This window comes from Capra hircus, chromosome 1, assembly GCF_001704415.2.
Source record: "Capra hircus breed San Clemente chromosome 1, ASM170441v1, whole genome shotgun sequence".
In the NCBI taxonomy this organism is placed as follows: Eukaryota; Metazoa; Chordata; class Mammalia; order Artiodactyla; family Bovidae; genus Capra; species Capra hircus.
Window position 1 is genome coordinate 80,236,669 of NC_030808.1, and position 143,274 is coordinate 80,379,942.

At 42.9% G+C, this 143,274-nt stretch overlaps 5 protein-coding genes and 1 long non-coding RNA gene across 10 annotated transcripts in view; 3 read left to right on the forward strand and 3 right to left on the reverse strand.

Moving 5' to 3' along the window:
• FETUB (fetuin B) overlaps nucleotides 1-4,802 on the reverse strand; it is a 14,912-nt gene extending 10,110 nt beyond the window's left edge. The window contains exons 1-4 of the mRNA XM_005675160.3: nucleotides 4,369-4,802; nucleotides 3,930-4,040; nucleotides 2,339-2,426; nucleotides 1-141 (exon numbers count right to left, since the gene is read on the reverse strand). The exon at nucleotides 1-141 is cut by the window's left edge and continues 29 nt beyond it. Of these exons, the coding sequence (XP_005675217.2) occupies nucleotides 1-141; nucleotides 2,339-2,426; nucleotides 3,930-4,040; nucleotides 4,369-4,596 (568 nt within the window). The 5' untranslated portion in view covers nucleotides 4,597-4,802. The remainder of the gene's footprint in view (nucleotides 142-2,338; nucleotides 2,427-3,929; nucleotides 4,041-4,368) is intronic.
• Nucleotides 36,811-44,047, reverse strand: AHSG (alpha 2-HS glycoprotein). Its single transcript, XM_005675161.3, has 7 exons — nucleotides 43,682-44,047; nucleotides 41,505-41,615; nucleotides 41,095-41,179; nucleotides 40,395-40,558; nucleotides 39,102-39,203; nucleotides 38,134-38,220; nucleotides 36,811-37,497 (listed from the first exon to the last, which is right to left on the reverse strand). The coding sequence occupies exons 1-7, from the start codon at nucleotides 43,892-43,894 to the stop codon at nucleotides 37,180-37,182; spliced, it is 1,080 nt and encodes a 359-aa protein (XP_005675218.1). The 5' UTR covers nucleotides 43,895-44,047; the 3' UTR covers nucleotides 36,811-37,179.
• Nucleotides 41,545-48,463, forward strand: LOC108635832. Its single transcript, XR_001917942.1, has 5 exons — nucleotides 41,545-41,638; nucleotides 42,030-42,240; nucleotides 42,359-42,438; nucleotides 47,267-47,466; nucleotides 47,578-48,463. It is a non-coding gene; the product is annotated as an uncharacterized LOC108635832 (long non-coding RNA).
• DNAJB11 (DnaJ heat shock protein family (Hsp40) member B11) lies at nucleotides 66,971-86,390 on the reverse strand. 2 transcript variants are annotated; one of them, XM_005675162.2, is made up of 11 exons: nucleotides 86,233-86,390; nucleotides 82,527-82,983; nucleotides 80,454-80,610; nucleotides 75,221-75,318; nucleotides 73,360-73,492; nucleotides 71,461-71,603; nucleotides 70,614-70,696; nucleotides 69,354-69,411; nucleotides 68,279-68,390; nucleotides 67,895-68,054; nucleotides 66,971-67,431 (listed from the first exon to the last, which is right to left on the reverse strand). In XM_005675162.2, the coding sequence occupies exons 2-11, from the start codon at nucleotides 82,592-82,594 to the stop codon at nucleotides 67,367-67,369; spliced, it is 1,077 nt and encodes a 358-aa protein (XP_005675219.1). In that variant the 5' UTR covers nucleotides 82,595-82,983; nucleotides 86,233-86,390; the 3' UTR covers nucleotides 66,971-67,366. The 2 variants fall into 2 exon arrangements, with proteins under 2 accessions (XP_005675219.1, XP_017902400.1); XM_018046911.1 differs by having other exon boundaries at nucleotides 86,228-86,360.
• TBCCD1 (TBCC domain containing 1) lies at nucleotides 83,118-111,317 on the forward strand. 3 transcript variants are annotated; one of them, XM_013963912.2, is made up of 8 exons: nucleotides 83,118-83,394; nucleotides 89,076-89,454; nucleotides 93,921-94,076; nucleotides 96,483-96,849; nucleotides 98,626-98,812; nucleotides 98,950-99,447; nucleotides 105,669-105,819; nucleotides 108,759-109,481. In XM_013963912.2, exons 2-7 carry the CDS (start codon nucleotides 89,119-89,121, stop codon nucleotides 105,796-105,798), a joined length of 1,674 nt encoding a protein of 557 aa, XP_013819366.2. In that variant the 5' UTR covers nucleotides 83,118-83,394; nucleotides 89,076-89,118; the 3' UTR covers nucleotides 105,799-105,819; nucleotides 108,759-109,481. The 3 variants fall into 3 exon arrangements, with proteins under 3 accessions (XP_013819366.2, XP_013819369.2, XP_005675220.2); XM_013963915.2 differs by lacking the exons at nucleotides 83,118-83,394; nucleotides 108,759-109,481 and adding exons at nucleotides 86,458-86,545; nucleotides 111,213-111,317; XM_005675163.3 differs by lacking the exon at nucleotides 83,118-83,394 and adding an exon at nucleotides 86,459-86,545.
• CRYGS (crystallin gamma S) lies at nucleotides 111,325-116,957 on the forward strand. Of its 2 annotated transcripts, none has more exons than XM_005675164.3 (3): nucleotides 111,325-111,397; nucleotides 115,966-116,208; nucleotides 116,611-116,957. In XM_005675164.3, exons 1-3 carry the CDS (start codon nucleotides 111,377-111,379, stop codon nucleotides 116,881-116,883), a joined length of 537 nt encoding a protein of 178 aa, XP_005675221.1. In that variant the 5' UTR covers nucleotides 111,325-111,376; the 3' UTR covers nucleotides 116,884-116,957. The 2 variants fall into 2 exon arrangements, with proteins under 2 accessions (XP_005675221.1, XP_017902409.1); XM_018046920.1 differs by lacking the exon at nucleotides 111,325-111,397 and adding an exon at nucleotides 115,492-115,700.

The following is a 143,274-nucleotide window of genomic DNA, read 5'->3' on the forward strand; positions in this document are numbered from 1 at the left end:
CAGAATACTGCTTTGAGGGGCTCCTACTGTTGTATTTTGCAAGAGACTCAGTAGCAGTTTCCATGTACCTGGGGTTTGACAAATCATAGGGGCTGGTGCTGGGGCAGTCAGGGCACATCATGATGATCGCACTTCGAGAAACTATAAATGCCGAAGAGAGCAAGTTTAAAATTAAACTCCTTAATGATGCATAATTCTGTAAGTCACGTGATCACAACAGAGATAGAGATCAAAAGGAGAAAAGATACCAGTGAGCACTGTCAAGGACGGAGTGGGAAAGCATTATTTAGAAATTTAGCTTTCTGCAGAGTGTTCTACAAGGAGCATGTATTACTTGCATGATTTAAAAAGAAACAAAGCAATATTTTTTTCACCTTACACAAATCTTTTTACCCTAGAAATTTAATTTAAAAACACATAATATAGGACTGTTGACCCTTGAACAACATGAGGGTTGGGGTGCTGACCCTCCACATAGTCAAAAATCCCAGTTTAACTTTGTTTTGAGCCCTCTGTATCTGTGGTTCTGTACCCACAGATTCAATCAACCAAGTATAGTGTAGTATTATAGTATGTATTTCATGAAAAAATTCATGTATAGTTCAAACACATGTTGTTCAAGGGTCAAATTGTATTGATTTGACAAACATTTTCCCAGTTAGCTCACTGTCTTCCACCATCGCTGCCTCTATAAAGAGAACGAGTTGGGATTTCTTTACTGACATGTTCTATTCACCTTTTAGTCACCAGCACCTAAAATAATGTCTGACACATGGACGGTGCTTAGTAAGTGCCTGCTGGATGAATGAGTGAGTGAATGACATAGGGAAGGTGGAAACACACCCTCTTTGGCTAGACAATGTGCGTGAGCTGGAAAATAGAAGTTGATCCGATCACTGTATGACTGAATAGGTTAGTCACACTAAAGATACAGCTAGAATGTGAGACTGGGAGGGGCTGGGGGTGGCATAACTAGTGTAAAAGTCACACTAGGAAACTTGTCTAGCAGTTGTTCTAACAAAGCAAACACATTGCTTTCATCAACTGTGGTTTTATTTGGATGTATTTGGGTATATTGTTGGGGAGTGACATCCACAGCTTGTCACTCCCAGGCACATGTCATTGCCTGACCTCCCATACCTCTGGTACCTAGGACTTCCATTTCAGACTTGATCTGTTTTATTAGTTGTTGTCCTCGAATTTATTTTAGGTGAGTCTCATCTTCACAACCAGGAAGGTTTAGCTCTGTTGCCTTGTCCTTCAAAGGAACCAATGGTATTGTTATCACCGAGACCTTGTTAGAAATGCAGAATCTCAGGCTCTACCCCAGATCTACAGGAATCAGAGTCTGCACTTGAATGAGATCCCTCAAGGGAGTCACATGCACTTAATAGTTTGATGAGTAGCCATCCTATTTTCCCATGCTGTGGATGCTTACTTTTCAGGACCCAGAATGAATGTATTTATTTGTTCATTTATTCAATAATGTTATAGACTCCCTACCCTTGATAGGGGGAGGAGGAAATGGTAACCCGCTCCAGTATTCTTGCCTGGAAAATTCCATGGACAGAGGATCCTGGCAAGTTATAGTCCATGGGCTCGCTGAGTCTGACACGACTGAACCCACACACGCATACACACACCCACTTGATAGGAACTGGGGGAGAGTTGTAGCAGAGAGGAAGAAGGGATAAGATGTTCTACAAGATATAAAACAGAGGACCCCAAATCCAGGCAGTGCATGGTCTGTGCTCCATGAGTGGTTAGGGTAAAGTTGTATAGGGATGTAGAACAGGAAAGCACTATTTCTTGTTTGTTTCTGTTGTTTTGTTTTCTTGAATAGAGAACACAGTAGAAGAAGCAGCCTTGGCAATGATCTTTAAAGAATGCTTAGGAGTTCCAAGGGCAGAGGTTATCCGTGGAGGGTATCCTCAGCAGCGGGAGAAACACAAACTGGATGCAGAGATTGGAGAATGTGACGTGTGTTCAGAAAATAGTGAGTCATCTGGTTGAATGGAGTGCAGAATCGGTACAGTCAGTGAAATAAGGCACAGATAGCTAGAAAGGAAGCCTGGGGACCAGTCATGGAGATTGTGCCATTTACATCAGACTGAAAATTTAGGATTTGATGTAGGACACAATGTAGAGCTTTTGCAGGTTATTTAGAAAGATTAATTGTGGGAAGAGGAGCAGTGCAAATGCTGGGTATACAAAGAACCTGGCTTTGGGATGAATAAGAAGTGAGGATGGAAGAAACCCTATACACTGCAGCATAGGAGAGTTAAATGCTCTGTTTTCATCTGTTATTAAAATGAAAAAAATGAAAGTGATCTCTTACCTGGGCGAAGAGTACAATTATAAGCAGGTAAATAGAAAATTCTTTTTTCCTTATTAATGTAAAATATTGCTTTGCATTGGCCATAAACCTAGAACCAACAAATGCACTTCATGACACAGTGGAATGAACTAAGACTTTAAAAAATACCCCTGAAATGAAACTGGACATTTCATTTTTAAGGAACAAGAAACTCAAGGTCAATTTTCATAGTTTTTGGGTGGAGTAAACTGCCAGCTGATCATTAAACAATTTAACCTTCACCTGAGACACAGCTTGACTTCTTCCCAGCCTCCTTCCTGCTTAGACGTGACTGTGTGTAAATGAGCTCTAACCACAGCCAAGTGAGGAGAAGGAATGTATACCTACTTTTAGGTCTAGCCTGTAAAGCCCTCCCACATGCTATCTGCCCTCCATGCTCTTTCTCTTTCCACTGCTTGATGCAATGAGCATGGTGACCACTGAAGCTACAAGGTGAAGCTACAGAGTCTAGGGGGCCATAGCATGGAAGTATCCAGTCTCCAAATCACTCCTGGAGGAAAGCCCCTTCCTCATCAAGGATTTCTATTTTAAACTTTACATGAATGGGAAACCAAGTCCTATCATTTTGCAATTGGTATGTCCTTTTTGGTGTATGTGTTATAGCAGCTCCTGCTGCTGCTGCTGCTGCTAAGTCACTTCAGTCATGTCCAACTTTGTGCGACCCCATAGACGGCAGCCCACCAGGCTCCTCTGTCCCTGGGATTCTCCAGGCAAGAACACTGGAGTGGGTTGCCATTTCCTTCTCCAATGCAGCTAGTGATGCACAAATATATTTTGTCTATTAAGCTGGTGCCTAACAAACATAATTCACAACAGGGTATATAGACTGGTATATAGACTGTTTTGCTTTCCCAAACCAGGTAGGTGCAGTTTGACAAGTTTGGTTAAATGACTAGAAAAAGACATCTTTGCCAAACACTTCACTTCTAGATACTTATATCACATTTATATCACATATAAAGTTTCATATAAATTAATGAAAATAATCTCAGGATAGATGAAAACTGATGATGCTCTTTTCAAGCCTCTTCAATGGCCATCTTTAAAAGGATCAATTCTGACTCCTTTTAGGTTCTGTGATACTATGAAATCCTTCCATAGCACCTCTGAGAGCACCCATACCACAGCCCTCCCTCTCCCCAGCCTCAAATCTCATATAAGTGTTCTTGAAAACAAAATAAAGAAAACTAAAACAAATTTCAAAGCTCCCCTGCCATTGCTTCTACAGTTTTCCTTAAACATACATCCAGAGCACTATACCTCAGATCTTTGCCCCTCAACTTAAGCCTAGCTCAGAGCCTATAGGAAGGTTTTGGAGGCAGAAAACAGTTTTGGGGCAACATTTCTATTCTGGGGTCATGACCCCAGTGGGAGAGTCAGAAACCCCGTCTGATTAAATTCTTTCTTCTATCCAATTGAAATAACCACATAGGCACCCTGCCCCAGAGATTATAAAGAGGGACATTTAAAGATGGCACATGTTGAATAATCTTCATCCTGTAGGCAGAGGACACCTAGTTTCCCTCCTCAAGCTCCTGGGGAAAGTACTCACCGATTCATGAAAGATCCTCACCCCACAGTTCTTCCATGATGTCCTGCTGAGCACATGGCAGCCAGTCTCTAACACGTCCAGTGTGAAATAGAACAGAGATCCCAGACCAGCCTGTGCAAGGGGGAAGAGAAATGCACAACCCACATGAAGCAGAAACCTCTAATGACCAGCCAAGAAACTCTGCTTTGTGGCAAAGCCAAAGGCTCTGATGTTTGTGAAGTGTTCCTGTAAATGATGGGACACGTTTCAGAGTGGATACCATTAGCACTTGTTTCTAATACTACTAAGAGGCAGTAGCACCCTAGCAGAGGAGAGCAACGTGTACTCAGCAGGTTTCTGACTCGGAAAGCACCAGTCAACAGGTGTCTCTGCGTTCCCATGCCCTGGCCAGCCTCCCCAGCTTGTGCAAACACCTGCCCCGGCGGGGACCACCACTTACCTCCTGTCTGTGTTCACGGGCATCGCTCACTCGGTTGAGGCTCAGCATGTAACCATCCTTTCGGTCCCTGTTGATGTCCTGCAGGATGTCATTTGCAATATCCAGCACATAGGAGCTGTTGCAGTCAAGGGAGAGGAGAGGCGAGGGCCTGGAGGCTGGCTGGGGTGGAGAGGCAGCCCCGCAGCCCATGGCCAGGGTGCAGAGCACCAAGAGTAGGAGCACACTCATCCTATGGTGAGAAGAGGTGAGTGTGCGGAGCTGCAGGAATGAGGCTGTTTGTAGGATCTTGAGGCCAACTTGAGCAGCTTTGTAATCACAATCTAAACCAGTGATCCGGATATGAAGCACAATGTTCTATTTTATCTCTGAAATTCCAAATGTAGATTTCGCTGAGTCAGTACTTTGGATGGGATTTGCCACTATCTATAACCTTAGACCCCAGAGTAATCTCACATTCCTGTGTACCTGTTACCCAAGAAATCAATACAAACACTTGGGTCAAGGCTCCCGGGAGATCGGTATTGAATTCTGATTTCTGTTCAGGGCTCTAGCTGAGTCAGAATAGGAAGACTATCACCTCCTCTCTCATTACCCCTAACACCTTGCCTCCAGTCAATGTCCTGGCCACACTCACCTTTATTTCAGGCTTGGAGCCCAGAATCAGTGGTAATGGTGCTCCATGACTTCAAACTCCACAGCCTGGGTTCACCATTCTTGTTATATCAGAAAAAGGGCTTTAAGCCCTTTAAGCCCTTCATATACATGAAGCTCTGGTGAGATTCCCAAAGCATTTTAAATCTGGCTAGAAAGGGTTCTGTTTCATGGCCAAGAAGCACATGAAAAGATACTCAACACTGCTAATTGTTAGAGAAATACAAATCAAAATCATAGTGAGATACTACCTCACACTGGTCAGAGTGGCCATCATTAAAATGTTTATAAATAATAAATGCTGATAGGATGTGGAAAAAAGGGAACCCTCCTCCACTGTTGGTGGGAATGTAAATTGGTGCAGTCACTATGGAGACCAGTATTGAGGTTCCTTAAAATATTAAAAATAGAATTGTCATATGCACCAATAATCCCTCTCCTAGGCATATATCCAGAGAAAACTCTTAATTCGAAAAGATACATGCACCCAAATGTTCATAGTAGTACTATTTACAATAGCCAAGACATGGAAACAATCTAAGTATCTACTGACAGATGAATGGATAAAGAAGATCACATATATATTATATATATATAAGCTTCCCTAGTGACTCAGATAGTAAAGAATCTGCCTGCAATGCAGGAGACCCAGGATTCATACCTGGTTCAGGAAGACCCCCTGGAGAAGGGAATGGCTACCTACTCCAGTATTCTTGTCTGGAGAATCTCATGGATAGAGAAGCCTGGCAGTCTACAGTCCATGTGGTTTCAAAGAGTCAGACACAACTGAGCAACTAACACTTTTGCACATATGTATATATGTGTTTATAATGGAATATTGTGCTCAGATGCTCGGTTGTGTCTTTTTGAGACCCCATGGACTGTAGTCTTTCAGGCTCCTCTGTCCATGGGATACTCCAGGCAAGAATACTGGAGTAGGTAGCCATTCCCTTCTCCAGGGGGTCTTCCTGAACCAGGTATGAATCCTGGGTCTCCTGCATTGCAGGCAGATTCTTTACTATCTGAGTCACTAGGGAAGCTTATATATATATAATATATATGTGATCTTCTTTATCCATTCATCTGTCAGTAGATACTTAGATTGTTTCCATGTCTTGGCTATTGTATACACTGGAATGGGGTGTCATTTCCTCCTCCAGGGGATCTTCCCAACCCAGGGATGGAACCTGCTTCTCTTACATCTCCTGCATTGGCAGGTGAATTCTTTACCACTAGCATCACCTGGGAGGCCCATGAAGGAATATTACTCAGCCAAGAAAAAGAATGAAATAATCCCATTTGAAGCAATATGCATGGATTTAGAGATTAGCTACTAGGTAAAGTAGGCCAGACAAATATCATATGACATTGCTTATATGTCGAATTTAAAATATGACACAAATGAACATTTTTACAAAATAGAAACATATCACAGATGCAGAAAACAAACTTATGGTTACCAAAAGGGAAGAGGGGTGGGGGAGGGATAAATTAGGAGTTTCCAATTAGCAGATACAGATACTATATATAAAAGAGATAAACAAGGTCCTACGATATAGCATGCTGCTGCTGCTGCTAAGTCACTTCAGTCGTTTCCGACTCTGTGCAACCCCATAGACGGCAGCCCACCACACATAGGGAACTATATTCAATATCTTGTAATAAACCATAATGGAAAAGGATATGAAAAAGAATGTATACATATGTTTAACTCAATCACTTAGCTTTGTATTGGAAACTAATAAAACACTGTAAATCAACTATATTTCAATGAAAACTAAATAATTTTTTTAAAGTGTTCTATTTAGCCTCATTTAGGTTTTTTTAAAATGAAGACTTCATTTATATCAAAAGAGTGAATGGCAGGTCAATAGTTCTCAAATGATACTCCAATTCCACAAGTTTTTTCTTTGGAGCTGTGTGCAAGCAAACTTGTTCAGAGATTAAAATCTAATAGTATTGTTAAGAGATAGATACTTTGGCCACTTGATGCAAAGAGCCGACTCATTGGAATAGATCTTGATGTTGAGGACAAGGGGAGAAGGGGGCGACAAAGGATGAAATGGTTGGATGGCATCACCCACTCAATGGACATGAGTTTGGGCAAACTCCAGGAGATAGTGAAGAACAGGGAAGCCTAGTGTGCTGTAGTCCACGGGGTCACAAAGAACTGGACACGACTGAGCAATTGGACAACAAAACCAATGATGGGAGGGTGGTCTGGAATACAGGAATACACTGGTTTGGACCCTTACTTTTCTCTTTTAACTTCTTTTTGGGGTTCTGCTTAGAAGTTACTACTGATTGGAACTTTCTATTTGAAAAGCACATACACTCATCACAGTTTGTCACGAGAGAGGGGACGCTTCTAGACTAGGCTATCACAGAAGGTATTCCATAGAAACCTAGTCCATGAGAGGCATTCCTCACCCCTCTCTGCCTAGCTCCCTTCCACATTTACCCACTCTCTCTCACCCCTCCTTGTCCTCAGTGTTCTGTGCTGAAATAAGTTTAGGAACTGTTGCCTCTGTAACTGCACAGTTTACAAAGTCTCAATACACATGAGCACGTTAAAGGCTCTCTGAAGCTTTGCGGTGAGGAAACCTATTTATATTGCAATTTCCTACACTAACTTAACTATAGGAGAGACTTTTGTGATACTTATTATTAATAATAAGCTTTGGAATTGCTGTACTGGTAAATATGAATAGCTATCTGTGAGGTTTTTTGATAAGAAACTGGTCAGAGGTATGAAGACTTTTTTACTGAAAGTATTCCAGCTGGGTTGAAAGAAATATCCCTCCATGAAACATTTACTATTACCTCTGTTTACTTGAAACTTCAATTTCACATTAAAATGTAATGATTTGCGTTACTAGTAAGGACTACTGTAATTAGTTACTGTGATAAAATTTAGATTTTTATTTAAAAGTTGAATGAAGGGATTTCCCTCATGGTCCAATGGTTAGGAATTCGCCTTGCAGTGCAGGGGACCCAGGTCCCATCCCTGGTCTGGGACCTAAGGTTCCGCATGCTGTGGAACAACTAAGACACAACTGAGCCTGAGCATTACTGGACAGTCTGAGTGCCTCATCCAAAGATCCCACATGACACAACTGGGACCCGAGGCAGCCAAATAAAATAAATAGACAATTTTTTAAAATTAAAAAACAAAAATATTGAGTGGAAAATAGTTTTTTCTTCATTGACTGCCATGCACTTGGGGGACACTGCAATCACCTGGCGGTAGCATACAGGCTCACAGAAAAGTCCCCTTAGTGGTAATTTAGTGATTCTAACCATCCAATTTCTGAGATGAGAAAACTGAGGTTTAAGAGGAGAAGCCTGGAGTGCTACTGTCCATGAAGCTGCAAAGAGTCGGACACAACTTAGTGGCTGAACAACAACCTAAACAAAATTCATAAATGGGTTAGTGGCAAAACCAGTTACAGAAACCTTCTAGTTTAGAATCCTTTTCATCAGAGCAAACACTACAGTAATAGCCTAATTGTAAGTCTCTTAATTACCAACTAAATGAATTTGGAAAGTGAGTTAATCTCCATAAACCTCTGTTGTCAGATCTGTAAAATGGGCTAACTACAGCGCCTGCCTCACAGGAGATTCTATACATGGGGGGCTAGGCTCACGTTTGGCACCCAGGGCAGCTAGTGTTACAGGTAGAATCATGGCAGTTACTTGAAACCCCCTAGCACTGAGCAAGGGTTAGGGTTATGCCAAGAAGCATGTTAGGATCTCTGGAATCAAGGGTTAATAAAACTAATTAGCTTAATAAAACATAGCCCCTAATTTCTGCAAGCAAATAATCAGTTTTCAAAGCTTAATTTATAAAAGTTCAAATCTAATGATCTCAACTCCTTAGAGATGGGCTTTAGGCATTGTTCTCAACTAAGAGCAACACTAGGAAATGAGTATGAAAATCAGAAGTGGGTATGGACACCAGACGTTCAATTATTGGGATACAACAAAGATTTACAGCCAGCAAGTGAACAAACATTCACAGAGCTCAGATGATGTGCAGAAAGAGGGTGGGAAGGAAGGAGGAGACAGGACTGGAAAGGGGTCAAAAGAGGAGGAGATAGTTTGAAACCTGAGGAAATGCAGTGGATGTGAAGGGATAAAGGCCTTCACGACAGCTAAGGAGAAAGGCAAACAGATTCAAGGGGGATTAAACTCTGACTGATGGCAGAGGAAACTGACTTTGACTCAAATGTCCAGGCCCAGCCCTTCCTTAGCTGTGTGACCACAGGTGAGAGATTCCTTAACGGTGAAGACACTGCGGGTGTCGTAACGGTTAGTTTCTTTGCCCTCAAAACAGCAGCACACACCTGCACGTATAGACACGCCCACACATTCACACACACATGCTTGCATCTGCTTGTCGAGAGGGAAACACATTTGGTTTTTTCCCAGGAGCCCCACCCCAGCTTCACTGCTGTTTGGTCCCCCATGTGTGTTAATGATTTTAGTATCAGCAGAGAGGTTAATTCAGTGTGAATAGGAGTGTGAAAGAAAGGTTGTGGAACCACGAACCCGGGTTTAAATCTTGGTGTTGGTTTAGGGTGGTCACCTAATCCATTGCTTTCCATAAAAACACACTGCAAGTCATGTTCAATTTTAAATTTCCTAGTAGGCACATTTAAAAAGTAAAAAAAGCAGGTGAAATTAATTTTAATATTTGACTTAATCCAATAGATTCAAAATATCATCATTTTGATTTTGGATGTGAGCAAGCAGTAAGCGGTAGCTTGCAGAAAGCAGCAGCGAGCAGTAGCTGGAAGCAGGGTCTTAGTTTCCCAGACTGGGAGTCCTAACCACTGGACCATAGGAGTCAGCACTTAGGGCTAAGGTCCCTAGTCTTACAAGAACAAATTCAGGCAAGGAAGCAGAAGGTAAAGAGAAAAGTAAAGTTAAGGCAAACCATTCAATATCACAGTTATCCAAGTCTATGCCCCAACCAGTAACGCTGAAGAAGCTGAAGTTGAACGGTTTTATGAAGACCTACAAGACCTTTTAGAACTAACACCCAAAAAAGATGTCCTTTTCATTATAGGGGACTGGAATGCAAAAGTAGGAACTCAAGAAACACCTGGAGAACAGGCAAATTTGGCCTTGGAGTACAGAACGAAGCAGGGCAAAGACTAATAGAGTTTTGCCAAGAAAATGCACTGGTCATAGCAAACACCCTCTTCCAACAATACAGGAGAAGACTCTACATATGGACATCACCAGATGGTCAACACCGAAATCATATTGATTATATTCTATGCAGCCAAAGATGGAGAAGCTCTATACAGTCAACAAAAACAAGACCAGGAGCTGACTGTGGCTCAGATCATGAACTTCTTATTACCAAATTCAGAGTCAAATTGCAGAAAGTAGGGAAAACCGCTAGACCATTCAGGTATGACCTAAATCAAATCCCTTATGATTATACAGTGGAAGTGAGAAATAGATTTAAGGGCCTAGATCTGATAGATAGAGTGCCTGATGAACTATGGATGAAGTTCGTGACATTGTACAAGAGACAGGGATCAAGACCATCCCCATGGAAAAGAAATGCAAAAAGCAAAATGGCTATCTGGAGAGGCCTTACAAATAGCTGTGAAGAGAAGAGAGGCAAAAAGCAAAGGAGAAAAGGAAAGATATAGGCATCTAAATGCAGAGTTCCAAAGAATAGCAAGAAGAGATAAGAAAGCCTTCTTCAGCAATCAATGCAAAGAAATAGAGGAAAACAACAGACTGGGAAAGACTAGAGATCTCTTCAAGAAAATTAGAGATACCAAGGGAACATTTCATGCAAAGATGGGCTTGATAAAGGACAGAAATGGTATGGACCTAACAGAAGCAGAAGATATTAAGAAGAGGTGGCAAGAATACACGGAAGAACTGTACAAAAAAGATCTTCATGACCCAGATAGTCATGATGATGTGATCACTAATCTAGAACCAGGCATCTTTGAAAGTGAAGTCAAGTGGGCCTTAGAAAGCATCACTATGAACAAAGCTAGTGGAGGTAATGGAATTCCAATTGAGCTATTTCAAATCCTGAAAGATGATGCTGTGAAAGTGCTGCACTCAATATGCCAGCAAATTTGGAAAACTCAGCAGTGGCCACAGGACTGGAAAAGGTCAGTTTTCATTCCAATCCCAAAGAAAGGCAATGCCAAAGAATGTTCAAACTACTGCACAGTTGCACTCATTTCACATGCTAGTAAAGTAATGCTCAAAATTCTCCAAGCCAGGCTTCAGCTATATGTGAACCATGAACTCCCTGATGTTCAAGCTGGCTTTAGAAAAGTCAGAGGAACCAGAGATCAAATTGATAATGTCGGCTGGATCATTGAAAAAGCAAGAGACTTCCAGAAAAACACCTATATCTGCTTTATTGACTATGCCAAAGCCTTTGACTGTGTGGATCACAATAAACTGTGGAAAATTCTGAAAGAGATGGGAATACCAGACCACCTGACCTGCCTCTTAAGAAACCTGTATGCAGGTCAGGAAGCAACAGTTAGAAGTGGACATGGAACAACAGACTGGTTCCAAATAGGAAAAGGAGTATGTCAAGGCTGTATATTGTCACCCTGCTTATTTAACTTATACGCAGAGTACATCATGAGAAATGCTAGACTGGAAGAAACACAAGCTGGAATCAAGACTGCCGGGAGAAATATCAATAACCTCAGATATGCAGATGACACCATCCTTATGGCAGAAAGTGAAGAGGAACTAAAAAGCCTCTTGATGAAAGTGAAAGAGGAGAGTAAAAAAGTTGGCTTAAAGCTCAACATTCAGAAAACGAAGATCATGGCATCCGGTCCCATCGCTTCATGGGAAATAGATGGGGAAGTAGTGGAAACAGTGTCAGACTTTATTTTTGGGGGCTCCAGAATCACTGCAGATGGTGACTGCAGCCATGAAATTAAAAGACGCTTACTCCTTGGAAGAAAAGTTATGAGCAACCTAGACAGCATATTCAAAAGCAGAGACATTACTTTGCCGAGTAAGGTCCATCTAGTCAAGGCTATGGTTTTTCCTGTGATCATGTATGGATTTGAGAGTTGGACTGTGAAGAAGGATGAGTGCCAAAGAATTGATGCTTTTAAATTGTGGTGTTGGAGAAGACTCTTGAGAGTCCCTTGGACTGCAAGGAAATCCAACTAGTCCATTCTGAAGGAGATCAACCCTGGGATTTCTTTGGAAGGAATGATGCTAAAGCTGAAACTCCAGTACTTTGGACACCTCATGAGAAGAGTTGTCTCATTGGAAAAGACTCTGATGCTGGGAGGGATTGGGGGCAGGAGGAGAAGGGGGCGGCCCAGGATAAGATGGCTGGATGGCATCACGGACTCGATGGACGTGAGTCTGAGTGAACTCCGGGAGATGGTGATGAACAGGGAAGCCTGGCGTGCTGCGATTCATGGTGTCGCAAAGAGTCGGACACGACTGAGCGACTGAACTGAACTGAAAAACAAAAGTACATGCTGAAAGGCACCTAGTTGAGCTCAGAGAGACAGCCACACCTTTGGGAAGTTTAAATCCTTAATGAAAGGGCAGTTTTCTGGGTCTTCACTTCCCTCAGGCCAATCACCTTGCTTTGTCCCCTCCTTGGGTAATTTGTCTCAGGCCCCTCCTGGGGTCCACACATACACCCTAGCCAAGTTGGATCTCGAAGTGAAGGCTTCTGGGAGGAGTATGACTCATTATGGCCTGGAATTATCCTCTGACTTTTGACTTTAAGGAGCCTTTCTGCCTTATCAGACAGGGTTTTTTCCTTTTTTTTGTCCTTGCCATGATTATTCCCTTGAGGTAAGAGACAAAGACTGGCTATTTACCCTCTTTCTGTTGACTGTAAATTCTTCAACTGAAGCCCACCTATCTCTTATCTCAAGAAATGAAGAGAGGAGGCTCAGTTCAGTTCAGTTCAGTTGCTCAGTCATGTACGACTCTTTGCAACCCCACAAATCGCAGCACACTACGCCTCCCTGTCCATCATCAAGTCCTGGAGTCCACCCAAACCCATGTCCATTGAGTCGGTGATGCCATCCATCCATCCATCTCGTCCTCTGTCCTCCCCCTCTCCTCCTGCCTTCAATCTTTCCCAGCATCAGGGTCTTTTCAAATGAGTCAGCTCTTCGCATGAGGTGGCCAAAGTATTGGAGTTTCAGCTTCAACATCAGTCCTTCCAATGAACACCCAGGTCTGATCTCCTTCAGAATGGACTGGTTGGATCTCCTTGTAGTCCAAGAGACTCTCAAGAGTCTTCTCCAACACCACAGTTCAAAAGCATCAATTCTTCGGCACTCAGCCTTCTTCACAGTCCAACTCTCACATCCATACATGACCACTGGAAAAACCATAGCCTTGACTAGACGGACTTTTGTTGACTAAGTAATATCTCTGCATTTTAATATGCTGTCTAGGTTGGTCATAACTTTCCTTCCAAGGAGTAAGTGTCTTTTAATTTCATGGCTGCAATCACCATCTGCAGTGATTTTGGAGCCCAAAAAAATAGCCAGCCACTGTTTCCACTCTTTCCCCATCTATTTCCCATGAAGTGATGGGACCGGATGCCATGATCTTAGTTTTCTGAATGTTGAGCTTTAAACCAACATTTTTACTCTCCTCTTTCACTTTCATCAAGAGGCTCTTTAGTTCTTCTTCACTTTCTGCCATAAGGATGGTGTCATCTGCATATCTGAGGTTATTGATATTTCTCCTGGCAATCTTGATTCCAGCTTGTGCTTCCTCCAGCCCAGCATTTCTCATGATGTACTCTGCGTATAAGTTAAATAAGCAGGGTGACAATATACAGCCTTGACGTACTCCTTTTCCTATCTGGAACCAGTCTGTTGTCCCATGTTCAGTTCTAATTGTTGCTTCCTCATCTGCATGCAGGTTTCTCAAGAGGCAGGTCAGGTGGTCTGGTATTCCCATCTCTTTCAGAATTTTCCACAGGTTATTGTGATCCACACAGTCAAAGGCTTTGGCATAGTCAATAAAGCAGAAATAGGTGTTTTTCTGGAAGTCTCTTGCTTTTTCGATGATCCAGCGGACGTTGTCAATTTGATCTCTGGTTCCTCTGCCTTTTCTAAAACCAGCTTGAACATCTGGAAGTTCACAGTTCACGTGTTGCTGAAGCCTGGCTTGGAGAATTTTGAGCATTACTTCACTAGTGTGTGAGATGAGTGCAGTTGTGCGGTAGGCTAGCTGATTGCAAATTTCCAACCTGGAGCCCATCTATCTCCCACCTCAATTTCAATCTGTAATTAATAGGAAAACTTATGAATGACATTTTTCTATTTATTTTACACTGTGGCACACCTTATTTAAGCTGCTAACAGTCAGATGTGGCCACTGACTAGACGTCAGAGGCTCCCTGCTTCCAAGGAATGTAGCAGAAGCTGCCAGATCCTGAGGCCTCCATGAAGACTGGTCACAGGGAAAGTAAATGCAAGGTGCTTGGCACAACCCTGGTGCATAGAACATACGGGACAATGTCTACTGTCACAGCTGTAACTGTCCTTGTGGTCCTCATCTGCTCGCACACGGTACAGTCCCCATGCGACTTGGCTGGCCAACTTTTCCCAGCCCACCTGAATGGAGTCACCACTAAGCGAGTCATGTTAGGAGAAACAGAGCTGATTATCCTTGAGCCAGGAGCCAGTCCACCCACCGCCTGACAATGGTGTGATTCAGGGCAGCGATAGAGGATTGTTGACTTTACAATAGGGGGAGGTCGGCCAGGTGAGGCATTGTTTGCTGCAGCTAGGAGAGGCTCAGTCCATGGGGTTAGGTCTCTGGGGAGGTAGAATTATGGTATCAAGTCTTGACCTGAGAAGGTGGGTTGTGTACTCAGGAAAAACATGCAGCAGCCACAGCTCCAAAACTTCAGGCTGGCACTGTCCTTGTTAAAGATGATCTCCATGGCTGGTTGGCCTGTTTTTCCTTCTCTTTCCTCCTTCTGTCTGCTCTTCCTTACAGACATACTTTAATCCGTTTACTACCAAGGCTTGGCATTACACATAATAAGCACCACTGCTAAGTTCTCTGTGCGCCTAGCCCTGTGCTAAATATTTTGTTGTCTTCTTCTGATTTAAGGTCCTCAGCCAACCCAGGGCTATAGGTATCTCTATTATTCCCATTTTTCAAATAAGGAAAACTGAGGAACAGAGAGGTTAAGCAGCTTACCCAAGGGTTTACAGCAGGGTGTGCATATAGCCTGTGTGGCTTTAGAGGAGGAAGCAGAGTTCTTGTCTTCAATGAGTGGATACTAGGAAAGCAGTGGGGGAGGAACTAATCTCCTGGAGAAGTCAGGGAAGGAAGTGACATCCTGGCTGGGGCTTGAAGGATGAATAGGAGTGTGCTGATGGGCAAGTTAGGGAGGAAGCGGGGGCTTCCCAAGGAAGCAGGAGCTGGAGCAGTTAAAAACAAAAAAATGTGGATTACGTGATTTATTTTCTTTGTCCTTCCAGCTGCCTCCTCTATAAACTAAATGGTTTTTGTTGCTCCCAACCCACCCAGTAGCTTCAGGCCTTCCATTGGTAATCTGTCTCCTAAAGTTCCCTGCCTCTGGAACTTCTCTCTTTTACTTTTATCAATCATATGTAGGCAATGTATGAAAAACTGTAGAAGATTTAGAGCTCATTTTTCAGTATCAAAATGTTCTTAGGGAAAATCTGCTTTACAGCATCAAAAGTGGGATCTTCTTCAAGAATCTCTATGGTGTTGTGGCCAAGAGCACAGACTCTGGGCTCAAACAAGCCTGGGTGTGATCCCAGCTCTACCACTCATCAGCTATATGTTAATAGATTGAGGCCACAGTTAACCTATAGGAAGGATGTGAAGTCAGGCAGGATCCCACACAAATAAAGTGCCTGGCACACAGCTGGGTCTGCACATCACCAAAGAGATTCTAAAAGATAACAAGGGGCCCTTAAAGGAAGACAGGTAGGATTTCCAAACCACATCTCACACTAACCTTAAATGAAGGAGGTTGGAGGCAACAGTGCTGGTTGATGAGGAAATATCAAGGATGTCTCAACTTTTCAGGGCACCTAGGGTCACTTAGGCCTAGGGCCTAACTCACGCTAACCCAGTGTAAAAACAACTGATGTATAAACCAGACCCTGAAGGTTAGTTTATACTGGAGAGGGATGCCTCTCTGGCATCTCCCCAGCAGGCTGGACAAACACTGACAAATTCTTCCTCTCTAATCACCCTTTCATATCCTGCAAATAGTGTTCACTGTCACTTTAGAATGCCAGGCAACAATGCATTTGACCTTCAATAGCTTGCATTCAGTGCTGGGCAAACACCCTGGTTCCTGAATTGGAGGCCTGGTCCTGTGCAGAAAGGTAAGTTTTAATTAGGGATAGTCTATCTCTGAGGAGCTGCCAGGCACCTTGCTCAGACCTGGGAACTTCTCAAGTTATCTCATCAGCACCTTTACAAGCAGGCTGGGAGGATGCAGTCTCTGCAGATGGCTTCCTTCATCCAGAGGTATTGGTTCTCATGGATTTCACTCCCAGTGGGTGGTTTTATCACTAAATTCTACCCTAACCAATACTGCCTGCATTGACCAAGGAGGGGAAGGGGAATTAACACCACAGCATGCCAGCACTGCTGAGTGTACCCACAGTCAACCCTCGTAAAGCCTCGTTGGAAGTTACCTTCACGACCACGTGATGACTGTGTCACCCCACAGCACGTGTCCTTCCTAATAGCCCAAGTGGAAGATCTGCCAGGTTAACAGGACCAGAACTTGGTTTGGGGACACATTCTCACAAAGGGGCTGCAGCTCTGATATATTTTCTTTCAGTGGAATCTCTGCTATGATTCAGTTGCTTCTTTCTAGATTTGGTCTGCATGTTGGGGTTTAAGGAGATCCTGATGAAGAAGTAAAAGAATATGGGTTGGAAGCTGGGGAAATGGGTGATGGTGATCAAAGACTGCAAACTTCCAGTTATAAAATGAATAAATTCTGAGGATGTAATGTACAGCATGAAGGCTACTAGTTACCAGTATTGTACTGTATACTTGAAAGTTGTTAGAAGAGTAGATCTTAAATGTTCTCATCACACACACAAAAAAGGGGGAAATAGTAAGAATATTAGGTGATAGATGTGTTCAGTTTAGTTCAGTCGCTCAGTGGTATCCGACTCTTTGCGACCCCATGAATTGCAGCACGCCAGGCCTCCCTGTCCATCACCATCTCCCGGAGTTCACTCAGACTCACGTCCATCGAGTCCGTGATGCCATCCAGCCATCTCATCCTCGGTCGTCCCCTTCTCCTCCTGCCCCCAATCCCTCCCAGCATCAGAGTCTTTTCCAATGAGTCAACTCTTCTCATGAGGTGGCCAAAGTACTGGAGTTTCAGCTTTAGCATATTCCTTCCAAAGAAATCCCAGGGTTGATCTCCTTCAGAATGGACTAGTTGGATCTCCTTGCAGTCCAAGGGACTCTCAAGAGTCTTCTCCAACACCACAGTTCAAAAGCATCAATTCTTTGGCACTCAGCCTTCTTCACAGTCCAACTCTCACATCCATACATGATCACAGGAAAAACCATAGCCTTGACTAGATGGACCTTACTCGGCAAAGTAATGTCTCTGCTTTTGAATATGCTGTCTAGGTTGGTCATAACTTTTCTTCCAAGGAGTAAGCGTCTTTTAATTTCATGGCTGCAGTCACCATCTGCAGTGATTCTGGAGCCCCAAAAAATAAAGTCTGACACTGTTTCCACTACTTCCCCATCTATTTCCCATGAAGCGATGGGACCGGATGCCATGATCTTCGTTTTCTGAATGTTGAGCTTTAAGCCAACTTTTTTACTCTCCTCTTTCACTTTCATCAAGAGGCTTTTTAGTTCCTCTTCACTTTCTGCCATAAGGGTGGTGTCATCTGCATATCTGAGGTTATTGATATTTTTCCCGGCAGTCTTGATTCCAGCTTGTGTTTCTTCCAGTCCAGCGTTTCTCATGATGTACTCTGCATAGAAGTTAAATAAGCAGGGTGACAATATACAGCCTTGACGTACTCCTTTTCCTATTTGGAACCAGTCTGTTGTTCCATGTCCAGTTCTAACTGTTGCTTCCTGACCTGCATACAGATTTCTCAAGAGGCAGGTCAGGTGGTCTGGTATTCCCATCTCTTTCAGAGTTTTCCACAGTTTATTGTGATCCACACAGTCAAAGGCTTTGGCATAGTCAATAAAGCAGAAATAGATGTTTTTCTGGAACAACTAACTTAAAATGAATGTGGTAATTCATTTTGCAATATGTATATATCAAGACATCATGTTGTATATCTTAAAATGTACACAGTGTTTGGTGTTAATTATATCACAGTAAAAGCTGGAAAGAAAAAAAGGGATATGGGACAGCCAAAGTTGAGTGGGATGAGAAAGACGTGTGTTCAATGGGCGTTCTCACCAAATCCCACCAGATGGAGGTATATATAGTAATAATTTAAAGAGAATTCTAGACATAAATAAGAGAGAAAAAAGATATTACTCAAAATTACTAGTAATATTTTTGGAGCATTCCTTTTTGTGTAATTTTGACCTTTGGAATCATGGTGATGTTTTCAGTAGTCAAAACAATAAAATTAATTCAATGAAACTGGGAGGAGGGAGCTAAAACGGAATACAAACAGAAGCAAACGACCTGTATTTCAAATGCATATCAGACACAGTGAAAGGGAAAAAAGAGAATTAATCCAAGTAACTTTTGAACTCAATTCTTTGATTGCATATTGTCAGTCTAAAAAAAAAAAGAAATGCAAACAAATCTTGAAACTCTCCGTAGTAGGTTTGCTTTTCCATAGTGGAATCAATGTGGTAATTCCTAAAACTATGTTGTGTGTTGTAATGCTGAGCAAATGGCGCTGTTCTACTGTTTGGGAGGCCAGGTTCTCACTGGGGAGGAGAATGCAAATGGGTGAAGACCAGAAAACACTGTGAGTTGGAAAGATACTAGAGGAGGCAGTATAAGTTTATAATTTTACATAGGCAGCATGAGTGACTGTTGAACCACATGAAATTACTGTTCTTTCCAGTTTTGTCTACTGTGAGGGTCTAGAAGCAAAGGTACTCAGCAGGACTGAGTATATCAAGTGCTCAGATCTCAATTTTTAAGTAGTGTTTCCCATGGAAAGCAAGCAAAATCCATTGAAGAAGTGACTGATTCCAAGAAAAAAGTACAAGATGGCCTCATGCCAGAAAGTAAGCACCTACTGAAAGAATGATTAGGTCACTTAAAGAGGAACCACTTGAAGGAAATCAATTGCCAAATCTGGGACAGCCTGAGCATCAGAACAAAATGATAAGAGTACTGAATTATAACTTATTGAATAAACTAGTGACCCATAAGTCTGTACTGATACTACTAAATAAGGAAGAAGGAAAAACGTTTGCTTACAATAAAATGCCAATTACTAAATACAGTTGAAATTACAGAGCTAGAAAATCAACGTTATAACCATCCATGTAAAAACTAATTAAGGCAAGAATCATTAGTATACATTAAAACTGAGTGAAAATTTTATATATGGAATAGGTTACCTATATAGTGTCAAAATATCTCCCCACAAACTGCTTATTAATTACTATTCCTTGTAAAGGGAGAAATTATAATTACATAAGCTGAGAAACCTGGAAGACACCACCCTAGCCAAATAATCAAAATTAGCATCACCAATAATGGACAAACACACCACGTGTTTCCTGAGGACCCAGCATCACTTCCATGGTGTTCCTGTCGGGAGGGAGAAAGGACAACCTAAAGCTAATCACAAGCAAAGATTAGACACATTTCTAGACACACTATGTGTGTTGAGGGAAGATTAGACACACCTGAGCAAAACTAGCCTGTACTCTTCCACAATGGCAACTCATGAAAGACAGAGAAAAGCCAAAGAACTATTTTAGACTAAAGGAGATTTAAAAGAGACTTCATAACTAAAGACAGTATGTGATTCCAGTTTGATCCTGGATTGAACCTTGAGATAAGGAGGAAAGACTGCTTCAAAGAACACTGTTGGGACAATTGACAAGTTTTGCAAATGGAATATAAGTTATAAAATAGTATTTACATGTTAAATTTTCTGATTTGATAACTATTCTGTGATCATGTAAGAAAATGTACTTGCTCTAAGGAAATAGACCTGAAGTATTTAGGGATAAAGAGAAAAGTGATGATATCTGTAACTTATTCTCAAATGGTTAAGAAAAAATAGTATTAATTTGACTCTGTGTGTGTGTGTGTGTGTGTGTGTGTGTGTGTGTATAGAAAGAGAACGTGACAAAATAGCAACAATTTGTTAACCTGGCCAAAGAGTATCTGAGAGGTCTTTGTACTACTGTAATTTTGAAGATAATCAAAATAAAAAGTTAGAGATACTATAAAGTTGCTTGGAGAAGGAAATGGCAACCCACTCCAGTATTCTTGCCTGGAGAATGTCATGGACAGAGGAGCCTGGTGGGCTACTGTTCATGTGGTCACAAAGAGTTGGACATGACTGACTGACTAAGCACATAAAGTTGCTAGTTATTTAAATACCAGATAATGATTAAGAAGTAGGAAATTATTAATGGCATCCCTTGCCATAATGCCCAAATGCTATGGAATTTATTCAGTGGGCACATTGACTGTGTCCCCTTAAATCTACATGTTGAAGACTCTATCCCAGTGTGATGGTAATTGGAGGTGAGGCCTTTGAGAGGTAACTGGGTTTGGGTGACATGATGGGATGGACCCCTCATGATGGAATTGGTGCCCTTATGATAAAAGAAGAAACCAGGACTCTCTCCCTGCATCATGTAAGGATACAGCAAGAAGGTGACTGTCTACAAGCCAGGAAGAGTCCTCATCAAGAACCCAACCAGGAGAATTCCCTGGTGGTCCAGTGCTTAGGACCTACTGCTGAGTTTGACCCACTGGCCGAGGAACTAGGACCCACAAGCCTCAGGGTCAAAAAAGAGAAAAATGCCCATAAAAAAGCCATCCAGTTTGACATCTAGATCTTGAACTTCTAGCCAAGGACTTCTAACTTCCAGAATTGTGAGCAATAATCTGTGTTGTTTAAGCCACTCAGTCTAAGGTATTTTTTACAGCAGTCCAAGCTGACTAATCTCTAAATTACAGAAAATACTAAATATAGAGTGATCTCCCAATGAGAAGATTCAACTCTTGAGGGCCAAATGCTTGTAGCTTGAGACATTTCCAATAACAACATTATACATGGAGATTGGGCTGGCCAACCCTCACTTTCTGTAAATGGCATAACCAAAGTCCAGAGAAATTAGATGATCCTCCTGAAACCTCACATCCGGCAGGGGCTGAACTCAAGACCCACCCCCACCCCCAACCCGGAGACCTTCCAGATGGGTGTGTGGTGTTTGTTGTTCTCTTTCATCATGGAATTTGTTGGGTCAATACTCAGACAGATAGACTATTATTAACTATAGGACAGAACCAATAGACACGCCCACAGCTTTGATACAGCTTCCGCTAATGCAAGGGTTCCTGACCTCTGGTGGGCTTACATTAGAGGACATCGACCTTGGGAATGAATTTGTTTTCACCTTTCCCAGTGCTGACACTGGCCTCAGGGGTGGGTGCTCTTTAGTGGGGCCTCTGCTGTGTGGTGTGGAGGAAAGGCTGGAGCTTATGGTTGGGTGAAACTGTCAGATAGAATCTGTCACTAGCTGTGTGATTTCAGGCACTCAGTTTTCTCACCAATATAAACAGAGACAATATGTATATTTTACAGGACTAAATGAGTTCATGTATGTGATGTATGGCCAGACAGTCGCAAGTCTTAATTTTTAGTAATTTTTTCTTTTTTCTTTTGGTCCCAAAGCATTTATGCCTGTTAATGGAGCTTTAGATAGAGGGATGACTTACTACAAGTCACTTAAATTTTTTTCTTGCTAAAATAATATTTTAGAAGTAATTTTTCTGTGTTTTAGAAAAACTAAAAAAAAAAACCAGAAAATAAAAAAGATAAGAATATTTCACTACACTTTCTTCTATGCGTATATTACATATATTTTATATAAGATAATACTGTGCTTACTGTACTGCAAGTTGCTTTCAGATCCAACAACAGATCATTCCCATCTTAACATATGGTCAAACTGTAGCTGTACAAACCTACTTGTACAATTTAATTTTCAATTACTACACAGTAATTCATTGACAATTCATTTGATTATTGAAATTAATTCTCTTATAGATACAAAGATTGTTTTCAATTTTCTGCTGTTAAAAACAATGCTACATTTAATATTGTCATGGGTAAATCTTTGTTCACATCCTTAATTATTTTCTTAGTACAAATTGCTAGAAATGGAATTATGGGGTTAAAGGAAATTCCTAATGCTACAATTTTTGCTATGATTTACCACATGGCCCTCCACAAAGTTTTAAAAAGTAGTATTCACATCAGCATTGTATAAAACATTGGGAAATGATCTTCATTTGAATGTCCCAAGTTTACATTTTTGGGCTCCAAAGTGGACAGACAGATGGAGCAGGACCATGATAGGATAGGGATGGGGGTGGGGTAAGAAGGAAGTTCCTTCATTCAAGTAACGTCCTAAATTATTCTCCAGTGAATGAAGCCATGACAGGAACTATGCTAAATGCTGGGGATTAATAATTAAATTCCATTAAAATATCATATTTCCTGCCTGAGGAGCAGATAACAATACCATGTGATAAATCTAAGCACAAAAGTTAAGCCCAGGGATTAGCCCCAGTCCTGGGTAGATGGAGGGGCCAAAGGGAACAAGCAAACATTTCCTAGAGCATGTGACATCCTACACAACTCTTGAAGCAAACAAGAGTTAATTCCATGAAGAAAGTCAGAGGGATTAAGTGATCAAGACCTCCAAGTGGGAGCACACTCGGGGAAGTCTAAACACCAAAGAATTCAAACCAGAAATGTTCTAAAAAGGCTTTCTAAAGAAAAGGCTATTTTTTGATCCACTCCATCCTAACTTGAGAATAATGTGCTCCAGTGGCATGAGGTGGACAACAGACACTGGGGCTGTAGATGGCAGTCATTGACCACAGGGAGGGCATCTGAATTTAGGAGTGAAGGGCCATGCTCTTTAGAATGAAATCCCCATGTGATGGGGGATACCTGGCTTGCAATACATAACTGGTGACAATTCCCAGCCTCTTCTGTGTTTTTGTCATTTTTTAAAATATTTATCTATTTGGCTGTGCTGGATCTTAGTTTCCACATACAGGATCCTTAGTTGTGGCATGCAGACTCTTAGTTGAGGCAAGCAGGATCTAGTCTCCTGACTAGGGATTGGACTCGGACTCCCCTGTTTTAGAAGCATGGAGTCTTAGCCACAGTTTTATGTGACTTGCTGCAGTTTTAAGTGACTTGAGTGTGTGTGTGTGTGTGTGTGTGTGTGTGTGTGTGTGTGTGTGTGAATTAAAAGGGGAAGGGGAAGAGGGGAGAAAGGGAAGGACAGGGGAAGGACAAGTTACCAAACCAGAGGGGTAGACAGGCAGGCAGAGAGCTGAGGCCCTCCTGTGTTGTATGGTTTGCATGGCATTCTCAAAGCACTGGAGTCACAGGAGGGTTTTATAGACTAAGTTCTCATGAAGATCATTCCAGATAACAGTGGTAAGAGACCCAGCTTATGCAGGGATACCCCCCTCACTAAGGTAAGAGGCAAAAGAATGGACATGGGTTTCCAGCTCATGCTCGTGTGTTCCAGCCTGCTCCCCACCCTCCACTTCACAGCAATCTTCTCTTTCAGAACACCTGTCCTATAGACTTCAGGCTCCAGCATCAAATAGAGAGACAGCCTTAGAGGGACTGTTTATCCAGCCTCCACAAAGGGGTATACAACTGCTTAAGCCAATTCCTTGTAATACCCCGCAATGGTTCTTCTTCTCTGGTTGAACCATGACTGATACATCACCTGTCAGAGGTGATGCTACAGCAGAGATAGAGGTGATAGTGCAAATAGAGACAAAGGGATGCCTCTGAGCTGCACTAAAGTGTAGAAAATCAAGACTTGGTGACTCGTTAAGTATGGCAATGAGGAGAGAGAAGGGTCAAGAATGACCTCAGAAGCCTCAGGCCAGGCATCTGGGCTGAGGAGGTGTGATGTGAGGTCATCACGAGAGAGGAGCAGTTTAGGGAAGGAAGGAGATGGAGGACTGAGTTGGGACTATTAAATCTGAGAGCCTGATGGATCTCTACATGGAGATTTATAATAGGTATTGAATATATGGGACTGAGGCTGAAAAAGGATAAGATCATCGTCAATACCACAGGAGGTAAAACCATGGGAGTGAATAAGCTCCCTTCTGGTAGGGCAGGTTAGGTGGTAAGATGAGACTCGAGGTCTCATGTATATAAGAAGCAAGCAGAGGAAGATGAGCTAAAAAAATAAATGTCTGAGATTGAAAGGCTGCAAAAGAGAAAGCCAGGCTCCACAGACAAGGCACTGAATTAACAAAGGAAATAGGTGGTCAGAGGGTCATATGCCAGTGAGTGTTTGAACAAAAAAAGGGCTAACCAGATATCCACTTGATTCTGCACCAGGAGGTTTCTGGGGCCTTTGTTGACAGTGGTGTCAGTGGAGTGGTGGGGCAGGGTGGGGTGGAGAAGCCAAATTGCAGTAAAAAGCTGGAGGCACTTCTGTTAAGCCCAGGTTAAAAGATGCAAAAATTTTAACTATGAAATGAGAGGGAAATAGACATAACACTTCACCGGATGACAAGATGTACTAAGTCCTGATATGAAATCCTAGAATTAATTAAGCATATTAGCATTTTCTATCTGCATTTCTGAACATGTTTAGGGCTGTCAATGAGCCCATTCCATTATTTAAAAAATTGTTTTAAGCCTATTGATGTAGTTCTTTGCTAACCTTATCCCCACCTCTATAATTGTAGCTGCAAACAATGTTAAAAAAATAACAACAAAAACTTAAAAAAAGAGAGCGAGAGAGTTCAGGAAGTTGAGACCATTGTTCATAAAAGCTTGGCTATCAATAAAAGAAAGCAACATATGATAGAGAGGAATACAGCACTTAGGAAAGACCTTTAAAACAAATGGAAGAGATTCAAGTACATTTCTGTACTGATCTACTGGGGGAGGCATAGGGCCATTGGGGTGGGAAATCGTTTAAAAATACCTCAGAAGGGAAGAAGGAAGAAATTGTATGGACTAAATAGATAAATAAATAAATAAATTGAAGTTATACATTGGATAAGATTGCCAAAGGGAAGTGAAAGTCACTCAGTCATGTCTGACTCTTTGTGACCCCATGGACTATAGTCCATGAAATTCTCCAGGCCAGAATACTGGAGTGGGTAGTCTTTCCCTTCTCTGGGGGATCTTTCCAGCCGAGGAATCTAACCTATATCTCCCCCATTACAGGTAAATTCTTTACCAGCTGAGCCACAAGGAAAGCCCAAGAATGCTGGGGTGGGTAGACTATCCCTTCTCCAGAGGATCTTCCCAACCCAGGAATCGAACATGGGTCTCCTGCATTACAGGTGGACTCTTTACCAACTGAGCTACCAGGGAAGCTTCCTGATATGAGCTTCCCTCATGTATGATATCGGAGAAGGCAATGGCACCCAACTCCAGTACTCTTGCCTGGAGAATCCCATGGACAGTGGAGTCTGGTAGGCTGCAGTCCATGGGGTCGCTAAGAGTCGGACACGACTAAGTGACTTCCCTTTCACTTTTCTCTTTCATGCATTGGAGAAGGAAATGGCAACCCACTCCAGTGTTCTTGCCTGGAGAATCCCAGGGACCGGGGAGCCTGGTAGGCTTCCATCTATGGGGTCGTACGGAGTCGGACATGACAGAAGCGACTTAGCAGCAGCAGCATGTATGATATGGGCTTCCCTCATAAACCACTTAAACTTCAGAGTAACTCAACTCTGTTTTACAAAACATCTCTGAAGTGGAGGAGGTTGAATACAATACAGAAAAAATATTAATAGTGTTTGTATCTGAGATAGGAGGCACTTGTTTTTATTCTTTCAGCTTCTCAGTATTTCCCAAATTTTCTTTAGTGAGAATGTAACATTTTTTTTTAATTTAAGTAATAATTTTTTGAAAGGAGATTTGATAGTAAAGGGGAGGGAAGGGATAGAAATTGGCTTGAAAGGGATGCAGTCTTAATGGGAGAGTGGTATTTTAGAACAGGAATTATCTGAGAATGTTTGTACTCAGTGGGGAGGGCGAGTCTGATGTTAGGGTGGAAAGGATGCTGGGGAGAGCCATGTAATTGGGGAAGATGATGGGGTAGAATAGGCTAGAGGGATGGCTGAGAGGAGAGAAAGACCCCTACCCTGAGCAAGAGAGAAGGAGGTAAGAATGGATGACTTTGGAGATAAACTGGAGGGAGGTGGAGGGGATTTTGGCCTGGGATCTTTCTTTTATTTGGAAACTGGGAATTTCAATCTGTTGAGGGTTGAAATATGGGAGTGTTATCAGGGGCTTGAGGAGGCAACTCTTGCACTCTTGTGGATTAACCACTGAGTGTGCTCAGTTGCTAAGTTGTGTCTGACTCTTTGCGACCCTATGGACTATGTGTAGCCCACCAGGCTCCTCTGTCTGTGGAATTTTCCAGACAAGAATACTGGAATGGGTTGCCATTTCCTACTCTAGACGATCTTCCCAACCCAGGGGTCCAACCCACACCTCTTGAGTCTCCTGCATTGACAGGAGAATTCTTTAGCACTGTACCACCTGGGCACCCCACTGGGCAGAGTGGGAAATAGAGGGAAAATGAGGAGCGTGAGGCTGGGAGTCCTGTGGTCCCACCTGAGGATGGAGAGCAATGCTTATCAGCGCACCAAGAACAAAGTGATGGGAAGCCCTTCAGCCAGACCCAGCAGGCTGCAAACAGGAATGGGAACGTCCAGCTGGAGCTGGGCCCTGGAAAGGCAAAGAAGGTCGAGACTTGCAGAGGGTGCTGTGTGGGTATCACTGAAATTGCTGACTGTGAGACTGGGGCTCACAGGCAAGAAAGTGAAACCAGGAGGAGTCCAGCAAGACGGAGGGACTGAAGCCCTCAGTGAAGCTGAAAAACCAGTTTAACTTACCCAAGGGTGTGTGAGAGGTGGAGGAAAAGGCAGCTAAAGGACCAAGCAAGGATGTAGCCAGATTTACTGTTCAGGATGAGGACAACTGCTCCATGAGGGTGTGACTGTGGGAACAAGATCCCTGAAGTACTGTCACTGGACCGTGTCTAATCTCAACAAAGACTTTATTTGAGGCTTTCTAAGGACAAGGCCATGTCCTGTGTAGACTGAAAAACAAAGAGATAGATTAAAATGGACCAGACAATCAAGGTATGATGATTGAGAAGTGGAGTAGCAGTTTTGTAAAGACTTAAATGCTGATTTAAGGAATCTAGACTTTATTCCTTGCATTAGAAGTTTCTAAATGTTTAGAATCATGTACCCCACTAATAACAGAATGTTTGAATATGGATATGTATGACTAATTATTCAGTTCAGTTCAGTTCAGTTCAGTCGCTCAGTCGTGTCCGACTCTTTGCGACCCCGTGAATCGCAACACGCAAGGCCTCCCTGTTCATCACCATCTCCCAGAGTTCACTCAGACTCACATCCATCGAGTCCGTGATGCCATCCAGCCATCTCATCCTCGGTTGTCCCCTTCTCCTCCTGCCCTTAATCTCTCCCAGCATCAGAGTCTTTTCCAATGAGTCAACTCTTCGCATGAGGTGTCCAAAGTACTGGAGTTTCAGCTTTAGCATCATTCCTTCCAAAGAAATCCCAGGGTTGATCTCCTTCAGAATGGACTGGTTGGATCTCCTTACCGTGCAAGGGACCCTCAAGAGTCTTCTCCAGCACCACAGTTCAAATGCATCAATTCTTCAGCACTCAGCCTTCTTCATAGTCCAACTCTCACATCCATACATGACTACTGGAAAAACCATAGCCTTGACTAGATGGACCTTAGTCTGCAAAGTAATGTCTCTGCTTCTCTGCTTTTGAATATGCTATCTAGGTTGGTCATAACTTTTATTCCAAGGAGTAAATGTCTTTTAATTTCATGGCTGCAGTCACCATCTGCAGTGATTTTGGAGCCCCCCAAAAAATAAAGTCTGACACTGTTTCTACTGTTTCCCCATCTATTTCCCATGAAGTGATGGGACCGGATGCCATGATCTTCATTTTCTGAATGTTGAGCTTTAAGCCAACTTTGTCACTCTCCTCTTTCACTTTCATCAAGAGGCTTTTTAGCTCCTCTTCACTTTCTGCCATAAGGGTGGTATCATCTGCATATCTGAGGTTGTTGATATTTCTCCCAGCAATCTCGATTCCAGCTTGTGTTTCTTCCAACCCAGCGTTTCTTATGATGTACTCTGCATAGAAGTTAAATAAGCAGGGTGACAATATGCAGCCTTGACATACTCCTTTTCCTATTTGGAACCAGTCTGTTGTTCCATGTCCATTCTAACTGTTGCTTCCTGACCTGCATACAGATTTCTCAAGAGGCAGGTCAGGTGGTCTGGTATTTCCATCTCTTTCAGAATTTTTCACAGTTTATTGTGATCCACACAGTCAAAGGCTTTGGTGTAGTCAATAAAGCAGAAATAGATCTTTTTCTGGAACTCTCTTGCTTCTTCCATGATCCAGTGGATGTTGGCAATTTGGTCTCTGACTAATTATTATATATGTCTATATCAATAATTGATATGCTCAATATTAGCAAAGCTTAATTTCTTTCTTTGCAGGTGAAAATAAGAGTAGAACCCTTTAAGAAAGTGAGAAGGCGAATCATATACTGGGAGAAATTGTTTGCAAAAGAGATACCCGATGAAGGATTTTAATCCAAAATAATGAACTCTTAAAACTCAACCATAAGGAAATGAGCAACCCAATTAAAAACTGGGCAAGGAGAGAGACAAAATGGTAGAGAAGCAGGCGGGTAGGAGTCCCTGACTGCCAGAAAGGAATATGTGTGCTGTGCTGTGATTAGTCACTCAGTCATGTCTGACTCTTTGTGACCCTATGGACTGTAGCCCACCAGGCTCCTCTGTCCATGGGGATTCTACAGGCCAGAATACTGGAGTGGGTTGCCATGCCCTCCTCCAGGGGATCTTCTCAACCCAGGGATGGAACCCAGGTCTCCCGCATTGCAGGCAGATTCTTTACCATTGAACCACCAGGGAAGCCCAGGAAACTGGAGTGGGTAGCCTATCTGTTCTCCAGGGGACCTTCCGAACCCAGGGATCAAACTGGGGTCTCCTGCCTTGCAGGTGGATTCTTTACCATCTGCGCTCCCTGGGAAGCTCCCCCACCCCACCCCTTTTTTTTTTTTTACTTAAACTGCTCCTAACTGTTGCATGTCTGTAACTAAGTTTGCTTCTGCCCCCTAACTCTGCGGGAGCTAAAATTCACATTTTCTCCTTTGACTCTATGCTAAAACCCCTGTCTGGTGTTTACCCTTACAACACCCTTCTCCTTGTAGATACATACCAGAAATGAAGGCCACAGAGCCAGCGAACCACCGGGCTCAACTCCTGGGTTACTGACGGCAGTTTATGACTGTCTTTGAAACAATGCAAGAGGAAGAACTCAACCTCATCACTGACCCCTGACTGCGAGCCTTGGCTTATGTAAGCCCCTAGACTCCTCACGGAGGGGGAGAACAATTCTTGAGGCATGAGCCTACTGGGATCCTCTCTCCACCAGTTGAGAATAAAAGCCACCTTTCTATTTCCTCCAAGCTCTGTCTCTGTGTATTTTTCGTTCAGCTTCAGTGGGCAGAGAAGGCTAGATTTTGGCTGGCCACAGTTGTTGAGCTGCACCCTAGAGGTCTGCAAGTCCTGTGCTTGCCCAGCTGTGAGACTGAAGAAAGAGCCCAGAGTTTGCGACAGAGACATCAACGATGTAATGGATGAGGGAGCTTACTACACATCTGAAGCAAGGCCCTGGAATGACACCCCACAGTGTGCAGTGGATGGTGGGCAGAATGTGCCAGCAGGCTTCACTCTGGGTGGGGGGAATAGGAAGGCTATCAGTTATGGGGGAACTGACTTCAGCTTGGCTCATTTGTTACCAGGGAAACCAGCAGAGTAGCTGAGCCCTCTAAAACCCCCAGGGGCTAAGTACCTTCCTGCAGCAGAGGTTTTCTCTTTGTTAAACTATCAAGGAGAAGCCACTCTGAGCTCAAGATTAGAACGGTACCTCAGGTGGGATGAGGAGGGGAGGATATAGGTATTCTCTAATGAGAACCTATGATTTAAGAGGATGATTTAGGGAGAGTCAGTTGAATAAGGTGTAGGTGAAGCAGGAACTGGTCAAGCAGGGGATGTACAGACAGCTTTTCAGCAAGCACTTTGTAAACCTTGTTTACAACATTGCCATGTGATTGTTAAATGGAAGAGAAATGCCCATCACCCTTTGTCAATATCACTGGAACCACTTTTTAAATTTTCCTGGGTAGCAAATTTCCATGAGTGGTTTTGATGAATACTATTCTATTATTCTTGGGCTTCCCTGATGGCTCAGCAGTAAAGAATCTGTCTGCCAGGGCAGGAGATGCAGGTTCAGTCCCTGGGTGGTCAGGAAGATGCCCTGAGTAGTGGTGGGAGAAAGCAGTGGCAACCCACTCCAGTATTCTTGCCTGGGAAATCCCATGGACAGTGGAGCCTGGTGGGCTACAGTCCATGGCATCACAAAAGAGTCAGGGACATGACTTAATGACTCAAAAACAACAGCGTTCTCTAATTCTAATAGTCACTGTTATTATCACTGTTGTATTTCTATTATCCTGACTCCCACCACATATTGTTGATTGGTGTGGTGATACAATATTGAAAAACATACCTGAAATTCAGTAACTTTGGAAGATGAAGCAGATGTGATTTAAAAAAAAACCATTAAGAAGGCAAGTAAATGAGACCCATGCAATGCTATTAATTTAGGAGAGCGCACTCTGCAAAATATTAAAGATGATGTTGAGAAAATATAGGGCTGTATTAGATGCAAAAATGTGCTGAGGCACTGTTGATTTTACAGCTCCATAACTCATTCTCTCTAATTTATGTTCATGCTTAAGAAGAAAATTTTCTAGAATATGCACATTTCAAATATTACTAAGTCTTTATGTATGCAGTCCTTTCTTATATCAAATAAATCACATAGGAAACTGTTCCAGGTAAATTCAAGTTAGGAAATCCTAGAGACATTTGGAATGCAGTGTTAGAATTTGAAAAAAAATGCCCCAGCTAGAACTATAAAGTTGGAAGTTATCTGTGTGAGATCGAGAGTTTCAATCATGAGAAAGAACAGACTTCCTAAGCTTAGAGTACACATTTAAGAGAAGCTCAAGGACATAATCTTCAGAAGCCACCAAATTCAGAGTACAGGAAGAGGAAGCTGCTAGGGAGGACCTGACTGAGTACCTAGAATGTGTCATGAAGGTTCCAAGCATTTACTTCTAGCGTGGAATTTCATCCTCCCTACAGTCCTAGCAGACTGTTGCATACAACTGGTTGTATAATGGAGGCCAGAATAAGCCAAAAGGTGAGTTGTCTTAGCCCAGACAGCACAAGTCTGTCAAATTAAGGCATGGGATGGGCTGACAGAAAAATCAAAGGCACAATTATAAGACAGAGAGGAGAGAAACCGGGGTAACTCAGATGAAATGAACCAGCGCCCTCTGCCTCAGTAAAAGACACCAGCCTCTACCCAGTTTGCAAAGCCACAAATCAGGAGTTATCCTTCACCTCTCTCTTTCTTACGTTAAATCCATTTGTAGGTCCTAGGGGTTCTACCTGAAGTTACATTCCTATTTTTCAACCACATCTTCTGCTCACAACCTTAGACTAAGGTACACATCTCTCCCCTAGAAAGCTCCAGTCACTTCCTATCCCATGGCTACTCTTTCCCAGATACAACCCATTTTTCCTATAGCAAATAACAATGTAACATGAATGCTATTGGCTTTTGGGGGCATTAATTAACCTTCATTCATTGTTAGGACTTCATTGTGGGGAATGCCCTGTCCATTTCAAAATTTTTAGCATCCCTAGTCTCTGTCCAGTACCATCCCAAGTAAGTGTCTCCAGTTACTTCCAAATGTCCCCAGGTGGGGGGAGTGGGAGGGAATAATACTGCTTCACCCTACCTTTCCTCATCCCAGGTCTAGAACCATGGTGCCTGGTTGATCTCTTAAGGTAAATCAGATTATGCCACTTTCCTGCTTAGAATCTTTAGTGGTTTCCCATTGCACTGATTTTTCTCAATGCAATCCTAATTCCTTCTGGGGGACTTCAAGGCTGTTCACGACCTGCCCTCATCTACTTCTTCAACCTCATCTTCTAAAGCCGTCCTCTTTCTCCTCTTAGCTGCTTCAGTCCGGCTTCCTTTCTCACCCTTAGCTACAGCAACATACTTTCTGCCTTTAGGCCTTCATGCCTGCTCTTCCTCTGGGAAGCTTCTCCCTTGTCTCCTCTAGACTAGCCCTTCTCTTTCTCTGCAGGGTAAGGCAATAGTACTTATGAAGGGGTGAGGCTGCCAGTGGCTATCCTGGCTAAGACTGAAGGCAAGCACTGACGACAGAAGGAGAGAAGGAAGGAGGGAAGGGGGGAGAAGGAAAGGAGATGGGGAGGGAAAAAGAGAGAAGGGAAATGATTCCTGGACTCTGTGGTGCCCTAAGTAAGACTCACCCATTTCAATTCCCAGCACATGAGGGAGTGACATTTCTCTTTTTACTTAAGCTGCTTTGGATTGGGTATCTACCACCTGCCAAGGAAAACACTCTAATACTTCGTGTTCCCTCACAGCCACACCCAAGTATAGCAAGGGTAGAAAGTGAATGAGTCTTTTAATCCTGGGTGAAAGGTGAAATTTTCAGAATTCCCTTGCAAACTCCCTCAAAGAAGGACTAATCTCTTTGGCAGAGTTGCCCAAACCATTGCCAGTTCTTCACTAAATATTGCCTCTGCCCCCTGCCCCATTACATCCTTTCTCTCTTTCTTCGTCCATCTCTTCCTATCTTTTGCCCTAAGGACACTCAAAGCTCTTCTCTCCTGGAAAAGAAATCTTCCCTCTACCTTCTAATCTATCCTGAAGCAGGAGAACAGATGAGTTCCAGGCTAGACATTTTTGCAACCAGCCTCCTGTTTATACTTCCAGATAGAAATAACAAGCTCAGTTCAGTTCAGTCGCTCAGTCATGTCCAACTCTTTGCGGCTCCATGGACTACAGCACGCCAGGCCTCCCTGTCCATCACCAACTCCCGGAGCTTGCTCAAACTCATGTCCATTGAGTCGGTGATGCCATCCAACCATCTCATCCTCTGTCATCCCCTTCTCCTCCCAGCATCTATCTTTCCCAGCATCAGGGTCTTTTCAAATGAGTCAGTTCTTTGCATCAGCTGGCCAAAGTATTGGAGTTTCAGCTTCAGCATCAGTCCTTTCAAAGAATATTCAGGACTGATTTCCTTTAGGATGGATTGGTTGGATCTCCTTGTAGTCCAAGGGACTCTCAAGAGTCCTCTGAAACCCCACAGTTCAAAAGCATCAATTCTTTGGTGCTCAGCTTTCATTATAGTCCAACTCTCACATCCATACATGCCTACTGGAAAAACCATAGCTTTGACTAGACAGACCTTTGTTGGCAAAGTAACGTCTCTGCTTTTAAATATGCTATCTAAGTTGGTCATAACTTTTCTTCCAAGGAGCGAGTGTCTTTTAATTTCATGGCTGCAATCACCATCTGCAGTGATTTTGGAGCCCCCCAAAATAAAGTCTGTCACTGTTTCCACTGTTTCCCCATCTATTTGCCATGAAGTGATGGGACCAGATGCCATGATCTTAGTTTTCTGAATGTTGAGCTTTTTCTCAATGTTGGGTGAACTTTGTCACTCTCCTCTTTCACTTTCATCAAGAGGCTCTTCAGTTCTTCTTCACTTTCTGCCATAAGGGTGGTGTCATCTGCATATCTGAGGTTATTGATATTTCTCCCAGCAATCTTGATTCCAGCTTGTGTTTCTTCCAGTCCAGCGTTTCTCATGATATACTCTGCATAGAAGTTAAATAAGCAGGGTGACAATATATAGCCTTGACGTACTTCTTTTCCTATTTGGAACCAGTCTGTTGTTCCATGTCCAGTTCTAACTGTTGCTTCCTGATCTGCATACAGATTTCTCAAGAGGCAGGTCAGGTGGTCTGGTATCACCATCTCTTTCAGAATTTTGCGCACTTTGTGGTGATCCACACAGTCAAAGGCTTTGGCATAGTCAATAAAGCAGAAATAGATGTTTTTCTGGAACTCTCTTGCTTTTTTGATGATCCAGCAGATGCTGGCGATTTGCTCTCTGATTCCTCTGCCTTTTCTAAAACAGCATGAACATCTGGAAGTTCATGGTTCATGTACTGTTGAAGCCTGGCTTGGAGAATTTTGAGCATTACTTTACTAGCATGTGAGATCAATGCAATTGTGCAGTAGTTTGAGCATTCTTTGGCATTGCCTTTCTTTGGGATTGGAATGAAAACAGACCTTTTCCAATCCTGTGGCCACTGCTGAGTTTTCCAGATTTGCTGCTGAGTTTTCCAGATTTGAGTGCAGCACTTTCACAGCATCATCTTTCAGGATTTGAAATAGCTCAACTGGAATTCCATCACCTCCACTAGCTTTGTTCATAGTGATGCTTCCTAAGGCCCACTTGACTTCGAATTCCAGGATGTTCAGAAATAACAAGAGGAACAGGGTAAACAGCCGGACTTTGTCTCCTGTGGACACTTTAAGATAATAGTCCAGCAATGGCAGGGACAGAGAGGGACTAAGCCCTGCTTGGGTAAAAGATCAGGAGCTCACATATTTCCCATCCTTGGAATCAGAAAGACCTCAAATGAGCATGCACAGAAAGGCTCCTCGGGGGTCAGAAAGGGAGAGGATGCCAGACTGTACGTTTTCCTAACTTCCCAGGGACGCTCGCGCTGAATTCCACCTTGGCTAAAGGATGCACATGCACAGAGGGGAGGACCCTGAGATAAATCAGCTGTAGGGTCAGAGCAAGACAACTGGCCAGAGGAAAACAAAGACCAGGAAGACTGCCCCCTTGTAAATGATTTAAACTTCCCAAGGTGCGACTGTCTGAACTCATCTGTGAGTCTCTCTGCATGTGTTCTGCTTTTCTAGTACACGTCTTACTTTCCTTTCCACCTTCTGTCTCCTTGGCGATTTTTTTTTCCTAGGTAGACAAGAACTGGGGCCCGGAGTCTTAGCCCCAGTCCCTCCTGGTCAAGTGCTTAAGACTTTGTGCTCTCACTGCTGAAACCAAGTTTTCATCCCTGGTCAGGGAACGAAGGTCTCGCTGCAAGCTGCTGCTCTCCACTGTGTCTATGCAAAATCAATCCTTTAAGATTACATCCTCTCTCTCCCACCCTTCACCATCAAACTGCTTGAAAGATATTACACACTCCTCTCCATTTTCTCATCATCTTCCACCAGGCATCTTCAACCCTGCCACCAGGCTTTCATACTAACCCTTCTTGAAATTCTATCTGCCAGTGGTCACCGTCACCTCCAAGTCAGTCTACTAACCCATGGCCTTTTCTTGGTCCTCATGTTTACTGCTCTTTCTACAGCATTTAGCTCAGCTGGTCATGCCCGCCTCATCTCCCCTGGCTTCTGAGGCACCTAATGGTTTTCCTACCTTTCTGGCCATTCTTTCTGGTTACTGGAGTGTTGGCAAAACCTCCAGGCAAGAGTGATAAGGTGAGTGTCAATGCCTGATTCAGTCTTCTTGGGTCAAGTGAAACCACTCAATCAGTTATTAGTCCCAGTCCTTTAAAATTTCATAAGAAAGGGCCCATCACTTAGGTTGCTCAGAACAACCTAATGCTAGTGGATAAACATTGAAATTGTCTAGGCACCACTCTATAATGGGAACTATTTATTTCTTTATGCTCTCTGAGCACTTGGATAGCATCTACAAATGTCCACTGGATTTACCACTGGAGGTACCCCCCTTCTATTCATACTATAAACCAGAGCTTAAACTTGAGGTCTTAAAATGGATTGGCTAGAATCCATTTTAGTATATAACTCTGGGAGTTGGTGATGGACAGGGAGGCCTGAAGTGCTGTGATTCATGAGGTCGCAAAGAGTCGGACACGACTGCGCGACTGAACTGAACTGAACTATATATATACTTCCCTGGTGGCTCAGAGGGTAAAGTGTCTCCCTGCAATGTGGGAGACCTGGGTTCGATCCCTGGGTTGCGAAGATCCCCTGGAGAAGGAAATGGCAACCCCTCCAATATTCTTGCCTGGAGAATCCCATAGACAGAGGAGCCTAGTAGGCTACAGTCCATGGGGTCGCAAAGAGTCGGACACGACTGAACAACTTCGTTTCTTTCTTACTATATACACATATAGTACAATCAACAGGTATAATTAAAGTGAGGCTCCTGTGTTAATTACTAACTTTTCCTTACCTGGGAATTGGTGAAAACCAATGGTTGGTTTGTCTGTACAAAGTTTCAGCACTTGGTCCTAATTTATTAATATTTTCTGACCATGATGAAATGAAAGAGTTATTTTCTTAGAAGGAAATTATCAGATCATATAGGTTGTGAGCAGATCCTGGTCTCACTTTTTCCCATGTATATAGGAGGTTTTGTTCTATTTTATTCCTATTTTCACTTTGGTTTTGATTAGGGACACTTGTGGTATGGTTGCTGGAAAGACCACACACGTGAGACTGGACAAAGCAGGCAACAATCATGATGACATTTCAGCTTAGAACCTTCTTTATTAGGGCATTTTTAATGACAAGCAGATATAAACTTGGCAAGAGCACCTTTCAGAGTCACAGTTCCAGTTATTTTTGTGAGGTCAAGAGGAGGTAGAGAACACAGTGGTGGTGGCTTACATCAAAGCAGTGACAATCAAGCTGCTGACTTTATGTTCCATCAAACATCACTAGCACCTCCTCTGCTCCTGTCCTTGGAAGGATGAGAAGTTGGGACTCAAGACCTGACATTAATCTAGACCACAGGCAGCACTTGCTGCCAGAACAGACAAAGCCCCTACCCATACTTGGACAAAATGATAGCTGTATTCTCTGTGCCAAACTGTCTCATCTCCGACCATCTTCTAGATCTTGAAGTATCTGATTCTCCCCGGGCAAAGGTGGACTGGACCTCCAGGAACGCTAGGCTGCCCCACGATGGGTGTTTTCCCCACGTGGAACGCTTCTCCCGAGGCCGACTCCACTGAGGCCACACCGGAGAAGGTGTGGCGCAAGTCGTAGTGTGCCCGGTGCAGCGGCAGGGCAACTGCTACCACGCTTGGCCCCGCCACCACGGAGCCCACGGGCAGGCCGGCTGCAGAAGGCGCAGGCACAGCTGCGTCCGGCACAGCACTTGGGGCCCCAGCTTCAGCGCCTTCAGGCTGGGGCTGCGGAATCACAGGCTGGAGGAAAGAGGAGTGTTTCTTTGGGTCAGCTGCCTTTCTCCTCCTTCCAGGGGAAATCCCCACCCAATACTCTCATAGTAATAATTTTTATTTGTAAGGAATCTGGCAAAGAAGAACTACCTAGGTACAAAGGATAGTCATCAGGGTTCCAGGGGTGGGTTAACTGGCTTGCGCCATTCCCTTTCTTACCAGCTGTTTTGGGGTTGGTAGACTTACACTCACGTTTCACGAGCAAAAGAACCCCACCTTACGGCTAACTTTCACCAGAAGCGTCACCCTCTTTTTCATCTACACCTGCAGTTATAGGGAGCTAGCAGGCAGATCTACCCACCTAGTCTCTGCAACTCAGAAAACCACTCCCACACACCCTCTCACTCCCCGGGGATGGCAACTAGAAACATGACCTTGCCAACTGCACCTGCGGGTGGTTCTGCCCTATACGTACCAATTCCTGGAAGGGGAGGGCATGACTGAAACCTTTCATTTACTGATGATTTCACATTCCTGGCACTATCTGTGTTGTGGGGCTCAGAAGAACAGGCAGCTAATGCCCTAATTACTACTGCATGGCAGAAATCCAAAGGTGTCAATGGACTCTGAAAAGCAGGGCGAGTACATCTGTGGGGCCCTTACCTGCGTTTGGAACAGCGTGCAAGTCACTGCGACGTCTTCCCCACCAAGAGCTTTCTGAATGACGGAGCCTTTACAGAAGCCATATTGCTGCCCACAGAAAGAAAGGAGTTATTTCAGCAGGTCCAAAAAGTGGACTTCTCCCCCAGTTCCACTTACACTCAATACATCCAGGGTGAACCGCTGAAATCTTAATTCCTGTCTTTTTGTTTTTAAAAAACGTTTTCCCTAAAGTTTAGGCTTTCTGCTTATATTTTATATAGCATGTAGAAAATACAGAAATGTTTTGGGAGTGAGAGAGCTCACCCATAATCTCAGAAATTGTGGTGACCCAGAAGAACTTCTGTTAACATCTATGTATTTCTTTATTTTTAAATACTATTAGATATCATTTGAAAGTTGACATGACTGTGACCATACCATTTTGGAGACTGTGTTTTTCACATGCTAGAATGATAGCATTCTCTCATATCATTCATTATTCTTTGAAAGCATAATTTCTGTGACTATAATTTTCTATTTACTAACATGTCATATTTTATTCAACAATTCCTTCCTGTTGGACATTCAGATGTTTGGGGTCATTTTGAATATGTCATAAATCATCTTTATAGATATATTTTGTCAAACATGTTTACCTCTTTAGGCTAAATTCCTAGAAGTAGACACTGGCTTAAGGACTTAGGTTGCATACCTGAGGTATATCTAGAAAATCTACATTTTATACTGCCAGCAGCCTGATATGACTCATATTAGTTAGGAAATAGCCTCTCTAACTCCAGGGGCTTCCAGCAGATGAGAAGATCTGGAGATAGCTCTTAAGCAGGGGAGATGACACCCCAAGGGATGACCTGGTATGACCCAGCCTCACAGGGCATGAGTATTTTGCATTATCTCTTTCCACAGCCCCAAGATATAAACTTGCTCTAAGAATGTTCTGTTCCATGACCAGCTTTGCCTGGCCTGCTCACCTTTTCTGCCAGTAGGTTGCACTTGGTTGGATCTACGACCTCTTTAGCAATACAGTCAGTAGCAGCCACTGCAAACTCCACAGAGACAGAAACTGGAAGAGGCTGATGAAGATATATAAATTTTCGTGAAGCAACATGACAGCATGAGAAAGGCAGGGAAGGAGAGCCCAGAGGGAAGTAGTGAGGGCCATGGTACTACGTAGTCCAGGGAGCACCATTCATGTAGACCGCACTGTGTGGCCAGGAAACATGCCCCTGGTGGCTTACACAGGGCTCACATGGGGGCATTGGGTTTTAAGGGCTTGCACACAGAAGCTGGGGTTTGGGTGTTCCCTGAAGTAGGTGCAGGTATTCACTGCCCATCCTTCCAGAGCAGAGGCGAGTTTTCAGGCAGAAAGCAGGAACCCAGAGGGCTGACTGATCTGGGTAGAAACCCTGCCTCCTGCCAATTTCCGTATTGAGGTTGCACTTTGAGACCCAAGGTTCAGGTTATTCCAAGATGGGATGGGAAAGTAATTAATTTCTCTCCCACATATTTTAGATAGCAGGATCAAATGAAAAAGATAACTGGAAGTGCAGAAGATATTTATGCTTTTCTATCTCATTGTTCTTGGAGCATAAGGACACTTAAAATAATGAAATATCTCTTATTTGTTATAGTCTGGGGTAGAGGTTCTAGAATCACATATATCCTGGTTAATAGAATTACTGCCTACAGTGTATTTCCAAGTATGCCATGGCTGGCATCCAGAATACCAGTTGTTGTTGTTTTTTTTAATATTAGAATTATATTGTGTTCAAATGTGCTAATAACCTAACCACAGGACAATTAGTTGTTGTTGTTTTTCAGTGATTCCACGGCATTTTAAGATTCTGCCATTATATATAAGTATGCCCATGCCTTTGTAAGTATCAATTACAAGAGTTGATACTTACAAGAGCAGGTGTTCAGTGGTGATAGGTGATGGTGATGTGGAGACCCATGAATTTACAGTGTGTGCTTCTGGATAAAATGGGAACTCCCACTCTGGTGTTAACTAAACCCGAGGAACACAGCCTGAACAGACACGCAGACTCTGACTATTTTATGTTGAAGTGGCTTTGGTGGGGGGTGCGGTGAGGGTGCTCTGGGTCCAGGACACTTAGGACCCTTTCTTTCTCTTTTCTCCCACCACCCTCCTTGACTTCCTGTGGCTGCCTTGCCCCTGTTCCCTCCTTCACACTTGCTTCACCACGTTCACACCGCAAAGTGCCACCAACCTGCCCAAACTGTCAGCAGGGTCTCAGTCTTACCACAAATTGAGCCCGAGAAATTTCCACCAGCTGAAAGTAGGAGCCGTTATTCTGGGCATTGAAGGTAGCCAGCGCGACCTCTGCTGCGTGCACCACCTGGCTGTTGTTGAGCGGGGCCAGCAGGGGGCAGTCTGGGCACAACTTGCGCACGTCCTCGGCGGAATCTGCGCACAGAAGTAACCCGGTTCGGGCCTGGAATTCTCAGCGGCATTTGTCGCCGCTCTGCTTATTTGAGAAGGGGGGCAGGAGGAGAAGGGGACGACCGAGGATGAGATGGCTGGATGGCATCATGGACTCGATGGACGTGAGTCTGAGTGAACTCCGGGTGATGGACAGGGAGGCCTGGCGTGCTGCGATTCATGGGGTCGCAAAGAGTCGGACACGACTGAGCGACTGAACTGAACTGAACTGAAGACAGGCTCCAAACAGTTACAGGCTGATTCTCTGCATCTTACTTAAACCCTCGGGTGGCCCCTGGCGTGCTGGCATTTTTGCAGGAGCCCCTCTCACCAAGGGGCGATTTTCAACCTCCGAGCTGAACAATTTCTTAAAAAACAGTTTTAAAACCCCCAAACTCAGGAAATTTGGCTTCCCCTTTTCATCACCAATAAAGTGGCTAGATCTGCTTCTGTTAAAACCAATTCAGGTCCCTTCCTCACGCTCTCTACTGGGTAACCGTAATAAGAATAGTCAACTCTACCTGGACTGGAATCACATTTTGTAAACAGCACGGAAAACTGGCCATCTTGTTTCAGCACGTGGATATCGCAGTCTCCTTCCACCGCCTGGAGAAATAAACCCACAGTGAGGGCCCCAGAGGGTTGACCTTCACTTCTCAAGGTGGAAGATGGGAGGAGGGGGGAAGAGGGCGTGGTCCCTCAGGCGTGGATGTCAAAGGTGAGCCTCACAAAATCTCCTTCACTTGGTGATATTGAAATAGGACAGGGTCTGGTTTTATAGAGGTTGCGGGGGAGGCGTGGGGGGGGGGCAGGGTGCAACAAAAAGGGGAATTGTAAAAAATCGGCGCTAGGGAGGGCGCCATTGACCGGCAGTTTTAGTTGGGGCACCACCCCGCCCCACCCCTGCATTTGCCGGGAGAGGGCCACTCACGTGCTCCGTCTGCTGCCTCACGCTGCAGTTCGCCAGGGGCGTGGGGTCCAGTACGTGGCAGGTGGTTTCCAGGGTATCTATCTCAATGTCATATACCTCTCCCGTGGGCCGCTGTGGAGACAGAGGATGAAGAGGTGAGCCTGAGCCTGCTGAGCGGGTCCACGGGTGAGCCCCCACTGGGTACCAACACACCCATTGTTGGAAGGGTAAGAAAGAAGTGGGCATGGGCTTGGACAGGTTGATGGAACCACAGTCATCGGTCTCAGATGTAACTGGAAGGCAAAAATGACTGTCGGTGCTTACCCTTCAAGTGGTACTTTGAAAAAGTCAGTTTGGGATTTTTCTCAGTCCAGCAGCAAAGTAAGGTGGTGTAGGATAATAATTTACTGTCTCTCCTTTATCTTCTCCATCCCTCCCTCTACTTCTTCCTTCCTTTCTTCCTTCTCAATACCTACTTTCCTTCCTTCCCCATTTTCTTTTGCTTCCTAAAGGAAAAGCTGTCGTCTGTGGCTTTTTGTCTTGTAGATGCCTGGATGCAAAGCTGGGGTTCCCTACTGTCCCCTGCTGGTAGTAAGGGGGAAGCGTGATCCTTCCTCTGCTGGAGGAAGCAGTGTGTCTGTCCTTCACTTGCACAGAGGAAAGGAGTAGTGGGTAAGGCTTGGGTGATTCCTTGGAGTTTTCCCTGCCAGTTCACCTGTTTCTGCATCCTTTCTTCAAAGACCAGAAAGTCCAGAAGGTACGCATATACCTATTTTTTTCTTTCAGCTCAATTCTGCTTGCCTCTCATTTCTGTTGTGCCTGATTCACTAGTACCTGAAACCTCAGAATCTCCTTTCCTGTTTTATATTGTGCAGATGTGCCCAAATTAACTTCCTGAAAACACTCAGAGCTAGTGAATAGGAGCCGGGCACTCCTGCGGTTCTCAAACCCTGCTGTAAGTGAAAATTGCAACGTTGTTCTTTCTTTCCTTCAAATATGCAGGTTGTGTGTTATTTCCCCTGAACTGATCATTGCTTCCTCTGAACCACCACTGTACTTCACTATTGCAGAACTCCTAAACTCCATCCAGGACAATCCTTATTTCAATTATTTTGTCCCATTGTAAGATCAGAGGTCTGTGAGTCAGTCCAGATGTCCTAAGGTTTGCCTTATTTTCCTTCCTAGATTGTGACTCTTCTGTGGCACTAATTATGTCTTTCTCATCTTTGTGTTAGGTTGAATCATTAAAATGCCAATATCTGACTGCTTTTAATATACAAAGCTGGCTATTTCATATGATTCAACTTAGCATGTCCCATAGCACCTGACACTGGTTCTTGTTCTGGAAGACTTGTAATTAGCATAGGCTGAAAGAATTATCCTTCATCAGCTGTAAAATCTAATTTCAAATGCCTTTTCCCCACCTCTCCAAATCACTCAGCTGACCTCCAAGGCACATTTCCCAGTTTCATCATTGTCACCAGCTTCAGACTGCATTGCTTTCTCCTCCAGCATATGAGGAGGTGAATCCTTTCATGCCAAGATTTCTCACTGGGATGTGGGTACCTTTCTTGGGAAAGCAGCTTGTGTAGAGGAAGGGATACAGTACTGAAATAGAATCCTCGCCTGATGCTTACTATTTTATGACCTTGGGTAAAAAAAAAATGCCCTAAATATGTCAGAGCCTTGGTTATCTCTTATGTAAGACAAGGACAGTACCCCCACAGAACTGAGAACGCAACGGGGAAGGGATTACAGAGATGAACTATATGAAAGGGCCTGGCACATAGTAGGCACTTAAAAAATGCATGCTTCATTCACACTCAGTCTTTATGCAGAGACACAGAAACAAAGAAAAAGAAATGTTTTCCGGCCAGTAGTAGTTTGGCAGCCAGAATCCTTTCTCTGGTGCTAGTTTTTCTAGAAGGTCACACTTTCTACTTGTGACCTTCAAAATACCACTTGAAGCCTCGTCCTCTCCTCACACTTCCTGCTCCCATCCAGCACCCTCCTGGAGACCCTGACCACAGTACAGAATGTCTCCTCTCTTCCTTCAGCCTGCCCTCTCCCTCCCTCCTTGGAGGAATCAGGGCATTTTCGCTATGCAGTTTCCTTTGTTCTGGGAGGCAGGCTCTCAGAGACACCCAGCTGAGCCTCCCACGGCAGCCTGCCCCACCTGGCAGGGCAGGTTCACTTACCCTCGGCCACACCTTCACACTGTCAATCTGGTTCAAGGTGTGTTTGTAGCCCCGAGGAAGGTGCTTGTTGATGTAGTCCACGGCCGCCAAGGCTGCTTGCTCTGTGTCTGGGTCATCACAGGCCGGTTCCTTATAACCTGCAATCGGGTCAAGCGGGATCGAGCGGCAGCTACAGAGCTGAGCCAGGCAAAAGAGCAGAAGGAAGGATTTCATGGTGGCTTCAGAGAGGCCCCGGTGTGTCAGCAGGCAGGCAGCTGGAGGCTTCCGGACCAACCCAGGTGCTCTGCCTGGTGGAGTGTCGAAAGGCTTTATTTATATGTTGGAGCCTGCGGAAGGATTGCGTAAGGATATGGGATGATTTCTGTTCTGGTCCCAAAAAAAAAAGCCCCCTGCAAACATCAGTCCTGGAAAAGCAAACAGGTTATGACATCGCTGGCCCCCAAGAAATCTGCCAAAGTCAATGCTGCTTAGGGGCCGGTGTGGGCAGGTTGGGGGGTGGGCTGGGGAGATGCTCCAGAGTTGGCCTGGAACATGGTAACAGCAGCAAAGAGAGGAGGCAGCTGAGAGGACAAGGTGAGCACCAAGGTGACGAGGGGCTGGCATAGTCGGCCCTGGAGCACTGTGATTCTGGCAGCAGAGAAAGTGCCCTCCATTGGGAGCTGAGGGCAACATGGGGTCCATGTTGGGAAAGTAGGGATGCTCAGCAATTTACTAAAATCTTCACATGTCAGGGACAATTACCTTCTTCTGGAGGGAGAACAAGGCCCACAGATGTAGCAAAGGTACCAATGATTTGGAGTGAAGAGGGAGAGTTAAGGGATCTTGGATAAGAGCTTGGATAAGATCCTTAGAGAAAAGAAGAAAGGAAGGGAGAGATTTCTACCTGGAGTGGGGAATGGCGAGAGAGCCCTTCCTCCCTGAAGCAGAGCCCAGAGGGCTGTGGCCTGCAGAGCTTCCCCACTGCCACTTCCCCTTTTCTCCAGACCAGACTGCCAACACACTGCAAAGATGCACCCTGACCTGGGTTCCCTGGGTGGCTGAGTGTGATTGGCACCAGTGACCAAGTGCCACCAGTGACCCCGTGCTCCTGTGGCCTGTGCCCTCAGCCAGTAGATGAGTGCAGCAGAGAGGAGCCTTGGTCCAGTAGCCATTCACTTGGCAGACCTCTGGCTTTGAATTCTGCACTGCAGGCTGAGACGCTATGAGGACATTAAGAACACAGATGCCTCCTTAGGGCCCTTTGGAGCATTAGCAGAACTAGAGTGAATCTTGGTGGCCAGAGCACGAGGTCACACTATTGGCTCAGACACTGCCTCTCAGTTGTGGCCCATGATGATCTCAGGTGTGACCTCCAAGGAGAGGTGGTCAGGATAGCGAGAGCCTTGGAAAATATCATCCGAGGTTTAGTTTGGTTTAGCCTGGAACAAAGAAGCCCGAAATGTGGAAACCAACACGTTTTCCAAATATTTAGAGGTTATCATTACGTGGGGGTGGACTTGTTCTGTTGTTTGCTATTGCTTCAGAGAACAAAACTTGGTTTAAAAGTGTGGGGGGTGTGTTCTGTAGAGAAGCTTAATAATATTGACTTCCTGTAAGGAGGGAGATAAGCAGCAGGGGGAGCCTGTGATGGGTAGAGAAGGTAGTAGGCAGTGTAAGCACGGTTTTCACATTTGCTCCCAGCTGTTCACACACAGACCCTTAATTCCAGAGGCTCAGAAGGTGTGGTCAAGACCCCAGGTTCTCTGGTCATCCAGCAGGATAAGCCTCAGAACTGGGGGACTTTCCATCAGCCTTGTGCCCCATTGCCTCCAGGGCCTTGACTCATGAGAAACTTTTTGCAGATGCTCTGCTTTTCTTTTAAAATGCAAAATATGGTCATTACTAAAATTTGAAAATCACAAAAAATATATACAGTGAGTACATGTTTCACATGTCATAAGCTCAAGTATCTACAATATAATTTTATTTTCCATAACGCAATTGGATTTCTGACTCTGAGCTTTCTTTCATGAAAATGGAATCTACTCACTTCCAGGCAACTCAGCTTTCCAGGTACTTGGATTGAAACCCGGTCCAATTTAGGTTTGCCATTATACTTCTTCTGATGAGGTTAGAAGAAAGCCTGAAGTGCAGAGGGGGAGATTTATGCAAATACTGATTTTGTCAAGGTCAAGAGGTATCTACTTTTGCCTTGGCATCTTCTGCCAGGTAGCCTGTCTCATGTGGTCTTCAGACAAATGCACTCTTGAGCTAATGGCCTGCTTTCCTCCATCTAATCCGTAGAAAGACAGTCCTCCCACATCCTATGATCAGGGGTCATATCATCAAACCTGTGGCACCCTTTCTAGCCCACAGGCCTTTTCTTAGCTGGGAGCTACCCCCTTCTTTTTATTTTTCTGGTCACACCTCGCAACATGCGGAACTTCCCAGATCAGGGATAGAATCCATGCCCCATGCAATGGAAGCATAGACTCCACTGAACAACCACAGAAGTCCCAGAGCCACCCGCCTCTTTAAGCTTAGGAGAATTTGTCTGCTTGCCCTCCCAGGCTGTGGGGGCTTCCTGAGGCTGACTCAAACTTGTCTGTTTAGACTTTGCTGTCATAGCCCACTGGCCCCCACCCCCGCTGCCCTAGGGCAGCCCTGCTACTCAGGGGGCTTCTCCCTGCCATGTGGTATCTCACTGTGCTACCTGTGTGTCCCCTCCCCTCCCTATCCCTGCAGTGAGGTTCCAGGCTCTTCTGGAGGCTCTTCTCCAGGACTCCCACACTGTTCTGGGGGTGGTTCTATTGCCATCCCAACCTGAGGGTAGAAGGAGAGAAAAAAAGTTCTCTCTGATCATCCTGTCTGACCATTTCTGTCTTATCCTTGGCACATTTCTTTTGATATCTTTGTTCTTGGATCTTTCATGGGTGACAATTTCTAAAGCCCCAGGTATTGTCCTGTTTTGCTGATGCTAGAAAAACAAAGCATGTAGTAAAGAGCAATTAATATCTCAGCTGTCATCCTAACACAGATAAACACTGAAACAAAATTCACCCACAGTCTCATCACCCAGAGATCAACAGTGTTAATGTTTTGGTGTATTTGCATCTTATTTTAATATAATTCAGTGTAATATAATCATACTTATATACAGCTTAGTATTCTTTTTTCATTTAACATTATAACTTGAATATTTCTTCAGGTTATTAAATACTTTAAATCTGCTTATAATGACTACCTCTGATTCTGTTGTATCATAATCTATTTTACCATTCTCTTATTGTTGTGTATTTAGTTTGTTTTCAATCGAGAACTCTCATATACAAAGTCGTAATGAACTTTTAATTCAGGAATCTTTGACTTTCTGGTTATTTTTATGCAAGATAGAGATTTATTAGTGAATCATTGATTTTAGAACATCTTAATTTCTGTGGCCAAATTGCCTGTCAGAAATTTCTACATTAATTTCTATCCCTACCATTTAACTGGTGTATTTTATGAATATCTTTGGTTTTAGCTCAACTATTCTATATGTCTAATGCTTATAAACTAAAATAGCTTTGGTGTCAAGCTGAATAAAAAGGTCTCAATTTTTTTCAGTTGGAAAATGAAAGATTACCATTTACTTACTGAAAATGAAGGAGACACTAGAGGATCTTTTGATATGTTTTCCAAGAAAACTGTGACAAAGGATGCCCAAGGGAGGCTCTAAGTATTTCACTGTGCCTGGAGACACCACTTTCAAACTCTGAAAGATTTTCACACAACAAATGCATATATCCATCCTTGAGTGATCTTGGGTAAGTTTCACCTACTTAGCTCTAGCATATCAAGAGGAGATAAGCATTTACTCCATTTTCTGGTCACGTGTCTCATTACTTTAATGACTTCTCTTTGCATTTTTCTTTGAGGCCCAGGTCTGCAATAAAACAACGTCTAATAGCACAATGAGGATATCAGGAACTTGTTAGAGCTGGTTGGGAAGAGCAGTCCCAAAGATCCAAGGAGCAGAAGAGGACCAACAACCACCAGGAGATGGCAGCAGGGTGCTAAGCAGTGCTTGGTGTGTGGAGTTCATGGGCTGATGGCGGAATTCCAAGATGGCAGCTAGGGTTGGCACCAGCTGCTCTGCGTTTGTGAGTAGGGCTGTCCACTAGGGCGGCGATGCGTTCAAATTTCTCCAAAGCAGAATTCAGCCTTGAGAGTTGTTAGCTGGGAGTCAGATAAGGATGGTGGCAAGTGCAGAGTCAGAGTTGCTGGGGGTTGGTTCTGTTAGGGCCCTGCCAGCAGACAGGAATCTCGGAGGGGAAAGATAGAGCTAGAAGGGGGTGAAATATCAAGTCAGGCAGTGAGGGCTCAGGTGAGAGCTAGTGACATGAACAAGTGCACGTCAGCAAAAGCCAGCGGAGCCATTGGTTTTCACAGGGAGGAAGTGGCAGTGGTTGGTGTTTAAATTGTTGGGCCAGATTCTTGGCTCTGCCCTTTCTGGTACTTAAAGGGCCTAGGTCCTAAGAAGCCCAGTAGTGATTTCTGATTAGCCAGGTATTTCTTCATCCTTATGGGTATTTACTGAACACCTACCATCTGTGATGTCAGGTGCCTGTAACAGAGTGATGAGAAAACAGTCTGCACTAAAGGAGCTTACCTTAACTCCCTTGGTCCAGCAACATCTGATCAGCCAAGAGCTGTAAGTTATATGACATGATTGTGTTGTATGTCCTAGGGAGACAGGTTGGGGTTTATAGCTCCAGTGTAAAACCCTTGATCAATAAAATGCAAATTGCCCTTCTCCAAGGACCCACCAGGCTTCTTTTCTTTTTTTTTTAATTTTTATTTATTTATGTATTTTTTATCTGCATGGGATATGGGGTCTTAATTCCCTAACCAAGGATCTAACCTGTAACCCTCGGCACTGGAAGTATGGAGCTTCAACCTCAGGACCACCAGGGGTGTCCCCCACAAGGTTTCTTGTGAAGGTAACGGAGCCCTAGTTGCCCTGAAAGTTATTTAGAAGAGACTTTAGCTTTCAGGGCCGATGCACCAAAGTTGGGAGACACTGGCTTGAGCACAGTTTGGCAAAATAGATTAAACCCCAGTGACCACAGGTGATTATTTCTTTAGGTGGAGAAAGGGCTCAGCAAGCGCCCCCCACCCCCACCCCCCCTGCCCAATCCTGCTTATAACCGTGATCTGGCTCAAAAATCTATCCATGGAAAGAAATGCTTGCTTTGAGGGTCACACCTCCTTAAATTATGTGTCTTCATCCTGTACTTTGGTGGATCCCAGTCCTGGCCCCGAGGAAGAGGCAGAATCTAAACCCAGAATAGAAAAAAATGTTTGTATTTCATCAAGTCTTTCAAGTATAGTGTTTTTCTTTCTATTTAGCTATTGATATTCTGTATGAAATCGGCCTCAAGAACTCAGTGACACTTGTCTTTGGCTTTCATTCTCACATAGGAAGCTATGGGGAACCTTCTATTCTCTTCTGTTTAGAAGAAGACTTACTATCATACACTGCTTAGTGTGGCCTTGATACCCGCTCCAACGTTCTGTCTCACGAAAGAGAATCATTTAGGATTAAAGAAAGAATGGGGAGATTTGGACTTTCTGAAGCTGCAACAGCGTCCCCTCAGAAAACAACATCATCATCAGAGCAAATGATATTGATTCCTTATTTTGTAAAAGGCTTTGTGCTTTTTTTTTTTTCATAACTGCCTGAGAGTTGTACTGTTCTCATCTTCCATCCTTTATAGAGTAACAGAGGTTCAGAGATGTTCAGAAACCTGCCAGTATCACACAGTAGTGGACCCTGGCTTTAGTCCAATTGCTTTTCTCTATTAACCTCAAACCAAAAGAATATAGGGCCCCCCCAAAACTGAGGAGGTTGGCTCCTAAACATTGTCTAAAAGTGAATAAATCATTATTCTTAGCAATAGGAAACATGGCTGTATGCCATATTTGAAGAAATGCAAAAGATATAGAAAAATGTATTGTGTGGTTAACAATTAAAAGAAGGAAAAAAAATTAGTTTATCCACCTCATTTCAGTCAGTGGAAAATAGCTAAAAATCGATTTTGCAGAAGAGACTTTCACCTCTTGACTTCAGTTGTTTTTGAAACTATCTCTAACTCCAGTTTAGGAGGTAAATAAAAGGTAAATGATTACATTATTTCTGGTTAAATGTTTTCCAGGGGAATGCTAGTCAAGGCAGAGAGTTACATCCATCCTTCCTGCTGGTTTGTCATCAACATTTGATATCTTCCAAATAAGTGAGTGGCTGTCTTCAGACCAGAAGGAAGATGAGAGTTGAAACCATTGTATTCTAATGAGCACCTTGGGGTGCCATCTGCAGCCATTGCACATGAAGGTGTTCAGAGGAGCTGGGGCCTTGGGTCATATGGTTATACTGAGGCCACTGAAATCAGCCAACTCGTTGCACCTTAGTAAATCTGGGCCCTTCTTTATCCAGCATGTAGATGACTGGGGTTGGAATGGGTCCTTTTTGACAGTGAGTCAGTATTGGAAGTTTGATGGGATCTATTTATTGACTTGTATTGAGTTATTCTCTGGACACACATTAACTCAAGCTGTTTCTCGGACACTTACACTGTGCCCAGTGCTAAGGATGCACAGATGGAAGGCGACGTTCCTGTCTTCGACGCTCACTGTTGAGTCTAGCTCCACAGCGCTCTGCTAGTTCTTGTGCACGTACTAGAGGAGTACAGACTGTGGGTCCTGCCCTCAGCCTGCATTAAATCCAGAGGAACACAAGCCTGAGTTGGGAGGTTCTCGGAGGACAGTAGGGTCTATGTCATTTTCAATTTTATGTGCTCAGCACCTGCCTCCTGCCCAACCCTGTAAGACTAAGCCCCATACGTGATCACTGAGGGGCTCTTGGCCAGTCTCCTACTCAACTCAGAGCCTCCTTCCAATGTCTGGAGTCTTCCTGAGGACATCCGGATACAGACTTCTCTCCACCACTGTGGCAACCCATCTGTTATCGAATCCCTCTAGTAACCAGGAAGTTACTAGTTATCTTCACGCTGAGTCAACACCGGCCTAACTTGCAGCCTCACTAACAGATGCAGATTCTCCCTTCAGGAACTACATTAATCTTGATGCAGTGTTGGGCTTCAGGCATTTACAGACGTCCTAAGGCAGTGGGAGGATGAACGCTAGCAGGAAGGCAGGGCGAGTAAGACGGAGAGGGGCAGATGGATTGTGGGGAAGGGCTCAGGAGCAGCTTAGCTTGATCAGGAGCCCTGCATTTAGAGTTAGGTGCTGCCCTTTACTGGAGAAGGCAGTGACACCCCACTCCAGTACTCTTGCCTGGAAAATCGCGTGGACGGAGGAGCCTGGAGGGCTGCAGTCCATGGGGTCACTGAGGGTCGGACACGACTGAGCGACTTCACTTTCACTTTTCACTTTCATGTGTTGGAGAAGGAAATGGCAACCCACTCCAGTGTTCTTGCCTGGAGAATCCCAGGGACGTGGGAGCCTGGTGGGCTGCCGTCTATGGGGTTGCACAGAGTCGGACACGACTGAAGTGACTTAGCAGCAGCAGCAGCCGCCCTTTACTAGCTGTTTGATCTAACTAGAGATTTAATCATGGTAAGCCATAGTTTCTTCATCTGTTAGGTAGTGGTAGTGGTTTAATTGCTGTGTCTGATTCTTGCAATCACATGGACTATAGCCCACCACACTTCTCTGTCCATGGAATTTTCCAGGCAAGAATACTGAAGTGGGTAGCCATTCCCTTCTCCAGGGGACCTTCCTGACCCAAGGATTGAAGTCACGTTCCCTGCATTGCAGGCGGTCTCCTGTATTTCAGGCATATTCTTTACTACTGAGCCAGTGGGGAAGCCCTCTTCATCCATTTACTAGGGCAGTAAAACCTAGCTAGCAAAAATGTTCTGAGAATTTAATGAGATAACATTTGCAAATACTCAGCCTAGGGCATGGCACACTTTGAGCTATCAATAAATGGGAGCTCTGAATAACGCCAACAGCACTCTAGTATAGAAAGCAAAAAAAGATATCACAGGGTAAGGGGAATACAATGTGACTAAGATATGGTCTTTGCCTTCAGTTAACACTGACTAACAATGACAACATCCTATTCAGATGCAATATAGGCCAATGGCTAAGAATGAGGGATCCTCAACTTTATCACTTTTGAAGAGTTCCTTAACCCATCTGAGTTGGTTTACTCATCTAGGAAAAGGCATACGGATAGCAGTGCGTACGTCAGAGGATTGCAGAGAACATTACATGAGATAGTACACTTAATATTCCTAGCATCAAGTAAGTATCTACACTGCCACATAGAGAGAAGAACTAGAACATGTGTAAGAATGTGACCGCATTTTTTGCACCAACAAGCTGGCAAAGAGAGGGCCATGTGTGTGTAACTTTTAGCAACAGGAAGGAGCAGCAGGAGAAAGGGGAATAGTGGGATTGTGGAAAGCTACGTATAGGTTCTTCCCTGTTCCTTGTGCTAATGCCATCAATAAGGCAGGACTTGGGGATAAGGGATGGTAGGCATAGATCAGTGGCTGGCAGGGCTGGGGAAGGCGAGCCCTCAGCTAGGTGCCTGTGAGGTGGGGAGCCAGGCAGGCAGGTTCTGGAGTGCTCAGGTAGGTGGGCAACTCAGGAGATTCCCTGGGAGGGGATTCGAAGGAGCATTTAAACAATTGTGTCTGCCCAGTGGGCCTCTCAGTTTCCCCCGGAGGGTTCCAGTGTAGTCACCTGGCTGCTGACTGTGTTCCAGATAGTGGTCCAGGTACTTCCAGACAGTGCCAGCATTTAGCAGTGCTCTGCACTTGGTGTTACACTCTGCTGTCACCAAACTGAAATTCCTAATAACTTTTGAACAAGGAGCCCTGTGTTTTCATTTTGCATTGAGCCATGAAATCATATAGCCAGCTCTGTTAATCATAAAAGGAACCAAGCTTACAGGCGTTCATGGGAGGAGGGGAGAATCATTCCCCACTGAGGGTGGGCAGCAGAAAGGAAAGAAGACATCACAGATGGGGGTGCATTTTGAATGTGACCCTGAAAATGGGCAGGGTTTGGATAGGTAGAAATCAGAATATGGCTGTCTGGTTGGGAGAAACACACTGACAAAGTCAAGAGGTGGAGGAGGATGGGCTGTGTTTAGGCAATGGTAAGAAACCCTGTGAATTCAGAGTCCCCACTCCTGGGCTGCTCACATGGGCTGTCCCGGGGCAGCACTGTGCTCAGCTGGACTTTCTCAGGGTAGCCTTTTCCCCAAGACTTCTCTTAGACCTTTCCTCCAGATCCATTCTGCTAGATGCCTGTCAAACTCATGCATTAAATTTAGCCATGTTATTCATAGAAACCACAAAGCAAGGCAGCAGGCAGGAGAGGCAGATATAACAAAGAATCAAGTAGAAAATTTTCATTGAAAAGTGTGGTTATTGAAATAAAAGTGAAGTAATAGATCAAATGCAGACCAGGAAAAAATTCAGTCAGGAATCCCCATCATCTAACTTGCTGTCTCTTGGTTTTTGGAACTCAAGTTCTGTGTTGGGGTTTGCATAGCAGGCACGTGGTGTAAAGGTGGAATTCTGACAAGAGTCCACATCCTATCCTCTGTCCACTACCCCACACTGCCATGGCCCTCATTTCACTCCATAGTGGTGGGTTTCCCCAAACGGACTCCTGGAGTGATCTAGAAAGCATTGCCAGCATTGGTACTTAAAAATTTAGCCATGGTCATACTCTGGCCATTCAGAAGAGAGATAACATGAAAGATATTTTCTTCGAAACATCTCACAATCTCTATCCCCAACCTTACTACCTTAAAATTTATCTTTAGCGTTTTATTTCAAACTCTCCTAGCGGTCCAGTGATTAAGGCTCTGCATGTCCAATGCACGGCCATGGGTTCAATCCCTGATCTGGGAACTAAGATCCCACAGGACCTAAGATCTCACATGCCCCACAGCATGGCCAAGAAATTAAAAGAAATAAATAAATTATTTAAAAGAAATTAAGTTTAGTTCAGTGAATAAAGTGGATCATGAATGGCACTCCAACATACATTTTGTGTTATTTCCATTTGATTTGCATAAATATTGAACTTTGTCACTTGATCAACATGCCTTGATTTTCCTTTCCCTATATAAGCGTGCCATGGCTTCTGAAAGTTGGAGCTCCCATTTCTAAATTAAGTGAGACAGAGTTATAGAGATAGCTAGTTGGTTTTTTGTGGTCCCAGAGCCTCAGCCCCCTTCTAGGCCATGTTGCTGTGTGTCTGGGGATTGGTGGAACAGACCACCAAGACACCATCTGCTGGAGGGGTGGGGCACCTTCTGGGGCAGCACCCACTTCCTTGGATAGAGTCGGGGCCAACAGGCCTGCCTGGTACGGAGGTCTCCTCCACAGTCAGAGCAAACAACACAACAGTGGCACTCAGATTTGTCTCCTGGCCTGGCACTGCTTTGAACTCATTATCTGAGTTCTAGTATGAGAAAGAACTGAAGAGCGCTGTCCCCAGAGGACCTCAGGAAAATTCCAGCATTTATGTTTTGTTGCCTGTTGACAGCCTATAACACAGGACAGCGAAGAGACCTTCGCCCACAGACTGTACAGAACTCAGTGTGGCCCTGGGTGCTGCAGGGCCTCCGCTGGGGAGGGAGAAGCCAGGGCCCAGCAGCAGGAGTGGTGCCCAGGACAAGGGCCAGCGGAGCCTGGAGGCAGGCAGCAGAGTCCAGGGGCAGGCAGTGTGCCCTGCAGAAGACAGTGGTGCTCTCAAAGTCCCCATGGCATTTGACTGCTGTTAGAAAACAATGTCCACTCATTGTAAATAGCTATTATATAATGTATCTCTAGCAATAAGCATTTAACCTAAAGAAATTTGGAAGCGTTGTGTTTAAGAAGGAATAGTAAATGGTTACCCAGGGAAGTTTAAACCAAGGGAGACAAGATTATGGAGGGAGAGGGGATGGCAGCATTATCTCTTTGTGAAAATTCCAAAACCAACAGTTCAAGGTTGATTTACTTTCTGATGTAATAGAAGTCAAATTCCGTTTGTTATTCCTGTGTCCTTTGTCCATGAGCTTAAAGATAAGTCCATGGAAAAGTATTGACCAGAGAGCCTGAGGCAGGGGGCGGGAGTGGATGGGGGTGAGGTTTACGCCCTAGTTTCCATCAGCACTGCCTTGCCTTTGATGTGAATGATTGATGTTTCATCCAGTCTGACATGAAATGTTACAGGAGTGCCGCTTTATGATATGTCAGCTGCGCTCCCTCCAACCCCAGCTAGCTTACCCTGAGCCCCACTGCTGAATGGGAATCTAACCCCCAGTGCCTACAGGCTTCAGTTCCACCTCTGCTCTGCCACTCCGATGATGTCACAAACACGCTGAGGCCAATTTTCCTACCAAGGTCAGGAGAACAGCCATGGCTCTTAGGAGATCACTGAACAAGCCTGCCTCCCCACTCCCACTGGCTGGCTCCCCCATGCATAAGCTGGCCTTTGGGCATTGTTGGTTCCCCAGGGTCTCCAAAGTTCTTGTACATTGAGGCTGCTTGATAAATGTGTAATGACTCAACAGAGTATATTGTTTTCTTCTTGTTTCCCTTTGAAAAAGTCTGCAATTATTTCTAATTGTTTTTTATACCAAATTAAGCCTGCAAGGAGCTTCCCAGGTGGTGCCAGTGATAAAGAACTCATCTGTCAATGCAGGAGACATAAGAGATGTGGGTTCCATCCCTGGGTGGGGAAGAGCCCCTGGAGGAGGGCATGGCAACCCACTCCAGTACTCTTGCCGGGATAATCCCATGGACAGAGGAGCCTGGCAGGCTACGGTCCACAGGGTCGCTAAGAGTTGGACACAACTGAAGCAGCTTAGCACACACACAGGCAAGCCTGAAAAGTCTTCCACAGTCAAGTTCTCTCTTCTTCCTTGGCATAACTCTGCCCACTCCCTCTCTGCCCCACAGACACTGGACTTTTCCCTGGCTGAAGAGAGGACATGGAGCCCCTGCCTGAGTCATAGGGAGAGGGGCTAGCATTCATGGCCAATCAGTAGGAGGAGCTAAAATGACTCTAGAACAAACTGGAAGCCTGGCAACGGTCAAAGTTTCCATGTGAGTGTGCGTGCTCAGCTGCTCAGTCATGTCCGACTCTTTGCGACCCCATAGACTGTAGCCTGCCAGGCTCCTCTGTCCATGGGATTCTCTAGGCAAGAATACTGGAGTAGGTTGCCATTTACTTCACAAAGTTTCCATACCTGACTCCTCAGTCAGTAGGTTGTATATTATATCAGCCTATCCCCTTCATAGTCAAAGCTATGGTTTTACCAGGAGTCATGTATGGAAGTGAGAGATGGACTATAAAGAAAGCTGAGCATCGAAAAATTGATGCTGTCGAACTGTGGTGCAGAAGAAGACTCTTGAGAGTCCCTTGGACAGTATGGCAATCAAACCTGTCAATCCTAAAGGAAATCAACCCTGAATATTCATTGGAAGGACTGATGCTGAAACTGAAGCTCCAATACTTGGGCCACCTGATGCGAAGAACTGACTCACTGGAAAAGACCCTGATTCTGGGAAAGATAGAAGGCAGGAGGAGAAGGGGCAATGGAGGATGAGATGGTTGGATGGCATCATCAACTCAAAGTATATGAGTTTGAGCAGACTCCAAGAGATAGTGAAAGATAGGGAAGCCTGGCATGCTGCAGTCCATGGGGTCACGAAGAGTTGGACTGGACTGAGGGACTAAACAACAACCCCCTCCATGGTGGACAGCAACCTCTCGTGGAAATAAAGAAACCGTCTCAAAAATATTTCTTGTGGGCCTGGGTTTTCCCTCTGGAGGGGTTTTGCAATCTGTGCCTGCAGGCTCAGGCTGTGACAGGGACTCTGAGGTCAGCCAGCTGGCCATTGCCTACTGTCTGTAGTCAGGGAAGGCTGGAATTCTGAAATGGCATAATACCATCGTTCACAGAAACTAATGTGTTTTATTAATATTATATAAAATTAAAACCCTTAATATTGATTTTAAGAAAATTCTTGGCACAAAACAAATAATCACACGACAAAAAAATAAAGAGACAACAAAACAAACAAAAAGTGAGAGAATTTTGCCAACATATAGTCAGAAAAATAATTTTAAAGACATTTTTAGGGAATTTAAGCCCAGAACCACATAAGTAGCTTGTACTCTTAGAAGTATGAGTGAATAAAGTTATTCATTAAAATAAATGGAAATGTGTGAAAGACAAGTTTACATTTTAACCATATTGTCGGTACATGTAACAGTTTCTACAGCTGCAATATAAAGGATGAGGTGCATGTATAAAGAAAATCACTGCCTCTCTGTTCCCCTGCATAAATGTCCAAAGTGGCGTGCAGTTTTCAATGCATGCCAATCCATGCACCAGTCCAGGAAGGACTCGCCAGGGTCTGGCCTGTCACTGCACATGCTCACCCATCAACAGTCATGTCTTGGCCCTGCTCTTCTAGGTTTCCATGCACATTTCTCACAGATTCCTCCTTCATGGGACATTCTCAGGACTCAGCCTGGCTCTGCCTATCCAGGCCCTTCAGCCATCGCTCTTGCCCATGGCAATTACAAACAACACGCATCTTCCATGCAAGCTGCCCCTTCAATGCGGGTCCATAGAGTGACCAACCGTCCTGGCTTGATGAAGGGGTCCATGGGGTCGCAAAGAGTTGGACATGACCGAGGGACTGAAGAACAAACCCCTCAAGAGTGGACAGCACCTTCTCCTGGAAATAAAGAAACCGTCTCAAAAATGTTTCTTATGGGCCTGGGCTTTCCCTCTGGAGGTTTTTTTGCAATCAGGCTCAGGCACACAACCCATGGACCCCAAGTTTCATTCTGGAATTTGAAACTTCTAATTCTAAGACCAGAAACTAACAAGGATGAGTTGGTCACCCTGGCGCTGGTACAGGTCACACCAAGTACTGTGAGTCTTGACTTTCAGAATTCCAGCAGCATAGGCCCAAGAAATTTAAGGCTTCCTGCTATATTAACACCCTGACAGATGGTACATCACAGGTCAATACTGGAGCCACCTGTGTTTATTTCTTATAAGACTCTGTGGTTGGTTTGCTTTTCCCTTTTTTAACCTTTAGTACTGTTGACCTGAAACAAGTGAACTACCCGATATTTCTCCAGCAAAGATGGATTGCTGGGTCAGCAGAGAATTGGAGTTCGGAGCCTCAAACCAAGGCGAGGTACATACAAGTCCCAGCATGGCAAGAGAAGGAGAACACTTTTATAGAGAGGAAAAGGAAATTGGGAGGGCTGTGGTAAACAAATAGTCCATGGCTTTTCATCAGCTGAGTCCTTTCTGGGAAAGAAGAGGAGTCTTTCTTCTTCCAGTTGGTCTATGCTGTCATCTCAGGGCATGAGAACTTCAAACAGTCTGATTTTAAGATCAGACCAAAGTTCCAAACAGTAACTCACATAGAGAATAAAGCTTTAACCAGAAAGATGAAACCTTTAAATAGATCCTAAATAAAGGAAAGCTTTAAACACAAGGGAGTGTGAGGTCAGATCCAGGAGAAAGATGTACCTTCGACTGCAGGTTCATGAGAAAAGCAGTAAGCCACTCTGGGCTCAAGTGTGGATACCATACCTATTTGTTTAGCAGTCCTGGAACCACTGAAAGTCTTTCCTGGTCCCTGTTCATGCCACCAAAATATTAACTGAAACAAATAGACTGCTAGATATTTCTCCAGCAAAGATGGGTTTATTCTGACCAGTAGAGAATTACATTTCAGTGTCTGCAACCAGGGTGAGCTACAGGCTAGTCCCAAACAGCAAGGGAAGGAGAACGCTTTCATTAAGAGTGAAAGGAAGTTGGAAGGGCTGTAGCAAACAAGAAGTCCACGGTTTCCCACTGAGTCCTTGTTAGGAAAGAGAAGTCTTGCTTACTCTGGGGTTCTGTTGTCCTCCCAGAGCGTGAGAGTGCCCCCTTCTGGTCTCCTAAGTCTATTTGCAGTTTCTCTATTAATGTTATAGTACACCCCCTCCTGGCAGTTCCTGTCTTTCTGGCCCTGGAGCCCAGTGAGAATGTAGGGTCAGTTTCCATCCGCTCTTTGCAGAAATCCTTCAGCAGGGACATTACTGTTTTTTTTTTCAGAGTGGGGAGTACTACAGGGTCACAAATCCACACATGAGCAGGTCAATGAATGTTTCACGCTGGTTGACACTAGGGGAAGATAACCTGTTAAGGTTTCAAAAATGTGATGTTTTGCCAGAAGTGCAAATTTCTTCAAAAAAAGTTTAATTGCATTTATTTCATAATAGTAAATAATAACTCTCTTCACTCAGGGTGCTATAACAAATTACCATAAATTGGGTGGCTTAAACAGCTGACATGTATTTCTCACAGTTCCAGAGGTTGAGAAGTCCAAGGTGTTGGCAGATCCAGTGTCCGGTGAGGGCACGCTTCCTGGTTTGCAGATGGCTGTCTTCTTGTATCCTCACATGGTGGAAAGAGAGATCTTCTCTCACATCTCTATAAGGCATTAATCCCATTTATAAGGGTTCCATCCTCATAACCTTGTTACCTTCTGAAAACTCTACTTCTGAATACCATCACTAGGCATTAGGGCTGAAATCTATTAATTTGGTGGTTGGAGGAGAATTAAGGGCCACAAACATCCAGTCCACAGTGATAACTAATATTTAAAGAGTATTTGCTGCATACCAGGTACTTTGCTAAGTACTTTTAAGTACATCATGTTGTGTACCTTCAGAATATGATGTAGGTGAGGAGACTGAGGCTCAGAGAGGTTCAGATACTTCTCCGAGGTCACATTGCTGATAATGGGAAGATCCGGGCTTTGAATTCAGACAGTCTCACTGCAGAGTCAGCACTCGGATTCAGAACCGCAGACCTGGAGCTAAGCAGGATCACACTCAAGCAAATTGAGAACATTGCAATTTCATAGACAGTGTTCTGGGCAATTGTGGAGCGAGCGTATCAGTCAGGGTGCATCTCCTTCTTGAACCTATGTCTTCCTGGACCTACATCTGGATCACTGATGGGGCTCTCAGTTTCTACAGCAAGAGTTAAGTAAAAGATAAACATAGCTGTACATTGAATGAATCCAAGAACTGCCCAGAGTTTGGCCAGTCCGAGATTCTATGGTCGTTTTGGATTTATATGCTGTCACCAAAATTCCAGGGACCACACACCCATGGCTTACACGTAGCCAAGGATCCGTCTCAGTTCAGCCAGTTTCTCTAGAAAGTGAGCCACGCTGACTAGATCTAGGCTTGAAACTTCAAAGAAATGTAAAACAAAGACCATCAAAGAAATGTAAAGACAACTCATAGTGTGGTACTTCGTAACAGTTTGAGTTTGCATCTCCTTTTTGATCAAATTCTCGGCATGCACACACATCTTGGAGTAACTGTGTTTTGAGTTCTTCCCTAGAGTTTTAGGTTCAAATGTGACATTTTGCATGTTTTCCAAGTTTTCTGCATTGAACATGAATTATATGGGGTCAGGGGTCAGTGTGGGAACCCCCTGCACTAGACTGTGAGCGCCCCCCCCACCCCGTGCTGAGAAGCATATTTGAGCACCTTACACACACCTATCCTCAGCACCTTGCACAGCACTTGGCAGCTGGTGGGGATGAATTCAGTGATCACACTATGGCAAGTCCTGAGGGCTACCAGAAGGTGCAATTGACTTTAAGGACTTTCCTTGTGCTATTTGGTTTAAAACACAATTGTGCTATGCTTTGTCACTCAGTTGTGTCCGACTCTCTGTGACCCCATGGACTGTAGCCCGCCAGGCTCCTCTCTGTTCATGGGGATTCTCCAGGCAAGAACGCTGGAGTGGGTTGCCATGCCCTCCTCCAGGGAAACACAACTAGTAGTCCTCTTTTCCCAGAACCAGGTTCTGAGAGGTTTCAGCTATGGTAATGAAAGGAACCAGACCTATCCTCTTGACAACCGTCTCCGGTTTGAGTGTCCATGGCTCCAATCAGCATCCTTCATATTCTCATGGAAGATCACTGACGTGTAACCCACATTTTTCAGGCCCCCCGCCAAGCAGAGAAAGGGATAACCCCATGGACTAGAATGGTGCTACCTTTGGCTCAGGTCCCATTTCCAAGACTCCTGCTCCCAGAATCTTCCCTTCCTGGGTGGCAGGGACAGGGAGGTGCTCACGGATGTGCAGATAGTCCCTTCATTCTTCTTGACTTTCGCTTCCCTCTTTCACGCTGCAAGAGCACCATGAGGCTTCTCCATTGCTGCTCTAACATCCCTGGCTCATGGTTACTGCTCTTATGTTTATTTCATGTGATCTCCCGGGCAAGTTGTATTTTCTGAAAAAAAAAAAAAAAAAGGGGGGGGGGGTGGGCACAGCAGTATATGCAGATCTCTGTACTCTTTCAGAACCTGAAGAGTCTTTCATCAAAAGGCTGAGTCTAATTTCTCTCCCCTGGAATACGGGTGAGCCTTTGTGGATGCCATGAATAGAAAGAATATGGAGAAAAGATGCTGCGTGACGTAGGAGGCTAGGTCATACAAAGAAATAAAGCTTTTCCTTTCCTTTGTCTTTTGAAACGTGTGTTTTGGAAGCCCTGAACTAACATAGAGGAAGAGGAGCTATGCTAAAGCTGCCACGCAGCCAAGGTTACATGCGGATAAAAATTCCCAAGAAGCCTCATTGTTCCAGCCACTAGCTGCTTGAATCCTCCCAGGGTCAACTATTAGAAATGTGAATAGAGCTTTCAGACAACTCCAGTCCCCAGGTTTTGAGCTGTCCCTGTAGACACCGCATGCCCAAAGGAGCTGTCTTCATCAAGTCCATCCCATACTGCAGGCTTGCAATAAAAATAAATGTTGCTGTTTCAAGCCGCTCAGTTTGGCGTAATTTGATACCCAGCAATAGTAACTGGGGTATCACCATTAACAGCATCATCAGGCTGCTCACCTGGCTTCCTTCTTGTTGCAGTTGGTGAGCAGAATTAGGGGAAGTTTCTTGCTCCCACCAGTGTCAAAATTCTTTTATCAGACCTCAAAACATGGAGACATCTAGCTCATACCATTTGGAGACTTACAGCTTCATATAGTAGTCCTGATGTTATAAAACTTCGAATCAACTGATTCTTTAGTTGGTTACAGTTTTGCGTGCTCAATAGTTTCAGTTGTGTTCGACTCTTTGCAACCCCGTGGACTGTAGCCCACCAGGATCCTCTGTCCATGGGTATTTTCCAGGCAAGAGTACTGGAGTGGGTTGCCATGGCCTCCTCCAGGGAATCTTCCCGACAGGGATCAAATCCACATCTCCGGCATTGCACACGGGTTCTTTATCACTGAGCCACCAGGGAAGCTGTTGTTACAGTTACTTGCCCTCAAAATTTAGTGCAAGCCCCCTTGTAATTGTGTTGTGCTGTGCTTCCCCCATCCAGAGCATCGTGCAGGAGTCAAAGCTTGTCTGGTCAGCTTTAATGTGTCCTGCTTCTCTCCTAGGACTTTTGGACCTACAAGCACATTAGGGCTATGAAACTGTTACACACATACTAGGCACTTGGCATTTTAAACTCTTCCTGAACGCTCACCACTAATAAAAGTACTGAATAGATCAAGACTGAGAGGACATAGCTCTGTTTTGTGCCAGCAGAGACCAGCTCCCTTCCAGGTTGACACTGATTCATTAATCAACAGCATGTTCAGCCATAGTTAGTGAGTTATGAATCCAACTATATGTCTCTAATTCTGCCCCCCAAAGATATAAAGGTATGGATCATAAAATGCCTTGCTGAAAACCTTGTCTATCAATTTTCTGTGGTCCTAGGTTCGTGACCCCACTCCAGCACTCTTGCCTGGAAAATCCCAGGGACGGAGGAGCCTGGTGGGCTGCCGTCTATGGGGTCACACAGAGTCGGACATGACTGAAGTGACTTAGCAGCAGCAGCAGAAGAGTCACAGGCTTTAATTACCTGACTTGTTTTTAATCATCTAATCTGGCTCCTCACAATGTTTTCCACAACTGTTTTCTCAGGATCCATCTTTTATTTATTTTTGTTTTTTGGCAGAATTGATCTCTAAATCAAAATCCAGCCCCTGTGGAATCTACATTAGGATTAAGTGAGGCTAAGAGAGGAGGGTAGAGACAGTCAAGGTGCATTATTTATTTGAATTTGCATTGAAAGTTATCATTCTTGTCATTTTAATGAATAACTCATTTTTTAAAAGTGATGATAGCCAGAAAATGGCTTTTAAAAAAAGTCTGGAGTTTCAGGGCTGAGGTTTAACACTAGCATAGCACTATTTTAGTGCCACCTTGAGGCAAACCTCATGCATTGCAGAGGGGAGGAAATTAAAAAAAAAAAAATCATAAACCTTAACAAACCTTAGTTCAGCAACATAGAAATACTAACTTGCTCCTTTTTGCCTATCTGCCACAAGCCAGGGATTCCAGTTGGAATTGTCCAATGACCCTGTGAAATAGGTGCTATTATTATTACCATTTTGCAGATGGAAAAACTGAGGCATAGCTTGTAAGTGGTGGCACTGGAGTTTGATTCTAAGCAGTTTGATTCTAGATCATATACATTTTAATCACTATGGTATATAAAACCTCCAATTTTGCATCTGTACTCTGTCAGGAAGAACGTTTGAAATGTAAAGGGCAGAATGAACATCAGTAGGAGGAAATGGAAGCCCAAGAGGGAAGAGCTGATGACAAGAAACACTTTTACCACTTGAAAGGAAATCATGTCTTCTGGACTAGACAAAATCTAAGTGCTTAAAGGAATATAGAGGAGGTTGTTAAACATGGCTGTGATGTTGAGGGACTGTGGAGGAGAGGCTGAAAGACTGAAGATGCGCAGTTTTTCCAAAAGCTAAGAACATGATAGTCAACTTAGGCATCATTTGTAAGCATGTAAATTAGAAAGTATTGATCCCTAGGGTGCAAATATGGGCTTGACCCAAATATGGGTCAAGTCAGACCCACCTCATTTCCTAATAAGCTGTTGTATAAATGGATTTCAACAAGGCCTCTCAGCATATCCTTGTGGACATGATAAGAAATATGGCTACATGCAAAACAGCTATTTTCATGGAGGCTGATATGACTATATGCTGATGTTTTGATGACAACCTGGAGCAAGGCTTTCATGGCAAAATTCAAGAGTTGGCCTTCAATTCTTTTCTTCACTATTTGGATAAAAAATCTTGATGTCTCAGCCAATACAGAGGACAGATACCATCAAGTGGAGAAGCACAGAATATCAGATGACTGAGTTGGAATCCCAAAACATCTTAACCACCTGGACTGAATTGAATGAGATGTAATTGAATAACAGTGAACATGAGGCCCTTCATCCCAAAGTATGAAGTCAATTTGCTCCATATTGAGAAGTAACCTGGCAGCCTCCCTATCAGTAAAGTGAGCTACACACATAATTTAAAATTTTCTAGAATCCACATTTTGAAAAGTAAAAAAACGAAACTAAGGTAAGGTGAATTTTATAATGTATTTTATTTATTATTTTAATAATATATTTTACCAAATATACCCAGAATACTATCATTTCAACATGTAACCAATATATAAAATTATTGCATTACTTTACATTCTTTTTTTGTACCAAGTCTTCAAAATCTGCTGTGTACTTTACACGTATAGCATCTCTCAGTTTGCACCAGCCACATTGCAGGTGCTCAGAAGTGGACATATAGGACATATGTCCCATATTGGACCGAGCGGCTCTAGAGCGTCCTCATTGACGCTTAGCTCTGTGATGGCACTGGATTCTGATCATGGCGTTCTCAGGCTGGCTGCATCAGTAGAGATACCTTACTTACAGTTGTCCCACTCATAAGTATCGATTTCATTTAGCGGAAAGAGAAAGGGTCTGGGCTCTTTGACATAAACCATGGTGGAAGCCGCACCGGCACCCACTCTCTGTGACCTCTAGTCAACCCTTCATCATGAGTTTTGGTACCATGCCAGTGACTGAGAGTCTGGAATTTTAAAAAAATAAACACTCCTCAAACTTTTTCTCTCTCTGCTTATCTCCTGGAGTCTTTGTTCAGGATAGATGTTTTTACTGGAGCTAATGGCAGCTTAACTTTTTTCAAAGACTAAATTCTTCCTTCCATTTTTAAGACCAACCAATGCAACTTTTACAACTAATTGGTTTTAAGTTTCCATATCCTCTTCCCTTTTCCAACAACAGTGATTTCTGAGCACTAACACCCATTCAGGAATCTGGCAATATAACCAATAGTGAATGTAGCTGAAGAGCAGAAACTAAACTTACAGAAATATATAGCCAAAATATGTTAGAAATGTGCAAAAACTCGCCTTAAAATATATCACCCATCATCATTTCCAACTGGCTTGCCCAGTGTCACAGAACTGAGTCTGATCCCAAGCCAGCAACCCTTTCTGCTTCATTATATATCTCACTGCAGGGACAATTTTCCCTGCAGGGCTGAAGACACTATTATCCTCCCACCATCACTACCTAGAATATTCCTCCACACCACCTGTTTTCTTTGAGTTGAAATCAATGAGTTCATGGTAGTTGAAGATACATTCTCTGGAGCAGACTACTTGTCTTCAAATGTTGGACCCACTGCTTGTAAGCTGTGAGATGTAATTCAATTTCCTCATCTGTAGATTGAGGATAACAGTCTCTCTTCCATATAAACAACCTCATCCATATAAAACACTTGAACAGAAACTGGCCCATAGTAAGGACTCAATAAATATTTTCTACTCAGTGAATAAGAGGACAAGTTTTCAGTTCTTCACATGAAAACTTTGTAACTCATAGAAACTTTTTTTTTTTTGGTACACAGAAACTTTTGGCTCCAGGGGGTCTTACATATTGACCACCATGACCTCCCAAGCCCATTCCGTAGGAAGCTTGCTGCCTTGGAGATTTCTGCTCCACTTCGGGGCAGCATTAACTTCTGGGAAGGCAGCTGTACCCTAGTGCAAAAAGCTTGGACTTTAAAGCCTGGTTTTACAATGTTCCTGTCATCTCCACCACATCATATTACTATGCTTTATTACAAGAAAACCTATGGAACTCTGATACAAGTCTTTCCATATTACAATGTGTTTCAGAGAAAGCACTTAAATAGTGACAAAGCCCCATGAACATTCTTTTTTGCAGCATAAGAATTATATCTGGGGTCTTCCTAGCTAAGAACAGTTCTAGCTTAGTATGTGACTGATTCTTGCGAAAATCTTGGAAAAAAATCAATAGGTGAAAATCATGATCAAGAGCTCTCCTGGGCTAAGATATAGAAGATAAATGTTGATAATTCTTCCTCAGAAATTAACTATAGAATCTTAGTACATATGAATATTAAACGTACAGAAAGTCCATGAAACATACATATGTATCTGTGTGGTGCATTTACTAAGATTTTTTAGCATTTTAAATATTCCTCGATTTTCTTTCTCTTTACAAGTAAATGCACAGTTGGATCACTCAAATCCAAACTGTGTCTGATCAAGGTTAAATGATGTGCTTGTTAACTGTTCTAAATGGATGAAATTTCTTTCCCTCTTCCCTTAATTTTTATAAAACAGGGCAAAATAAATGAAAAGGCAACAGCAGCTTTGGCTGTTATACAGACATAGACAGGAATGTTGCTGGAACCATACTGATGGCTAGACGGCCACTCCATAAACCCTCTGCAACAGTTGTTCAACAACATTGAAACATTCGCTAGCTAAAGTAGAGAAGAGTGTGATCTGACCACGTAATGAAGAAAAAGGAAGAGGTTCCAAATTCACATATATTGAGGTCAAATACCACCCGAATTAGGTGCCACTGACAGAAGGAAATGTAAATTTGTTACTCTAGTACTTTAAATTTCATTTTCTAGGGGCAACAACAATCCTAGTTCCCAGCACAAGCCAAAGACTTGTTAAACATGTCAACTGAGATTGGACACATGAAAAGTGCTTTCTAAACAGTAAAGTTCCCATGTCAGATTTTACTATTCCCTAATTAAAATGAGAAGGAATATACTTTCTCAAGGATAATTAGGGGCATGTTTCACCCACTCTCATCTCTAATTTCGTCAGGCTCCTCTCTAGAAAGTGCCATGTGTGTTTAACTGGGTATGGGGACTTCACCACTCTCTCACAGGGTTGTGCGTTCATCTTGCTTCATGGGAGGAAAATCCAACTAGCACACAGGTCCCAGGGAGGGAAATGAGGCTGATTAAGGAAAAACGGCAAGGAAAACAGATGGAGATGGGAGAGACAACAGGGGAGCTAAACCAACAAGAAACAGGAGTCAAGAAAAAAATTAACAAAAGAGTGTATTTAAAAACAGACTTCTCCAGTTGGCATTTCAAATGAAACAGCTAACCATTAACTCCAACCCTTTGTATAGTGTCTTTTTGCTTCTGGAGTCCTCTTGCAGCTTTAATTCTTGAAACTCGGGCGGCAGCACCAGACATAAATCCCAAAGGGAGAGGTATTGTTAAACCTTTTGCTGGTCATTCTTTTCTCAACACAAATGGACAAATTCTTAAGCCCGCTTACTCATTTCATGACGATCATTAGAAGAAAAAAAATTAAATCAAACTTGCATATTGAAAATGAAAACAAAAATACACACACACAAAAAAAACCCCTGCAGATAATAAATATCGCTGATTCACTTATTTTAAAACAAAGTCCAATTTTATTCATTCTTAATATCCTTGCAGTCCATTGTAAACCTTCTGCACTGATCCTTGTTTCAGCAGCTGTTTGATACCTGGAGAAAGAATGAACAAAAGACTCCATTAACAAAAATGTAGCTTAAAGAGCATGTCTCACAGGAAGGCTCCACAAAAGGCCCTAGGACAAGCATGGATCTGAATTAAACAAGTAACCACCCATGTCCAACTTCATCACGTGTGGATACCCATACACGCACATCCAAGGGAATCCCTTGTCTTTGTGTCTCAGGCAGACATACAACACACACACCCCACAAAATTCCATGAGAAGAGGCAGTTGGAATGGACAGAAAGCTCTTCAGCTGTCTTCCATCCCTTCTTCTCTGTCCTCTTTCCACTTTTGACCTCTTTCCTTTCTCCTTTACCTTTTCCTTTTTACTTACGACCCACCACCTGGGCCCTCTTCTCTAGCAACCATTGTAGCCTTCACCCTGCAAGCCTCTGATCCTTCTAAAGCAGAACTCATCTTTCCCTGAACAATAAACATTATACCCTCACCTTCTCTTGCTTCCTCTGACAACTGTTCTTTTGGAAAATCCACATCGAAAGTGATTATCAAAGAGCCCTTGATGTTGTTGTTGTCAAAGTTGGGGAGCCCTTCCCCTTTCTTCCATAGCTTGGCTCCGGGTCTGGTGATCTTATCCCGGGAAATATGTACCTGGAAAGCAGAAGGGGATGCTAGAGAAGGACTGTACTCTCGGAACACAACACAGCTTCCAGTGAGCACTGATACCCAGAGCTCATGTCACAGCTCAGCAGAGCACCAGGATGAAGGGGCAAGCAAATCATGTCTCCGTGGCTCCAAAGGACCGAAGTAACCTCAGCATCAGCCACAGGAAGGCTTTAAAAGGACAGGACTTTTAAAAGAACTAGTTTGCTTACCTTGTGACCATCTAAGTGAGTAATGTCCATATCAAAGCCCACCAGAGACTCTACGAGGGAGATTGTCACATTTGTGTATAAGTCATCTCCTCGCCTTTCAAATATGGAGTGCCTGGAAGAGAACAAGGTAAAGATCAGTAACTTCCAAAGTCTTTTTTTGGAAGAGTTCAAAAAGTTTTTAGAAAAGTCATGGAAAAGGATGGATGCCACTCTTTCAAACAATAAGCATCTCTTAAGACACTCCTTTGTGTATAGTATTAATAGAGACTATGAAGTTAGTAGGATTTATTAAGCCCTCATCTTCAGGAGCTTGTGATCAGCAAAAGCATCTAATTAAAATACAAGTAATCAGATTACGGAAAAAAGAGGACTTCTGGCCATGGAGTTGGGGGAGAAGGGCATCAGAGATCGGTGGGGATCCCAGAGCTGGGTTTATAAGGCCCGGTCAGCTCTGAAGCTGTAGATAAGGAGGGTGCATGGGAGGCTGGGGACAGGACAAGAGGGAATTCTGGCAAAGATATGGACTTGAGAAGGGACTAGGTTCATTCAGGAAACAGAACATATCCCAGTTTCCCGGGAAGTGATCAGAAAGACAAGGCAGATGAAGAACACTGGGGAAAGATCAGAGATTAAGGAGTGCTATGAGAGAGAAAAGTCTTTGGCACTGGGGGCCCATTTCTCCATATTTGGGTGGGAATCCTGTTTCAGTGAATCCTTAGAAGCAGAGGCATCACTGGTCTCCAAAGTGGTAAACAAGAAAGCCCGACTTCCAGGCAAAATTCTTATGTAAGGAGCACTGCATGTTGAAGAGAGGCAACCAGGGAAGCTGCCCAGCAGCTGCAGATGACGTCACAGTAGGTCCTGTCTATGGAAAAGTCTCCCATTATTGCATGGGGCGCATTTCCTCAGTTAATATCTCTGACCTCCTCATCTGCTTCTCTTTCACAGCTCCTTACTTGTCTTATCAACGCTCTCCAACCAACATCGTTTAGAATCTTAAGTCCTGAGTAAATAAATATTTAAGCTCAATAAGGGGCTCTAATCCAAAGAAGGCTTCCAAACTGCGATGACTTACTTGACAACTTTGATTCGGAACCGCAGGTCTCCTGGCTCTCCATCCACGTGAGGCTCACCTACTCAGAAGAGATTACCACACACTGTAAGCAGAACACTGCAAATCTGTTTGGTAGCTGAAAAAAGTTTTTAAAGCCACTAACTTGGGCTTTGACTGTTAAGCCTATCTGTGAGCACAGTCTCCCTACCTGGTTATATCAAATTTTAGATTATTAGTGAGGCTCACCTGTGCCTCAGGCACAGCAGTAAATAAGTTGACCTATTTCCTAAACAAAGAATGATTCACTGATTTCTGAACCTTATATTTATTTTATTTTTCAATTTTTTTAATTTTAAAATCTTTAATTCTTACATGCGTTCCCAAACATGAACCCCCCTCCCACCTCCCTCCCCATAACATCTCTCTGGGTCATCCCCGTGCACCAGCCCCAAGCATGCTGTATCCTGCGTCAGACATAGACTGGCGATTCGATTCTTACATGATAGTATACATGTTAGAATGCCATTCTCCCAAATCATCCCACCCTCTCCCTCTCCCTCTGAGTCCAAAAGTCCGTTATACACATCTGTGTCTTTTTTGCTGTCTTGCATACAGGGTCATCATTGCCATCTTTCTAAATTCCATATATATGAACCTTATATTTTAAAGCTATTTTTTCTTTAGAGTTTTAAATTTAACCCCAAAATGAGGTCTGAGAGCATCTTATTAATGCCAATTAGAGTTACGTCTCTTCTTTTATTGGGGAGTTCAAATTAATCCATTACGTTCTGAACATCTTAAACTTTGATATAATTTAGGCTGTGTGTGCATGTTAAGTCACTCAGTCGTGTCTGATTCTTTGTGACCCCATGGACCATAGCCCTCCAAGCTCTTCTGTCCATGGGATTCTCCAGGCAAGAATACTGAAGTGGGTTGCTATGCCTTCCTCCAGGGGATCTTCCTGATCTAGGGATCAAACCCACGTCTCTTATGCCTCCTGCAGTGGCAAGCAGGTTCTTTATCACTAGCACCACCTGGGAAGCCCAACTTAGGCTACTAGACAGTAACTTTTGGCCATCGTATTCAAAGGATAAACAGTAATGCTACAGCTTAAAGATGGTCACAAAAAGCTTCCTGTATCCTAAAAAACAATGGAAGTGTGTTGGAAATGATGCATGCATTTATTACGTGGCCATGAAGTATGGGGTGAGGTGGGAGGTATTTATAAGCAATCAGAGAACAGAAAGTTATGATAATAAAACATCAATGTCAATATTTCACCTTCTCCAATAAAGGGGTACTCCATGCCGTCTCTCACCCCAGGTTCAATTTCTACCTCCAGTGTTCGTTCTTCATTCACTAGTCTGAGGCAAAGAGAATTTAAAAGGAAAAACAAATGAAAATATAAACCAAATCCCAGACACCGATAATTCAAGTTTTATCTACTCAATCTACTGTTTCTTGGAAGACCAGGCTATATCTCTAGATGACAAAGCCACCTGATATCCATTCACACCTTCCACCTGCCAAATGCCAGGGCAAAACTTCTATGAATCACGTAATCACGCAACCACTGACTCCAAAAGGGCCTACAGTTGGCTGGCTGCTTTAGCATGAGGATCAGTAACAGAGAAAAGCACTTACACTTACATCAGTGTCCGCCTGAAAGGACAGTGTCATGTTTATCAGAAAATCTAACAGGTGAGTTTATCCTACCTGATTTTTCCCCCTGATCCCACAAATAAATGAACTAAATTTAATATATACAATTGAAGGTTCAATAAATAGTTGTGTTCACAATATAATCAGCAAACAATATGTCTCTAATCTGAAATTTAGCTAGACATATAAGATTGCTCTAAATATTCCAAGTAGAAAAAAATGGAATATCAACAACTTTAAGAATATTCAGAAATAAAGCTGATTCGTTTATGGACATAAAAGAAGACATTCAGAAGAGATACTTTAAGAAGAAACAAATATGTAAATTTCTTTGCTCTGTCCTCTGGCAGGACATGAGGAAGAGAGGGAAGGAAAAAAAATCTAGGTATGGACCACTGGCATTTTATTAAATCAATGAGATGATTAAAGTGTCCCTTGGGAGAGCGAACAAGGTGCTTCTACTCACTTGACATTCGGGCACTCATCGCAGACCACCTCCTGGGTCATCTGGAAGCGCCCGGGGCCCAGCTGGGTGGTCCGCATCTCCTGCCTGCAGTTGCACTTCCGTTTGCCAGGGGCCTGCCTCGCCACGGGTTTGTTTCTAACCACCTAGGAAGTGCACACACAGCATAAGCTTCTCTTTGCATCCCCCAGATTTCAGTTTCCTCGCCGGATCTGGGCTGGAACCTTCCCTTCTCTCCCAAGCCATCCTTCAGGGAGACCCACAGCTGAGGGAAGTCCTGGAGGAGTTACAAGTCAGCCCCCACACAGGACTGTAGTAAATGGATCTTTAAAGGACTCAAATTCTAAAGCTGGAGGAGAAAGAGGAGGGTAAGAAAGAGAACTAGAAGATAGTGTGCATAGGATCACTTTTTCTAAGCCACAAAGAAATACTACTGAGTTAACATAGTCCACAGAATTACTATTTCTTGAGAAATTTGAGCTGTGTAAAGCAGGAGCCCTGAAGAACAACCACAGCCTTCAAAAGCTGGCATGTGGCTCCCACTCCAAGATTAGCCATGATTAACCTCATGAAAACACTTCCTTGTTTCAGGCAATTCAATCTGGCAGTGTTTTCCAATGCTGCCTCAATCTAGATACTCAGCCTGTAAGAAGAGACACAATGAGCATCTCCTTGTAGCTGACTGCAATCAAATATTCTGATCCCTCCAAATCAAAGGATATACATATTATATCCTTCATATATAATAAAATATATGAAGAAATGCATGCCTATGCAGCTGAATGAGGCGAATGCTTGGAGAAAAATCCCTCAAAGCCTACTAACGTATGAAGCCCAGTTCAACAGAATAAACAATAAAAGTAATTAGAGCTAACAGTTATGGCACTTAATATGTACCAAGCAAGGCCCTAATCACATGTATTTACGAAATCTTTATGACATATGCCGCTATCATCTCCATTTTACAGAGAATGGAATGAAAGCACAGAAAGGCTCAGTAATATGACCAAGGTCACACAACCAATGTATGGCAGAGCCAGGACTCTAAATCAGGCAAGTCTAGCTCCAAAGTCTGTACTTCTAACCACTATGCTCTTTTAGAGTAATTATTTTTCTTAAAAAGAATCGACCATGGGGGCATTTAAATAGCAAGGTCACATACATTCTTTACAATAATTAGATTAACAAGGAATTTGCTAACTATAAGAAAGTGATGTGTACATTATGTATAGCCAATGACTACAGACAACAGGCCTGCAAGGGAACATGGGAAATTAATCTCTGTACCTGAATATAGGTATAAGGCTTCCTAATAGCACTGTTTGGAACTGGAAAAAAACTGGGAACAACCTACGTGCCTATTGATCCAATGTGGTCACAGTGAAATTCTATTCAATAGAATTATAGCTGTAAGCAACAACATGGGTGAATCCTGACAATTTATTAAGAGTAAGTTAAAAGAGGCAAGTCTCAGAAGATAATGTAGTCTGATGTTGTTTTCAAAAAGTCAGAAACAATGTGAGTGAACGAAATACTATTCAGGTATACATACACATATAATAGAACAAATAAAGAGTGGCAACAGAGATGAAACTCAGGATATGACGTAGTCACCTTGGAAGGGAGGTGGGGGGATGGAATAGGGAAGTAGCATGTAGGTAGACATAAGTCCTGGTTTATTGTTTTATTAAGTTCTTGGGCTGAGAGATGAGTTCATGAAACAATTACAGCGTATCATGAACTAATCATTAGTCCATGGAACATAATCATGGATTATGATTCATTCAATTCTATGCACTGCCCCCTTCCTAAAAGACAGAGAAGGTACCCAGAAACCTCTTAGTTTTAGTCATAAGAACACATTCTAGAGTTAATATGAATAGGTGCAAAATTTGGACTTACTTCTACAAAATTTCCTGCATACACTTCTTCCAAAGTGACTTCTAGATCTACAATAATATCACTTCCTCTTGGAATATTTCTGTCTTGCTGACGAGGGGTTCCTCCAAACATGAAACCAAAATCTCCAAAGAAGCTGTTGGTAAGTGTAAAATCATCAGGAAAAGAAATCAGAATTCACCTCTTACAATTTTAGTTTTCTTCACACTGATAAAATATTGTGACCTACCAATGAGCAAAACTGAAAGACATTTTTAATACACTGAAGTAATAACATCATATATAACTTATATAGTATTTATAGTATAAATATACAGCACACATATATTGCCCCAACACAAAAAAACTACTTTTTAATATTGTCTAGATATACAATACAGTGTACAAAGTATGCCAATGAATTATAAATCAATGAAAAAATAATCTCTTTAATACTGACAAATATCAGAATATAATGGAGATGTTGAGAAAGGGTATAGTATATATAAGCCCATGTATTGCTGACACCAACGGTAATTTTGGACTCTTGTAGTGTTCACCTTTATATGCTTTTTAGATACGAACTTTGGTGAAAGAAGCTACTGCTTTGTACAAAAATCTTGGATACATAATTAAACTAAAAAAGCATCAGCCTCAGTAAAACTCTGGACCTGACAGAAAAGGAAGTTCTGGTCTCATATGATCAAAATTAATTTGTGTTAAATAACAGAAGCATCACTTTAAGATTAATATAAACAGTGACCTTTAACTCCATAGGAGTTCTAATTTTAGTCTTAAATTTTGGTTAAGAAGTCTCAGATGCTAGCATAGTGATGACAACTATACAACCCCTCAACTCCTCCCTCCAGAAAAAAAAAGACAAAAAATCCCCCAGTCTCGGTGAACAGACTCCCTGAATCTTGAATAAAAGCAGAGGGGGAGGATTTTGGTGCAGGAGGGGCATGGGCAGAGCCTTTTCTCTTTCTGGCATCTCTGGGTATCACTTCTAACTGCCAAGAGGTTTGAACAGAACACTTCCCTGGTAGGCTAAAGCAGCCAAATCAATCCTGGGGAAGAGCAGGATTTCCTAACCGTATTACTCACACATCTTCACAGGTCCTGAAAATCTACCGTCACCCCCAAACACTAAACATAGCAACTGTGATTCTTACTTTTTTTGAGTTCACAAAACTCTTTAAGAATCTGAAGAAAGCACTGCATCCTCCCCCCACAGAAATGCATATTCAAATATCTTTTTATTTATAATTTGACTCAAAACCCCCAATCAAGACCACCTATTTATGCATCATCAGAGCACATGAAAATTCAAATGTTCAATAAAGTGGGCCTCAGAGAGTGGGAAGGTAAGGTGTTTATCATCCAGCCACTCAGCATTCTCAGAAAGCCGGGAGCAGCAAGAGACGGAGAGTTCTCTGCCCTGACTCCTTCCACCAATGCTGATGATCACAATCATCCCTTTCTTGCTGCCAGGATGAAGAGGCAGCTCTGGGTAAAGGAGCAGGAATTTCTCTCTCTTACAAGAATCACCTTGCTCAGTAAGTGGTTTGCAGATTTGAAGACAGCGAGGAGACAAAATGAACTGGTTTCCAACATATATCACCCCCAACAGAGTGGGAATTGATTCAAGTGATATGGTTGGCTAGAAGGACATCCCTACAAGTACTACCCATCTTTGCTGGAGCTTTGTGAAAATAGAGAGGTATATTCCCATACAAAGGATGATGAATGACCTGCTGGTCAAGGATCAGTTGAGTTGTATTTTTCATCAAAAGATTCTGAGCAAGGGAGCAAGGATAATTCTTTAATAATCACTAAGTGATCCACTCTCAGACACTAATACTTTGCAGATGGATAAATTACTTACTGTGAAAAAATGTCTCCATGGGAGCTCTGATGGCCATCTTTCAAGCCCTCTTCACCATATGTATCATACTGTTTCCGTTTCTCACTATCCGACAGAACCTGGGGGCAAAAGCCAGTGGAGGAAACGATTATGGAAAATGGTCTGGTAAGGTGCATTCACATTTATGATTTAAAATTTTGTTTCCCCTGAAGTGTTTTTCTTTAATCTACATCTCCTTAAAGCGCTAAAGTTACATCTCTATAGAACAAAGGTGCAGTGGGTTATAACAAAGAAGGTGCTTAACTCAAAGATCTAATGTTGCTAATACCAGGTCTACTACTTGTTTTTCTATATACCAACTATATCTAAAAATAAAGGATATGAAAATTTGGCAGCAAGCATTGACCCAAAAAATGAAACTTTTAATCAGTCTTATTCTAAAGATTGACTCCTCGGAAGCTCCTACATTCCTAGGATGTTTTAAGCTTCCTGTGCCTCCTGCGGTCAGGAGGCCTCAAACAATCACATGTGCAGCTATATGAGTCCTGCAGGCAGGCTAGAAAGCCATCAGAGGGTTTTTGGATTGAAACACTCTTTCAAATGCAGAAGACTAAAGCCCTGAATTGACTTTTTCCAGAAAATGTCAGAAGAGTGGAAAAGCAGAGCACAAAAGCTGGCAGATTTTTGTTGGGGTACATGCTTAGGAATTTCCAGAGGGGTCCCTGAAGTCTGAGCACGCCTTGCGTATGTCAGCTTCCTTCCTCATGACCTTGTCACGGGCGGGATTCCTCACACTGGCTCCCGGCAATCCGCGTTCACTTTGTAACTTCACAATGCTCAACTCATGTTTTTAATTTAAATTGATCAGAACTCACGGAGCTGCATAAACATCATGCAGATTAGCACTAACAAGATTAGCGACATGGCTATGAATGTGAGGGCGTAACAGGAAAGAGTGAGATGAATTCCTATACCATAAGCTCTACCCGACACTACCCCACACAAATTAAGAGATTGGCAAGTTGAGAGAATCAAATGACAGGTCTCCAGAAAGGTCTACACTGCAATATTTTCATATTCCCCTTTCATTCTTTTGATATATGTAGAAATCCATTTGTGGAAGAGTGCTGTCTGGCACATACAGCTCATAATGTCCTGAGTCTGAATTGCAAAGAGTGAAAAGGGATACTGCTTCTACAAAGGATGCTCAAGCTCAATTTCACAACTTGAAAAAAGACTTTCTAAAGTTTTAATGGTTTTAGAAAACTAGATGCTCAGTCATAAGTATATGCTTTCTCATTGGGACCATTTCATATCTAGAATAAAGAATGTAAAACAAAATAAGCCTCAGCGTTATTCAAAATTTGCCTTCAAAAAAAAGCTTCCCATTTACTGACAGCATTCTGAAATATATGCACTTTGAAGGGGCTTCCCAGGTGGCTCAGTGGTAAAGAATCTGCCTGCTAAGCAGGAGATGCAGGTTTGATCCCTGGGTTGGGAAGACCCCCTGGAGAAGGAAATGGCAACCTTCTCCAGAATTCCTGTCTGGAGAATTCCATGGGCAGAGGAGCCTGGCGAGCTACAGTCCCATGGCATCGCAAAGAGACTGACAGAACTTGGCAACTAAACAACAACATAACTGAAAATTAAACAACTTTATGCTCTTTGGTATTCTTACATTTCTATTTAGACAGCAGACTGAAGGAAAAAGTTATTCGAAACTCATACTTGTGTTGGCTCAGGAAAAAAAAAGGTTGGAAATATATGGGGCTTGTTGACTCAGCAAAAGAAAGGGAAGATCTGATTGGCATATGTAAATAGGACACATTTTTGGCTCAGGGCCTGAATGATGTGTAAGGAGCCACAGTAAAAAAAAAACCTATTAACATTTAAGATACATTCAGAAGGATAAGAAGAAAGTCAGTATATAAGAAAGTGAGCATTCTTAAAATCAAAGAGAAATGAGTTAGACTAGAAGTGACTAGAGTACTCAACTAAAGCCACTACGATAGAGCAGGTGAAAAATAAAGGGTTTGGTAAATATCCTTAAAAAAAAAAAAAGCTACTTTGGGGAAATAGAAATGGGCAGAGTTAACTTAAAAAACAAAACAGAAAAACCCTCATTATTATGTTATCGGGATTTTCAATATTTTCACTTTCAAGTCCACTTCTCTGTTCTTGTCTTGGCAAAGAAATTTATTCCACATTGGATCCATAAGAAATTCCATTTCAAACCCCCCCCAAACAAAGACTATTTTTAAGTCAGCTTCTTTTTGGACATAGGAGGCTTCTGTAATAACTCATCCAAAACTACCCTTAAAGTTATCTATTATCATTCACTTACTCCTCACTTCTCTTCTGTCTAAAGAATGCAGTTTTATTCCAGTCTTGGAAACTTTTATTTTTAAGAGAAAGAGAGGAATTTCTTAGTTGACTGGCCAATCAACCAGTCTCAACTAATTACCTGCAGTAATCTCAGCTCAGTAGAGAAGACAGATGTATTCACAATAGACCCTTCAACTTTAGTGAGATTTTGATTTGTGGACACTGATTTATCCAAGGACCAAAGACAGGCAATCAAGTGAATGACACAAAGAAGAAAGAAAATTTGAACTGGGGACTAGAAAGGTTCTGAGTTAAAATGCAATCTCATTGAATGATGCATGTATAGCCTGCCTAGGTCATGGTGAAACAACATGGAGAATCTATACAGAGCATGGAAAATTCTTAGCAACAGTTCTCCCAGAAAATAGTTTTGATTATTGGGTTTCTATCAAGTAATGGGAGTATTCATGGTAAATAAAGTGCAAAACATGGAATCCACATTAACAAGAAACAAAATGTTACATACAGTAATTTAAGAGGGTCCACCAACCCTCTCAAGTTTATTTGGGAGCCTAAGGTTAGGAATTTTGGTCCTATAGGTGTTGCGAGAAGAAAGGGAAACCCCATTAATTTTAAATTTCATGTGCATATAAATCACTTTTACTTCATTCACTTCTTTAACCCAGGCGGCCTTGGAATCCCCTCTTTGTGGTTTCTTCCACTAAAATATTTTCCAGACTTGTTTCCAATCTTCTCACTATATAGGGATTTAATCTGAATTCAGAAGCTGTAGCTCCCTGACTTAGTTCAGTTCAGTTCAGTTCAGTTCACTCAGTCGTGTCCGACTCTTTGCGACCCCATAAATCGCAGCACGCCAGGCCTCCCTGTCCATCACCAACTCCTGGAGTTCACTCAGATTCAAGTCCATCAAGTCAGCGATGCCATCCAGCCATCTCATCCCTCTGTCATCCCCTTCTCCTCCTGCTCCCAATCCCTCCCAGCATCAGAGTCTTTTCCAATGAGTCAACTCCTCACATCAGGTGGCCAAAGTACTGGAGTTTTAGCTTTAGCATCATTCCTTCCAAAGAAATCCCAGGGCTGATCTCCTTCAGAATGGACTGGTTGGATCTCCTTGCAGTCCAAGGGACTCTCAAGAATCTTCTCCAACACCACAGTTCAAAAGCATCAATTCTTTGGCGCTCAGCCTTCTTCACAGTCCAACTCTCACATCCACACATGACTACTGGAAAAACCATAGCCTTGACTAGACGGACCTTAGTCGGCAAAGTAATGCTTTTGAATATGCTATCTAGGTTGGTCATAACTTTCCTTCCAAGGAGTAAGCATCTTTTAATTTCATGGCTGCAGTCACCATCTGCAGTGCTTTTGGAGCCCAGAAAGATAAAGTCTGACACGCTGGACTGGAAGAAACACAAACTAGAATCAAGATTGCTGAGAGAAGTATCAATAACCTCAGATATGCAGATGACACCACCCTTATGGCAGAAAGTGAAGAGGAGCTAAAAAGCCTCTTGATGAAAGTGAAAGAAGAGTGAAAAAGTTGGCTTAAAGCTCAACGTTCAGAAAAGGAAGATCATGGCATCCTGTCCCATCACTTCATGGGAAATAGATGGGGAAACAGTGGAAACAGTGTCAGCTCCCTGACTGCTGGAGTCAAATTATTTTTTTCTGTGCCCTTTTAGAAAATGGGAATAAATGGTGACTAGAACTGATAACATTGTATTGTATAGCTGCAAGCTGTGAAGAAAGCAGAAAGTAAATGTCCTCACTATAAAAAGAAATACATGATGTGAGGGACTGAGCAAAATCCTTTCACAATGTATACACATATCAAATCACCACAACGTACACTTTACATATCTTACAATTTCATTTATCAATTATATCTCAACAAAGCTGAAAAAAAAATATAACCACCAATCTCTTATCCTATTTCTAGGGGAAAGGTGAATTGCAACAGATGCTAAGCAGCTAACTCTTAAATTAATACACATGAAAGATTATCAGCTGCTTATTTGTAAAAATTTTTTCACCATGGTGTTGTGTAAAATGGTTCTGTGTGAAACGGCTTTTCAAACAGTAAAAAAGGTGATTAGGATTCAGTAAATATTCCTCTGTGTTGTTAAAAATGAAAAAGAAAGAAAATGGGAATAAGAATATGCCCAGCTCTACTATATTTTATGTTGTCCTAATGAAGATTAAATGAAATGATACACATCAAAATGTTTTAACCTCTAGATTAGAGGTTGCAAATTCAAACTATAGCTATGTTTTCTTTGATCTGCACATAAAAGAAAAATTTAAATTGAATTAGTTCCCAACATGTTATAACCAGGAAAATTTACCAAAAAAATCAGGAATTCCACTCCTCTAGAAAAATTAAGTGATCTGGCAACACAGTGCTTACATCTATATATGGCAAAATCTGGTTGGGGTTGAATAACAGCTGCTCCCTTGAAATGAGTCAAGAAGTCTTCAGTTTGTCACAGTCCTCTTCATTCCCTGATGATTGCTAAAATGGAGGCAGAATATCCACTCTCCCGTTTTATCTAATACCTGCCATGCATATTATCTGCCTGGTCCACACAGGCGGGTGGATGTGCAATCCTCATTTAGATTTTGTTTCTGCTCCTGGCTCCAACTTCCAGTCTACTATTAATCTACCAATTCTATCTGCTTTCATTCATCTTTTTTAACACTACTCTCCTTAATAAAACAAATGCTGATATGAAAAGGGCAGGAAGTAGCACCTTCTAAAATACATGTACAATACAGCACTGAGCACTACTTTTATCTACTGTCTATTTCTTTTAAAAAGTGACCTGAAAAACGGGAGTGTTACTCTGCGTTACATGGTCTTTTCTGTATCTGCAGGTTTTGTTTATACCTTACCTTCTTCCTGACTCACCTCATAAGCAGCACCCAGATCCTGGAATTTCTCCTGTGCCCGTGGATCATCAGGATTCCGGTCAGGATGAAGCTGCAGGGCTAGTTTTCTGTAGGCCTTTTTAATATCCTTTATAGAGGCACTGCGAGGCACCCCCAAGATCTTATAGAAGTCTCGCCTGGGGATGCAGGAGAGGGAGAAGATACTTCATTAAAGGGTTGTACATAACATTTTTACAAGTGAAATTTTTTCCTTTACATTTAGGTTTGTGTCTGAGCAAAGAGGTAGGAAAATGAAGGTACATATGTGACACACAAAAAGAATGACTTAAAAAAAAAAACCACACCAGAATTTGTAATGAGTTTCATACACTGAAGCAATCATAATGAGCGGCTATGTACTTTTTGAACAATGCTAGGATTATTCAAAGTATCTGTGGCATTCTTAGGATAACTAGTTTTAGTCAAGAAAGTCATTTTCTTATTTTATGGTCACACCGCTATAATCAAATTGAGTCTCTTTGTCGTCCTCTATTATCGACTTCAAAAGACTTGACTGCTTCCAAAGATCAAATAATCTCAAAGGATGATTTTCTTTATCCAAAAAAATTGTATCACATAAACGTTCTGACTAACAGTAGCACTCTTTGAATGTTAAAGATGAAGTGGCTGAAATTAACTTCAGAGGTTAACACAGAAGTTAAGTCAAAGCCCAAACAAGAGAAGCCTGAAAAGAGAATAACATTCATTTGAATGTATGAGTTGTGGAGTTTTGTGCCGAAAAAGAGAAAATATCAATTTTGCAGTCATTCAGTCAGTTCAGTCACTCAGTCGTGTCCGACTCTTTGCGACTCCATGCATTGGAGGAGGAAGTGGCAACCCACTCCAGTGTTCTTGCCTGGAGAATCCCAGGGACGGGGCAGCCTGGTGGGCAGCCATCTATGGGATCACAGAGTTGGACACGACTGAAGCAACTTAGCAGCAGCAGCAGCATACTGACTTCTTGTTCAAACAACTTAAAGCACACATTGCTTTAAGTGCAAAAAGTGCTAACAAAAACATGTTAAAAATACAATAAAGTTTTACCTAGGAGAAGAAGATTTTTATTTTAGAAATATAAGATGTTTCACAAGGGAAAAAAAACCACGAAGTTTAAGCATATATGCACACGGGCGGGGGGAAACTTTTAAGAGAATAATAAGCACTTAAAGTGTCATGTTCTTCTAGGTAGTGCTTTCTTCTTTCAGAGTAACCTACAAATTTGTCAGAAGCTAAGGATTTACTATTTTCCACATTCTAAATATGAGCCTGGCATATCAAATTCAGTGGGCACCGGCCCTACAGGACAGTGGATCTTAAAGGCTGGAGAATCTCTAGAGTCCAGGAGGTCCTGCTTCCTTCAAACAGGTGGCACATTATTATCCTCATGTCAAAGATGGGAATTTTGGTTTTCTTTCAAAGTCACATAATTTATAAGTTGGGTGGGGCTAGAATTCCAGTCTACTAGCTATTGGTGAAATGTTTCTCCCCTCTGCTTGTAATACTACTCAGCTCCCTAAGAATGCTTCCTGGAGAGACAATGAGGCATGACAGCTTAGGCTCAGTATCTCACGAAACTGAAAGGTACAAGGGCTCTTCAAAGGGTCTGCCTTGCTCCTTCATTCCAATTTCTTTCAGTCCCGGCATGGCTACCCTACCTATTCTCCCCACTTCCTCACTTTGCCTGGTATCACAACCCACCCACTTTAATGCCAGCCCAACGGCTCGTTGTAGACTTAACACTGTATCGTCCCCTTCTCCAAACTCAGCAGCCCCCCATCCCACGTTGCGTTTGTCACTGCATCCAACCCTCGCTTCTCTGGGCAAATCTAGCTCTAGGGCTTCTGAGTCTAAGCTCCTATCTCCCGGGTCACCCACTGTCGTCCTCTCCATCCCACTAGCCTGGCCCACACTACCCACTCCTCCTCTCCACCGCCTCACCACAGCAACGCCCCCTACCACTCCCCTCGTCGGACAATGTCCCCTTCTCTCCCCAGCCTCCTTCCCAGCCAAGACTGACTTAATGGCCCCGTGCCCGCAGATTCCAATTCCTCACCCGGCGATCACGGTCCCGATGAGGTACAGCAGCAACAGGCAGAAGGTGCCCAGGTTCTGCGGGGCCATAGTCCCTCTGTGCCGGCCCCGGTCCCCCGCACTCCTTACAGCCCCCGCCGCCGCGTCGGCTCGTCAGCCCACCGGGCCCTGAGAGGCCGCCTTACGCCCGGGTCTCCGACTTAGTTAGGAGCGACAGCTAGCTTGCCCCCTCCTCTACCAGTCCACTTCCCGGGAGTCCCGAGTCCCGGCGAGAGAAGCCCCTAGCGGGCCAGAGCCAATCGCTGCTCCGGACATCACACGCGGCCGGCGCCTCACAGCCAATCAGTGCAGTACACTTCACCTCCGAGGCGGCGCGGGCGGCCAGTTAGGCTTCGGGACTGCAGCCGCAGCTCCCGGCCAATTAGAAGGGGAAACGTCAGAGAATCGCGCCGCCGCAGGAATCCGTTCGGCCCAGGCACCTGCCAGTCGGAGAAAATTACGTAAAGATTGGTGATGTAGGATGCGTCCTAGAGCCGGCGTCCACGGTACGAGAAGTTTCCCTCCGCCCGCCTCCTTGGACTCTCTACCAATCACAAGGCTCTTCCTCCAGCACTGGCCAATTGCAGGAGGGAAGTTTTATCTTGGTTACAAGTCTAGGAATTTCATTCATATAGAGCTAGGCGCTGGACGCCCGGGAGGAGGTACGCGAGCGAGATGGGCGGGGACAATGACTGAAAGTCAACGGTACAACGGACGCGACGCTTAGGTCATGTTTTGCCTTCTCCTAACAAAACTCACGAGAAAACGGTCTTCGTTTCGCAAAGAAGAGGCCTGATGTCCGTGGAAGCAGACAGACTTAGGTTCGAATTCAGCTTCCACCACTTCTAACGGTGAGAACATGCGCCTTGTCCCAAGTCTGAGCCTAAGCTTCTTTTCTACTGAGGCACAGCATTTACTGATAGTATTGTGAAATTTTAATCTGTAAGCCGTCTAGCGCAGCGTCTGGCACATAGTAACCACGCAAAGAATAATAAATATTACACTTAAAAGAACCAAAAAAAAAAAAAAAAAAAAACCAGAAACGACCCTCTGACCCCTTCCACCCACCCCTTTGCTCATTTCAGTAAATCACCACCTAGTTGTTCACTGCAAAGCTTCAGGTATCTTCCTTGATTTCTCTCCTGTGTCCCCTATCCGAATCTTTACCTTTAAACCATTTCTTGAATCTGTCCACTATTATATATCTCCACCACCTCTTGGCCAAGTCACATCATCTCCCACCAGGCAAGGGCTTCCTAACTGGTCTCCCTGCCTCCACTCCTAATATCTTAGGATCTCTTTCTCACCTCGACCCTTTTCCCTGCCATGATTTTTTACACACGTGTCAGATCATATAATTTTCTCTGCTTAAAAGCCTCGAATGACTTTCCATTGCACTTAACAATAAGATCCCCAGCCTTTATACTAGCTATTAGATAATATAATAATGTTTACTTGTTTAGCCACTAAGTCGTGTCCAACCCTTTGTCACCCCATGGACTGTAGCCTGCCAGGTTCCTCTGTCCATGGGATTCTCCAGGCAAGAATACTAGAGTGGGTCGCTATTTCCTTCTCCAGGGGATCTTCCTGACCCGGGGATCAAACCATGTCTCCTGTATTGGCAGGTGGATTCTTTACCACTGAGTCACCAGGGAAGCCCCATAAGAAATGTCTAAAGAGATTTAAAATTTATTAATTATATATATGTATATCACTTGGGTATCATACACATTAAAAATATTAATAGGCAGGGAAAGACAAATATATAACTTTAAATAAACCATCTACCTAATTATTCTCTAAGTGGGTAACTAGTGCCTAAAAAGTTTAAAGAGGAATACTGGCCTAGCTGAGTCAATGTTAAAACATTGATAATATAAAGAAACAGATTTGTTCAGTTGCTCAGTCATGTTTGTATCTGACTCTTTGCGACCCCATGGAAAGCAGCAGGCCAGGCTTTCCTGTCCTTCACTGTCTCCAGTAGTTTGCTCAAACTCATGTCCATTGAATCGATCATACTATCCACCTATCTCATCCTCAGGAAGAGAAGGGGTGACTGAGGATGAGACGAAAGAAATTGAAGCAGTCACCCAAATTTTCAGAATAATGTTAATCCTAGAAAATATCTTAGTTCTAAAATCTAGTAACATCCCAAAGGTGAGAGTCTCTTCCTGTACAATCCTTAAAGTCTGTACTGTTACATCTCAAAAAATAAGGAATGTGTATAAAGTCAGATTAAGATGATAATCTAAAATCTCTCAGTCTAGAATATAAAGAGCTGGGGAAGTGGGAGAATGATACTGTTCAAATATGCCAGTGATCATCTGCAGAATAAATATAATGAAATAAAAATTTATGGGAACTTAAATAGAAAAAGCAAACCTCACAGATAAATATTTGAACCATGATTGGCAATGCAGCTATGGTGATCAAGTGATCACAGCAGGTGGCAGGCAGAAGTCAGAATCAGGAAGCAGGACATGGGAAGGCATGTATAAATGAATGCACCCTGACTCTCAGCATCATTCCAGTGTGCCACTAGCCAAGTTTCAAGTGCTCTATAGCCACATGTGGCCAGTAAGAAACATTATTTTTTAATAAAGCTGGGAAAAGAAAGAACAAAAAACGTACATGATCTGTACCTTCACCTAGTATACTCCTTACCACGTTTTCCAGCAAAAACAGTTTCCTTTATCTTTTTTGAATACATCAAGCTCATTCCTGGGTAGGGCCTTTATTCTAGTTTTTTTCTGCCTGAAACACTCTTCCCTCAGATCCTAACAGGGGTGACTCCTTTTTAAACTCAGATAACAGCTTAAATTCACCACTTTATAGAAGACTTCCTTGACCGAGCAACCAAAATTAACAACTATTTAATCTCTGTTCTTATACTGCTCTGTTTTATTATTTTCATCCCTGCCCTAACACACACATACTGGAATGCCAGTTTCATGAGAGCATGAATATGGACTGTTCTCTTAACAGCTGTTTAAGGCAGCAGCTTAGAACAGAGTCTGCCAGGGCGTAAAGGTCGCTTTGACTGTGATCTTCGTGTGCTGGCTTCTTATTCTTCAGGCCTCAGCTCAGATTTGGCATTCACCCATTCTCCCTATCAAAATATACACTCCAAGAAAACAAGGGCTTTATGTTTTGTTCACTACTGTAATTCAAGTGGCTAACACTATGCCAGATACAGTGCAGAGCTAAGAGGGAAACCAGGTTACTGCTTTCAGGAAGATGCCTACTAAGGGAGAGAGGCCACATGCAAGAGGTGCTAAATTGCATTTTACGGTCTTTTTTACCTTTGTATCTCCCACACCTAGAGGCCATAAACGAACTAAGAAAACAAAAAATGACCAAAAATCATAAAATGAAAGTTTAGAGAAAAAAGTGATGTTCTTATACTAGGTGAAATCCAAAAAACACTTCTTAAAGGCAGTAACATGGTTGACATGAGCTCACCCTGGTCGCTCTCGCTTCAGATAGCCTGGGTTTGTATCTTTGCTCGGTCGCGTGTTACTTTCACCTCTCTAAGCCCTAGTTTCCTCATCTGTAAAACAAGTGTACTTAGAGTGCTCTTAGGAAGACAGATAAGTTAAGGTGCTTTAATCAGTGCCCAGTTCATAGTATTCTATAAAAGTAAACTGTCACTTTCATTATTATTACTGATGAAAGCGTGCTGACCTTACCAGCAGCTAGTCGCTGACCACAGCTCTGTGGAGGAATAGAAAACTTCCTACTACCCTGAGTAGAAAAGCGCGACTCCAGAAAGCAGCCAGGTCTGGTTCCAGGTTCCAGCATCAAGGACTCTTCGCGCCAGCCAAGTGTTTCGCAGATCGCGAAAGAAGTACTGGGCTGCTCTAGCAATGTCTTACGCCAGGTCTCGGTGGTGCGAGACCTCGCGCTTGCGCAGAAGCTGGGCGACGAGCGCTGGGCCGGTCTGGCGCGCAAGGCACGGCCGCGCCCTGAGAGGTCCGGTGGAACGGCCCATTGCCTTCGCAGGTAACCGCTCGCGGGCCCACGCCAGGGAGGGAGGAGAGGGACCATCTCGCTTCAGGCTCCGGCTGGGAAGGCAGCCTTTGCGCTCGCCAGGTTTTGGGTCCTGTACAGACCCTGTTACCTGGGGCTTCTCTGTTCCCGAAGTCTGATCGGGGCGCTCTCGGGCTGCACATCCCGCCTCCCAACCTGGACCGCGTCCTACCCTGGACAGCGGATGAGGTGGCGGCGAAGCCTCGGGAGGACGGCCTTGGGCCTCACGCTGGTCTCCCTTCCTGAAAAACCAGGATCCCAGGCATCCCAGGGAAGCTTTTGAAACGGAAAGGAGCTTCCGTTTATGTTTATGAATTTAGCCGTCCGGAATTTCGTGGTTAGAATAGAGGGTTCGTCTCCATTGAGCTTTTGATTGCTCTCTATAGAGACAGGTGGACTATACTGGAGCGGACCAAGATCTTCCTCACAGAACCTGCATCGTCTGATTTTACTCAGAGAGTTCGAAGATAGCTGTCATCCACCCTCTCACACCCTTTCTGGGGTTCATGCTTCCATGTTTCTTCACCTGGCCCTTACGTGGCCCTCTGTTTAAGGGGCCACTCATTCTGGTAATTCTCTTCTGGATTCACTCCCACTTTCCAGATTCTCCTAAAACTGGGTTCCTAAAGTATTAATATATATATTTGTAAGTAGCTCAGTTCTGAAGTCAGATTGACTTGAATTCTAATCCAGGGTTCTCTGCCAACTCAAGTATGTGACTCTAGGTAAGTAACTCACTTAACTTTTCTAAGCCCCCGTTTTCTCATCTGAAAATGGGGATAATATATGTATCTCTAGGTGATTGTAAGGATGAAAGAGGTGAAGAACATGAAATACTTAGAATGCTACCTGGCATATAATATGCATGTAATTTATGTCGGTTAATTTTTGAGCAGAGAATTCCCCGAAGAAGCACAGCTTTCTTAGAATCAAGTGCCAAACAAAAATAGCAGTAACACTTTTTTTCATCCAGTCATAAAATGAAGGTTTTTAAAGTAAGGTTAATGCTGAGGCGTGCTCGATGAAAACCATTGCTTGGTCAACTGATGGAAAATTTTATATAATCATTTTGGAAAGCAGTGGACATATATGGCAGGAACTTGAGAAATGTCAATTACTTCATTTCACAAATGCACATTTGAAAATTTTCTCTGGGAATTAATCACAAGCCAGAATATATGCAGAAAGGTGGTAATTATAGCATTATTTATAAAAGTGAAAACATTAAACTTTTTATCGTAGAAAAATTTCACATATATAAAAGTAGAATAGGTAAGTGAACCCCCATGTGCTCATCATCCAGCTTCACTATTTTGTCTGTCTTGTTTTTGTGAAAAAATTTAAATTTACAAGGTGTCTGAAAATAGAACAGTTGAGTAAACTGGAGTATATTTTTTCAGCTTTTAAAATAATAAAAATTGTATTATACAATGCAAAATATACAGTATTATCACAACTATGAACATTCAAAAACCTGTGTAGAAAAAGGAAGGAAGTTCAGTAAAATATTAACCAGTTTCCCTTTGGTGGTAGGCCTATGGATGCTTTCCTCCCCTTCCATTTTTAGATATTTAATAAATATTCCATTAAAATGGTGTCTTGTTGTTACAACAAGCAATGAACCAACAAAATCTAAAAATATTGCTCCTGAACTAAGGACAATAGAATATGCCAGAGCAGGTTAACTGTTACGGAGAATAAAGGTGCTTTAATTTCCTTGGTCAGTTTTTTCAGTTTATGTTTACATGAGCGTTCTTGTCTGCCACCTCGTGCTAGTGCTTGATGTTGCACTCATGTGGGCAACTAACACACCCAATCTTTAATCAGTCTCATCCTCTATATGTAAGTGATTGGACTTTGGAATGTTATTCCTCTCATTTTGATTAGTGTTTGCCCTCAGGGTAGAGCAAGATTTCTGGTGATAGGATGGCTCTTTTTTTCCATTTCTTCTTTTCTTTATCCTGAGCAGGCATCTATCTCATACCTCAAGCATTTATACTCTTCCTAGAACAACCACTTTGAACAAGTCAGATGGTTTTATCACATTTTTTTCTTGCTCAAATAGATTATGATGAGATCTGACCAAAAAATCTATTCACTTTTTAAACTGACCTAGTACATTTAAATGGAGAAGGCAATGGCACCCCACTCCAGCACTCTTGCCTGGAAAACCCCATGGATGGAGGAGCCTGGTGGGCTGCAGTCCATGAGGTCGCTAAGAGTCGCGCACAACTGAGCGACTTCACTTTCACTTTTCACTTTCACGCATTGGAGAAGGAAATGGCAGCCCACTCCAGTGTTCTTGCCTGGAGAACCCCAGGGATGGGGCAGCCTGGTGGGCTGCTGTCTGTGGGGTCGCACAGAGTAAGATACAACTGAAGTGACTTAGCAGCAGCAGCAGCAGCAGTACATTTAAAAACAGTTAAGGGAGAGGTCACCTTACAAGAAAATGTGTAAATGAGTTTTGTTTCAAATTAGTTTGTAAAGAAACTTTGTTTCCTAGGTATGCAAAGAAGCCTTTTCACGCAGATGTCCTTAGAGATAATATGGATCAGTCCGGAGTTCTCCTCTGGGTGAAAGCAGAACCCTTTATAGTGGGTGCCTTGCAGATTCCCCCTCCTTCCAAGTTCAGTCTTCACTATCTCAGGAAGATATCCACCTATGTGCGAACACGGACCATAGAGGGAGGTTACCCACGCCTGTCTTGGTCTACATGGAGGCACATTGTATGTGGGAAGCTGCAGTTAGCTAAGGATCTGGCATGGCTTTACTTTGAAATGTTTGATAGTCTTGCAATGAAGACACCAGAGGAGCGCCTGGAATGGTCTGAGATTCTGTCCAACTGCATGTCTGAGGATGAAGTCGAAAAGCAAAGAAATCAGGTATGAATTTATATGTATATGTGTGTGTGTTTAGTTACTTTGGGAAATAAACTATTTAAAATTTTTATACTAACTGTAGAGTGTGCAAGTTTTAGATTTTAATGACCATGTTCTCCCAAAGCACCATTTAAGTTTTAGCATTTCCAGTTTGGCAGTATTTAGTGAATTAGTCCTTACTTAGCAATCCATACCCATCTACTTTCAAAGTGATAATGATACAGAAACCCTGTAATTGGAAGAGGGAAATATTTTCATTGACATTAAAACTAATATTGAGGTGTGTGGGTGCTTATGAACTGTTGACCTGTTACAGTAAGAGCACCTGCCTATTTTTAAGTGTACATCTGCTATGTGCTGGGATTCAAAGATGATTAGACTAGCAGCTCTGCTCTCATGGAGCTTATAGACTAGTAGGGGAAGCTGGTGTGTGTAAAAAGGTGCTATTTAATAAACATTTCTTCAAAGAAGACATGCAGATGACCAACGATGCTAATTATTAGAGAAGTGCAAATCAAAAACCACATTGAATTCTACTCAGTACTCTGAAATGACCAATATGGGAAAAGAATCTAAAAAAAGAGTGGATATATGTGTAACTGATTCACTTTGCTATGCACCTCAAACTAACAGACCTTGTAAATCAACTGTTACTGTATTACTCACTCAGTCATGTCTAACTCTTTGTGACCCCATGGACTATAGCCCACCAGGCTCCTCTGTTCATGGGATTCTCCAGGCAAGAATACTGGAGTGGGTTGCCATTCCCTTCTCCAGGGGATCTTCCCAACCTAGGGTGGGAATCTGGGTCTCCAGCATTGCAGACAGGTTCTTTTCCATCTGAGCCACTAGGAAAGCCCAAATCAACTATACTCTAATAAAAATTGTTTAATAAAAACCACTTTGAGGTATTACCTCACACCATTCAGAATGGCTATCATCAAAAAATCTACAAATAATAAATGCTGGGGAGGGCGTGGAGAAAAGACTACCTTCCAAACTGTTGACGGGAATGTGAATTGGTACAGCCACTATGGAAAACAGTATGGAGGTTCCTTAAAGTAAAAATAAAGCTACCATATGATCCAGCAATCCCACTCTTGGACCTACATCCAAAGAAAACTCTAATTTGAAAAGATGCATATACCCCAGTGTTCATAGCAGCATGTTTACAGTTGCTAACACTTGGAGGCAACCTAAGTGTCTGTCAACAGATGAATGGATAAGGAAGATACATATATTAATTACTCATCATAGAAAAGAATGAAATCATGCCATTTGCAGCATGGATGATTCTAGAGATTATCATACTAAATGAAGTAAGACAGAGAAAAACAAATACGATACCACTTCTATGTGGATATAGAAAATAGTACAAATGAACTTATTTGCAAAACTGAAACAGACTCATAGACATAGAAAACAAACTTGTGAAGGGGGGAGATAAATTAGGAGTATGGGATTAACAGATGCACACTACCATATATAAAATAGATAAACAACAAGGATCTGCTGTATGCCATAGGGAACTATATTCAGTATCGTATAATACACTATAATGGAAAAGAATCAATGTGTATATATATAATGGAAAAGAGTCAAATGTGTGTATATATAATGGAACAGAATCAAATGTGTGTATATATAATGGAAAAGAATCAAATGTATGTATATATAATGGAAAAGAATCAAGTGTGTGTGTGTGTAACTGAATCACTTTGCTGTACACATGAAATTTAACACAGTATTGTAAATCAACTATAATTCAGTTAAAAAAGCACTATTTAATATAATAGAATGTACAGTAAAAGTATACATAGAGTACAGAAACAGAATAGAGGAGAATAATTAATTCTGGTGATGAGGAAAGACTTCACAGGGAAAATATATTAATCAGAGTAAGCTTGTTACAGTAACAAGTGAGTCCAGCATTTCAGTGGCTTAGTGCAATAACATTTTATTTCTTATTCATGCGGCAGTCCAACATAAGGCATCTGGTTGGATGAGGCTCTAGGCTGCTGTTGTCTAAGCAATGACTCAGGGGTCTAGGCATCTTCTGTCTTTTGGAGCCACTATTGTACTAGTCTGCTTTGCTTCAGTTAAAAACAAACAACAATGAAATTCCAGTGGCTTACAGTAACTGGAGTTTATTTCTTGCTTATTTGACTTTTAGTTTGCACTTTAGTGAAGGCTCTTTTCCAGGGTCTGGCTCTGTTTCTGCCCATTTGGGGACTCAGGTTGAAGAAGCAGCTTCTGTGAAGGTCATACCTGTCTTATGATAGAAGGGAAGAGCAAAGGAATAGGAGAAAAGTTTTGACACCTCTTAAAACTTTTGCTCAGATGTGACATAAACAGCACCTACGTTTGTTCCATTGGCTAAAGCCTTGTCATATGTCCATGCCTGATATTATTAAGATGGGAGGGAATCTGCCTCATAGGAAGTAGGGAAATCCCGTGGCCACGGGTAGAGCCATGTAAGCCCCTTGGAAGATGAGGAAGTGAACAATTGCAAATAAAATACAGTTTGCTACGGCCATGCCCACTAGGGCCTGAGTCCTTCAGTTCTATTCTTTGGGAGGCTTGAAAGTGGTATATGTAAATCCACCCATATTCCATTGATTGTAACCCAGTTATGCCATATCCAGTTTCAAAGGAGGCTGGGAAATGCCATCTAATTGTGTGCTCAAGGAGGGAAAGGTATTTAGTTAGCATCTAGCGAGACTCTACCACATGAAATAATATCTAAACAAGGTTTTGGAAATTGAAAAAAATTTTGGCAAACAACCAGGAGGATAAGGGCATTATAATTAGTTGTTGTTCTGTCGCTAAATCATGTTCAACTCTTTATGACCCCATGAACTTCAGCACTCCAGGCTTCCCTCTCCTTTGCTATCTCTCAGAGTTTGCCCAGGTTCACGTCCATTGCATCAGTGGTGCCATCCAACCATCTCATCCTCTGTTGCCCCCTTCTCCTCCTGCCCTCAATCTTTCCCAGCATCAGGGTCTTTTCCAGGAGTCCGCTCTTGGCATCAATTGGCCAAGGTGCCGGAGCTTCAGCTTCAGCATCAGCCCTTAAACATTTATTGAGTGCCTACTATGTGCAGTAGTGAGTGCTGTGGATACAGAGATGAATAAAACCTTCAAGAAGCCCCAGTGTTTTTTGAGTGCTTACTATGTGTGCTAGTTACTAGGAACATAAAAATGAAAAAGAGATCTCATAGTCTCATGGAGTGGCAGGTATATGGAGAAGTAATGACAGTATAATAATTATTAAATGGAAGTACTAATATGCATAAAATCAGGAAATTGTGTTGAGTGAAAAAAGTCAGTCCCAAAAGATGACATACTGTGATTCCATTTATGTAACATTCTTGAAATGACAAAATTATGGAAATAGAGAACAGAAAAGTGGCCAGGGGCTGAAGAAGGGGTGAGGGAAGGTAGGAAGTCAGTGTGGCTATAAAAAGGCAACATGAAGGATCCGTGTGTGGATGGAAGTGTTCTCTACCCTGACTGCATCCATGTCAATACCGTGTCAATACTATTGCACAGTAGTTTGGCAAGATGGGAAATTGAGTGAAGAGTACATCAGATCTTTGTTCTTGCAGCTGCATGTGAAACTACAGTTACCTCAAAAGGTTTAGTTAAGAAAAAAACTTAAAAAAAAAAGACATAGATTCATGAGGTTCCATGTTGACTGCTGATTTGAACAGCTAGGTTTAGGTGGTTCTGAGAATCCATATTTTTAAATTCCTTAGACTTCATGATTTTGAGCTGTGTTGGCAATCAGTGTGAATATAGCTGTAGTCCTAGAGGTATTACTTTACTTTTTGCCTCCATTGTATGTGTATGGGAATGGGTATATGAGGATAATCATGAGCTTCAAACCATATCTTCTTCAAATAAGAAATGATTTAGAAACATTTGTCAGGCCAGTAGTATTTTTTTTTCAATCAAGCACTTTTAAAGAATTTGATGAAAACCTGAGGCCTACTCCTCCACAGAATACCATACACCAAAAAATTACATACAATTTCAGATGTTGCCCTGATATCCTAAACTTTGTTGATTAGTTTATGATTATGTTAAAGTAACTTCTGTGTCTTGATTAAATTTCCTGCCTTTCTACTTTTTAATTCAAATTACTAAGGTTTTTTAAATATAATTTTAAACTTTTGAAATAATATACTTCATAAAATAACGTGCTTCATGACTTTTGGGAGAGAATATCAATGGCCATAGATGCTACATAGCTTTCTGAGAAGATAAGTGACTCCAGTTTAATTAGTTTTAGACACTCCTACATCTGGGTACCAGAGACATATGTATCCAATGCTAGAAACATTTTTGCATTTGTCCTTTTAGGATCAGAACACTGTGAATTTCTTTTACTATATCTACTTAGTTGTAGACTAGTGGTTGATGTCATTTTAGGACATGGGTTCATCATTTATTTTCTTCTTGGACAGCTTTCAGTGGACACCCTGCAGTTTCTGCTCTTCTTACATATACAGCAGTTAAACAAGGTCTCCCTGAGGACATCTTTGATTGGGGAAGAGTGGCCTAGTCCCAGACACAGATCTCAGTCTCCTGACCTGACTGAAAAATCCAGTTGTCATAATAAGGTACTGTTTAAATTATGGTCTCTTTCTCTGAAAGGGACAATTTTCGAGGGAGATATATTGCCTTCATTAAAAATTACTTTGAGTAACTTATATAAGACAGAGATTTGCTGGCTTGTTTTGTTTTGCTTTTTACTTTTTTTCCTATTTATAAAACAAAATCAACATGTGCAGTCTTAATCAACATAGAGAAGTGATTTCAGTTCCTTCAATGACACAAAAATCACTTAGATAATTTTCTGGCAAATCATTTACTTGACTCCTAATTAGTGTTCACATTTTTGCAAATGTTGATGAATTCGATTTCACATGATTGTAGACAAGTCAGTTAACTTCTCTTGCTTGGCTTCTTTTCTCTACATGGTGATGATAATGCCTATTTCTGAGTGGCTGTGAGAATTCAGTAATACATAGCACATGACTTGTTGCGTAGTAAGCACCAGTATATGCTGACTTTAGTTTGTGTATGGCATCTCCCAGCAACCGACTGGACCAGGGATGGACACTTGACTAGAGTAACCTATGCCTTGGCATGAATTTGAAATTGGTCTGATTTGAAATGGTGACCGTGGCCCAAACAATACCCCAAGGAGTTGAAGAAATTACCAATTGGTGATGGGTATTTGAGCTGGTAGCTCATGTGGCATTGAGACCAGCACAGGTATCACATTTTTGAGTCACCTGGAGTTATGATGGATTAGAAACTCTGAGGGAATCAGAGAAAAAGAAGAGAATGGAACAGATATGCAGAGCGTCCTGGGAGAGGAAGAGGTTCAAACTGGCTTTCCAGTTCCGATTCTGATGAGGCCTCCCTGTACTTCCATTTGGGAGATGACTATGTGTCCCTGCAGTAAATCTCCCTTCACTTGAATTAACTTATATTCCCTCTGCCGGTGAAAGTTACTACCAGCCAGCCACCCATGCTCTCTTTATCACCACCCTTACCTACTTAGTTGTCAAGCCTTACTGATTCTGATTCCAAAATAACTTTAAAAAGTTGTCTTTCTTCTTCTTCTATAGGTCCTAGTGTCTTTTCTTTTGCTTTTATTTCTGATATTAGATCCTTCTTGATCATCCTGCTTTTAATCTATAGCTCACCTACTACATTGGAGTTTCCAGAACACAGATCAGTTGTATCCATCTCCTGTCAGAACTCCATCAGTGAATTCTCACTGTCATTGTTGTTTGCACCCTTGTACTCTTTGGAGTCCTCTCCAGCCTGCTTACTGTGGGGGAGGGAGATGCAGCAAGAGGGAGGAAGAGCAGGTGAGGTTGTGGGCAGCTCTGCTTTGAAGTGTTCTCCAACATCCAAAAGAGAGTTTATTCAAAAGAGAAAATGGTATAGCTGTTTACAAAATAGTTTGAAAATCTCTGGCACACACAATGAAGCCCAGAGACCCTAGTATTTCAAGCAAGGCTTTTGCTGAATGGATGCTACCTACCATTTTACCTTCCCCTGCCACTTCCCCAGCATGCTCCCTACACCCCACCCAGAATTTTCACTTCTCTCAACATAGCACGTAATTTTACTCCTATGAGCCTTTGGATGCAGTTTCCTAAGGCTAAAATGTCTTTTTTCCCGATCTGTTTGCAAAACTACCAATGTCCATCAAGAATCTATTCAAACAGCACTACGCTAAGATTTGTTTTCCCCAAATGACGTTCTTGTTCCTCTCCTGCCCGTAGAACATCTTTCAGATCTCTGCTATAGGTCTTATCTCATTGTGTTTTACTTTATGTTGTCATTTCACTACACAGATGCTGAATTCCTTGAGCACAGGAACTATGTCTTACTCAGTTTGTATAATTCATCACGTAACACAGGTCATATCACATAGAGGTATTCAAAAAATATCTGTCAAATGAATGAGCCAAGTTATTAGAATGTCCGCCAACTCAAAGCTTATTCCCAAAGTAATAACTTCTTTTAAATCTGACTACTGTAAGATCAGTTGCCTTTTTTCATCGGATTTTGAAATTAGTTCTGTGATTTGAGAAGTAAATTAAAAAAAACCTAGTGCTTCATGAAATGTTTTAGAATATTTACTAGCTGTGTGACCTTGGGCAAGTTTCTTTTTGTATCTCCATTTCTTCATCTGTGAAATGGGCATGGTAATGGCATCTAATTTAAGACTGTTGCTAGGACTAAACAATGATAAAGTTTCTTTAACAGTGCTTGGCACACACTGAAGCTTAGCTATTAGTGTTACTTTTGGATTCTTAGGTAGGATAGAATCTCTTTATATCTATCACATGCGCAGAAAATCTTTATAAGTTTTGTATAGTCACCTTGAATGCTTTTGGGGGGATGAGGCAAAGTATAAACATAAAACAATTAAAATATAAAAGTTTCAGATCTCACTGAGTCTCTTTGTTCTGCTGAGAGTGCTTTCTTTTGATATTTTTTAGAACTGGAATGATTACAGTCATCAGGCTTTTGTCTGTGATCATCTGTCAGATCTCCTTGAGCTGCTTTTAGACCCAGAGCAACTTACTGCATCATTTCATTCAACCCACAGTAGTCTAGTCTCTCAGGAAGCTGTTGTGGCACTCAGCTTTCTAATCGAAGGCACAGTGAGTGGAGCTAGGAAGATATATCCACTTTATGAACTTGCACTGTGGCAACCACTGCATGCGGAAACTGGCTTCTCAAAGACCTCTAAGACCTTTTCTTTCTACAAGCTGGAAGCCTGGTTGAGAACCTGCTTGACTGGGAATCCATTTGGTACATCTGCTTGCCTCAAGTCTGGGAAGAAATTGGCTTGGGCTCACCAAGGTATTTATTAATATCTTAATCTATATTAAATTGACTGACAGGTTATGGAACCTAGTATTTTCTGGTATATTAGTGATCACATATCTTTTGTGGAAGACCTCAAGTATATTGCTACTATAAAAGGGAAAAAGGGGAACATCTCTATTGTAAATGACTTTTTCTCAAGGCAGCAACAATCTCAGTTGACTCATTAGTCCAACTTGCTTTGGTTGCAACTAACAGAAACTCCAACTTCAGTTAGTCCTTTCTGTGCTCTACTTTCGTCTTTTTGGGCTTGTTTTCCCTCTCACTCTCATGCTGATTTCCTTGAAGCTTTCCCATTTTCTGTGCTTAGTAGAAATTGGCTATTCCACAGTTATACCCTCATAGAGTTGTTGCAAAAATGAAGTTCTTTTAGCTATATAGACACAGGCAGACTAGCTATTTCTGAATTAGAAATTTAAATTCATAGTAGAGAGAATTTAGCTTTGGTTGCAAAGGTATCTACTTCTGATTGTCCAGTGATGGCTAACAGGATAGGTTCAGGTACTGTATGACTTCTTCGGGCCCAGGTATAAGTTTTAAGAGAAGAGGGCCTCAGAAGTAGGTGCTACACTAAGGCAAATGCCAGGCAGAATTAATAGGAAAAAACTAGAGTATACTTTCAAAATCTCTGAGTTTCAGAGATAAAGAGAAAATAGTTTCCATGCAAATGTAAAAAAAAAAAAGCAGTTTTGTATCAAATTTTTGTAATGCTAAAATTCAGAAAACGGTTGAGTAACATCTATAATGATCCAAGTATTTTGCATGCAACCAAGTTATTGCCCTAGCATGAGGTCAGACTCTCAGGTATGTATGGCTTCTATGAACAGGAGACACTATATAATTGTTGATGTTGATAAAAGAAATATAGGTGCAAGTAAGTTTTTAAACATTGTTAGGATAAGTACTAGGAGGAAAAAGGACATCTGACCTCTTAGGATTATAAAATGTATAGATAGTAGGATTACAAATAATTTTTATCTTATTTTACTTATAGTATTTAAAAGTTTTCTACAGTAGCCATATATTAATTTTCTAATAAAAGAAAACAATAAGAATTGTTTTAAAAGAAGAATAGTGTACTATGTGACCTCTCCACATTTGGCAGTTTTCTTTACAAGAGTGGTCCTGATGGCTTGCAGGGAAGTACAGCCTGAGAAAGCAATGATGTCATGGTGAGACTGTGTTAGGAGGGCAGCCTGCACAGAGTTTTTGAGTATGAGTTTGTGCAAGGCAGCATGTCTGAGAGGAAGATGTACTCTCAGTAATGATCCTGAGAGTAAAGACATGAACCTAAATAGAATGCATGGAAGGATGTGGTAAGTAACTTAGGAGAAGTTCAGAATTTGTATTATAGCAATTTAAAAAGAATATTTCAGAGTTGGGATGATAAATTAAGGTGAGTTGGGGAAGATATTTGAATTGCGTCAACTCTACCACTTACTAGCCATATGGCCTTAGGCACGTTACTTAACTTGAAGAGTAGACATGAAAAAAATCTTAGATCTATAGGCAATCTTGAATGGATTGTAGATTTCACCTTTTATTAAAAAGACAAAAAATTTAAAATTTGGCAACATACAGAAAAGCACAGAGAGTAGTATAGCATACACTTCTTTACCTGACACCCAGATCTAACACTTTTTAAACCTGTTATGTATCTAATTTTAGACATGTGGACATGTAGATATGTATAAGCTCATTTGGATGATGGGTTTCCTTTGAAACTATCTCATTTGTATTTTTCTTAAATAGTTGAAGGGACAACCAAGAGAGCAAAGATTGCCTGTAATACTCACGTGGCCCCAAAGATGCACCGCATGGTGGTGATGAGCCAGGTTTACAAGCAAACGTTGGCCAAGAGCTCAGATACTCTGGTGGGGGCACATGTAAAGATCCATCGTTGCAACGAGTCTTTTATATATCTGCTCTCTCCCTTACGGTAAGCAGTCTTCATAGTGTTCTGACATTGTTACATCTTCTTTAGAATGGGGTTGGTCCTTTTATTTGTCATCACAGAATAATATCATAGTCAAACGTTTTTTAATCTTCTTCAAAGGAATTTACCTCATTTTTCAGATCCGTGACGATTGAGAAGTGCAGAAATAGCACCTTTGTCCTGGGCCCTATACAGACTGCTCTTCACCTCCACAGCTGTGACAACGTTAAAGTCATTGCTGTTTGCCATCGTCTGTCCATCTCGTCGACGACAAGTTGCATCTTTCACATTCTGACACCTACACGCCCCCTTATTCTCTCTGGGAACCAGAGAGTAACTTTTGCACCTTTTCATACCCATTACCCGATGCTGGAGGACCACATGGCCAGGACCGGCCTTGCTACAGTGCCTAACTATTGGGATAATCCCATGATTGTGTGCAGAGAGAACAGCAGCCCAAGTGTCTTCCGACTCCTACCACCATGTGAATTCTATGTGTTTATTATTCCATTTGAAATGGAAGGGGACACAACAGAGATACCTGGGGGTCTTCCATCTGCATATCAGAAAGCACTGAGCCAAAGGGAAAAAAAGATACAGGTCTGGCAGAAAACTGTGAAGGAAGCTCGTTTAACAAAGTGAGTAGTTTCTAGAAGTAAGTAGTAACTTGTCTTATGTAAAACTCCACGGGAAAGCAAATTAATCTGCATGCATGCTCCGTCTCTCAGTCGTGTTTGGCTCTTTTGTGACCCCATAGACTGAAGCCCGCCAGGCTCCTCTGTCCATGGAATTCTCCAGGCAAGACTACTGGAGTGGGTTGCCTTTTCCTACTCCAGGGGATCTTCCCAAGCCCCAAACCTGCGTCTCCTGCATTGGCAAGTAGATTCTTTATGACTGCACCATCTGGGAAGCCCCCCAAATTAATCTGCACATGTTTATAATTGTGCTAAACAAACAAAAAAGACAAAATGTGTCTTTTGTTAAGGTCAGTATTCCAGGTACTGTTTGGTTGGGGGATGGGAGCAAGTGGATACTCAAGTATTAGACTCCCTCCTTTTTTTTGGTATAGTAAATTTATTTTTTTTATACACAAAAGAACACTTTGTATTGGGGTATAGCCAGTTAACAATGTTGTGATAGTTCCAGGGAAACAGGGAAGGGACTCAGCCATACATAATACATGTATCCATTCTCCCCCTAAAATTCCCTCCTACCCAGGCTGCCACATAACACTGAGCAGAGTTCCATGTGCTATACAATAGGTTTTTGTTAGTTATCCATTTAAAATATAGCAGTATGTACATGACCTTCCCAAATAGACTCTCTCCTTTTAAGAAGCTTCAGTTTAACTGGCAGATATAAGACTTAAATGAAGGACCGTATATAAGGTCAATCATAAATGGATTACTTTTAGTTTTTAATTTTCTCCTCTGCACTATATTGGTGGTTTTCAGATGGTTGTGTATCAGGATCATCTAAAGAGCTTGTTAAAAATACAGGTCCTGGCTCCTCTACTCTACAGATAGACTTCCCAAAAGTGGACTCCTAATGCTGGTCCATGGACTCATGCCAGTTTTTGTCAAAGTTCTTAATTAAAAATAAGTACAGTGTTTTTAAGTAGTGCTAAATTTAGTCAACTTAGAACACTGTCTTTTATTCTGAAATTGTTTCTTTCTTACTTTGTAGGTACTGAAGTATCTTGTTTTTAATAACATGCTTGATATAATAGATGCTTATGGTTTATTATGTCCATCACAAAATTTTATTTCGAGGGTACTTGTCTTTAAACTCTAGGAGCCAGGGACACACTATATATAAAGCATATATAAAGATTCAGAAAACATGAATGTGGGTAGTTGGAGAAGATTGATGGAAAGAATTTGTGTTGGACATTGAAAAATGAGCAGAGTTTGGATAGGAATTGAGGGTTAGGCAGAATACTTGAAACAGCATTAGAGGAACAGATGTGGAAGCAGAAGCAGACTTAAGGTTTCCTGGAAATCAGTTGCTTAAACAAGATTCAGGGTGTGGATAATGATATTTAAACTTGTATGAGTAGATCAAGCCAGATCATGTAGAATCTTGCATATCAGTCAATAAGAGTTAGATTTATGTGGAATTAAATAATAGAAGGCATAAAAGGGTTTTAAACAATGGAATGAAGTTCAGAAAGCCATTTCATTTATTCAGGAACATTTATAGAATGCCTGCAATATGCAAACCACCTTATTAGATGGTATGGCAGATAAATGTGATTGGCACATATGAAGATGCTCTGACTAGATCTGAAAGAGGGAAGTCAGGGTGGTATTACAATATTCTAGACTAAGAAACTGGACTAGAGTGGAGATAAAGGATGTGGCAACCAGAAATATTTTGACAGGAGGCTGAACTTGGTACAAGATTTTCTAAAACAGACAAAGATGACTTCAAAAATTGCACTCCAGTTTAGACACCTTTGATCACTTTTCTTCTGGACAGAATAGCATGTACAACTTAAAAAGTAGTTGGTGCTCAGAATAATTATGAAGTAATTATTTAATAATTAAGTAATCATTGTCTGTACAATATTTTGGTGTTTAATTTTGTTAGAGATGTTAGGAAAGATAAGTAGGAAACATAGTACCACAAGATGGAGGGGTGCTTCTTCTACAACATTGTCTATTTGGGAGCTGGAGCTAGTTTGAGAAGAGGGTATCAAGTTCTTTTGGAGGCTGTTTACATGAAATGTCCTGTGTCCTAATAATGTCTTGATCCTTAAGACTTAGAAAAACTCTTACTATAATAATTGGATTCCATTTGCTTGGTATTCGTTTTTTGTTATTATTTTTCCTGATTATCATTATCTTGGAAAATAGCAGCCATTCTAAAAATGTTTCTATTTCTCATGATCCAGAGCTGTGATTTGATGTGTAAGTAGGAGTGCCTATTTTAATTAGATCTCTTGATTTTATTGATGTTAAAATTAGTGTTGTTCTTTGGACAGCATGTCTGTATTGTAGTGGAAAGTACTCTGACTCAGGAATTAGTACAGACCATGCCACTTACTGTATGACATTGAAGGTGTCATCTGATCTATCTCTTGGCTATATCACATATATATATAGTGTATTTTCTACCTGATACGACTGATATAAAGGTTCATTAATAAAGATAACTTATAGTAATGATGTGTGTATAAGACACTGTAGTAGTGTGTCCTGTACCATGTGTAGTAGTGTGAGTGTAAGACACCCTGCTTAATGATGAGTCTGAGAGACACATCTTCTAGGTGAGATTGTTTACTCAATGTCTGAGACGTGACCTGTTAGACCTCTTCATTCTAAGAGAAACTGTTGAAAAAAGACTCAATCCAGCCATCTAATTTTCTGGATGCATTTTTGTGGCATATGGATTAAGGAAGGAAGTATATAAGATATACTTACACACTTGCATTTAGATTCTTTTCTTAAAAATCTTTTTGTTTTGTATTGAGGTATAGCAAATTAACAATGTTGTGATAGTTTCAGATGGACAGCAAAGGGACTTAGTCATATATATACATGTATCCACTCTCCTCCAAACTCCTCTCTCATCCAGGCTGCCACATAAAACTGAGCAGAGTTCCACGTGCTATACAGGAGGTCCTTGTTGGTTATTTCATTTTAAATATAACAGTGTGTACATGTCCATCCCAAATTCCCTAACTGTCCCTTCCCTTCATCCCTCCTACTGGCAACCATAAGTTTGTTAGTTCTAAGTCTGTGAGGCTCTTTTTGTTTTGTAAGTAAGTTTGCATTTAGCTTCTTCAAAATAGTTGCTAGCTACCAAAAATATAAACATCGGTAATAGTCACAACTCATGCTTTATCTGGGAATCCACTGTAAAAATACTGCTGTTATCTGTAACAAACATTCCACTTGGTTTGTATCTCATGGATTAAGCCACCAAGATACTGATAATACGGATCAGTCATGTTCAGCTTAGCAAAACAATGCTGATGATCATAAAAGTAAGTGAGACGTATTGAGCACTTACTATGTGCCTTGTACTGTTCTAAGCGCCTTCTATGTATTAACTCATTTCTTCTTCCTAACGTCAAGGCTGTATATTGTCACCCTGCTTATTTAACTTATATGCAGAGTACATCATGAGAAATGCTGGGCTGGATGAAGCACAAACTGGAATCAAGATTGCTGGGAGAAATATCAATAACCTTAGATATGCAGATGATACCACCCTTATGGCAGAAAGAGAACAAGAATTAAAGAGCCTCTTGATGAAAGTGAAAGAGGGGAGTAAAAAAGTTGGCTTTAAGCTCAACATTTAGAAAACTAAGATCATGGCATCCAGTCCCATCACTTCATGGGAAATAGATGGGGAAACAGTGGAAACAGTGGCTGACTTTTTGGGGGGCTCCAAAATCACTGCAGATGGTGATTGCAGCCATGAAATTAAAAGACACTTGCTCCTTGGAAGGAAAGTTATGACCAACCTAGACAGCATATTAAAAAGCAGAGACATCATTTTGTCCACAAAGTTCCGTCTAGTCAAGGCTATGGTTTTTCCAGTGGTCATGTGTGGATGTGAGAGTTGGACTATAAAGAAAGCTGAGTGTAGAAGAATTGATATTTTGAACTGTGGTGTTGTAGAAGACTCTTGAGAGTCCCTTGGACTGTAAGGAGATACAACCAGTCCATCCTAAAGGAAATCAGTCCAGGGTGTTCATTGGAAGGACTGATGCTGAAGCTGAAACTCCAATATTTTGGTCACCTGATGAGAAGAGCTGACTCGTTTGAAAAGACCCTAATGCTGGGAAAGATTGAAGACAGGAGGAGAAGGGGACGACAGAAGATGAGATGGTTAGATGGCATCACCAACTCAATGCACATGAGTTTGGGTAAATTTTGGGAGTTGATGATGGACAGGGAGGCCTGGTTCATGGGATCACAAAGAGTCGGACATGACTGAGTGAACTGAACTGAACAATTCCTTATCACGGATGAGGAAATTAAGGAACAGAGAAATTTAAGTAACTTACCCAAAGTCACATAGGAGTCAGGATTTGCATCTAGTCAGCCTAGTTCCAGAACCTAGGTTCTTAGTGTCTCTACTGTTTTCTGTGAACTATTATCATATATAATATAATCATTATAATGATGTGATATAAAAGTGGATCATTGGAAAAACATTCTTTTAAAGCAGTTCTGTTGTTTGGACACTGCTGGTATTTAGATGCCTAGATTTTCTCCCACGTACAGAAAGCTTATACACGTGCAGAATCTGGAATGTGATAAGGCACTTAACACATGTTAACTGTGAGTTAGAGTGTCTTCAAGTGGTAAGATCCTAGATAACAATAGAAACAAGGGAAAGCACACAATTTCACCTTGGGAACATGGAAAGACAGAGGAATTATTTGCTAAGTTGAACTGAAACTCCCAACATCATCCTTTTAAAGTGATTAGGTTATATCATTTCCTTACTGTGGCCCCTCTCACAAGTCCCCATCATACTTGAAACAAAATGCAATATAAAACCTTCATGGTACCTACCAGGCCCTTTCTGTCTCATTTTTCTGCCATTCTTTTCCTTATTCACTGTCCTCCCACCATAATATGATCTTACTTACTCATTGCCATCCAGCCATACACCACCAGGAATGTATCTGTAGAATAAAGTTGGATATCATTACGTATTGCAAGGAGGGAGAGAATTAATTACATCTCCATAAAAGCATGTTTAAAAGAACTGGTCATTGCATTTTGGCTGTGATAGATGATTTGGGGGAGGGTCCTGTTGTGAGTTGGATGCAATCTGGAAGTGAGGGTAATTCTGTGATTTGGTATTATAATAATTTTTATATTAAAGAAGAGAGGAATGAAGGGGATAAAAATGTGATTGTAAAGAAACAGCAGTCACTCATTAGCCAGGAAAGGGTAATGCTCAGTCATTTTTATGGTTTGGATCACAAAATGTTTTTGTTTTTCATCCAGACCTGAGATATGATTATGGAGTGGTTTTGTTTTTGTGTTGATCTAGCATCATCCCACAATGATCTTGTCTGCTGTTGGTGTGCTGTGGGATTATTTATGTTTAACAGAAGAGCACCACAACCAGGCCAGATCCAGACTACACCTAGGCCTAGCTAAGCTTAGGTGCTAAGCCAACTCCTGGCTATCAGGAGCTTCTCTTCTCTTGCTTATCCTCAATATGTTAAATATTCTTTCACTTTTGAGACTTTGCAGTTTTTGTTCCCTCTGCCTGGAATGTTCTTCTCCAGATATATTTTTTTTCTTAATCCACGACTTCATTCAGATTTCTGCTTAAGTGTGATCTTAGGTGTCTCCTGTCCGTCCTTTCTAAATTAGCATTCCCAATACTCTCAATTTCCCTACTCTGCTCTGTTTTTCTAACTACTTAGGTTCATACACACACACACACACACACGTTATTTATTACCTATATTCCCTACTAGAATATGCAGTTCACAAGGAGCACAGACTACATAGATCACAATGGGAACCACTCCCTCTGGAGTCGTGTGGTGCAAACCTGCCTGGACAGAGGCCACTTCTCTTTTCTTTACATGTCTTATCAGTCAGAACACTACTCAGCATCACTGGTCCTCAGTAAATATCTGTTGAGTGAATAATCAGTAGAAAATATATAATTACTGACAAGTCTTTACAAAGAGAGAATTGTATTTGACCAATCTTTTTTTTTTTGGTGGTGGTGATGTAGTATGTAGCACTGAACAAAGTAGTCATTCAGAGAGAACAAATGAATAACTAGAAATAATTTAAAATTTATCCTATTAAAGCATTTTGTAACCACTTGGTATAAAATTAATATGAGTGCATTGTTTTTGCAATTTTAGGGATCAAAGAAAGCAGTTTCAGGTACTTGTGGAAAACAAGTTTTATGAGTGGTTGATTAATACAGGACACCGTCAGCAGCTGGACAGTCTTGTGCCTCCGGCAGCAGGCTCCAAACAAGCAGCAGGATAAGACTTCCTCTTCGAAACACTGGTAGGTATTTACAATGGCGACCATGTAAATTATTTGGGGGAAATCTTATAAGTGTGTCCCCCCCAAAAAAAAACCACACAGACTTATTATGTTACCAACCATTGCTATTTTTTTCCACTGCTCCCACCAGCATATACAGAATTTTAAATGCCCATATTTACGACATTTTATACTGAGAAGACCAACCAGAATATTCAAACAGAACCTATAGCGTTATCAGCAAATAGAATAGCCAAATTCGTCTTTTTTGACTCTTGCCTGACACAGTCCAAAGCTGTTCTGTACTTCCCTGTATATGGCTTTAAGGTTTACTCTTTCTAATACATTTCACCTCTATTCTGTAAATCCACATACTAGTCATTTAATTTAGCTAGTCTTTGTTAATTGTGCCTTAATAAATTACTAGAATTAATCCAAATGAAGATTTGAATACTAAACTCTAGGAATCCTGCAGATTCAATAGAAGAGGACATAGATACAGACACATTTACTGGAAGTTGTTTAATCCAAATACACAGCATTTTTTTTTAATAGAAATTAGCTTATTTTGCTATTTGAAAGTATCTTTAAAGACTCACAATAGAAAAACACAAAGGACATAAATAGGTAGTTCACAGAAAGATACAAAGATCCTCACTTTCACCTAAAATTAGAAATGTAAGATACTATTTTTCATCTATCACATTGGCAAAGGTCAAAAATGTAATTTACAACACTAAGACATTTCACTTACCAGTGAGCAAAGTAAATTTGTGCAGCCTTTTTGGAGGATAGTTTGACAAAATCAGAATTAAAAATGCACACATTCTTTGACTTTGTAATTTCACATCTTAGATTTAGCTTACAGATATGCAAAGATCTGTTTAAAGATCTGTAGCATTATTTGAAATATCTGTAGGCTGGAAACAAGCCAAATGTTTCTCAGTAGAGGGCTGGTGCCTATGAACCAGTTCATTCATGCTTGGAATGCATCTTTAAAAAGAGTGGAGTATATCTACAGGTGTTCACCTTGAATGATCTATAGTGGAGTGAAAGTAAAAGGTGAGAAGGGGAGTAAAATGTTGCCTTGTGTGTTTGAGAAAAGAAGGAGGGATAATCCCATGTATTTATATACTAATTATATGCTTTTAAAATTTCTGAAAAGTTATAAAGAAATTATTAGAGTGTTTATCTGAGGAATGAGACTGGATGTCTAGGGTAGGAGAAAACTTATTCTTAATTTTTATTGAGATATAATTCACATACCATAAAACTTACTTTTTAAAGTGAAGAATTCAGCAGCTTTGATTATATTCACAATTTTGTACAACCATCACCATGAACAAATTCAGAACATTTTCATCACCCTAGAAATAAAGCCCATATACATTGATAGTCAAGCCCAAATCCTCCAACTCTGATATCTCCTCTGCCCCCTGTTTCCAGGCAATCTCTAACCTGCTGTTTGTCACTTGACTTGTCAGTTTTGGACATTTCATATATTGATAAGTGGAATCATGCAACATATGGCGTTTGTGTCTGGCTTCTTTCACTTAGCATAATGTTTTTAAGGTTTATCTATGTTATAGCATGTGTCAGTATTCTTTTTTATGGTTGGATAGTGTTCCATTTGGAGAAGGCGATGGCACCCCACTCCAGTACTCTTGCCTGGGAAATCCCATGGATGGAGGAGCCTGGTGGGCTGCAGTGCATGGGGTCGCAAAGAGTCGGACACAACTTAGCAACTAAACAACTACTATTAATATTCCATTATATGGATATACCACACTTTATCTGTTCATCAGTTGATAGACATTTGAGTTGCTTCCACTTGTTAGCTGTTGTGAATAATGCTGCTATATGTACTTTCATGTACAAATTTTTGTGTAGAGATATGTTTTTATTTATCTTCAGTATACAGTACAGAGGAGTAGAATTGAAAGGCCATAAGTTTAATTTTTTGAGGAACTGCTGAACTGTTTTCCAGAGCTGGATAGCATATTCTTTACTGTTTATACATTGTTTATATCTTCAGTATGTATTACTTTTTATGAAAAAAGAATTTTACAATACTTCAATCGCTCAGTCATGTCTGACTCTTTGCAACTCCATGGACTACAGCACGCCAGGCTTCCCTATCCATCACCAACTCCCAGAGCTCGCTCAAACTCACATCCATTGAGTCGGTGATGCCATCTAACCACTCATCCTCTGTTGTCCCCTTCTCCTCCTGCCTTCAATCTTTTCTGGCATCACAGTCTTTTCCAGTGAGTCAGTTCTTCACATCAGGTGGCCAAAGTATTGGAGCTTCAGCTTCAGCATCAGTCTTTCCAATGAATATTCAGGACTGATTTCCTTTAGGATTGACTGGTTAGATCTCCTTGCAGTCCAGGGGACTCTCAAGAGTCTTTATGCTCAGCTTTCTTTATAGCCCAACTCTCATATCCATACATGACCGCTGGAAAAACCATACTTTTGACTAGACGGACCTTTGTCAGCAAAGTAATGTCTCTGCTTTTTAATATTCTGTCTAGGTTTGTCATAGTTTTTCTTCCAAGGACCAAACGTCTTTTAATTTCAAGGCTGCAATCACCATCTGCAGTGATTTTGGAGCCCAAGAAAATAAAGTCTGTCACTTACAATACTTAGTTAATAAATAGTGAGATTAAGAATTGAAAATCTGATGAAGATTATACAAAAGAAATGGGAACTATAAGAGGATAAAATTTTACTTTAGACTAATCCCCACTGCCTACTACTTTGTCTATATGTGAGTTTCTTTTCTTTATGTCTATATGTGAACCTAAGATAAAAGGAATGTAGTTAACTTTTAACTCATGTTTTATCACTCTAAATTATCATCTGATTGATTTATGTGATGTTGTGAAAAGGGTTTTTTCCTGTTTTTCCTTGAAGGTGAAAGAAAATTAAGTGATTATAGTTTTGGGGTTTTTTTTCAGTCATTTTCAGGGTCCTGGCAACATGCGGATGAACAGAAAATTGTGCACATGTTGAAACTAAACTGGGAAGGTGCTTTTGCTGCTTGAGACTTTGGAGATTTTTCTTCCTATTTAAGATCTTTCTTTATGTTTCCTTCCAATTTCATTTGTTACTGTTTACATTGAATTTTAGTCTAAACTTCTGTTATATAAACATATTGTTTATAGAATATCAGAAGGCTCATTTTATGATGCTAAAATGAAAAAGTTGATCAAGACATTATGTTAATATTAAAATGACTTGAGTATTGATTTAGTAAACCTTACATTTTAAGTTGTGTAATGAAAGGGTTTCATCCTTTCAGAGTTAAATAAGAGTTTTATAGTTCTTTGTAAGTATTTAAATTGAAATTGCTATGCCTTTTAAAAAAGAATTGAAGTGAAAGTATGACTTGTTGGAGTATAAATATAGCAGAAAAGCTTTTATACAAAGATATTTTAGTCCTTAAAGTATACAACAATGAAATTGTGTAGAATTTTTATTTTTCATTTTCTGCTTCAAATTTTCAATAAAACTCTAAAAAGTAATTTTCTCCTTTTGATTAAAAAATAAAGTTTTAACTTTAGGAAAGGTTTCCAAAGTCATTCTGTGCTGTTATATCAAAATAAAGTTTACATTTGATGGGAGAGTTGTGTTCTTTAAGATAAAGGAAAAGTTTAATAAATAATCTGATTGCTGATAAATGTTGTTTCATATGCTCTTTGGTCAGTTAATTAGTAATTATATCAAAATTATATCTCTTATGAAGAGATAAGGAATATCTCTTATTTCTAAAGTAAAAATTAACCTTCAGAATGTTTTAATTGGAGTTCTTACAGTTTTTATTTTAAGATGAAATTTAACCAAGCAGAGCATTATCAAATAAACACTGAAGTAGTAGGAGTGTGTTTTGGAAATTGCTATTGGTTAATAAGATTAATGGTATTAATTACTTTATTTAAAGTTTATAAAATTCAGAATACTAGGCACATAACTTAATACTTTATAACCCAACTAGCTTCATATCAAGGCACATTTGTCATTTTCTGAACTAACCATAATATAGCTGGGGGCATCCCATTTGTACAAATATTTGCTGGAGTCTTTATTAGTAGAAAGATGAGGAAGTAGAACTTTTAAGAAGAGTATATTTGACTAGGAAAATTAAAATGGAGAAGACTTGATTTGTTGTTTGAGTTTCAGTTTAGTTCAATTCAGTCGCTCAGTCGTGTCCGACTCTTTGCGACCCCATGAATTGCAGCATGCCAGGCCTCCCTGTCCACCAACTCCCAGAGTTCACTCAGACTCACGTCCATCGAGTCAGTGATGCCATCCAGCTGTCTCATCCTCTGTCGTCCCCTTCTCCTCCTGCCCCCAATCCCTCCCAGCATCATGAGATGTAATCTTATTCATAAAATCAGACATATTAAATGCCAAAAACTGTTCTCTACACGGGTTCTAAGATGATAGCATGGCAGAAGAATGTCACCTAGCAGGCGGCAGGTCGGGTTTAGCTAAACCTTTGTGATGCAGGATTTCCACAGTAACTTTTGCTTCTTGGGCTACATATAGTAGCACCCTTTCTTATGGACTAGAATTTTGTATATATGTGTGTGGGTTGAAAAAAATTTCAGACTTAAAGGACAGTTGCAGGAATGTGAATTCCCACATGCCCTGTGTCTGGGCTGACCAATTGTTAACGTTTTGCCACATTCACTTTTGGAGAAGGAGATAGCAATCTACTCCAGTATTCTTGCCTTGAGAATCCTATGGACAGCGGAGTCTATGGGGTCACAAAGAATCGGACACGACCAAGTGACTAACACACACACACATTCACTTTACCACCCTCTACATAGTGTTACTATTCTATTTTTGCTCAACAGTTTAAGGATAGGTTGCCCACATCTAGGACCTTAACTCCTAAATAAGTTAGTATGTATTTACTAAAACCAGACATTCTTTTACATAATCATAGTACATATAATTAAATTCAGGAAGTTTTAACAATGGCACGATAGTAGTACCTAATATATAGTCTGTATTACAATTTTTCTAGTCATTCCTAAAATGTCACTTGTGTTGACTTTTCCCCCCAAACACAATATCATGTACTGCCATTAGTTGACATGTCAGTTTTATTGCTTTGGAACATATTTTACTTCTGTTCAGAATTAGAGTGTGGTTTTTCAACTCCTCTCCTACAAGCTCTGTTGAAGTGAAAAAAAAAAAAAGATATTGGGGATTTCAAGGTGGCTGCTTGCTAAAAAACTAAATTGCCCAGGTAGGACGATCTTCTTTGTTTTTAATTTTGAAAAATTTGGCTGGGTTTTGGTGTCTTGACTCAGCAGAGTCTATAATGCAGCAAGGCTTGGTAAGCATTAAAGAGGGTACTGAAGCTTTCCTTTATTTCATAATCCCGATTGTTTTTCTAGAAACCATCAATAGCCTCTAAATGACTGACTCAATTTTTGGATCCTATTCTCATGACTAAGCAAATGTTTGATTTGAAACCAGCCCAGTATAAATGTCTCTGTGCCTGTAACTCTCTAGCCATTCCTGGATTTCAGCACTGGGGAAACCAATCTATGCACCAAACATGTCTAAAGCTGGAACCAAAGTAAGTAAATGGTCACACTGATTTCTAGCCTACCCACTTTCTTTTCACCTAATGATACACTGAAAGAAACATTTTTGCTTCTTTACCTGGAGGTGAGTGTGATAGTTAGAAGGCTGGGATGATTGAAGAAAAGATGAAGGAATGCTTATTATATTTTCAATTCCAGCAATTACCAAATAATTTATTAAGGGTTTTATCTTCATGTGTGGTGCTATGTTGAATGCAGGTAGGTAATGTGTAAGTATCATGATTTCTGCCTTCTAGCAACTGATCTTTGAATTTCCACAGGAATAAGACATGCAGATAAGAGGATTATGTGGAGCAGAAAACTTTCAGTATTCAATTAAAATTTTGTGAAATTTAGCCTCAATCATTAATATTCTAAGTGGCCAAAGTGGGTAGACCAATCAGGTGAATTAAATCCTACATCTCCCCTTCATTCAGCAGCTACTCTTATCCTGTTCCCTAAATAAATTACTGACTTAGATCAGGAAAACTGCTTCTCAAATATTTGATCCAAAATTGTTGGACTGGAAATTGATTCTCTTTGGGAATGAGGGAATATATCTTCCTTCTCTTTTTAATTCTTCACTGACTATAGGTCTAAAGCAAAGCCTCTGGTACCTGGTTTTCCCTCCAATGTTTTACTTTGAAAATGTTCAAGCCCATTGAATCTTAATAAGAAAGAAATGGTTAAAGAATACTTGTTTGTCCTTTACTTAAATTTCCAATTGTTTACATTTTGCCATATCTAGTTTCTCTCTGTGTCTCTCTTTTTACTAAACCATTTGAAAATAAATAGCAGACTTCATTATACTTTGCCTTAAGTGTTTAGGCATATCCTAAAAACAAGGGCATTCCCTGTATAAACAGGATATCCTTAGCAAAACATAATACCTAATATTCAGACTATATTCACATTTTCTCCAAGTGCTCCCTGCAAAAATGCTTCATGGCTGGCTGATGTGGGATCCAGTCAAGGACCATGCATTTCATTTGGTTGTCAAGTTTCTGTAACATTTTTTAGCCTCTTTAATATAGTCCCCCCTATTTTTATTGTTGTTCTTTGAGATTTTGACATTTTTCAAACTCCAAACCCAGATGCCTTATAAAAAGTACTGAAATCTGAATTTTTCTAATTGTTTTCTCATGTTTAGATTTAGACTACCACCTTGGCATGAAAGCTACACAGGCAATGTCAGGCACTTTCCATTGTATTTTTTCAGGAGGCACCTGTTAACTTGTTCCATAATTGGTTAGTGCCTGATTTTTTTTTCCCCCAATTTGGAAAATAGAACTAATAATCATATTTGCATCCAGAAGGTTTGGGGAGAAAAGTGAGACAATGTCTTTAGCGCTCTGAGATTTTTGAAAAATATGCCATGAAAATCCACTAAAGAGAATCTGAAATCTTCAGAGGGCTATCCACATGCATGGAAGGAAGACTGTTATAGAGTAACTCCCACTTTCAGTGATTTCCAGCGTGGGAGTACTCTTATTCCTTGTAGCTGGTTTATTCACTTAGTTAAAACTTACTTGCTAGGTCAAAGGACATAGTAATTTATCTCTTACTCTTATTGCTTCTTCCTTTCTCACTACCTTGCTAGTAGTTTAATCGGAGGAGTTATGGGCTAGGCAAAAGCAATTTTTCTGTTTGTTTTTGTTATCTGTAGAATACTCAAGACATTTTCCCCTCTTCTGTATTGGATTAGTAGGCTTTTTTTTTTTTTTAATTGACAATTGGAGGGATTTTGTAATAACTTTTAGGAAAATCTACACATTTCTTAGCCTTCTCAACATCTTTTTTTGTCCAACCTCTCAGCTGACTATAAGGTGGATTTCATGGTCCTTCTACAAACTGAAATTGAGTAGAGGTGCACCTGGGTCCTAAGATTTGGAAGGTCTCCAACTAAAAGAACAGCTTGGCCCTGGAGCTCAGTAATGGTACTATGGCAATGCTAGTGCTTTGTTTCAACCTTGGGGTGGTTGGCTGGTCTGCTGGGAAGGTGAACAGCAAGCAAAAAATTATACAGATTTCTGCTGTTCATATACTGAAGTCAGTCAGGTAAGCGTGCAGAAGGTAGTAAGTGTGAGAAACAATGAAGAAAGATATTAATTTCCCATGGCATATCCCTTGTAGAACATCTTACTTGGTGAATAGTTGGCCAAAAACCAAAGGTCAGTTGAATGAAGGAGTTTAAAATCTATCCATTCTTACAGAGGTTACCTTGATTTTCCTAAAGATCTCACCACAGGTTTTGGGAAAATCCTGTCAGAAGGATCAGTCTCGCTCCATTTCCAAGAGTAAGTGGCATATGTTGAACACAGAGCTAGCTGGGCAGGTAGGAAACAACAGAGGGAGATGAAGTGACCACTGACTGCCGGCCAGAAGCTTGCACTGCTGTCCACAACCAACTTGTAACTAGCTAGTGACCTTAGGCAAGTCATTTAACTTCTTTGTCTGTCATCGATGTAGAAAAAGTTTATTGGCAGTCATGAGGCAGCTATTAAAATTGCTTTACTGGCACTGTGCCATCAGACCCTCAGAACAACTCCAGTGGACAGTGTTACCTAGATTTAACTAGTGGTGGTGCAATTTTGTTTTCTCATCTGTAAACAGGTACCACATATCTCTAAACCTGTCTTATGCTAAAATGGAAAAGGGAGCAGGAAGAGATGAATGTGGGAAGGGGCAAAAGGGGTGGAGTATATGATTTAGGGGTGGGAAGGGTAAGGAAGCTTTTAGGGAACAGGAAAGAGAAGAGAGAAACAGAAGGGGCCGGGAGGGGAAAGTTTACAGTGGAAGGAAGAAACTATTAGTCGGTTACCATCTAGAAAGACTCACCTGGGGTAGAAAAGAATGAGGTGATATGCTCAGTTGCAAGTCATTCTTGGTTTCTCCCTCTCCTTCACTCCCTGCATCTGACTAGTCACCAGTCCTCAGTGCTGTTCGTGTTGCTCTTGCCTTTGGCTGGTCCTTAGCAGCTCTCAACGCCACCATAGCAGTCAGCTCTGTCTAGGCACCAGCCGCTACATTGTTCTAGCATGGCTTCTCGGTCACTTCTGGCTTTGTTTCCTAACTCTTCACCACGCGCTCAGTCTGCACCAGGCTTAGTGAACTACTTGTCCCTACTCTATGGTGGGCCATGTTCTTTCACTCCTTTATTTCTTTAAACAAGCTGTCCTTTTCCCTCTGCCTCTAGAAAACCCCTCCTTATCCTTCAACCCTCACCCCAGAGATCCTCTCTTCAAAAGTCCTCTCCAGATCGTAACTGGCTCTGCTGCTGTCGTCTAAAATGGCTGACCTGGTTTTTCCTCCTTCCAAACTGATAAAGCACGTTAGCCACCAGGTGGCGGCACAGCATCAGGGAATGACACCTGTGATTTCAGTTGGAATTATAACCTGGCAATGATCATGGGTGTGGAATCATAGAAGAAGGGACAAACTCTGTGGTCCATTTGGTCTAGTGGTTTTCAGAAACTGCGTCATGAAGCCCTGGGACTTCCTGGGAACTCGGCTGCCTCGTGCAAAGAGAGAAGTTTTATTTTACAGGCAGGGCTTCAACTCCAGTCCAGTCCTTTTATTTGACCAATGAGAAGCTGCAGCCTGGAGCGATGGCTTGATTAAAATAGCAGGGCTGATTGTAGAGCTGCAGCTCTCCAGCCAAGCATAGTATTTCCCTGTTTCCCAGGGCTGCATATTTCCCAGTGCTGTCACAGGCCTTGGAGGATTACCCTGAGGATTGTGGTGCAACTTGATAAGAGCTTGAAGCAAAGAACATTCTTGCCTTGTCATTTTGTTACTTTGCAATGACTCTATTGGCAACAAAATAATAGTACAGAATTTATATCTTCATATTCTATATTATCTAAAGTTCTTAAGCTAAAGTTTATGTTTTGTTTTTCTTTTTATATTTCTTCCTTATCATCTAAAATGAATTTCTGTATTTGGAACTCACTCATCTTGGTGGCTCAGACGGTAAAGCTTCTGCCTACCATGTGGGAGACCTGGGTTCGATTCCTGGTTCGGGAATATCTCCTGGAGAAGGAAATGGCAACCCACTCCAGTACTCTAGCCTGGAAAATCCCATGGACAGAGGAGCCTGGTAGACTACAGTCCATGGGGTCGCAAAGAGTCAGACACGACAGCGACTTCACTCACTCATCTTCCAGCCTTTGTTGAGGGTTTTGTCCAGTTCTGGGCATAGGAATCCATAGCTTAAATAAGGCTTGATCCTTGCCCTTGAAAGAAGTCTCGGTGGGAGAGAGAGATAAAAAAGTGAAAAATGTATTACATAATGTGGTAAGTAGAGTGAGGAAGAAGCCATGAGCCTGAGTCTGAAAATGATGGCTTATAGTAGAGCCCTCATAAAGCCCTCATTGCTGTTGCTGGCAACTAAAGTTGTCTGCCAGAAGGCAAATGTGAGGTACAGTAGAACTATATACTTCTCTCCTCAAAATGGAGGGAAAAGGAATTCTTAGAGTGGGAAAGATGCCCTAATTCTCACTTTTCTGTAAGTGTAGCCACCTCACCCCTCAGTCCTTTCTTTGTTTGCCCCGTACTCCAGATTACTTTCTTTGAAGACAAAAACTTTCAAGGCCGCCACTATGACAGTGACTGCGACTGTGCGGATTTCCACATGTACCTGAGCCGCTGCAACTCCATCAGAGTGGAAGGAGGCACCTGGGCTGTGTATGAAAGGCCCAATTTTGCTGGGTACATGTACATCCTACCCCGGGGCGAGTATCCTGAGTACCAGCACTGGATGGGCCTCAACGACCGCCTCAGCTCCTGCAGGGCTGTTCACTTGGTGAGTCTGGAGGTGGTGGACTCCCTCTCTCTCCTTCCCCCTTCCACTCCTTTAGGCTTTTATGCAGAGGAGTTTTCTTAAGATTTGCCTACTTCTTAATGGTTGGTTATCTCTTGTTGGCTGCTGAGGCTTCAGTCAAATGTTAGATCAGTTCATCGTAAGACTACACGCTTTATTTCCACTTTCTTTATCCCTTACATGTGTTAAGGAATAAAGTTTTCCTTATTGAACATCAGCTGTTTTAGTCAGTACACAGTAGGGATGGGAGTTTAGATCATCTCGCTTTCAAGATGGTGGGTCCTGAACTGCCCTCTTCTCTGAGTTCCTAGCCTGCTGTTCATTCCCGTAACAGTTGCTGTTCTTTTCCCCTTGTTTTCTGTTTTGTTTTTTTTTTTTTTCCAGTCTAGTGGAGGCCAGTATAAGATTCAGATCTTTGAGAAAGGGGATTTTAATGGTCAGATGTATGAGGCCACGGAAGACTGTCCTTCCATCATGGAGCAGTTCCACATGCGGGAGGTCCACTCCTGCAAGGTGCTGGAGGGCGCCTGGATCTTCTATGAGCTGCCCAACTACCGCGGCAGGCAGTACCTGCTGGACAAGAAGGAGTACCGGAAGCCCGTCGACTGGGGTGCAGCTTCCCCAGCTGTCCAGTCTTTCCGCCGCATTGTGGAGTGATGATACAGATGCACACAAACACTGGCTGGCCTTGTCATCCAAATAAGCCTTATAAATAAAACAATTGGCATGCATTCAGCTGTTTACTGTGACTCCTCTCCTTAAACACTTTAAACAGGGACCAGTCAAGTATGCCTGCCACAGCACGCAGTTACGTAAAGCAACTCACCCTTCAGGTTACCCTTCTGTATCTTTGTGCCAAACAAAACAGGGTTGCATTAAAAGGATAGAAAATCATACTGCCACATGGTGGCCCTTGTTGCTTAAGGTACAGTCATCATAGCTGCCATTTATTGTGTGCCTTCATTTTCCCATTTCTTTTCACAATAGCCCTATAAATGAGGGGGTAGGGGGGCAGTGTCTATTTGCATTTCACAAATAAATTGAGGCCTAGGGAAGTTCAAAAGTTGCCCAAATTTACCATCTGGTGAATGGAGGAACCTGGATTTGGTACAGGACATTTATATTTCCAAAGCCCTTGTCCTTTTTATTTCTAACTCTTTCAACACATTGGCGGGGGATCTCTGTGCGTAATGTAAGACCACGAGAAACTGAAAAGCTAGGAAGGACAGGGCCTCCCAAAGTTTTGCTTGAACCAGCACACCTATCTAAAATAGGCAGTGAAAACAGTGCTGTTACTTGAAAATAATAGAACTATGTGCGCGTGCACACGTACGTCTGTGTGTATGTGTGTGTGTTAGTCACTCAGTCGTGTCCAACTCTTTGCAACCCTATGGACAGTAGCCCACCAGACTCCTCTTGTCCATGCAAGAATACTGGAGTGGGTTGCTATTTCCTCCTCCAGGGGATATTCCTGACCCAGGAATCAAACCTGCATCTCCTATGTCTCCCGCATCGGCCGGCAGGTTCTTTATCACTGAGCCACTTGGGAAGCCCTGTGTGGTAATTCTCTCAAAAAGTATTCATTTTGTTAACTTCCCTTGCCCTTTGTAATTTTGTCTGTTTTGAGTGAGGCGTTATGATAAACTGGGGCAGAGGAATGGGAGGATGAGCACTGAGCTACAGAGAGCTCTGGGCCTCCCGACCTGAAGCTAACTTTTCTGATCTCCAAAACCAGCTAGCTGAACCAAAGACTTGCTCAGGTCCTGTCAAACATCAACATTCTCTGGAGGCTGAGGACTAGCTGATGGCTAAGGACCACTGACACTCATTTTTAGAGGCATACTTTCAGGAAGTGGTTCAGAGATACCGCTCCTCCTTTTCTGCCCAGGAAACTGGAGTGGTGGTAACAGTGAGTTAGGGCCAGTCTCTCCTCTCATATCAACTGCTGCCACGTTCCATTCCATGGTGAGTCGGCCGCAGTCTGTTCAAAACAGCCAGAAAAGCAGCTCTGGCAGCAAGATAGGAAAACAAGTGTCAGGATGACTAACCACAGCCTCAGAGAAGAAGAAGATGGCTTTTGACAGATGAAACTGAATTATCATTTCTAGATGTTAGATGCCTTTTGGTTCATGCCCTAATCCAGAAAGCAATTGCAACCATTCTCCCCAGCTGTAGAGACATTAATCAACTTGCACTTAAAAGGAATTTTACTAGCAATTGATATTAGAGGTCAAGAACACTTTACGTTCTTATCAATCAATCTCAGTTCTGGTACAATATTTTGGCATTAGAGTGAGAAGCTAATGTCTCCCTTTCCCCCCAACGCACCCCCCCCACCACCCAGTTCAAGCACACCCAGAAGAGCACCGATATTATTTAGAATTATTATCTCCCTCTACCTTTTATTATTTTGCTGCTCTGAAATGGGGGATTTCAAGAAAACTGGACAAAAGCATTCTTAGACTATTTCAGCTCTGCTTCCATCCTGAACATTCCTCAGTGAAAATTCCTTTCCTCGCGGCAGAGTCAGAAATGGATTCCAATCCTTCCACTGGCACATGTTAACTGTAAGTCACACAGTCTAATATGCATAACCTCAATTTCCTTATTTGTAAGATATAAGAGTTTGTGGGCATTAAAATGAGATAATATGTGAAAAATACGTAGCATCCATTATTTATAGTAGCTCTATTCTACAAAGAGTGTGAACCCTGAATAGCAAACACTGAACTACTTTTTCCTAAAGGAAATACAGGGTTGGGTTCCTGTGAGCCTCTGGTCACAACATTCTTGTCAATTAATCAATATATAACCTTTTAAAATATGTGCTTCTTGTAATATATATTATTGATTCATTATTTTCTCTGTAAGGCACATCACAGCTTGCTTATGCTTGGGAACACTGGACAGGACCTTAGCACTGCCTTTGGGGTGGTTCTATATAGCAAAATCATGAACCAAGAAGGAAATACTGCAAAAAACATAGAAACACTGCAAAAGGAACTTCTGTTTACAGTACAAGAGCTGAAACAAGAAGGCAGAGCGTTTATTCCACCTCAACTGAGAATGTGGACACTGGGTGACAAATTTTTCGCTGCTGTGTCTGAGAACGACCTCAAAAGCACCATGAGCCGTGATTTGGGAATTACACATGCGCTGAAGTGAGTGGGCAAATTCACGGGTATGGAATCTGTGAATGACGAAGATCGAGTACCTTTCCCACCTTGGTGCTTGACCTGGTACCTTTCCCCAAGACATTAAGTATTAGACCTCTGTTGTCAAGTTTCTCTGTTTTCTGGGTTTTGTTATTTTACTTGTTTAGCTTTTTCATAACTCTAATACCCCAGTTGTTTTCAGAAAAGTATCTTGGCATTTTGGCAGATGCTTCCTAGTTGGGAAGAAACATATCAGAATCATCCAACCCATCCTGTTGCCTTGAAAAGCAGCCACCCTCCACAGGAGTCTAGCTGTCCCTTAGTTCTCACACCCGCCTCCCTCCTGGTTCTGAGTCCCACCAGTCCCCGGGCCAGCAGGGTCGTCCAGAGAGCTCACACACACACACACACACTGTTTTCTCACTTTCTCCTCAGTCTGTCTTGTTTGGGGTCTCTTAGGCAACAGAGAACAGTGAATCACCAAGCTTTCTTTCCAGCCCTTTGCCTGACTCGCCCTTAGTATCCGGAGAGAAGGATCCCTCTATGCAGGGGAAGCCACTGTGTCCACGGGCACCTCCTCCCTCTGCCTCTTTCACTCAAGCCTCAAACTTCAAAATCAGAGAACTGTGTGCCCGGAGGGGCTGGGGGTCTTGCGTACACTATAACAAGGGAGAGAGAGGCTTTTTAATCCCAGTTTACAGACAAGGAACTCGGGCTCAGGGAGGATGAACAACTTGTCCAAGGTTACCGGTTCCCAAGTTCTGGTTCTTTCCTCTGCACCATGCAACTTCTGCCTCTCAACCTTCACAACATAGAACCAGGGTACCTTCCGGTCATAACATGAGCTATTTCTTTTTAAATAGCTTTATAGAGATATAATCCACACCATACAATTCATCTGTTGAAAATGTACAACTCAGCGGTTTTTAGTGTATTCACAGCCATAAGCAACCATCTCCACAGTCAATTTTAGAGCATTTTTGTCACCTCAGAAAGAAACCTGCACTCTTTGGGGATCACTGCCATTGCCTACCCCCACCCCCACCTTTCAGCCCTGGCAATCACCAATCTCCTTCATTCTTTTTATGACCAAATAATATTCCATTGTGTGGATATCCCACACTTTGTTGATCCATTCACCAGCTGATGAACATTTGAATTGTGTTGCTATAAACGTTCCTGCACAAATTTTTATGTGGACACATAGTTTCATTTTGCCTGAGTATACACCCAGCAGGGCAAATAGGTCAGGGAGCCTAAGCTGTTTCTTCTTAAATGCTGGAAGCCTATGGGGACTTGAAGCCACACAGACCTTGGTTCAAAACTCTCCTACTTCCTAGCTATAGGATTTCAGGCAAAAGCAAATCTCTTAGTCTCTGTTTTCTTGTATGTAAAATAAAGATAATTACACCCACTTCCCAGGGATTTTGCTGGCACTAGAAGTGATAATAAAGGGAAATTCTTAATTCAGTGAATGATCCAAAGGAGCAGGTACTCGGTAAGGGCAGTTATTCTAAAATCCTCCCAAAGAGGGAATCCCTGCAGGAGCAGACGCGAGAGGAGTGCTTGGTGCTGAAAAGCTTGGAGCCCGTGGGCTGGTGGTCTCTTCAGTCCCTCCCCACTTTAACGATCCGTGAGTGTCTGGGAGACGGTGTCTGGTGAACAGGTATGGAGGAGGAAGGAAGGGGGCGGTTTACGGAGGCTGGGGAGGATTGCAGGGGAGCAGAGAACTCCTGCCCTTGAGGGGAGCAGCTACTTGCACAGAAAGGGGAAGGTGATCTCTCTCACTTCATTTCTTCCAGGCCTTGGGATGCCCCCTTGGTTTTCTCTTACCTCTGTAAACCATCTCATTTCCTTTCTCTTTGGTGAAATGGCTTCCTGTTTCCCCAGTACCCCGGTGGCCCTTTGTGAGTCAGCAGCCTCCGGGGCTCAGCAACCTGGTTGAATGGTTCTGGAATTGATGAGCTCCAAGAGAAAGCCTGCCAGCACTTTGTCCCCTGGGAGGACACTGGGCAGAGATTTGTTCCCATTGTTCATGCCCCACCTCCCTGAACAGGCCACATTAGCCCGCGCGCTGACCCGTGGGCCCGGACAATGGGGGTCTGTCTGGGGTGCTGACCTCTGCGCTTCTCAGCACACACCGCGTGCTGCGCGGAGCTCATGGGGAACTTGATGACCCTGACTAGTTCTGCAGGGTCCAGCACTCAGGACACCAAGAGAAATCTTTAGACCATGTGTTCCAGTGAGCCGAGGAGGGGCAGGGGGCTTTCTGCAGGTTGGTTATAAACTAGAAACAAAAGCATCTCAACCACTAACAAGCTTTGGAGGCCTCCTCTAAAACCCAGGGGTCTTTGCCGTGGAGAGGGAGCTGGCTGTGTCTCAGGCTCAAAGTCATACAGGTGCTATATAGGTGCTGTTCCAGAGTTGATAGGGCCCTTTCATATGCAACTCCATATGTACCCCTCATCATGGTTATGAGAAAAAAAGACAATATTTTATTCCCACTTTACTTGTGAATACACTGAGTCACTGAAGGACTATGTGACTGTAGGGGTCATTATAGACCTCTTGGGTCCCCATGGTCAGCAGCAGCCCTTTGGTATAACAGGTGCTCATGCCAAAAGTCTCTCCCATGATATGACAACTTTGTAAAGATCATCTTAAGAAGGACGCATACTTTCTGAGTAGGTGGCTTCTGTGATTGAGTGAAATCCAGGTGAGCATAGGACTGCTGGGCTGGGGAGGGACATGTGAGTGTCAGGAAGCATGCATCAGAGAGACACATAGAGATGCTTTCTGTTTAGGCCGTGTTTTGTATTATCTTCTTCCGTTCTGCCTTTCATTTCTCTGGTTTCTGATTGGGCCCTGCCACAACAGGACAAGCTGACAGATCTGTCAAGCAAAGTGGAGGTTTGATGGGTTATCCTTCAGGCTTATCCTTTTAAGCAAAACCAGTTCATGAAAAGTTTCAAATGTACAAAACAAGTAAATTAGGGGGAGAATATTAACTTTAAAGTGGCTACTTACAGGAGTCTTTTAAAAGTTTCCATTGAAAATTTCAGCAAAATGCAATGCTCATGGAAGGCTTACTATCAAAGAGTTGTGTATTGAGTGAGAATCTATCACGTGGTAGATAAGGCTGAGGTACCCAGACTTATCAAAGGAGATGCTCTGAGTCTGTGACAGTCTCTTCCTGTCCTCACACCCTGAAAAGAGGACCCTCTCTCTGCCTTGGGGCCCACACTTTAGAGTATCCTGTGTGCTGTGTGTGCTAAGTCGTTTCAGCTGCGTCCGATCCTGTGTGACCCCATGGACTGTAGCCCACCAGGTTCCTCTGTCCATGGACTTCTCCAGGCAAAAATAGTGGAGTGCGTTGCTGTGCCCTTCTCCAAGGAATCTTCCTGACCCAGGGATCGAACCAGCATCTCTTATGTCTCCTGCATTGGCAGGAGGGTTCTTTACCACTAGTTCCACCTGGGAAGCCTCAGAAGGATCCTACATATCACAAACTCCAAAATACAAAGTGTTTTCTGCATTTCTGTCTAAATCTCTGTCTCTGTCTCTCTTTCTCTGGTTTGGTAACCAATTCGATAACGGTAATTATCCAGGAGAGGGTCACTTAGGCTGAAATGGATCCACTAGACCAGGGGAGAGGGAGAAAATCACAGTCTCTGTCCTGGGAAACCAGAGAAACAGGGTCTGATTCAGGTTTTTATTTACTTGTTTGGGAAGGGTAGCTTCATTAGCTTCCTGGTGGCTCAGATGGTAAAGAATCTGCCTGCAATGCGGGAGATGCAGATTTGATCCCTGAGTCAGGAAGACGCCCTGGAGAAAGGAATGGTTACCCACTCCAGTATTCTTGCCTGGAGAGATGGTTAGATAGCATCACTGATGCAAAGGACGTGAATTTGAGCAAACTCCAGGAGATGGTGACAGACAGGGTAGCCTGGCACGCTGCATTCCATGGAGCCACAGAGAGCACAGAGTCGGACAGGACTTAGAAACAACATGCTTCATTAAATTCACCCTTTAAAGTATTTGCCTTGATGACTTTTGATCAGTGTCTACAGTTGTGTAACCACCTGCACGATCAAGGTCTAGACCACTTTCATCACCCAGTTAAATTCCCCTCTGCCCCTTGCAGCCAATCCTCTCCACCCTTCTTTCTCTGGAACCACTGCTCTGTCTTGTCTCCCCATAGCCCCCCTTCTAGAACGCCATGAAGGTGGATCATGCAGCCCGGAGCCCTCCGTGCCTGGATTCTTCTCTTAACATGATGCTTTTGAGATATATCTGACTTGTTGCAGATTAGTAGTCTATTTGTTTAAGTTACTGAGTGGTGTTCTACTGTATGGATATACCACATTTTGCTTTATCACTTACCAGCTGAAGGAAATTGGGTTGCTTCCAGAAGGCCTGCCTTGTTGACAGTCACTTCCTATCACACAAAGAAGGCATTTAGCCAAAGCATTTTCTATAAGATAACTCTTTCTCTTCTCTGTACTTGGGTGATGTGGTTTAGCGAGGTACTTAGAATTGCCTGGAATTCCTGGTTTGGCAAAATGACACTCAGACTCAGAGAGAGGAACCTGCTTACCTCAACTCCCTGGCGACCTTGATTAGGTCTGTCCCTATCGGTTCTGAGGGTCTAGTCACCAACTGGTAGTCCTGGGCCCAGGTCCAGCTAATGCCCTATCCTGGCTCACAGGTTCACAGGTAGCCAGGCTGACCCAGGGGAGAGCTCACCGCTTTTAGTCTCTGGGGGGCAAGGGTGGTGCTGGGGAATAGGTTGCGAGGTCCCAGGCCTATTGAGGGAGTAGCTTTGTGCAGTGTCTCCAATTTTAGCCATCTGGATGTATGGGCCTCTGTTTTCACTCTTGCTCTAGGCCTGCTTCCGTTGGTAGCTGGGGAGGCTGGTCTGGGGCCTCTTCATCAGCAAATGTTGCCTCTACACTGGTGGCCCTCTAGTGGCACAGAGGACACAATTCCGTGTCTAAAAGCACCTGCTCTGCCTCCAGAGCATAGCTCCTGTGCCGGGAGGATCTTACCTCATTGTTCCATCTGGTCCCCTGACTGACGGCAGCTGTCCGGCCAAGAGAAAACAACCCGTGCTTGGCAGTCCTCCCCGGCGTCCTGATCGACTGCCTCGCTCACCCCCCACAGCAGCTGTTTCCTCCTCACCACCCTCCAGGCTCCCCACACACCCGGTCTCTCCAGATACCTCCACCTCCTACTCGGTGGGAACAAGAAAGACCGCAGGACCAGGCTTACTCAGCCCCCTCCCCGCTCCCCACAGGATTCTTCCTGTCTCCAAAACATCAGGGATCCCTGACATTTTGTTCTGGTCAAGGGTGGATCCACCTTCCTCTCTTTCCACATAAAGACTCCCGTATCTAAGTTTCCTGAGCCACAGGCTCCAGCTTTCATCGTGTCCTTGTCTCCTCCCATTTCTACTCGATCACAAAATCCTAACTTCTGTGGATCCTCCAAGGCTCCCTCTCTGACCCTACCCGCCCCCCGCCCCCCAGGCACACACTCTTGTGCCTCTGTTCAATCTCCCCCCTCCCCACCCTAGGCCTCCAGGCTTCTCTCACTCCTCGCCCATCCATCAGCCTTCCTGTGTTCAGAGTGTTCTTTCAAAACCACAGTTGTGATTGTGTCACTTCCTTGATTTAAACCCTTCTAGTGAATTTCTCAGGTTTGGAGTGTTCTGAACCAAATCAATGCAAAGAAATAGAGAAAAACAACAGAATGGGAAAGACTAGAGATCTCTTCAAGAAAATTAGAGATACCAAGGGAACATTTCATGCAAAGATGGGCTCAATAAAGGACAGAAATGGTATGGACCGAACAGAAGCAGGAGATATTAAGAAGAGGTGACAAGAATACACAGAAGAATTGTACAAAAAAGATCTTCATGACCAAGATAGTCACAATGGTGTGATCACTCACCTAGAGCCAGACATCCTGGAATGTGAAGTCAAGTGGGCCTTAGAAAGCATCACAATGAACAAAGTTAGTGGAGGTAATGGAATTCCAGTGGAGCTATTTCAAATCCTGAACGATGCTGCACTCAATATGCCAGCAAATTTGGAAAACTCAGCAGTGGCCACAGGATTGGAAAAGGTCAGTTTTCATTCCAATCCCAAAGAAAGGCAATGCCAAAGAATGCTCAAACTACCACACAATTGCATTCACCTCACATGCTAGTAAAGTAATGCTCAAAATTCTCCAAGCCAAGCTTCAGCAATACGTGAACCATGAACTTCTAGATGTTCAAGCTGGTTTTAGAAAAAGGCAGAGGAACCAAAGATCAAATTGCCAACATCTTCTGGATTATGGAAAAAGCAAGAGAGTTCCAGAAAAACATCTATTTCTGCTTTATTGACTATGCCAAAGCCTTTGTGTGGATCACAATAAACTGTGGAAAATTCTGAAAGAGATGGGAATACCAGACCACCTGACCTGCCTCTTGAGAAACCTATATGCAGGTCAGGAAGCAACAGTTAGAACTGGACATGGAACAACAGACTGGTTCCAAATAAGAAAAGGAGTACGTCAAGGCTGTATATTGTCACTCTGCTTATTTAACTCATATGCAGAGTACATCATGAGAAACGCTGGGCTGGAAGAAGCACAAGCCGGAATTAAGATTGCCAAGAGGAATATCAATAACTTCAGATATGCAGATGACACCACCCTTATGGCAGAAAGTGAAGAGGAACTAAAAAGCCTCTTGATGAAAGTGAAAGAGGAGAGTGAAAAAGTTGGCTTAAAGCTCAACATTCAGAAAACGAAGATCATGGCATCTGGTCCCATCACTTCATGGGAAATAGATGGGGAAACAGTGGAAAACTTTATTTTGGGGGGCTCCAAAATCACTGCAGATGGTGACTGCAGCCATGAAATTAAAAGACACTTACTCCTTGGAAGGAAAATTATGACCAGCCCTAGATAGCATATTCAAAAGCAGAGACATTTCTTGGCCAACAAAGGTCCGTCTAGTCAAGGCTATGGTTTTTCCAGTGGTCATGTATGGATGTGAGAGTTGGACTGTGAAGAAGGCTGAGCACTGAAGAATTGGTGCTTTTGAACTGTGGTGTTGGAGAAGACTCTTGATAGTCCCTTGGACTGCAAGGAGATCCAACCAGTCCATTCTGAAAGAGATCAGCCCTGGGATTTCTTTGGAGGGAATGATGCTGAAGCTGAAACTCCAGTACTTTGGCTACCTCATGCAAAGAGTTGACTCACTGAAAAGAACTCTGATGCTGGGAAAAGTTGGGGGCAGGAGGAGAAGGGGACGACAGAGGATGAGATGGCTGGATGGCATCACCTACTCAATGGACATAAGTTTGAGTGAAGTCCGGGAGTTGGTGATGGACAGGGAGGCCTGGCATGCTGCAATTCGTGGGGTTGCAAAGAGTTGGACACAACTGAGCGACTGAACTGAGCTAAATCCAGACTTCCCAGGCCTTGGCCCACATCCCCCACGAGGTAGCACCCTGTGCCACTGGCCTGGGGTGCTGTTGTGCAGTGACTGTGCAGGGCCATCCAGCCACGTGGAGAAAGGGGCTTGGGAAAACTGCAGGCCCACAGAGGGGTTCACGGGCCTCATCTCTTTCCACTCTCCCAGGCTCCCTCACCCCCACCTCCAACCCACAGCACTCACAGTGAATCTGTGAATCACTGATAATCCTTCAAAGGCAGCCTGCTGTTTCCCGCCAGGAATCATCCTCCCTACCTTTCCCTGGTAAGTCTTCTCCTCATCCTGGCTATCAGCTCAGATGTTTCCTGGGGTAGGGGTAGGGGTGTGGGAACGAGCTGGGGGAGGGCAGGGAGCGTCTCCTCTGCTGACTTCACCTCTTCCCATCTGGTTACACGCTCTCATCTGAGCTCCTGCCACTCTCCACCCTCATCAGTACCCCAGTCCCCTGTATCCTCAGTCACAGCCGTCTCTCCACATTTCTCTCCTCCTTAGATCATGAACTCCTTGAGGTCGGAGGCTGTCTCTCATCCATATATCACCAGGGTGGATGTCTGTTGTTACATGGACATTTACTGTGCACCTACTATGTGTCAGGTGTTTTGTGTACATTGCCCATACTGCTGGGCTAGGAAGAAAGATTTCTCCTGAAGACCTAAACTTAGGCATAATTTACTAAGAATAACAGCAGGGATGTTCAAAGCCATCTTTGGACAACAGAAAGACTCCTCACCCTCCGAGTTTTATTGTACCCTAATGGAAATTTTAATTGCAGGTGTGCATGCTGAGTTGCTTCACTTAGCGTGTCCTACTCTTTGCAACCCTAAGGGCTGTAGCCCATCAGGCTCCTCTGTCCATGGGATTCTCCAGGGAAGAATACTGGAGTGGGTTGCCATGCTCTCCTCCAGGGGATTTTCCCAACCCAGGGATCCAACCCGCATTTCTTATGTCTCCTGCATTGGCAGGCGGGTTCTTTACCACTAGTGTCACCTGGGAAGCCCCTTTATGAGCAAGGATGAGTTAATAAACAGGGCGGGTTTGGTGAGCCATGGAATCTAAGAAAAGTCGAGTCTCAGGGACAATGTTGGGTGAGTAGGTAAGAATGTCCTAGCACTGACTTTGGAAGAGGAAGCCTGGGGGTACCTTCCCAAGGACAGGAGGTGGAGGAGGCAGGCTTTCGATGGCTGGATTCTCTAGCTGACAGCTGTCAGACATGAGGCCTGCAGCTATCCTCATCTGAGTCCCTGTTTTTCAAACTCGACTCTGATTCTGACCTGGCTTCTGACTAATGTGACTGTGGGTTGGGCATAAGGGCTAAGAGCTCTGTGTCCTCCAGTTGTTATTACTCATAAATTACTGTCCCATCTTTATTGCACTGATACAAGTTGGTTTCTGGACTTACAATGCTGAAGACCAAATCTTGCACCAGGACAACCTTACCAAAGTGATGAAAGTTATTCTGTGAAAAAAACCTTAGGACACAGCAGCATTCCCAGGAGGTGACATGTCAGTGGAGCTATGTAGCTACGAATGAGAACTTTTTGAATTTAGACATATGGCCAAGTATAATGGCTAACTGTAGGCTCTAGGAATAGATGACACAGATTCAAATTCTGGTAAATTATTTACTGTTGCTGTGCCTCAATTTCCTCATCTACTAAATGGGAATAGTGAAACTGCCTACCTGTCATTGTTTTCTCTACATCTTAGGTCTGTTCCACCATTGCTTTTCTCTGCATCTTAAGCCTGTTCCATCATTGCACTGATTCTCAGCCAGAAATGCTAAATGAGAAGTTACGGATGAGCAAGCTAAAGCTCAGAGGGTTAAAGTAACTGTTCCAGGCTCACAGAGCCACAGGTGATGGAGCCCAGATTCAAACCCAGGCTGCCCATTCCCTTTCTGTCCTATCCACTTCCTTACCAGGCAAGACACCATAGCTTACATTTCTGAACCACAGATAGGGGCCCCGGGCCTCTGCTTGCACTGGTTCTACCTGCTGCTTTAACTGAGCACTGACCTGCCACTGCTGCTGGCAATACCCACTAGCAAAGGGAAGCCTCAGGCAGACAGGCAGAGGTGGGTTTTCCAGATGTTTTTATCCTTTCAGTGGAGCTGTGGGCTGTCTTCTTTCAGGTGGACAGAATTTTTTTCCCTGCCCTTATATAAACATTGGCATAGACTTCCCTGTTTCTAACTGGGGAGAAAAAAAAAAGGTTGATATTTTAATAAATATGATAAAAAAATTATCTAAAGTGATGATAGCATGTGATTCAAAGCCCCCAGGGTGCTGTTAACAATTTGGCATTTCCAATTCTGATGGGAATACTAATGGCAGTCTAGAAGCAGTGTCGTTATGATTAAGACACTGCAACTGTAGAAACTTAGAAGTGTGAACTGCAGCATAGGAACAAGTGCCAACATCCCACCAGAGCCAGTTGTGTATGTCAGTTTTGGTTGGCTCCCCCTTCGCAACTCAAGTTCTAGTTTCTTCACAAGGAACACCAAGAGGTTTCCTGGGATCAAAGACTATCTGAGCTGCTGCAGATGCTAGAGCTTCTAGTCCATCGCCCTGCCTGGCAGAGGAGGACACAGGGCCAGAGAGGATGCATGCCTTGCCCAAGGTCACCAAGTTCAACAGGGCACAGCTGGGAGTAGGATCCAGGCCTTTTTCCCCAGACCAGCACCCTCTGTCTTATACCACACCACCTGTGTATTCCCCTCTCTAAGCTCCATTTTTTCCCTCTGTAAAATGGTGTTCTAGTCAGTTGGGGCTGCAGTAACAAATAACCATAGACTGGGTAGCCTAAGTAGCAGACATTTATTTCTCACAGTTCTGGAAGCTGGGAAGTCCAAGGTCGAGGCATGGGCAGATTTGGTGTCTGGTGAGAGCTTGCTTCCCGGGATGCAGGTGGCTGTCTTGTGTCTTCACAGGCAGAGAGCAGAGAGGAAGTCTGCAATCCTGTTCCTGAGGGCTCTACCCTCACAACCTAATTTTGTGTTTTATAGTTTGTCCTGACAGATCATTTTAATAATATCTTAATCCTTGACTCAGTTGAAATCTTAGTAATTTGTATAAGCCACAGGTAATTAAACATTTCTAGGTTGGGCTTCCCAGGTGGTGCTAGTGTTAAAGGACCCACCTGCCAGTGCCGGAGACATAAGAGATACAGACTGAATCCCTGGGTCGGGAAAATCCCCCGGAGGAGGGCATGGCAACCTACTCCAGCATTCTTGCTGGGATGATCCCATGCACAGAGGAGCCTGGCAGGCTGTGGCCCAAGGGTCGCAAACAGCGAGACACGAATGAAGTGACTTAGCTTGCAGATTTTAACAAGACTTTGTGTAATTTTTGGGGAAAGAACCTGGGGTCTTTGGAGACACACGAAAGAGAAACTTTCTTTTTTTCAGTTATATATATATATAATGGTTTTATATATATATATATATAATATGATGGTCATTCTGACCAGTGTGAAGTGATAATTGATTGTGGTTTTGATTTGCATTTCTCTAATGATTAGTGACTTGGAGATTCTGTATGTCTTCTTTGGAGAAATGTCTACTTAGGTCTTCTGTCCATTTTTTGATTGTTTTTTTTTTTTTAATTGAACCCTCACAACCTAAAGGCCCTATCTTCAAATACCACCACATTGGAGATTAGGCTTCAATATATGAATTTACAGGGGACACACAGACGTTCAGTCCAGAGCAAATGTAAATTTAAAATAATTCTTAGATTGTTGAGAGAATTAAATGGGATAGTTTCTGAGAGTTGCTCTGTCAATTGCAGGTACTATCAGGTGTGGGTACGCAGTGGTGGGAACACACGTGTGTTTTAGAGGCTGGCCTGGTTGGAACCCTTGCTTCCCACTTGCTTCGCACAACTCCAGTTTCTATAAAATGGGGTGATCTCATCTTCTGCATAAAGCTGTTATTTAATTTTTATAATTGACTTTTTTTTTTACCTTCAAAGATGCATGTTTGTCCCCCTTTTTAAGATGTTTTCATTGACTTTTTTTTCAGGTTAAAATTTATGAAATATCTCAGAGACATTTTCTGTAGGCCAATGTTTTTATTATTATGGCAAAAGTCACTTGATATGAAACATATTATTTTAACCATGTTTAACCGCACAGTTCAGTGGCACTAAGGATATTCACATTGTTGTACAACTCTCACCTTCATCCATCTCTTGAATTTTTCACCTTTCTAAGCTGAAATAAGATTTAAATGAGATGCTTTATATAAATTTATACTTCTCTGTCAAAATATTAACTACTAAATTCTCCGTCAAAGATAAAGGATATTAATTCTGTCTTTCATATGCTGCCCACCTTTCAGAGGGAGCCCTGAAATCAAACTTTTGGGAATATTCTTCTAGAAATAGAAGAAATGTTGATTGTAATAGGAATTGGCCCAAATTAAACAAAGAAAACTTTTCTTTATCCAAGAGTGCCTACTGTTTCCAAAGGTGTCAGTAAAACCAGCTTAGCAGAGAACAGGCAGCCATGACTTCCCATGAGGTTGACAAGATGTCAAGGGCTGGCTGTCAAAATGAAGGGCCGTCACCTCAGTGTTCAAAGGACTTGGCTTTGCTATTTATGGGAGCCCAATTTGCTTATGTAAGAGAACACTCAAGGCTGCCATCTTTATAGCCGGTGCAGATCAGCCCCACAGGGCTACTGTGTGAAGAGAGTGGACTGCTGATCCTCCAGTTAGCTTTCTTCCTCTGCTCTCATGGAGGACGGTAAGAGATGCTCATCCAGATTTCACGTTTTTCCCAGTCTGTTTTTAGCTCCACGGTGTCCTGTCTTCCTGGTCTTACCCCTTTACATTTGCCGTTTAAGGCAGTCCACGTGTGTAAAAGCTGTACACAGTACAGAACAGTGTTCTGTCTCCTTCGCAGCCCTCCTCTATCCTGACACCCCTGCTCTCCCCACCAACAGGCAACCACCCACTCCATGTTCTCATTTCTGCCCTCAGGGATATTCCTTTCATTTTGTCCTACTTGCTCAATTAAGATATACTCATCGAGAGCCTGTTATAGATACTGGGGATAGAGCAGTGACTAAGAAGTCGAAAATTCCTGTCCTTACAGAGCTTACGTACAGATGGTACTTCTGACCTTTGTATGTGCAGCAGGGATTATGCGTGCTCAGATGTGCCTGATTCTTTGCAACTCCATGGACTGCAGCCATACAAGCTCCTCTGTCCATGGAATTTTCCAGGCAAGAACACTGGAGTGGGTTGCCGTTTCCTACTCGCGGGGATCTTCCTGACCCAGGGATCACACCCATGTCTCTGACATCTCCTGCATTGGCAGGCAGATTCTTTACCTTTAGGGCCACCTGGGAAGCCCCTTGTATGTGCTTTCTTTGCTTTTATAACCACGTCCACCCCAGCTTCAGTACATCAATCATTATTTTACACACTTTCCTATACATTGCTTTTTTCTCTTAATCCTGATTCTAGGAGAATAATAATAAAGGATATGTTTAAACCTAACCCAGAGTCTTTTTGTTTTGGTCACCTGGGCCCCAGACATCAGTCTCAGCCAGACCCTTTGCATTTTAGGGGGGAACAAGGGTACTACAGGTCAGGCAAGGATACCTATTGGCCAGAACAGGGGCATGTGCTCACCTTTTTGTCCAGGGAGATGGTGTCTATTTCCAAGAGAAGGGGCATGGGAACGTTCTCAAAACAGAACAGTTACTAAGCCCTATTTAATGGGCTTCTGGCAGTCACCCTTCTGGGCGGCATCCTTGCCAGTCCAATGTTTCTTGGACCAAATGGCATGCCTAAGACTGTTAGAATGGAAATTTCCAGAGCTATTTTAGAGAGTTTTATACAACATACATTTTGGTGCACTGACACATCATTCTTTCACTGATTCACTCTTTCCTCCAACATTAATAAGCATGTGCCTTATGCCAGGCAGTGTTCCGGGCATCTGAAGATACCTGGATGAATGCAGGATACCTGGGTCCCTGCCCTGAGAACCTGGGGAAAGGAAATGGGCAGAGGGCTGCTGAGATGTTTAACCCACACAAGTTGTGTACAGCAGGTTGTCTACAGATGCCTTGGGAAGGGGGTGGGGTCAACTTACCCTGCCCGTGGGGAGCTTTCAGAGAAGAGAGGCACAGACGCAGAAGATTCGTGAAGTGGGGTGGGGGGCTTGAGATATATATTAGAACTCTTTGGGGGACAATAAATAGAAAGCAAACTTAGCTAACTCCCTTTTTTTTTTTTTAAAAAAAAAAAGGCATCATACGATTATAGCAGCGTTCTGGAAAACCTGGAATGAAGACCTGGAGGACCAAAGGCAAGCCAGGCAGGAGTACACGTTCTGTGTCTTTTGTCTTTAGTTCTCTCTGTCTCTCACTCTTGCCAACCACCTCTCCCCCACAGAGCAGCTTTCCCGATCCACGTGTGGGAGCATGGCAGGTGGAAGGGTTTGAAGGCTGAGTGGGAGAATGGAATGGGGAGATGGACAGAGGCTAACGGAACAGCCTAGCATTCCACACAGGGCCTGGAACCTCGTGGCAGCCAGGCTGGACTCACAAGCCTTCCCAGGAAGCGAGTGAGGTCGGCCACTGCCAAGTGAGGGCCAGTTAATCCAAAGGAGCAAGAAGGGAAAACTGCCCGACCTCTGAGAGAGGGGATTCTCGCCTGAGGGGCCACCTGGTGGAAGAAATGTCCAGAGAGCTGAGAAGAAAAGGATGACCTCCCACCAGAGGGATAAAAAGCAGCAGAAGTCCTGTTTCCCTCTCTAGGGCACCTACTATTCACAAGCCAGTGAGTCTTGCTCAGAATGAAGTGTGACAGAAAAGAAGAAGGAAGTCCTTTCAGTATGAGTTTTACACCCATACAGCCTTGTTTTCCAGAAGCCCCAGGCTGTGGGCACAGGAGTCAAAGGTTAATGGGAAGGGTTTCCTAAGTGGTCCCCCAGCGCTGTCGTGTGGGAGCTCACTCACCACCAGCTCCCAAGTGGCTGCAAACTGTGTGCATAACAGTGCTTAGTGACAAAGAAATAAACTTGCCTCTTCTCTGGATTCAGTAAGCCAGTGGCCTGCAGAAGGACATGACGGGAGGGTGTACCGCTGAGGTTCCTTCCACAGGGATGTCACCAATATTTCAATTTATTTGTGGCCTGGATGCTGAAGTCACAGAAAACACACACACCCTTCAGTCCTTCTGGGTGGTTTTCTATAATTGGGCAGAGCAAATTTACAAGTTCAAAAAGTCAGGAGTACTCCCTGTGGCCACTGCTGCTATCCATTCCTACCTGAATGCTGGGGCAGGAGAAATGCAGCCAAAATCCGTCCTTTAGATTATTCAGTCTCAGAGGCAGAGGGGTCACCTGGGTGTTCACACACTATATATGTTATAGATTAAGTGGTCTTGTATTTGCTTTGTAAGCATTCTCCCTGTCTCTATTTGATTGGGTAGCAGGGGGCAGAAGGGGTGGGATGTAAGACTGCCTATTTCAAGAGGCTCTCTCACTGAGGTGTGTTTGGCTGGGTGGTCTCATTGTATTTCTTCTAAATGTTCCATTTACTTTCCCTATCCCACCTCATTCCTTTGACCCAGGGCAATTGATCTCTGATAACAGAAGAGAGTTGGTGCATCTAGAAGTACAAGGCTGTGGAGCTGGTGGCCTTTAAAATAAGATTTGCTCAGTAATGCCTGCTCAGTTATTCATTTTCTCAAGGCTGGGCTTTGAAGCGCAATGGTGGCACGTGGAGTCCAGGTCTCCAGAGCCTGTGTGCAGGGGCAAATCAGACAAACTCAACACCTACGGGGAGGTCAGTTTTGAGCACCTGGGAGAAGAACCAGGGTTCAGATCCAGCTAAAAATGATATAATTTGCATTTCTTGAGCCCACACTATGAACTAAGCTCTTTTCATTAGACCTGATAAAGGGGGGCTAACTATGCCACGTAATAGAAGCACAAGCTGATGTTCAGAGCAATTCACCCAAAGTTACATACTTTACAAGTGACAGAGCCAGAATTCAAACCCATGCATTTTGAGTTCAGAGCCAATACTTCACACAGTCTTATCGCTTAACTATGTGTTTGGAGGAAGTTACTTACCTTGAATAAGCTTCAATTTCCTTATCTAAAAACATGGTTATAATAACACTTCCTACATTCAGGGTTATTGAGACATTCCATGGGATAGGGAGTTTGGAGCAGGGATGACGAGGGGCAGCAGTTACCATGTGACTCTATGTAAGGGCCAAGAAACCCAGATCCATGCTGGATGACTCTTCCTTGAACCCTGGGCTGGCATCCAGGGCCATGTGGTCCTCTGCCCTCAGATCTCTCCAGGGGAGGGTGGCTCGGGGTGGACCTAGACTCACAAAGCCTCCAACAATGAGAAGGAGATCTTCATCAGGTGCAGCGTTAGGCCGTTAAGCCCAGCCAGGTGAAGGGATGTGCTTGCCTCTCATTCTTCCCAGCCAAGCCTCACTGGGCTCAGAGGAGGGCCCCGTGCCCAGCACTCATAGAAACCCTCTTGGGCTGGCCTAAGAGCTGTTGGTGGTGGGTGGCGGGTGGTCCCTCTAGCTAGAATGCTCCAGAGAACAGATGGGGCTCTCCAAGCTGTTTGGAGGTGGCAGATTGATGTATATTAACTGGCAAACCGCTCATCATGTAGAGGCGGCCCGGAAGGAGGCCTGCAGTTGTGAGTGGGCGAAGGGGACCACAGGGAGGAAGCTGGCAAGTGCAAGGCACTCTGTAGGCGGAGGCAAAGGCAGAACCGTGGGCGACCGCGTTCTGGAGGTGAGGAGGTGAAACAGCTCGGCTCAGAGCCCGCTTGGCCCCGACTCATCGCCAAGGGAAGCATATTGGATAACATTTGTTAAACTGGTCTCATAGAAACAGTGTTGTGGGAGCCTGGAATCAGCACGTGGTGCTGCCAGAGGCCTTGCCGCTCTCCTGGTGCCATCTGCAGACAGGAGACCGAGGTCCAGGTGGGGGACACTTGTCCGAGTTGCATAGTGACCTGTCTTTTTGTTGACAGCCAAAGGCAGTCTCTCCAAAAGTAAACCCAAGTATTTAAACATATATCTTCCTTCTATTTTTTAAGTTTTCCAAGTGTGATAGTCAACACAAAGTTTGAAAGAAAAGAAATCATCCAATGCTATAATTATGATCATTTTGTTCTTTCATTTCCAGGCCTTTAAAGACACACTTTTTTTTATGCAGTTGCACTCATACACGAGAAAATTCTTACTCAATAGCATGATATTTCCTCATGCTGCAGGTTTCAGGGTTATCATCAAAAAAAAAAAAAAAAAAGCAAAACCCACAAATCCGTGTTCAATGACAGAGTTGGACTCATGAAACATGCCTGGTCTGAATTTAGTTATAAATTTGACAACTAAGTGTTTTTCTGGTGTCCCTCCTGTCCTAGATAATATTTTACGGAAAGATCATTTGTAACCAAAATGAGAAATAGGACAGGGTGAGAAACTGCCTGTTTTTGCCTGAAATCCCAGACATGATCAATGTTTATGTTCTGTTGGAACAATGGTTCTCAGCTCATCTGCACATTAGAATCACTTGGGGAAATTTTTTTAAATATTTATGCCTAGACCTTGTGCCCAGAGATTCCAATTTCGTTGTTTGGGGATGGAACCCCGGCAGAAGTACTAATACATTTTTCAAAGCTTTCCTAGGATCCTTCTTCAAAGGATCCTAATGTGCAGCCGAGATGGAGAACCACCAGTGTAACAGACTGAGTCCTTAGAAAGGTCCTCACCATGTGGCACATAGAGGATAAGGGCAGATCAGTTAGAGTTCTGTCCTATGATAGGGGCTTTCTTGGTGGTCCAGTGGTTAAGACTCTGCACTTCCAATGAAAGGGGCAAGGGTTCAATCCCTGGGTCAGGGAACTAAGGTTCCCCATGCTGCACAGCACAGTAAAAAAAAAAATTTTTTTTTTAAATTAGAATTCTGTCCTATAGTAAAGACTTTTGCCATCTGCAGAGTGTGACAGCTGCAATTTAAAAACATACTTAAAATTGTTTGGCAGGATATGGCTAAGAATACTGGGTGCTAAGTCATGTCTGACTCTTTGCAGCTTTATGGACTGTAGTCTGCCAGGCTCCCCTGTCCCTGGGATTCTCTAGGCAAGAACACTGGAGTCGGTTGCCATTTCCCTCTCCAGGGGATCTTCCCAACCCAGGGATTGAACCCGCATCTTTTAGTTATCCTGTACTGGCAGGTGAGTTCTAGTATCACATGGGAAGCCCAAGAAGCCCAAGAATACTGGGAGGGTTGTTTAATGGACCAGGAATTAAGGTGATCAGAGGGAGATCTGGGAGCATGCTTTGAATGGGAGGCGGCCGGGGTGGGGGGTGCGGGGGGGGGAGTATGGTATAGAAGAGTTATTCCTGTCCACATGAGGGCTTCAGTGGATTTCTGATTCTGAGCTCAACAATAGTTAAGAGGCCTCGGTGGCATTGTCCAGGGAACCTGTGTGCAGCGTTCATCCCAGCTGGCCTGTGGCGGCTGCCCCTGGCTCTCCCTCACAGCCCGGAACCTGTGGGAAGCTTCCAGCTTGCTGGGGAGGTGTGCTCTTGGCACAGGATGCTCCAGCCCACAGGTGCTTGTCTGTTGTCAATCAGGGAGGAAGCAGTCACCTCTGTCTCTTCCATCTCTCTCTTCAGCTCAGCTTTTTAAAATGGCCTCAAAAGTTCTTCTTCCCTCTGTTGGAAAGCTCGTCTGAGACTGTTTCAGCACATTCAAGCTCGCTGGTTGACACTACGTACCCTGGGATTTCCTTGATGCCCCGTGCCTGTATCTTCCTGAGGCTGCCTGACTCCCTCAAGGGACCAGACAAAGGGAGAGGAAGTCAGTTCAGTACATCTGCTCTGCCATGAACAGGACAGGCCGAGTCATGGAAATGATGAGGTCAGACCTCACCCTTCCCACCTAAATTGTGTGTCAGGCTACCCTGAACCTCTGCTGGACACAGAGCTACAGGAGCACATGAGAAAGGATAGTCCATTTTGTCCAAGCACTCAGGACTCTCCGCACTCAAGAGGGGCTGTTTGAGCCGTACTTAGAATGAAGATGTTCTAGAATCTATCATTGTGGGGATTTCCCTGGTGGCTCAGTGGTAATCTTGCAATGCAGGGTTCGATCCCTGGTTGGGGAACACATGCCTCAGAGCAACTGAGTCATTGAGCCACAACTAGAGGGTCCAAGCAGTACATCAAAGCTTCCTCATGACCCAGTGAAGGTCCTGAGTGCCGCAACTAAGACAAAGGCAGCCAAATTAATTTTTAAAAAAGAATCCATCATTGTGTAACAAGTGTAGTGACTTCCAACAGCAATTGGCTGCACTCTCTCATTGCTCTGTGGGTTGATTTGGCTCCCTGGGAGAGTCTCCTGTAGGGTTGCAGTCAGGTTGCAGCTGGAGTCATCCAAAGGCTTGATTGGGCTTGACATCCAAAATGGCGCCACTCACATCTGGTACCTAGTTTGGGTACGGCTGGAGTGGCCTGGGCTGTGTATGGTTTCTCCAGGTGGTTAGCTGTGCTTCCCCACAGCATGTAAAACTCAGGGCAGTCGAACTTCTCATATGGCAGTTGACTTTCCTCAGAGCATAATTCCACGAGACCAAGAGGGTGGAAGCTGCAAGGCTTTTCATGGTCTAACCTTGGGAGTTAGGCAACATCACTTCAACTGCATCTTACTGGGCAGGCCAGATCTGAGTGGGAGGAAATTACACAAGGGCATGATGACTAGGAAATGTGGTTCGCTGGGGATTTCTTTCTTTCTTCTTTCCTTCCCTGCACATCTTGGGGGATCTTAGTTCCCCAACCAGGGATCAAACCTGGGCCCCGTGAGTCAAAGTGCCGAGTCCTAACTACTGGACTGCCAGAGAATTTCTGAGGGTAGGATTTCAACATCCAAATCCAAGATTGGAGGAGGGAAGTGTGCTTTGCAGAAGAGAGCTCATGAGCAGGGCACAGGTATATGTGGAGAAGAGAAGTTGTTTTAGTTTTGATCATTTAAAGATCTAAACAGAAGTTAAGACTGGAAAAATAGATGGAGGTCAGAAGGTGGAAGAAGAAAGAAGGTGGATTTTATTCTGTAGTCAATAGGGAAGCACTGTGTGTTGCAGGGTTGGAAAATTCACAGAATTAGATCAGAGCTTCTCTTTGTATTTGTGTTTTAAGGACCCTGGAGCTCATCTGCAAAGACTCCTATGCACAGTGACCAGGTTGAAGGGGATGCATTTCCATCCTTGAATGTTTCCTGTCTTTCCAGTGACTTCCTGTCTATGTTTCCATCCTTGAATGTTTCCTGTCTTTCTAGTGACGTCCCATCTGTGATTGACAAGTAGTTTTATTTATTTATTTGGTCATGCCTCACAGTATGTGGGATCCCCATTTCCTGATCAGGGATTAAACCTGCAATCCTGCAGTGGAACTGCAGAGTCTTAACCAGTGGACCCTCAGGGAAGTCCCCAGAGCTCTATTTTGAACTCCCTTGCAGCAAGGTAGAGGACAATTTGAAAGACAACTGATCCTGGAGGCTAAGGGACCCCTTAGACAATGAATGCAGCAGGCCAGGCTAGAGAGGCTGAGAGTTTCACCAAAGGCAGGGTTGTGGGGCTCAGGGGGACAAGGGGAAAGGATGAATGCAGGGAAAGGTTCCGAAACAAAATGAACAAGGTGGAGCAATTGATCACGTGTGGAAAATGAGGAAGAAGATGAAGGAGAAGATGAAAAATGGATTTCGAGATCAGGTGATGGGTAGGAAAGAAGACCGAAAGCTGAAATGAATCTGCAGAATTCAGAATCATCATCCTGCAAGCTGCAGGTGGAGGCCCTAGAAGGGCTGTGATGCTGGGAAAGCATTGTTACACTAGGGACAGAGGAGCTTTTGGAGAACTGATTAAAGTGAAGACACACGACTTTGAGAGTCTGATTCGGCAGGTCTGGGTTGGGCCCTGCAACCTGCGTTTTTAACAAATACCCCAAGTGATTGTGATGTTGTTCCTAGAACCCTATTTTGAGAAATGTATAGATAACAAAGATCATAGTGCTTAGAATATTGGGAAAGGTGGGCATTGAGTTTGTAAATGGAGGGCAGGGAGCCAGAGGAGTGAGGGCAGTTATCAAGAGAATCGGTCTTGCCTTTGGCAGGTCAGCAGGAGTGTGGGCTTCAGGGAGGAAGGAGCAGGCAAGTCACTCAGATGCTGCAGGGTGGTCAACTGAGAACAGCCACCAGGTTTCATTCTGGAGGGCTTCTATGGCCTTGAGGGAGTAGAAATCAGAGTATAAGGAATTAAGGAGGGAACAGGGGTGAGAATAGAGGCAGGCAAGCGTCGATTACTCTTCCCAGCAGCGTGGAAAAGAGGAGAAAGAAATGACTGAGTCACAGCAGGGCTGAGGGGAGCATCCCTTCAGGCCGAAGGGGAGGGACAGAGAGAAGGCGAGAAGGAGGGAGAGCTTAGTGATAGAGACCAGCGGCTTCTGTATCTGGCTTGTAGTTCTAATTGCTTCTTACCATTTATGTGACCTTGAGCAAGTAATTCCATCTCTCTGAACTTCAGTTTTTCATCTGTTACAACAAGGATAACAGCATCCACCCTACTGATTTGTGGTGGGAATTACAGTGCTCAGCACAATCCCTGGTCTCACTCAAGTGGGGCTAGTACTGCCTCTGCAGCTGGTTGGGAGGATGAAAGGAGGGAACAGATGTAACGACACAAATAATAATGATATCTGGTACTGCAAAAGCCAACGGGTTCACATTTTTTAAAACATATTATACAAATTCCAAACATAAACAAAATTAGGCTAACAGAATGAGCATCCAAATACTCTCACCAAGATTTAATCACTCTTAAATTTTGTCACACTCGCTTCAATTTTTGTTGTTGCTAAAACATTTTAAAACAAATTCCAGAACTATCACTTCACTCTTTTACCCCTAAAAACCTATGCTTTTTTTCAGCATTGCTCTTTCATCATCACAGTTACATACCGAACCAATAGTTTCACACTCTTTGGTAGTATCTAACGTCCAAGCCATAATCAAGTCTCCCCAGTTGTGTAAAACATGGTGTGTCCAAGGTGCTTCATTTGGTTCACATGCCTTTAATATTTCTTAGTCTGAAATAGCCCTCCTCCTCTTTTATGCCACTGAATTCTTGAAGAATGACGTGAGCCAGTTGCTTGGCAGAGTAAGTCACTGAGGCGTTTGTGTTGTCAGTTCCTCACAGTTTCACTTGTTCCTTTATGCCTTGAAATTTCTTTGTGTGTGTGTCAGTCACTCAGTCGTGTCCAAGTCTGTGACCCCATGGACTGTAGGCCACCTGGCTCCTCTGTCCAAGGCATTCTCTAGGCAAGAGTACTGGAGTGGGTTGCCATTTCCTTCTCCAGGGAATCTGCCCAACCCAGGGATCAAACTCATGTTCCCTGCAATACAGGTGGCTTCTTTACTATCTGAGCCACCAGAGAAGTCCCCTCAGTTATTATAAAAATTCCATTGTCACTGGGGAGGAAACGGAGGTACACTGACCTCCCACTCCAGGCCTCTATTTGCCAGTCCAAGGTCTAGCGTACACCCTCCTGCTCCTGCTGCTCTAGAAATTTCTTTATATAGAGATTGATTTAAAAGGCTTGATGGGATCAAGTTTTGTGAGGGCAAGCACTGTCCATGGCTGTGGTTCATGTGCCAGGTTTGAGTCTTAACCTTGGCTGCACATTACAATCTGTTGGAACACTTCAAAAAAATCTCTCTTTTTGGTACCCGAGACCTTTTAAATCATAATTGGTGGGGATGGGTCTCAGGCATCAGTACTTTTTAAAGGTCCCCAGGTGATTTCAATGTGTGCTATCCACTACTGTTTCATCTCATCCAAAGGCCCATTTATTTGTTGGTTATCCCATCCTTAGTGATCTCGTTAAGACGAAACAGTGGGTTCAGGTGGTGGGATGCATACCACTCCAGGCACAGTTCCCATTAACAGACCATTGGATTGGATCATCCATTGAACCAAACAGGATTGCAAAAGGAGGATTTTTGCAGTTCTGCATTCTGTTCACATTTTAAAGCTGGAATTCTGTTTAAAAAGAACTTTCTCTTATTCATCTGGGCTAGTTGGTTACCCTGAACTACAATCCACCCAGGCAAGGCAAGATAAATGGTTAATCAAGAAAAATGATGATATCTTTCTCTGAGACTGTTTGAGGGAGATGAGGGTTGAAAATACAAACCTTCTAGGAAGTAAAGATCAGAAGAGACAAGAGGAGGTCGCATTATAGTCTGAGGTCAGGTCACCCCCAGCAAGAGGAGACAGACAAAGAATGTCTGGAGTACGCGCAGTGAGGAACGTGGCAAGCAGCTAATTATCGAGGAAAGAAGCGCTGAGTGACCGAGGGTCCTGCTGGGATGAGAGTGTAATTTGTGTTGGAACCACTGCTGGCGAACTTCGCCAGCAATGTTCAGCAGCAGACTAGCACTGACCCGGGTCTGGCTAGTGCAGAGCGGGCAGGGTAGAAACTGAAGGAGAGGTGGGTGAAAGGATGCGGATGCAGGCAAACCCATCAATACAGGAGCACCTCTGCTCACATGTGTGGTTTTCTTGCCTGCAACCCCTGATTTCCTGGCCACCTCCTGCTTGTTCTCGGGTCACGAACACATGCTGCTTCCTCCAGAAGCCATCTGATCTTCTAGCTGAGAAAGCCGTGTCTGACTGAGACACTCCATGGACAGAGGAACCTGGTGGGCTATAGTCCACGGGGACGCAAAGAGTCAGACAAGACCGAGCGAATAACACACTTCAATCGGATAGTATTAAGAGGTGGAGCCCTCGTGGTGGGATTAGTATTCTTATAAAAGAGATCCCCCAGGACCCCCTGGCCCCTTCCAGCATGTGAGGAGACAATAAGAAGTCTAAGACCTGCAAGGCAGGAGATGTGTGTTCAATCCCTGGGTGGAGAGGAGGGGCTCAAGAAGGTCCCCTGTAGGAGGAAATGGCCCATATCAGTATTCTTGCCTGGAAAATCCCATGGACAGAGGAGCATGGCAGGCTACAGTCCATGGGATCTCAAAAGATTTCAACATGACTTAGTGATTAAAGTATATGTATGCACACACACATATGTAAAATGTGTGTGTGTGTGTATATATATATATATGTATTCCCTAGAACTATGTGATTGGTGCATTGAAAATACTATGTAAGTAGTGGCTGTGTACATGGAGATAGTGAGACCACAAGGCGAGGAGGGGCAATGCCACCCGGGGGTGGGGGCACGGGAGGAGGCAGGGAAAGCTCACAGAGCAGGGCCTGGAGCTGAAACATTAGAGGTGAGTACCGTGGCCACCCAGGGGAAAGGGGCCGTACAAGAGCAGTGGTCATGGAACTTCCAGAGCA

Coding starts and splice junctions, on each gene's coding strand:
- CRYGS (XM_005675164.3), top strand. CDS start 111,377: ATGTCTAAAGCTGGAACCAAA. Junction 111,398..115,965: donor TGTCTAAAGCTGGAACCAAA/GTAAGTAAATGG, acceptor CCCGTACTCCAG/ATTACTTTCTTTGAAGACAA. Junction 116,209..116,610: donor CCTGCAGGGCTGTTCACTTG/GTGAGTCTGGAG, acceptor TTTTTTTTCCAG/TCTAGTGGAGGCCAGTATAA.
- AHSG (XM_005675161.3), bottom strand. CDS start 43,894: ATGAAATCCTTCCTTCTGCTCTTTTGCCTGGCTCAGCTCTGTAGCTGC. Junction 41,180..41,504: donor TGAGGCAGCAGACGGAGCAC/GTGAGTGGCCCT, acceptor TTATTTCTCCAG/GCGGTGGAAGGAGACTGCGA. Junction 37,498..38,133: donor GCACGCTGTTCCAAACGCAG/GTAAGGGCCCCA, acceptor TCTTTCCTCCAG/CCTGTGATTCCGCAGCCCCA.
- DNAJB11 (XM_005675162.2), bottom strand. CDS start 82,594: ATGGCCCCGCAGAACCTGGGCACCTTCTGCCTGTTGCTGCTGTACCTC. Junction 69,412..70,613: donor GTACCCCTTTATTGGAGAAG/GTGAAATATTGA, acceptor TCTTCTGAGTAG/GTGAGCCTCACGTGGATGGA. Junction 68,055..68,278: donor CTCACTTAGATGGTCACAAG/GTAAGCAAACTA, acceptor TCTGCTTTCCAG/GTACATATTTCCCGGGATAA.
- TBCCD1 (XM_013963912.2), top strand. CDS start 89,119: ATGGATCAGTCCGGAGTTCTCCTCTGGGTGAAAGCAGAACCCTTTATA. Junction 94,077..96,482: donor AATCCAGTTGTCATAATAAG/GTACTGTTTAAA, acceptor GATATTTTTTAG/AACTGGAATGATTACAGTCA. Junction 96,850..98,625: donor ATTGGCTTGGGCTCACCAAG/GTATTTATTAAT, acceptor TTTCTTAAATAG/TTGAAGGGACAACCAAGAGA.